The sequence below is a fragment of the Dipodomys merriami genome, unplaced genomic scaffold (genome assembly GCF_024711535.1).
Source record: "Dipodomys merriami isolate MVZ:Mamm:240054 unplaced genomic scaffold, mDipMer1.0.p SCAF_654, whole genome shotgun sequence".
Classification (NCBI taxonomy): Eukaryota; Metazoa; Chordata; class Mammalia; order Rodentia; family Heteromyidae; genus Dipodomys; species Dipodomys merriami.
In genome coordinates this window covers 338,011-469,553 of record NW_027206240.1, presented here as the reverse complement: position 1 = coordinate 469,553, position 131,543 = coordinate 338,011, and the positions used below count along the sequence as shown (strand labels likewise).

Below are 131,543 nucleotides of genomic sequence, written 5' to 3'. Positions count from 1 at the left end.
GTCCCCCCTCGCCCCCCCCACACCCCGTCCTTGGCAGAGAGGTGAAGGGCTAAGGTCACAGGCCCCTCCCTCCCTCCCTCGGCTTCATAGCAGGTGTCTGGGACCTGGGGCGGCCCGCGGGGGAGGAGGCGGAGTGGGGGGGCTGTGGGGGGGCGGTGATGGGTGGGGGGGCGGGCAGGGGTCCCTCTTACCTCGGGCTGCGCCCAGCAGTGCTGGGCAGACGCGCTCCGTCCCAACGAGGTTCCTGCCGGCTCCGCTCGCCCGCCCTCCTCCCTCCTTCGCTCCCTCCCTCCTCCTCCCTCCTCCCTCCCTCCCCCCCACGTCCTCCCGGCCTCTGCGTCCAGACCTCCCTCCCTCCCCCCTCCCCCGCCCCTCCAGCACCCCCAGCATCAAGGACAATGGGGGGGCCTTCGATCCTGGATTAGGGAACCCCAGGACAGGTTTTGGGGGGTGGGGTGACGGAGGGAGGAGGGAGGGGGGCTTGGGGGAGGGGGAGAGGCTCGGCCCCTACCCCATATCTGGCTTTTTTTTTTTTTTTTTTTGGCAATAGGAACATGAGAGGCAGCTGGCCGTGGAGCTGTTTGCGGGGTGAAGTGAGTCCCCCACCCGGGGTCCCCCACCCCGTGTCCCCCCCTCAGGGGGTGGGCGATGCCTGGGCCCGGCTCCTGTGGTTTGTGGGTCCCGATGGAGGTGCTTTGTGGAGTTGGGGGGGGACAGAGACCTCAAAGTATGCGGGCACACACATCAGTGTGCACAGTGTTTGTGTGTGTGTGTGTGTGTGTGTGTGTGCCCGTCCTGGAGCTTGAACTCAGGACCCAGGTGCTGTCCCTGAGCTGGCTTTCCACGTTGGATCTCTTCCACTTGAACCACAGCTCACTTTTTGTTTTTTTGTTTTAGTGTTAGTTTTTGCTGGTTAATTAGGAGCTAAAGAGTCTCTTAGGCTGGGCACCAGCGGCTCCCGCCTGTCACCCCGGCTACTCGGGAGGCTGAGATCTGAGGATCGCGGTTCAAAGCCAGCCCGGGCAGGAAAACCCGAGAGACTCCTATCTCCAATGAACCACCAGAAAACCGGGAGTGGCGCTGTAGCTCAAGTGGTAGAGCGCTCGCCTTGAGCTGAAGAGCTGAGGGACAGCGCCCAGGCCCCGAGTTCAAGCCCCACCACCAACAAACAACAACAACAACATGTCCAGGCTGGCCTTGAACTGTGATTCTCATATTTCAGGCTCAAGTGGTTAGACATCTGGCCCAACTTAGGATCTCTCTCTCTCTCTCTTCCTCTCTCTCTCTCTCCCCCCTTTTCTTTTTCTTTTGTTCGACACTTGGACTCAAACTCAGTACCAACACTTTTGTTCATTTTCTGGTGCTCTACCCACTGAGTCATGACGCCAACCTCTCTTCATCTTCTTTATAGTAATTTTATTCCATTTCTTCTATTTTTATTTTGTGAGCTTGGGGAAAGCAAAAGTGGGGAGTGGACACAAATACCAAGTATGCAGTGAAGGAGCCCAATACTGCCCAGCAAAGCTCAACCTTCCAGAAGGTTCTGCACAAGGTGCATGGCTTCTGGGTGGACATTCTCTCCTGGTACGGCCTGAGCTTGCAGCCCACACTGTGAGGACACCTCTTGTAATCGCACACTGACTGACAGCAGCCACGGGGGGAAAAAGAGGAGGACCTCCAGAACATTCTCAGAGGTTCCAGAACATTCTCAGAGGTTCCAGAACATTCTCAGACAGGCCCTATCTATGGAAGGGGGATTCCTGGGGACTCAAAGGTGTGTACTGGGGTTCTGTAGGGGGCTGGGAACCTCTGCCAGTCCTGACCAGAGCTGGAGGAATTTTCTAGGTTGAGTCCCCTTTCTGTCCTGGTTCTTTTGATGCTAGACTTTTCTTTTTTTCTCCTTCCTGCCTTCTTCCCCTGCTTGTGTGTGTGTCTGTGTGTGTGTGTGTGTATGTGTGTGTGTGCACGTGCACCAGTTCCGGGATTTGAACTCAGGATCTGGGCACTGTCCCTGAGCCTTTTTTTTCTTTTTTTGTTCAAGCTTGGCATTCTACCACATTGTGCCTCAGCTCCGCTTCTGGCTTTATTGCTGGTTCATTGGAGATCAGAATCTCACAGACTTTCCTGCCTAGGCTGGCTGGGAACTGCGATCCTCCGATCTCAGCCTCCTGAGATTACAGGGGTGAGCTGGGATTACAGGCGTGAGCCACCAGCACCTGATTGATGTTATCCTTTTTCTGTTCAAGGCTGGTGCTCTACCACTTGAGCCATAGCTCTACTTCTAGTTTGTTTTTTTTTTCTGGTTAATTAGAAATGAGCAGCTCTGAGGTGTGTCTGCCCAGATTGGCCTCAAACTGTGATCCTCCGATCTCAGCCTCCTGAGTAACTAGGCTTGAGCCACTAGGGCCCAGCCATGAAACTAGTTTGTCGGTGGATGAGTGTGAGTGTGCACATGGGTGTGTATTCAGAGGGCCTGGGGCTGTACAAGTCTGGAAGTGGCAGAAGCAGGAGAGACAGGGAGCGGGAGGCCGGTGGGACTGGCAGGTCTCCTTTGGATTGGCGCCTACTGCTGATCCCGTGTGGGATTTGGGCCCAAATCAAGAGAGATGGTCATGGATGCTTCCAGATACCCAGCCTTCCCTCAGCGCTAGCCAGAGCTGTTCCCATGCCCTCCACCGGAACCTAAGTCAACATCTGGGGAAGGAATTCTAGGAGGATAATCAGAGGAGGGCAAAGTGCAAAATGGCGCTGGTGGAGCTGGGAAATGAAGAAGAGACACAATGTTAGGTGTTGGAACCAGGAGGAGGAAGAGGCCAGCGGCTCCGCCATCTGCTACATTCATCTGGTCCACAGGCCCAAGCCTGACCAGAAATGCAGAGCAGAGAGCTGGGGCACGCGGTGGGGCGGGGTGGGGGGGAGCCCCCCCCCCATGCCAAGGTCTTCGGCTCACAGTAAATTGTGAGTCTTCTGTAGCCGGCTGGAGGAAGGAAGAACAAGGGAGGGAAGTCAGTAGGTGCCTGCAGCTCACGCCTGTCATCCCAGCTACTCAGGAGGCTGAGACCTGAGGATCACTGTTTGAGGCCAGCTGGGGTAGAAAAGGCTGTGAGAAGCCAGGTGCTGGTGGTTCACGCCTGTCATCCCAGCTACTCAGGAGGCTGAGATCTGAGGACTGCAGTTCCCAGCCAGGCTGGGCAGGAAACTCCGTGAGACTCTGATCTCCAATGAACCTCCAGAAAACCAGACATGGTGCTGTGGCTCAAGGGGTAGAGCACCAGCCTTGAGCTGAATTGCTGAGGGACAGCGCCCAGGCCCTGAGTTCAGGCCCCAAGATCTGACCCCCCCAAAAAATTTTTTTAAATTATTTGTTATTGGTCAGGGGGTTTGAACTCATGAGCTGGGCGCTGTTTCTGAGCTTTTTCACTCAAGGCAAGCACTCTACCCCTTGAGCCACAGCACCACTTCTGGTTTTCTGGTGGTTCCTGGGAGATCAGAGTCTCACGGCCTGTCCTGCCCAGGCTGGCTTTGAACCGTGATCCTCAGATCTCAGCCTCCTGAGTGGCTGGGGTGACAGGTGGGAGCCACCAGTGGCTGGCTTCTGTGTGTGTGTGTGTGTGTGTGTGTGTGTGTGTGTGTGTGCGCCTGCACATGCCAGTGTCTTGGGACTTGAACTCAGGGCCTGGGCTCTGTCCCCGAGTGACACACTCAGGACTAGCGCCCTACCACTGCGGTCCAGGGCCGCTTCTGGCTTTTGGTGGTTCACTGGAGACAAGAGTCTCCAGATCTTTATTGCGGGGCTTGGCCTTGACCCTCGATCCTCCGTCCTGGGGATCCTCCCCAGTAGCTAGGGTGACTGGCGTGGAGAACCTGGCTTCCTTTCCTCCTTCTTCCTGTCCCCCCCTCCCCTGTCCCCCCCTCCCCTTTCCCCCACCCCCCCCCCCGGGGCTCACTGGGGACACCGGCAGGTCTTCTTCTCACTCAGCAGCCTCTTGATCTGAGACATCCGCTCGGCCTGGCGCTGTCCGGGAACAAGGAAGGGAGGCCTGAGGGCCCCGGGCCTCGGGGAGGGAGGCGGCCCTGGGAGGGGGGGCTGGGGGCCGCTGGGAGGGGAGAAGCATGTACTGTGGCGGGAGCCCTCTGTCTGTCTGTCTGTCTGTCCCTCGCTCTATGGGAGAATCGGAAACCTGGGGGACTGGGCAGAGCAGGCTGGAGCCACAGGGGCGCTGGGCCGTGGCTGGGCCTCGGGCACCAGGAGGGGGCGTGGCGTGGTGAAGGAGGCGTGGCATGGCGGAGGGGCGTGGCATGGCGGAGGGGCGGGGCACGGTGGAGGGGCGGGGCATGGCGGAGGGGCGTGGCGTGGCGGAGGGGAGGGGCGGGGCATGGCGAAGGAGGCGAGGCATGGCGGAGGGGCGGGGCATGGCGGAGGGGGCGTGGCAAGGGCAGAGGGGCGGGGCATGGCAGAGGGGAGGGGAGGGGCGTGGTGAAGGAGGCGTGGCATGGCGGAGGGGCGGGGCACGGTGGAGGGGCGGGGCACGGTGGAGGGGCGTGGCATGGCGGAGGGGAGGGGCGGGGCATGGCGGAGGGGCGTGGCAAGGGCAGAGGGGCGGGGCATGGAGAAGGGCAGGGAGGGACATGGCGGAGGAGTGGCATGGAGCAGTGGGGGCGTGGCAGGGCAGAGGGGCGGGGCGTGATGGAGAGGGCGGGGTGGGCGGAGGGGCGGGGCTTGCTCACCCGTCCACGGCGCCATTTTACACAGCAGGAAATGAACAACGCCAGGCCGACCACAAGGCCTAAGGCGCCCCCGGCCACCACGGCCAGGAACGTGGGCTGGCCTGGGCTCCACAGTGCAGACTGGACTGAGGGGAGGAGGCAGAGAGCGGTCAGTGCACATCCGGCCTGGGCGAGGCCGGGTCGGAGCGCGCGCCTGTCATCCCCGCCACTCAGGAGGCTGAGATCCGAGGACCCAGGTTCGAGGCCAGCCCCGGGCAGGAAGGCCGAGAGACTCTCCCCTCCGATGAGCCTCCAAAACCAAGGGGTAGAGCGCCAGCCTTGAGCTAAACAAGCTCGGAAAACAAGCTCTGCTCAAAGCTAGCGTCTGCCACTTGAGCCACAACTCCACTTCTGTGCGTGTGTGCGTGCGTGCGTGTGCACGTGCGTGTGCGTGTGCACGTGCGTGTGTGCATGCATGTGTGTGCGTGCGCGTGCGTGTGTGATTAACTGAAGAGTCCCATGGACTTTCCCGCCAGAGCTGGCCTTGAACCCTGATCCTCCCATCTCAGCCTCCCGAGGGCTGGGATGACAGGCGGGAGCCACGGGTGCAGCTCTGTGTCTGAATTTGGGGGCGATCCACAGGTGTTTGGCTGTGGATCTCAGAGAGGAAGAACTCAGAGGATTAGAAGCGGGGACCCGCAGCCCGACACCCCCCCTGGCCACCACCCATGAACATTTGCATCTCCCAGGAATTGGGAGATCCGGACTTTTCTGGGCCTCTTTCCAGAAAGGTCCCACAGGTAAGGCCAAGGCCGGGAAGGGGAGTTCTTACCCTCAAGCTGGGCCTGCAGCAGGGCCTTGGCCGCGTCCTTCAGGAAACACTGCCACAGTCCTGCTTCTGGGTCCTCCACACGCACCTCCTTCTCCTGCTTGGACACCCTGGCCGTCTGGTTACCCGGATGCAGGCTCAGGTGGAGCTTTGGGGAGACGGGTCCCAGAACCCTGCAGACAAGATGGCGCCCCTGCAGGGCCACTGGAAAGAAAGGTGACACTGAGTCCTGGGGCCTGGATCTTGGGGCTCCCAGTGTCTTGAAGTTCACTAGATTCATTAGAACATTATTATTATTATTATTATTATTATTATTAGAACATTATTATTGTTGTTACTATTGTTGTTGTTGTTGTTATTACTATTGTTGTTGTTACTTTGGCAGTACTGGATTTAAAAATCAAACCCTCAGGCTCACTCAGCTGCTTTGCTCAGCTGGCGCTCTACCACTTGGACCACGCCTCCAGCCCGGCTTTTTGCAGGTCATTTTGGAAAGTCTCAGAGACGGTGAATCCTGATGAAGCCATACTGGGCAGGAAAGTATGTGAAACTCTTATCTCCAGGTAATTGCAGATGCCTCTCTCTCTCTCTCTCTCTCTCTCTCTCTCTCTCTCACACACACACACACACACACACACACACACACACACACACGAAGAAGCTGCCGGAAGTGGCGCTATGGCTCAAGTGGTAGAATGCTAGCTGGGAGCAAAATAAAAGGTCAGCGATAGCACCCAGGCCTTGAGTTCAAGCCCCAGGACTAACCAAAAGGAAATAAATACTTCTTCTTTTCTTCTTCTTCTTCTTCTTCTTCTTCTTCTTCTTCTTCTTCTTCTTCTTCTTCTTCTTCTTCTTCTCCCTTCTTCTCCCTTCTTCTCCCTTCTTCTCCCTTCTTCTCCCTTCTCCTTCTTCTCCCTTCTCCTTCTTCTCCCTTCTTTCTTCTCCCTTCTTTCTTCTCCCTTCTTTCTTCTCCCTTCTTCTCCCTTCTTCTCCCTTCTCTCCTTTCTTTCCTCTTTCTTTCCTTCCCTTCCTCCTTCTCCTCCCCCCCCCTTTCATTCTTTCTTTGCAGGTTCTGGGGCTTGAACTCAGTGCCTGGGCACTGTCCTTAAACTTTTGCGCTCAAGGCTGGTGCTCTACCACTTGAGCCACGGTGCTCTACCACTTGAGCCACGGCACCACTTCCAGTTTTCTGGTGGTTCAGTGGAGATAAGAGTCTCATGGACTTTCCTGCCTGGGCTGGCTTTGAACCACGATCCTCAGATCTCAGCCTCCTGAGTAGCTAGAGGATTACTTTTGATTTTTTTAATATAGAACTTGAAGTCAGGGCCTCGTGCTTTTGCCTAGAGCTTTGTTGTGTTTTTATTTTCTTCTTCTGTTTTGCTTTGCTCAAGACGGGTGCTCTCCCACTTGATCCACAGTTCCCACTCCCCACCTTTTTGGTGGTCAATTGTAGATAAGCATTACATAGATTTGTCTGCACACCCTGGCTCTGAACTCTGATTTTTCACATCGCAGCCTCCTGAGTAGCCGGGATTACAGGCATGAGCTACCATGCCCGGCTAGCAACGTTACACACTTTAACACCTGTAGTAATTTTAAGGTACAGGGGCATTGGTCACAAACCCCAGGGGGTTCTTCACCCAGGCAGCAGCCCCCCTCACTCCCTGCCCTCCCCAGCAGCCCGCCCCTTACTTGTCATCACCACCAGATTCAAGGGCTGACTCAGTGTTCTTCTACCAAGCTTGACAGTCAGGTTGCCGGAGCCGGCGTACTTGGGCTGGGCTTTGGCTAGTTTGAGCCGGATGGGGAGGCTCTCGGGCACCTGCAGCTTGGGGTCCTGGGGGACTGTGATGTTCAGCAGCTTCCCGCTTCTCAAGGAGAAGGTGAGCCAGGACTGCGACCCAGATGTCCCCTCGGCCCGCCACCTCAGCTCGCCATTCAGGCTCTCGTCATTCATGTTAAACGGGAAAGAGAGCTGCACCGGCTCCCCCTCGGCCTTGTACACCGTGTCCACCATCTGGAGAAAACCTAGACCGGTGGGAAGAAAGGGAGGATCGTGGCTCACACCCTGAGTGAGGCCTGAACTGGAAGAGGAGGGGATTCCAGTACAGCAAACAGAAGCAGGGAGGCCGGATGCTGTAGCTCCCGCCTGCCATCCCGGCTACTCAGGAGGCTGAGATCAGAGGATCACGGTTTGAGGCTGGCCCAGGGCAGGACTCTGACCGCCAATAAACTACCAGAAAACTCGAAGTGGCGCTGTGGCTCAAGGGGTAGAGCACTTGCCTTGAGCTGAAGAGCTCAGGGACAGCACCCAGGCCCTGAGTTCAAGTCCTGCCTGAATACAAGGGCCAGGTGGGACCCCCAGGGGAGATCTGAGCTCCGGGGAGCAGTACGCAGCCCAAATCTGTCCACATCAGAGGCAGGAGGAGCGGGGGTACCAGGCCGGGGGAGCGGCTGGGGGGTGCCCTACCCCTCTTACCCAGTACCCGGATGTCCAGGTCAAACTGCAGCTCCTTGTTTTTCTGGGAGATGGTGCAGGTCCACCTGCCGCTCTGGGAGACGTCCAGCTTGGGCAGCGTGAGCACCTTGTCCAAGCGCATCACTTGGTTCCGGGGGCTCCTGCACTGGCCGGAGGGGTTCGTGTTTGGGGGTGTCTCCAGCGTCAAGGTGAGGGGCTCGCCATGCATCACGGGAGACTCCGGGCTGGGGGTCACTGTGGAAGAGACAGTTCGCTTGAGCCGGGCGCTGGTGGCTACGCCCATCATCCCAGCCACTCAGAAAGCTTCGATCTGAGGATGGCAGGTTCAAAGCCAGCCTGGCCAGGGAAAAACTCTGAGGCTCTGCTCTCCAAAGAACCACCAGAACACCAGAAGTGGCGCTGTGGCTCAAGGGGTAGAGCGCCAGCCTTGAGCAAAAAGAGCTCAGGGGCAGCGCCCAGGCTGCGAGTTCAAACCTTACAACTGACAAAAACCAAAAGATAGGTAAGAACTCGAAGTCCTGAGTTCAAGTCCCCCCCCACACACACACATACACATGCATACACACTTGACTAGGGAAAGGGACAAAATCTGCTTGGCTCAGGGCCTAGTTCAGGGCCGGGCCGGGGCAGGGCTGCCCCTGGGGACAGATGTGTACTCACATCTGTACACTTGCAGCTCAACCTCCGTGACCACCCTTTCCACCTCACAGATGTAGCTGTCCGAATCCCTCATCTCCAGTTCATTGATGATGAGCGGGAAAGATCCTTGATCCCACAGGTTTTTCTTTGAGTCAAAGCGACGGTGCCAATCCCGGTGACCTGAGGGGACAAATCAGATCCGACAGGCTCACGTGCCTGGCTGAGCCGGCTGCCTTTGTTAAGAGCCATGCGGACAGCCGGGCATCGGTGCTCATGCCTGTAATCCCAGCTACTCAGGGAGACTGAGATGAGAGGATCACAGTTCAAAGCCAGCCCGGGCTGGAAAGTCCATGAGACTCTGATCTCCCATGAACCACCAGAAAACCAGAAGTGGCGCTGTGGCTCAAGGGGTAGAGCGCCCGCTTTGAGCTGAAGAGCTGAGGGACAGCGCCCAGGCCCTGAGTTCAAGCCCCAGGACTGACCAAAATCAGCTTCTCTGCCTGGGGAGGGCGGGGGGCACTTACCTCGACTCACTAGGCCAAACTTAGCTGCTGTTAGAATCTTGGACTGGTTTTTGTGTTTCCAGATGAATTGCATATTCTTCCTCAGAGAAGACTGACAGGGCAGTTCCACCGACTGCCCCGCTTTTCCCAACACCAGTTCTTTGCCTTCGCCCACCGCCAGGAACACTGCTGCATGGGGAAGAAGGGAAAAGAGATCCTGGTCAGGCCTCTGGGCTATCGCTGCCAAATCCCACACATTATTATTAGGGCCAATCCTGGCGTTTGAACTCTGGACCTGGGTGCTGTCCCTTGAGTTTTTTTCCCTCAAGGCTTGGTGCTCTACCATTTGAGCCACACCTCCACTTCTAGCTCTTTATTTTTGGCTGGTTCATCCCAGATAAGAGTCTCCTGGCGTTTTCTTCCCCGTGCTGGCCTCCAACTGTGATCCTCAGGCCTCAGCCTCCTGAGTAGCCAGGATGTCAGGCGTGAGCCACTGGTGCCTGACCTGCACCCCACGCCCTACCTTTGTACTTTCCCATCAGCCCCCAGCCGCTACCCAGAACCCAAGTGTGGGCACTCACCGAACAGAAGCGCCAAGAACAAGGCTGCACACGCGAGTCTTTGTTTCATGGTGGCCTTGTTGAGGTAAGCAGGGGTCAGACTCATCAGGATCTGAACTTGCAAAGGAAAGTGGTGCTGTGGCTCAAGTGGTAGAGCGCTAGCCTTTTGCTGAAGAGCTGAGGGACAGCACCCAGGCCCAGAGTTCAAGCCCATCCCCCCAAAAGCCAGAAGCAGAGCGATGCTTCAAGTGGTAGAGCATTAGCTTTGAGTAAAAGAAAAGCTCAGGGACAGTGCCCTGGTCCTGAGTTCAAGGCCCAGGATCAACAAATAGAAAGGGGGGGGGGAAGGGGAGGGGGTGAAGGAGGAGGAGGAGGAGGAAGAAAAATCATCAGGTGCTACTCAGGAGGCTGAGATCTGAGGATGGAAGTTTGGAGCGCAGGTAAGAATGTCCATGGGACTCTTATGTCCAATGAAGCAGCAAAAACCAGAAGGGGAGCCGTGACTCAAGTGGTAGAACACCAATCTTAAGTGAAAATAAGCTCAGAGTCAGTTCAACACACACACACACACACACACACACACACACACACACACACACACACACACACGGTAAACATGGATGTTTTCAGGCACGGGGCTTGAACTCAGGCACTAGCTTGAGCTTTCTCCCCTACTGGTTGGTGCGTGGAGCTGTCAATCCACAGCCCTTAGCCCCGCCCTCCAGCTTCCTGTCCCCATGGTCCTGGGCGGCCTCCATCTCTCCCCGTTTGAATTCACGATCAAGGTTTCCATCTCTCCCCCACCACGCAGGCCTGATGCCAGGACAAGGCCTCCTCATGGAACCTTCTGGAAAAAGCCCTGCACTTCTGTACTCAGCACATTAATTCTGTTTCTAAAATTGGATCCTCCCGGGCGAGGCCCAGGCCCAGTCCATCCCCACACGAGAGTGCAAACGCATGAATAAATCAGCCGCTGGAAGTGCACAGACGGGCAGGTAAGTGGAAAGGAAGATAAATAGTTGATGGCTAGACGTAGATAGCTACAGGAGAGATGATAAATTGATAAATAGAACAGAGATGGATAAAACGATGGATGATATAGATAGATGATAGATAGACAGACAGATAGATAGATAGATAGATAGATAGATAGATAGATAGACAGACAAACAGACAGACAGACAGACAGATAGAAAGATAGATAGATAGATAGATAGATGCTAAGTAGGTAAGTAGATCAATCAATGATAGGTGATCGCTAGATAGACAAGACCAACAGATAAATGAGACGTGATAGATTGATGATAGATAGATGTTGGGTAGGTAGACAGACAGATAGGTAGGGAGATGATTGATAAGTAGATAGATAGATAGATAGATCAATAATAGATAACCTGGTTTTTATTTCAGATACATAGACAAGACAGATAATGATAGGTGATAGATAGGAAGATAGATTGCTGATAGACAGATAGATGATAGGTAGACACACAGATCAATGATAGGTTGATGATAGGTAGACAGACAGGCGGGTAAGTAGATAGACGCTAAGTAGATAGACAAGACAGACAGGTAGATCAATGATAGGTTGATGATAGGTAGACAGACAGGTAGGTAGATAGATGATAGGTAGATAGCCAAGACAGACAGACAGACAGACAGACAGACAGGTAGATAAGGGATGTGTGGCTATGTTAACTCAGTCCTGGCCTGTCTGGAGAGAGTGAGGTCATCCTAAAGCATTTACCTAACTCTATCCACTTTCCACTGACTGTAGCCAGTGTGTGTGTGTGTGTGTGTGTGTGTGTGTGTGTGTGTGTGTGTGTGTGTGTGTGTGTGTGTGTGTGTGTGTGTGTGTGTGTGTGCCAGTCCTGGGGCTTGAACTCAGGGCCTTAGCTCTCTCGCCCTAGGCTGGCTCTCTAACGACTCTACTTCGGCTTTTTACAGGTTCCTTGGAGATCAGTGACGGATCCGCCCTTTATCTCCCGGGTCAAGCAAAACACCAGGTCTGCGTGGATGACACGGGCAGGTCCGTCCCACGCGGGCCTGGCCGCACGTTCCCGCACCCTGGGCAGAACGGTCCTTTCTGGGCCCCCAAGAGACCACAGCCTGGCGTTGTATTTCAGTCTCCTCATTAAGATCAATACCAGCCCGACCCAGCCCCGCCTTTCCACACAACCCCCACTCCCACAGGAAGGCGGCTGCCCCTCGCCGTTCCCCAATAAACCCTCCTCCCCTGTTCTTTCTCCTCCATTTTGCTAACGATAAGACTCTCAAGGACTTCCTTGTCAGAGCTGGCCTCAAATCATGATCCTCATATCCCAGCCTCCTGAGCAGCGGGGAGGACAGGAATGAGCTGCCTGGGGATGGCTGGATAGACGGCCCACTGGATGAATGAACGGTGAGTGGATGGTGACCGGTGGATGGAGGCATGCATGCGTGAATGGGTGGGTGGGTGATGGATGCATGGATGGATAGAGGATGGATGGATGAATTTATGATTGATGATGGATGAGTGGTTAATGGACAGGTGACAGATGATGAATACACAGGTAGATGGTGGATGGATGAATGATGATGAATAATTGAGAGTGGATGGATGGATGGATGGATGGATGGATGGATGGATGGATGGATGGATGGATGGATGGATGGATGGGTGGATGGATGGATGGGTGGATGGATGGGTGGATGGATGGGTGGATGGATGGGTGGATGGATGGATGGATGGGTGGATGGATGGGTGGATGGATGGATGGGTGGATGGATGGATGGATGGGTGGATGGATGGGTGGATGGATGGATGGGTGGATGGATGGATGGATGGATGGATGGGTGGATGGATGGATGGATGGATGGGTGGATGGATGGGTGGATGGATGGATGGATGGATGGGTGGATGGATGGATGGATGGATGGATGGGTGGATGGATGGATGGATGGATGGGTGGATGGATGGATGGGTGGTTGATGACTGATGGATGGATGTGTGGTTGATGCATGATGGCTGATGGATGGGTGGGTGGTTGATGCATGATGGCTGATGGATGGGTGGATAGATGATGGCTGATGGATGGATGGATGGATGGGTGGGTGGATGGAGGGATGGATGGGTGGCTGATGGATGGGTGGATAGATGATGGCTGATGGATGGATGGATGGATGGATGGGTGGGTGGGTGGGCGGGTGGGTGGTTGATGGCTGATGGATGGATGGTTGGTTGATGCATGATGGCTGATGGATGGATGGATGGATAGATGATGGCTGATGGATGGATTGGACGGATGGATGGATGGATGGATAGATGGGTGGGTGGTTGATGGATGGATGGATGGATGGCTGATGGATGGATGGATGGATGGTGGATGGATGGATAGCTGATGGATAAATGTGTGATTGATGGATGCCGGGTGATGTTTGATGACTGATGGATGGATGGATGAACAGATCGACACAGATGGACAGATGTAGACAGATAAATGTAGCATTTTGTTCCCGCCAGGAAACCAGTAAGCAAAGAGCTCAGGAAGGAGATTGCTGGGGAGAAGGGAGGGAGGAGAAGAAAAACCTTTACAAGCCATGACGGTTGGTCATGCTGAGCGCTGGTGCTCACGCCTGCAATCCCAGCTCCTCAGGAGGCTGAGATCTGAGGATCGTGGTTCGAGGCCAGCCTGGGCAGGAAAGTCCATGAGCCTCTGATCTCCAGTGAACCACCAGAAAACCAGAAGTGGAGTTGTGTGGCTCAAGGGGTAGAGCGCCAGCCTTGAGCTGAAGAGCTCAGGGACAGCGCCCAGGCCCTGAGTTCAAATCCCGCGACTGACCAAAAAAAAGACAGTCCTGAGAGAAATGGAGGCAGGGTGGGGGGAGGGGAGTGGAGAAGGGGGGTGCTCAGGCCTCAAGCCCCCCTCCAGGGCTGGCTGCAGCCTCCCCCCTCCGTGCTTCTCCACTTTGTGGGGTGGGTACAGCGCACCCCTTCCTCCCTCGCTCCAGCCGTAACCCCAGCTCAGCACACACCCCGGGCTCTGTGGAGGAGCTGTGGTTTCGCAGCCGCAGGGCCTTTGCTGCCTCGGTTTCCGCTGCCGTCTTTGAGATCAAGGTTTTTCATTCCTCCACCAACAAAAGTGGCCTCATGTTTACTCTCCCGCCCCTGGGAGAGGCTGGGGGGAAGCTGCGCCCCCCCAAAATCCTCATCTCCCCCACGCCGCCCTTGCTAATTTCTCTGTTGCCATCTGGGTCTTTCTGGAACTCTCTGGCGTGGCTGTGTTCCAGCCGCCTGTGCAGAAGTTATGGCGGCTGACCCCAGCTTCTTCCTCCTCTCCCTCTCTAGCAGCTGCAATGATCTAGATCCTTCTGCCTGTAAACAGATTGTCGGGGCTGGCAAAGGCAGGTCTCAGCAGGCTTTGATCAGGGCCCAGGGCTGAGAGACCGAAGCAGGAGATGTCTGCAGGGTGAGCAGGGACAGAAGGACAGGGGTGGACAGATTTACACACACACACACACACACACACACACACACACACACACACACATCTCAGGAGAGAATGGGGGCAGACAGGGAAGGAGTAAGAAAGAGAGGCTGATTACTGTAACAGCCACCAGGACAGTAGCTCACCCCTGTAATCCCAGCTTCCCAACGAAGCTGAGATGTGAGGATCACTCTACAAAGCCAACTCAGGCAGGAAAGACCAGAGGACATTTTTTTTTTTCCTTTTGCCAGTCCTGGGGCTTGAACTCAGGGCCTGGGCGCTGTCCCTGAGATTCTTTGGCTCAAGGCTGGCGCTCTACCACTTGAGCCACAGCGTCAGTTCTGGCTTTTTCTGTGTCTGTGGTACTGAGGAATCGAACCCAGGGCTTCATGCATGCCAGGCGAGCACTGTATCCCTGAGCCACCTGCCCAGACTAGGCGTAGGACTCTTCTTTTAAAATATAATTATCAAAATGCTAAAAGTGGAGCTGTGGCTCACGCGCTAGAGCACCAGACTTGAGTTCAAGTCCAGCACCGGCAGAAAAATATAAATAACAATAAAAGAACAAAACACCTTTTCTGCCGGGCGCCGGTGGCTCCTGCCTGTCATCCCAGCTACTCGGGAGGCTGAGATCTGAGGATCACAGTTCGAAGCCAGCCCAGGCAGGAAAGTCTGAGAGACTCTTATCACCAGTGAACCAGCCCCCCAAAAAAAGCCAGAAGTGGGGCTGTGGCTCAAGTGGTAGAGCCAAAGAGCTCAGGGACAGCGCCCAGGCCCTGAGTTCAAGCCCCATGACCAGCACATACACACAAAATTCTAGAAAATTCTAGAATACATAGAAAATTCTAGAAGGCAAGAAACCTAGAGACAAAGAGCAGAGCAACCACACACACACCCCTCTCCCAGGCCCCCCAGGAGGTCCCTGCCCCTCCCCTAGCTCTTGAGCAAAAGCCAGGCAGGCCGAGACCCACCGCAGTGCCAGGCTGTGGTCCCCCAAACACTGTGATCTTCCCCCGCCGGGCCCCCTGAGTCAACCTGCTCAAGGCCAGACGCGGTCTGTGCCGCAGCCCCACATACCCCCAGCTACTAACCCGCTTCCTAGAGACCTCAGCTTCCGAGGGACCCTTCAGATCCGTGACTACAAGCAGCACCAGCGTCGCTCCTCGCCCTACATGTCCAGAAGAGGGGGTCTCTCCACCCCGCTTCCCCATCCCCCCCAAAGAAAAGAGGGCACCCACAGAACACAACTTTTAGGCCTTGAAAACCAGCAGACAAACCCCCAGCTATAAGCGTCCCTGAGTTTTTCTTTTTTTTTCCTCAAGGCTGGCGCTCTACCTCTTGAGCCACAGCGCCACTTCCAGCTTTTTGCTGGTTCCGTGGAGAAAAGAGTCTCACGGACTTTCCTGCCCGGGCTGGCCTTGAACTGCGATCCTCTGATCTCAGCCTCCTGAGGAGCTGGGATGACAGGCGTGTGCACCAGCGCCCGGCTGGGTCAATGCACATTTGTTTACTGGGTGATTTAAAATGTCACAGATCCCCCCCCGGGCAATTTGGGGTGACTGAGGACCCCAGGGCCCCGGGGCTCCTCAGAGGGGGTGGGAGCACTGGAGTTTGGGGGGGAGCTCTCCTGTAAGTGTCCCCAGGCTGAACCTCGCACGCCACCTCCCCGGGGCCCCTGGGAGCCTGCCCATTTCCCTGATGAAAACGGCGGCCATCTTGTGTTGTCCTCAGCTCCAGACGTGATCGGAACCAGGAAGAGACTCCCTGCCCCTGCCCGTGTCCCAGCTTACGAAATGTCCTGAGGCATAGAACATTCTAGAAAAAAGAGACTCCCTGCCCGTGTCCCAGCTTCACGCTCTTACGAAATGTCCTGAGGCATAGAACATTCTAGAAAAGATCCTTCTCCCCCTCCCACTCCCAAGCAATCACCAGAATAAGTCTAAACACTGAACAGGGCTTCCAGGGCAGGGTATCTCAGAAAAGGGGGGATGGCTGGGGCTGTGGGGGCAGGAACTCGAGGCCCCCCAGCTCGGGGAAATCTCCCCCAATCCCACCACGATCTGAGAATGCGCAGGGCAGGCGCTGGCGGCTCCCGCCTGTCACCCCAGCTCGTCAGGAGGCTGAGATCCGAGGATCACGGTTCAAAGCCAGCCCGGGCAGGAAAGTCCTGGAGACTGTTAATTGCCAATTCCTCTCCTAATAAATCAGCAAAAAGCTGGACGTGGAGCCGTGGCTCAAGTGGTAGAGCGCTAGCCTTGAGCACCAAAGATCGCGGTCAGGGCCCAGGCGCTGAGTTCAAACCCCAGGCCCAGCATATAGACAAGGAGAAAAAGAGAGAGACAGACAGACACAGACAGACAGACAGACAGACAGACAGACAGACAGACAGACAGACAGAGATCTGAGAATTATTTTGTGATCCTCCCATTGACTCCTGGAACACTTAAAAATCAGTTTTCTTGGAGTCACTATTTCTGATCACACACACACGCACGCACACGCATGCACACTCACTGCTTCATATTTCCTAGTGACTTCAGCGTTGCAATGTGAGGCGCGCCGTGGGCCTGGGGTTGATCTCTGCTTTGCACATTCGCTTCAAGGCAAAGCTCACTAAAGCCACAGCGTGTGCCCATGAGCGTACGCCGCCCCAAGCCCCGCGGGGAAGGGCATGCCTGAAGTCCCAGCTACTGGGAGGGAAACTGAGGCAGGAAGGGCTCCGGGTGGACAGTGTAACCAGACTCTGTCCCTCCAACAACACAAACCACAAACCAACCTCCTGAGGGTTCACCAAAACGGGAAAGAATGCACGAGAAAACACGAGTCACGCAGGGCCCAAAATGCGTGGAATGAATGCGGGCGTCAGCAGGGAAGGGTTTGATTTTGGGGAGACTCAGCTCCCCGATAGCTCGTGTTTTCTTGCTGGTTTTTATTCCTCCTGTTTTCCTGAGTTCATTTCTTACTTCTTGCTCTCCTCCTGTCAACACCAACTTCTTCTTTCTCAAATTCCTCCCTTCCTCGCCTCTCTCTCTCCCTCTTCTACTGCATCAGGTCTTACCTCCCCTCCACTGGCTTTCTGGAACCTTCCTTCACCCATCTCGCCATTTCAGTGGAGAGGGTGGAGTAGGCCTTGATCTCAAGCTCATTCACGGTGGCGATGGACGATCACCACTCAGGACAAAAAAGAAGGGAAAAAAGCCGGGTGCTGGTGCTCATGCCTGTAATCCCAGCTACCCAAGAGGCTGAGATCTGAGGATCGTGGTGCCAAGGCAGCCTGGACAGGCAAAATCCACGAGATTGAGTAGGAAAGAAAACTCCATGGACAGTGCCCGGGCCCTGAGTTCAAGCCCCAGAACACACAAGGAAGGAAGGAAGGAAGGAAGGAAGGAAGGAAGGAAGGAAGGAAGGAAGGAAGGAAGGAAGGGAAGGAAGGAAGGAAGGGAAGGAAGGGAAGGAAGGGAAGGAGGGAGGGAGGGAGGAAGGGAAAGGAAGGAAGGAAGAGAAGGAAGGAAAGAAAGTCATGGCTAATTTCCAGTGCAGCCGATGACCGCCATCTTGGTACCCCTTTTCTAGAAAGTTCTATAGTGGACGGAGCCCCTCTTACCTCTGGGCTTGCTCTTCCTTGGTCCTACTTCTCACCCAGGGCTGAGTTGTGCAGCCTCCAACCCCAGGGAGGAGAGGCTGCCGTGACTTCTGCAGGAGAGAAGACTAAATGCACACAGACAGGAAGCTGGGGAGCGAGGCTCAAAGGCCGGCTTCTACGTCACCACGTGGGGCTGGGGTCCCTCCCCCCACCCCAACTCTTGAGCTCTAAGGGAAGTGGTCGGAGTGAGACTGTCCACCAAAACAACACTTCATCCGAGTCAAAACAGCAGCGTGGAATGTGGGGTGCCCAGAGAATGACAATCTGGCCGGGTACCGTGGCTCACGCCTGTAGTCCCAGCTACTCAGGAGGCTGAGATTTGAGGGTCACGGTTCAAAACAGGAAAAGTCTGTGAGACTCTGATCCCCAGTGAACTACCAGGAAACTAGAAGTGGAGCTGTGGAGAAAGTGGTAGAGCACCAGCTTGAGAGCAATGCCCAGGCCCTGAGTTCAAGTCTCAGTATCTGTATACCGGGGAAAAAAGGCAAATAAACAAGAAGCTGGCAATGAGGCTCGGTGGTAAAGTCTTGGGAGCCTGGGTTCCATGCCCAGCACCGCAAAAATGAATAAAGAAAAAAAGAAAGCATTTAAAATATACTTTTGTATTATTATTATTGTTGTTGTTGTTGGTTGTGGGACTTGAACTCTGGGCCTGGGCGCTGTCCCTCAGCTCTTCAGCTCAAGGCAGGCGCTCTACCACTTGAGCCACAGCGCCACTTCCGATTTTCTGAGTGGTTTATGGGCGATCAGAGTCTCGCGGACTTTCCTGCCGAGGCTGGCTTTGAACCGCGATCCTCAGATCTCAGTCTCCTAGTAGCCGGGATGACAGGCGTGAGCGCCGGTGCCCGGCTCTTTGTACGAGATGGGGTCCAGAGAGCCGCCAGCCTCAGTGGGCAGGGGGAAGGGCTAGAAGGAGAGATGGAGGGCAGTTTAGCCGAGAAGGGGGCGGGGGGAAGCCGGAGGGACCAGGTGCAGGCCTGAGTTGGCCTCCTTTCTAGAACCATCTGCAGCTGCACACTCCAGAGAGCTGGGGGGCGGGGCCTGGAGTCGAGGTGGGAGGGGGTCAGAGGTCAGGGGCTGATTCCTGGAAGAAAAATGAGCCAGCCAGGAGACCTGGCCTGGACTCTGGTTCAAAGGTCACCGTGGGCCGTCGGGGGGGGGGGGGGGGGGGGAAGGAGGCCAGGATTGCAAACCCTCATGGAGGTTTGGGGGTGATCTCCGGGAGAGTAGAGCCTGGGCTTCGCAGCTGACACCTGCACCCCCAAAAACAAACTGTCAGCCCCCGAGCCGAGCAAACCCCACCCCAGCCTGACCCCCACCCACCCTGACCCCATTCCTTCCAAAGCACCCAGCACGGGGACCCCCACCCCCTCCCGCGCCCCTCCCCGGCTCTTCTTCTGTGTGCGGTGCCGACGGTCATGTCTCAGGGTTAGCCGGGCACCGTAGCTCACGCCTGTCGTCCTGGCCACACAGGAGGCTAAGATCTGAGAATCGAAGTTCCAAGCCAGCCCAGGAGGGAAGTCTGTGAAATGCCTACCTCCAGGAGCTAGGCCAAAAGCCAGACATGGAGTTGTGGTTCAAGTGGTAGAGCACCAGACTTGAGTAAATAAAAAAGCTACAAGGCAGCAGAAGGCCTTGAGTTCAAGTCCCGGTACTGACACAAAAATTAAAAAAAAAAATTATTCCCAGGACTGGGGCGTGAACTCGGAGCCTCTGGCACTCGCTAGTTTTGTGGGGTTTTTCCCCCTCAAAGCTGGTGCGCTACCACTTGAGCCACAACTCCATTTCAGGGTTTTGCTGGTTCATTGGAGATAAGAGTTTCACAGACTGTGCTGCCTGGGCTGGCTTTGAACCAGGATCCTCAGATCTCAGGCTGCCGAGTAGCTAGGATGACACACGTGAGCCACCAGCGCAAAGCTAACAAAAGCAGCCCATTTGGGTAGGCTCTTTTTGTTTTGTGCCAGTCCTGGGCTTGAACTCAGGGCCTGGGCGCTGTCCCTGATGAATTTTTGCTCGAGGCTGGCGCTCTACCACTTGAGCCACGGCACCACTTCTGGTTTTTTGGTGGTTTATTGGAGATCAGCATCTCACAGATTTTCCTATACCCCAGGCTGGCTTTGAACCAGGATCCTCCGATCTCAGTCTCTGAGTAGCTGGGATTACAGGCGTGAGCCACTGCACCCGGCCTTGGTGGATTCTTATTGCATTTATAGGTGGTTTGCTTTTCAGATGGGAGTCTCCCTGTGTTGCCAAGGCTAGTGTTGAACTCTAGGACTCAAGGGATCTTCCTACCTCAGCCTCCCAAAGTGGCTGGGATTACAGGCTTGCACTACTGCACCCAGCCATGATCTCATTGACACAGAGAGGACACTGAGGCTGGAGGAGAGAGGGCAGGCGCCTCTCCACAGGCCAGGCACAATCAGGGCTCCTGTCTCCCCAGGCCGCAGCCACAGCCCGGGCCGACCGACCAACTGTCTGTCTGTCCGTCCTGTGGTGTTTTGTTCCACAGCTCTGTCCTTTGTCGCATTCGGGTCATCTGGCCAGGGCCTGGGGCTGGATTTCCTGCAGCGTGCATTGTTCCTCACCTCTCTAGCCGGCTGCACAAAACGTGACCGTCCCCGGGGGCGGGGGGTGGGGTGGGGCTGGAGCCTTGCACGCACACCACGCACACCACGCACGCACCAATCCCCAGATGCACAGCCATTCCAAGGAGGGTGTGTGACCCGCGGCCGCCACCAGGGGGCGGTGTGCACCCAGGCCTGAGCAGAAAGAGCTGGCAAAGTTGGTGACAGGGCTGGTCGTGTGTGTGTGTGTGTGTGTGTGCGCGTGTGTGCGCGTGCACATCAGCCAGAAAGCCAACACAGGAGTGGAAATGCAATTAACCATATATATAAACCAGGGGTCGGTGGTTCACGCCTGTAATCCAAGCCACTCAGGAGGCTGAGATCTGAGGATCCCGGTTCAAAGGCAGCCCAGGCAGGAAAGCCCGTGAGACTCTGATCTCCATTAAATCACCAGAAAACCGGAAGTGGCGCTGTGGCTCAAGGGGTAGAGCGCCCGCCTTGAGCTGAAGAGCTGAGGGACAGCGCCCAGGCCCAGAGTTCAGGCCCCAAGACCGGACCCAAAAACAACAACAAAAAAAAAAACAAAGAAAGAAACCCAGAACTCAGGAAGCAAGTTAGGGACCAGTAGCTCACGCCTGTAATCCCGGCTACAAAGGAAACAGAGATGTGTGTGGATCCTACTTTGAAGCCAGACGTCCTGTGAGACTCTGATCTCAATGAAGCACCCAGCAGCCATGATGGAACCCCTAATCCACAGGTCCACACCGGGGTCTCCTCCCTCTGGCCCCTCCTACACCCCCCTAGTTTAGATAGGTCACCCCAGACCCGGCCCCTCTCCCAGCCCTCAGCCTTTCCTTCCCTTTCCCTCCCTGGCTGTGGGCATGCTTCTCTGGCCAAGTCCAATGAATCTGTTTTCAACCTTTCACCCCCAAACTTGGCACCTCTATAGAATGGATTTTTACCCCGTCATTAGAAAGAAGAATGGATGTGTGGTTTGCAGGGCAATGGAAGGACCCAGAACAAATCACGTTCAGTGAGGTCAGCCCGGCTCAGAGACTCGAATGGCGCCATGTTTTCTCTCCTCTGCGGGAGCTAGATCTGAAATACACGGGGTGTGATCAGTGATGGAGGACCCCAGATATTCCCACACGCTGAGACCAGAGGAGGGCGCTCTTAGGGGAGACCCACAGATAACGTCAGATTTATCCCCAGCGCCAGTGGCTCCCGCCTGTCATCCCAGCCACTCAGGAGGCTGAGAGCTGAGGATCCTGGTTCAAAGCCAGCCCGGGCAGCAAAGTCTGTGAGACTCTGATCTCCAATGAACCACCAGAAAACTGGAAGTGGTGCTGTGGCTCAAGTGGTAGAGCGCCCGCCTTGAGCTGAAGAGCTGAGGGACAGCGCCCAGGCCCCGAGTTCAAGCCCCACAACTGACAAAAAGGAAAAGAAAAAGCGAGAACGGAGGTCCTGCTTGGGTTTGGGTTTCGTTTGTTTGTTTGGGGTGGTTTTTTATGCCCTTCCTGGGCCTTGAACTCAGGGCCTGGGCGCTGTCCCTGAGCTTTTCTGCTCCAGGCGGGCGCTCTACCACTTGAACCACAGCGCCACTAATGGATTTGGTTTTTGGTGGTTCATTGGAGTCTCACAGACTTTCCTGCCCAGGCTGGCTTCGAACCACGATCCTCAGACCTCAGCCTCCTGAGGAGCTGGCGTGACAGGCGGGAGCCAGCTGCCCTGAGCTGTTTAGGTTTTTGGGGTACTTCTTCCCAGAAACACCTCCCCCTGTCACCCCCAAACCACACGAGCCTCACACTGCTGAGCCCAGTGGAAACACCACCGTCTGGCAAAGCTGAATGGGCCGAGTAGAAACCGGAAGTCCCGCCTGGCGCTGAGGGAGAACTTTCTGGCAACTTTCTTGCTTCTGCCCAAAGCAAGGTTCTTAACTCTCAAGTAAGAGCCAAACTTCAGGTTTCTGGAAGCTTCCTGAGTCTGTCTCCTGACCCCCTGCCCTTTGCTGATTGTTGTTCCAACACTGGGATTTGAATTCGGGGCCTCCGGTTCTCCCTTGACTTCTTTCCTTCGTTGGTTCCAGGCTGGTGCTTTACTACTTGAACCACACCTCCACCTCGGGTTTGGGGCGGTGGTTCCTTGGAGACAAGAGTCTTGGGGATTTTTTTTTCCTGCCCGGGCTGGCTTTGAACCACGATCTCAGCTCTCAGCCTCCGGAGGAGCTGGAGGACAGGCGGGAGCCACGGGCGCCTGGCTTCTCACGGCCTTTTCTGCCCCAGCTGGCCTCCAGCAGCGATCCTCCGGTCTCAGCCTCCAGAGGGGCTGGGATGACAGGCGGGAGCCACAGCGCCCTCTCCCGTCTTGTGAGCTGGCCGGCACTAAGATGTTTCCTCCTGTTTGCCGGTAGACTCCTCCCAGAGAAGTTCTGTGGGGTGCGGGATTAATCTCTCCTCACCCCCCACCCCACTCTGGCCTTCATTTTTCTTCCTTTTAGGGGGAAATCAGCCTGCAGGAGCTATTTCATGTCGTATCCAACATATAACAAGCACTGGAGGCAAACCACGCACCGGTGGCTGCCGCCTGGCATCCCAGACACTCGGGAGGCTGAGATCTGAGGATCGCGGTTCAAAGCCAGCCCGGGCAGGAAAGTCCGTGAGACTCTGATCTCCAATAAACCACCAGAAAACCAGAAGTGGCGCTGTGGCTCAAGTGGTAGAGCGCCCGCCTTGAGCTGAAGAGCTGAGGGACAGCGCCCAGGCCCCGAGTTCAAGTTCCAAGATTCTGGGAGAGAGGGGAGCCAGCCAGGGTGGGACAGGGGTGGAGGGGAGCCCCGAGGCTGAGGAAATAAACAAGGGGTGTGTCACCCCAGGCTGAGGTGCGTCTGCTAGGAATCAGCCCCCTCAGACTTTCCACCACGAAGTGAACCCGAAACCTCGGGCTGTGGGGGGCGGGCACGGAGGGGGGGTTACAGGGGAAGTGGGGGACAGGGGAAGGAATCTGGAGGCACAGCACCCCAACTCATCACTCTGCTCTCTGCTGCTGCTCCGTTTCCTGGGGTGCCCTGAGGGCCCCCCCAAAAAAAAGAATTGGGCCAACTCTTGTGAGAATCTGGCTCTGGATCCTTGGCCCTTCGTGGCTGTCTCTGCGCCCGATTGTCTCCTGCTCCCCCTCTCCCACCCCCCCTCCCACCCCCCACCCCAGATCCCCTAGTTCCTGCCCCCCCATCTCTGTCCCCCTTTGCAGAGCGCAGGCGATCGGCGGGAGATGCGGGAAGTTCAGGTTCTGGGCTGGCTGCTTCCTCTTCTGCTGGGGGCCGCGCCAGGTAAGATGCGGGTGGAGGAGGCTGACCTCCAATCGCGATCCTCCCCTCCCTGTCCTCCCACTGCCCAACCCCCTTCGGATTCCCTACTGAAGCCTCTCCATCCACTGACTTACTTTCTGTCTGTCTTTCTTGTCAGTCCTGGGGCTTGAACTCAGGGCCTGGGCGCTGTCCCTGAGCTGCTTTGGCTCCAGGCTGGCGCTCTACCACTTGAGCCACGGCGCCACTTCTGGCTTTTTCTGGGTCTGTGGTACTGAGGAATCGAACCCAGGGCTCTGTGCTTGCGAGGCGAGCGCTCTGCCCCTGAGCCACCTGCCCAGCCGGCCCTTTTCCCTCTTCTCCTCTCTCTTCTCCTCCCGCAGGGGCGGCCTCCGGCCAGGGGGAAGCCATCCCCGTGGTGTGGGCTCAGGAGGGGGCCCCGGCCCTGCTTCCCTGCCGCCCTGCGCCCCCCCTCCAGCAGGGCAGCCTGCGGGGGAGCGTGCGGCTCACCTGGAGACACCAGCCGGACAGGTACGCACCCCAAAACTGAGCCACAGAACTCCCCCCCTCGCCAGGTCCCCCCCACCAGCCAGCCCGCCCCTCCCTGCCCTCCCCCGGCCTCCACAGCCTGAGCCTCTGCCAGCTCAGCCTCCCGCGCGGCCGGGATTACAGGCGTGCAGCACCAGACTGCAGCTTCCAATCTCTCTCCTGTTCTCTCTCCCTCCTGCCCCAGCACCCCGACGGCCGCCACCCCGGGGGGATCCCCCGGCCCCCTCGGCTACACGGTGCTGAGCGTGTCCCCCGAAGGCCTGCACCTGCGCCGGCCGCCCCTGGGGCCCCGGGTGCAGCTGGCGGAGCGGGGCCTGCAGCGCGCGGACTTCTCGCTGCGGCTGAGCCCGGCCCTGCGCGCCGACGCCGGCCAGTACCGAGCCACCGTGCACCTGGGCGACCGGGCCCTCTCCTGCCACCTGCGCCTGCGCCTGGGCCAGGCCTCGAGTAGGTGGGGCGGGACTGGGGGAGGTGTGAGATGGGGTCTCTGTTTCCCCAGGTGTCCAAGAGGGGAAGGGAAGGGAGCTGGCAGTCCAGGGAAGCATGGGGTGGGCACCATGGAGAGATTGCATCAGCACCACCCCAAGAACCCCCCTTTTTTCCACCCACAGCCTGGGGAGTACCCCGGCATGTGGGGGAGAGAGGCGCCCCTGGGAGGGCTGGGGGGTGATTCATTTCCAGCGTTCGTTCTGTAGCTCAGGGGTGCGTTTAGTCCCTGCCAGGGTGTGTGGACAGAGACGGTGCTTACCCCCTGATCATTGAAGCTGCTCCGGGCTGGCGCTCTCCCGCCTGAGCCACAGCGCCACGCACAGCTCTTTGGTGAATCCTGGACGACTCTTTCCGGCCGCTTCACGCCAGGCCCCTGGCTCCGTTTCTGGCTGTTTGCCGGGCACCGGTGGCTCCCGCCGGTCACCGCAGCGGCTCAAAGCCAGCCGGGGCAGGGAAGTCCCTGAACCACCAGGAGGCCAGAGGTGGTGCGGCGGCCCGAGGGGCAGAGCGCCAGCCAGGGACAGCGCCCGGGCCCTGAGTTCAAGCCCCACGGCTGACCAAAAGGAAGACTGAGTCTCATGGAATGTCTTGTCTAAGCTAGTTTTGAATCTTGATCCTCAGATCTGCTAAGATGACCAGCTTCCGGCTGGAGTCGTCTAGAACATGTTTCTAGAAGCTTCTAGACTCCCTTTCTAGAACCTTCTAGAACATGTTTCTAGAACCTTCTAGACTCCCTTTCTGGAATCTTCTAGAGCATGTTTCTGAAACTTTCTAGGCTCTCTTTCTGGAACCTTCTACAACATGTTTCTAGAACCTTCTGGGCTCCCCTTCTAGAAGCTTCTAGCTTGGTGGCCTTGCCGTGTGGGCGGGGCTGATGGGGACTCTCCTCTCGTCCCTGGGCAGTGACGGCCAGCCCCCCGGGGTCTCTCAGGACCGCCGACCGCGTCACGTTGAAGTGCTCTTTTGAGCGCCCCGAGTCCCCGGCCTCCGTGCGGTGGTTCCGAGGCCGGGGCAGCGGCCGCGTCCCCGTGCGGGAGTCTGTCCATCACCACATGGTGGAGAGCTTCCTCTTCCTGCCGCAAGTTGGCCCCACGGACTCGGGCACGTGGGGCTGCGTGCTCACGTACACGGATGGCTTCCGCGTGACCGTCACGCACCACCTCGAGGTCCTGGGTGAGTCGTGAACCTGCTTTCCCGCTGATCCACGCGCCCCTCCCACCCCCAGGGCAGCATCTCAGCAGCCCCTGCTACGTATTGTTATTATTAATAATAATATATTTGTTTCGGGTCAGTCTTAGGGCTTGAACTCAGGGCCTAGGCCACTGTCCCTGAGCTCTTTCGCTCAAAGATGGCGCTCTACCACTTGAGCCACTTCTAGCTTTTTTGTTGGTTTATTGAAGATAAAAAATTCTCCTAGAGCCAGGCATTGTTGTCCCGGCCTCCTCGTGGCTCAGGAGGCTGAGATCCAGGTTCAAAGCCAGCCCTGGGCAGGCAAATCTGGGAGCCTCATCTCCAGTGAGCCAGCAAAAGGCCGGATGTGGAGCTGTGGCTCAAGATGCAGTGTTCAAGCTGTGAGTTCAAGCCCCAGGACCAACACACACACACACACACACACACACACACACACACGCACAGCTCTCACAGACTTTCCTGCCCAGGCTGGCCCTGAACCGCGATCCTCAGATCTCAGCCTACTGAGATGATGCTATGATGGCGGGCTCAGATCACACCTGACCGTTGCCTTTCCTCTCCAGGTCTGGAGCCCCCAGCTCCCCTGACGGTGTACGCGGCCGCAGGTTCGAGGGCGGCGCTGCCTTGCCACCTGCCCTCGGACCTGGGCAACCACACTTCCCTGGCTGCCCAGTGGGCCCCGCCCGGAGCAGGCCCCGACCTTCCGGTGGCTGGACATGACGGCGACTTCACCCTCCAACTCCAAGCGGTCAGCGTGGCCCAGGCGGGAAACTACACCTGCCGCGTCCGCGTGCCGGGCCGATCTCTCCAGACCACCATCACCTTGGCGGTCATTACAGGTTAGCCATGGGTGGGAAACATGGCTACTCCCTGAGCTGGGCACCGCTGGTAGCACACGCCTGTAATCCCGGCTAGTCAAGAGGCTGAGCTCTGTAGGATCCAGGTTCAAAGCCAGCCCCAGGCAGGAAAACCCATGAGACTCATATCCCCAATGCACCACCCCAGAAGTGGCGCCCTGGCTCAAGTGGTAGAGCGCCAGCCTGGAGCTGAAGAGCTGAGGGACAGCGCCCAGGCCCTGAGTTCAAGCCCCACCACCTCCATCAAAATAATGTCTGCTCCTGGCTTCAGGAAGCCAGGGAGGGCTGGCTGGCTGCTCAGAGACTGAGCTGTCAGTCACCCCAAGACTCCAGGCCCTGGGGTTCCACCATGGCCTCTCCTCACTTCCCTGAAAAGAAACTGAAATTGAAAATCTCCCTTGAGTCACCAAGCCAATGTTCCACTGCGTTCAAAGGGGCTCCCCTTTGAACACCTGGGGCGGGGGGGGGGGGGGAGGAGGAAGGGGGGCGGGGGGGGAGGGGGGGCGGGGGCGGAGGCGCCCTGAGAACCTAGACCCGGAGGTGACAGAACTTTGAACAGGCCAAGGCCGGTGGCTCCCGCCTGTCATCCCAGCGACTCAGGAGGCTGAGATCTGAGGATCGCGATCCAAAGCTAGACCTTCCCCCGCCCCGCAGGAAAATCCGCCAGACTCTTGTCTCCAGTGAACCCCTAAAGAGCCAGAAATGAGCTGGGTGCCCAGGCTGGCTTTGAACCGCGATCCTCAGAGCTCAGCCTCCTGAGTAGCCAGGATGGATTACAGGTGTCATTTTTTTCCCAGTGACTCTCAAATCAGGGAAGTTGCTGTGTGAGGTCACCCCCGCGTCTGGCGGAGAGAACTTGGTGTGGCGCCCCCTGGACCCCCGATCCAAGAAGTCGTCCCCAGGACCCTGGCTGGAGGCCGGGGAGGCCGGGCCCCACTCGCAGCCCTGGCAGTGCCAGGTGTACCAGGGGGAGACGCTTCTGGGGACAGCGGTGTCCCTCCCGGAGTCCAGGCAAGGTCAGCGGCCCCGAGACCACGCCCCCAACCCCAACCGTGACCCCATGCCCACCCACACCCCCACCACTCCCCACACTTTCCTTTCCAGGTCAGACATCAGATCTCAAGCTCTCTAAGAGTAGCTAAAAGTATGGCAAGATAGATATAGATGATAGATAGACAGATAGATGATAGACAGATAGATAGGTAGATGATGGATAGATGATGGATAGATAAATAGAGAGGCAGACAGACAGATGCTAGGTAGACAAATAGATAATGGATAGATGATAGAGGCAGACAGACAGATGATAGGTGGATGGTAGATGATAGATAAATAGCTGATAAATGATGGATAGAAGACAGATAGGTGATGGATAGAAAGATAGATGATAGATGGTAGATGTTAGGTAGATGCTAGATTGTGTGTGTGTGTGTGTGTGTGTGTGCGCACACGCATGGCAGTCCCAAGATTTGGACTCAAGGCCTGGGTGTTATCCCCTAGCTTCCCCCCCCCCCCAAGGCTGGTGCTCTACCACTTGAGTAACACCTCTACTGCCAGCTTTTTGATGGTTCATTGGAAATACAAGTCTCAGCCTTCCCTGCCTGGGCTGGCCTCGAACCGTGATCCTCAGACCCCAGCCTCCTGAGCCTGTGCTTGCTTGACAGGGGCCCGGCGTTCTGGCAAAGCTCCAGGCCCCCTTGGTGGAAGCCGTCTGGCTCTCCTTCTCGCCCTTGGTGCTCTTCTCTTGGTGATGGGAGCCTTTGGGTTTCACCAGTGGAGAAGACAGGTGAGTTGTGGCCTTAATCTCCCCTTAGTCCTCAGAGCGCCGTGTGCGCTGGGATTCGAACTCAGGCCTTGGGCGCCATCCCTGAGCTTTTTACTCAGGGCCTGGGCGCTGTCCTGAGCTTGGAGCTCTACCCCTTGAGCCACAGCACTACTTCCGGCTTTCTCAGTGTCTGTGGTACTGAGGACTTGAACCCGGGGCTTCATGCATGCTAGGCGAGCACTCTACCACTGCGCCACCTGCCCAGCGTCCCTACTTTCTTTTCATAGTTCCTTCTTCACCCCCCCCCCAATCTCTCTCCATCGCTTCCCACAGTTGCTACAAAGAAGGTTTTCGGCCTTAGAGCTTGGGACTTACCCTCCCCAGGCTCCCAGCAAGATGGAGGAATGGGAGTTGGACATGGAGCCGGAGATGGAGCAAGAGCTGGAGCCACCAGCAGAGCCGGGGCTGACGCAGCTCTGACACCCAAGAGCCAGGCTAAACAATGTCCACAGCTCAGTCCAAATAAACCCAGCAGCAGCTGCCGCCGGGTGTGGCCGTTCCTCATCCCCAGAAGGCCCTGTCCCTCCCGGCCTCCTGGGGCTCCTCCCATCCCCTTTCCTTCCTTCCTTCCCTCCATTGGCCAGTACCAGGACTGAATCCAGGACCTAGGCATTGCTCTTTCTGGCTCGAGGCTGGTGCTTTGCCACCGGAACCACACCTACATTTCTGGCTTTTAGGTGTTTTTTTTAGGTCCTGGGGCTTGAACTCTGGGCCTGGGTGCTGTCCCTCAGTCCTTCAGCTCAAGGCTGGCGCTCTACCCCTTGGGCTACAGCGCCACTTCCGGTTTTCTGGTGGTGGATCCTGGGAGATCAGAGTCTCAAGGACTTTCCTGCCCAGGCTGGCTTTGAACCGTGATCCTCAGCCTGGCCTCCGCCACCCTCCATCCTTTTCCCCCTTTTCCCGGCCCGGCCTGGAGCCCCACCCCCTCCCCCGGAAGGCAGGAGACAGGTTAAAAACAGAAGCGCGACCATTTCTTTATTAAATTATACAAAAAAGGGAGGGGAAGGGGGCAGCTAGGGGGCTCGGCCCCACCCCGGCCTGGCGCTGTCTGGGAGAATGGAGGGGCTGGGGGGGGATGTAAGGGAGACACCCAGGGACCGATCAGGCAGGCGGATGGGGGAATGGATGAGCCAAGGGCCTGGATCTGGGATGGGTGGCGGGGGGCAGGGGAGGGGGCGAGGGGTGACTGGGGTCCACCTGGGAGACTCAGGAGGAGAAGCAGGTCGGGGGGGGAGAGGGGCAAGGGTGAACAATGGCAAAAGTACGGAGGAACATTGGCTGGCTGGGGAGGCCGGAGAAGGGAGGCCCGAAAAGAGAGGCCCGGAAACAAGACACACCCCGCCCCCACCGCAGGGAGCCAGGGGAAGGGGAGGGAGGGCTACGCGTGTGTGTCCCCCACCAGCCCCCACGTCCAGGCCCCCCCCAAAAAGAGGGGGGAGCCTCCCGTCCCCAGCCCACTGGAAGGGGGGCTCATGCCGACGCCCCATTCGCTGTCTTCTGGCGCTTGGGATCCGCTTCTTCCTGTGGAGAGGGCGAAAAGAAGGGTCGGACATCTCCCTTACCCAACAGGACAGGACCCCCCCACACCCCAACGGCCACACGGTTCAGGGGTTCAAGCCCAGCGGGCGGTACCGCCTCGGGCAGCCCCACACGGCCCAAACCTCTTCTTCAGCAGCTCTCTTCAGCGCGGGCCCTTCATCCTCCTCATCTTCTTCTTCCTCATCTGAGAGCCAGAAAAGGGGTGAATGGGGAAGTGTCGGGGGGCCCCGGCACCGAGCCCGCGGGCGGCCCTCTGCTTCCCCTGGGCCTCCCCCTCCCCCCAGCCCCTCCCTACCTTCCTCTTCATCCTCTTCCTCCCCATCCTCGGCCGTTTCCTCCTCCTCTTCCTCGGCTCCGTTCTCTTCCTCCTGTGGGGAATCAGGCGAGAGTCAGGCAGGCGGGCTGTGCGCCCACCACCCAAGGTACGGGGTGGGGAGGGGGTACACACGGGTAGCTCACGCCTGTAATCCCGGCTACCCAAGTGGCTGAGATAGGAGGATCGCGGTTCCCAGCCAGCCGGGGCGGACAAAAACTCTCTTGGGTTTTATTTCCCCCATGAGCTAGCAAAAAGCCGGAAGTGGGGCTGTGGCTCAAGCGGTACAGCACCAGCCTTGAGTGTAAGAGCTGAGGGAAGAGGATCAGACTCTGAGTTCAAGTTCTACACCAGCACGTATGCACGCACGCTCGCACGCGTGCACACACGCACGCGCACACACACACACACACACGGAAGGGGAGGCAGTCAGGGCGAGGGAGTCCTGGGAATGGAGGATGGTGGACGCATGCGTGATCCTCTCCCTCCCAGCCTCTCCGAACCTCCACTACTTCTTTCTTTCGCTCCTTCCGCACGGCCTTCTCCTCCACCTTCTCCTTCTTCTCCTTGAGATCCTGCCAGGGACACAGAGGCTCCGTTTAGGATCAACAATGGCCTCCGGCTCTAGGGTCTCAAGAGTGAACCCAGATAGCCACACGGCTTAAGAGATGAGACCAGAGCCCCCTGCGCAGTGCTGGTACCTCAGCTCCCGCCCGCCATCCCAGCTCCTCAGGAGGCTGAGATCTGAGGATCGCGGTTCAAAGCCGGCCCAGGCAGGACAGTCTGTGAGACTCTTTTATCTCCAGTGAACCAGCAAAAAAGCAGGAAGTGGCGCTGTGGCTCAAGTGGTAGAGCACCCGCCTTGAGCTGAAGCGCTGAGGGACAGCGCCCAGGCCCTGAGTTCAAGCCCAAGGACCAGCGCATGCACGCACACACACACACACACACACACACACACACACCTGCATCATCATACCAAAGGATCATAAAAGGTGCGAATTGGAACTGAGGGTATGGCTCAAGTGGTAAGATTCCAGCTGTCACTGGAAAAAAGCAAGCAAGAGACCCTGAGTTCAAGCCCCAATAGTGCCAAATACCCACACAAAAGAAGCACTTTGGCATAAACAGTCAAAGCCTGACCCTGGCGGCTCCCGCCTGTCATCCCAGCTGCTCAGGAGGCTGAGAGCTGACGATCTCAGTTTGAATAGAGCCTAGGTGGAGAAATCTATAAGACTTTTTATTGTTGGTGGTGGTGGTCATGGGTCTTGAACTCAGGGCCTGGGCGCTGTCCCTCAGCTCTTCAGCTCCAGGCTGGCGCTCTACCCCTTGAGCCACAGCGCCACTTCTGGTAGTTCACTGCAGATCAGAGTCTCACGGAATTGCCTGCCCGGGTTGGCTTTGAACCACGATCCTCTAGATCTCAGCCTCCTGAGTAGCTAGGAGGACAGGCGTGAACCAACAGTGCCTGGCCCTAGGAGACTTATAGCCAACGAACCACCAAAAAGCTGCAAGAGGTGCTGTGGCTCAAGTGGTAGAGCACCACCCTTGTGGAAAAGCTAGGGAAGCCACAGGACTCAGGCTCTGAGTTCAAGCCCTGTGTACACACACACACACACACACACACACACACACACACACACACACACACACACACAGAGAAATCCAACACCTCCTTCCCCAAGGGAGTAAGAAACTGAGGAAGAAGTGGGGAGCAGGCAGGCAGGGTAACCACCACACCCCAAGTTCTCCCGCACCTCCCAATCCACCTGCCCTGTGCACTTTTTGTCTACCTCAGTGTCCTTTTCCTGAGCAACCTGTCCCTCCCAGCGCCTCCCTCCACAAATCAGGACTTTGTTTCCCTAAGTCTAATTCTCCAGGGATAGGGAGAGAACCCTCCAGAACACTTCCCGGGCCAAGCCCTCCCTTACACCAACCCTAACCCCAAACATTTTTAGCAGCTCCACACACCCCCCCCACTTCCTGGATGTAGCCAACTGTTAGGACAGAAGTGGCCGTTTGCAAGTGGAAAAAATTATGGGTAAAGATCAAAGAAACATGGAAGGTGCTAGTGGCGCACACATGTAATCTTAGCAACTCAGGAGGGCTGCGATCTGAGGGTTGGGGTTCAAAGCAAGCCTTGCTGGGGGTGTGGGGGTTTGTGAGGGGGGTGGGAAGGGGAGACAAATCCTCAAGACTCCATTTTCTAGTGGACCAGCAAAATGCTGGACTGGAGGCATGGTTCAGGGGGGGAAGCGCCAGAGCCGAATTCAAGCCCTGGTACTGGCCCATGAAACAACACATGGAATGGAACATCAGACAGAGGAGACAACCAACAGGGTGTGTGTGTGTCTGGTTAGAGGGGTGCACAGATCTCCAGAGGGAGGGCTCAGGGGACACTGGGCAAACTCAAATTAAGATTTCTTCCCATCACGTTGCTTTTTTTCTTTCTTTTGAGGTGGTCCTGGGGCTAGCGCTCTTCCCCTTGAGCCACAGCTCCACGGCCAGTTGTTCAGTGGCCGGCAGGAGAGGAGAGTCTAATAGGACTTTCTCTGTTCTGGTTGGCTTAGAACTGCCATCCTCAGATCGGAGCTTCCTGACTAGCTAGGATGACAGGCAAGGGCCATGGGTGCTGGATGTCTTCGTTGCTCTGCCCTGGGGCTTTTCCAGCTTTTCTACTCCCCTGGAGCGCTGCCCGTTATGGAGACACTGCAGGAGGCCAGCCCACGGGCCCAGTGCACACGGCTCCACAGCTGTGGCTGTTTTCCCATCTGGGAGGGAGGGAGGAGGGAGGGGGAAGGGAGGGGGCCAAAGACCAAAGTCCAGGGAGCAGGGACCTCTCTTCCCCAGCCTGTCCTCTGATCACTGTCCTTCCGTGATCCCTGTTTCACGGGACGGGAGGTGACCTGGGGCCTGGGCTTTGTAGAAACAACACATGTGCACACACATGCACGTGCATGTGCACACACACACACATGCACGCACATGCACATGCACCCAGGGCCCGGGAGGCCCATGTGCCAGTGTCTGGGCTTCTCCGTCACACACTTACAAAGCAGCTGCCACCGCCAGGGTCCCCCACACACACTCGCTGTGTGGCACGCACACAAAGACACCTGCTCCATGGCGACACGCGTCACCCACGGACACGCAGGGGGCGGGCCGCACCCCCTGCCCCAGCTCACTTGGAGTCCCCTCACCCCCTGGGCCCCCCCACCCCGTCCCCCTTCTGCAGGCCCCCACAAAACCCTGCCTGCCTTCATTTCCCAAAGCAGCACCCCACAAATCCCGCCTGCCCCCCCACCTCGGGGGTGGGGTGCGGGGCAGGGAATCAGGAAAGCTGGAGAGGGAAGAGGGGTGCAGAAGGGAAGGGAGCCAGGCAAAGCGAAGCCTTAGCTTTTCCAAAGGGTGTCTGTCTGTCTGTCTGTCTGTCTCTGTGTATGAGGAATCCAAGAACTGGGGGTGGGGGTCGGATCGGATGGAAAGGAAGGCGGGGGGCGGGGTAAACAGAGGCAGAGGGGGCTCCCGTCGGGCACCGAGGGGAGGGGCCGAGTGGGGGGGAGGGGGAGGGCCGTCGTGTTTACAGCTCTGAGGAAAGGTGGTCAGGGCTGGACGGCCCCCCCCGCCCCTCCCCCGACGGGGCGATCGCACCCTGGGTGGAGGCGGCGGTGACGGACAGGCCGGGAGGGGCGGGGATGGGGGTGATCGACAGCCCCGGAGGGGCGAGCACAGGGGCACAAACGGGCAGAAGAGGTGGGGATGGAGGTGGACAGGTCGGAGGGGTGGAGATGGAGGTGATGGACAGGCCCGAGGGGGCGGGGAGAGCGTGATGGACAGGCCCGAGGGGGCGGGGATAGGATGGGCAGGTCGGAGGGGCGGGGATAGGGTGATGGGCAGGTCGGAGGGGCGGGGATAGGGTGATGGACAGGTCGGAGGGGCGGGGATAGGGTGATGGACAGGTAGCAGGGATAGGGTGATGGTAGGCCGGAGGGGCGGGACAGGGTGACGGGCAGGCCGGAGGGGCGGGAATAGGGTAATGAGAAGGCCGGAGGGGCGGAGATAGGGTGATAGGCACGGCGGGGGCGGGGCCAGGATAATGAAGGCCCGGGGGCGGGGCGGGGCTGGGCAGGTCGCAGGGGCCCGGCGGCCGCTAGAGGGCGCGGGCGCGGCGGCGCGGGGCGCGGGGCGCAGGGGTGCGGGGGGGAGGGCGCCGCGGGGTCCGCGGGGACCCGGTGCGCGGCCCGTCGGGGGGCGGCCGGCCGGGGCGGGTGGGGGGGGGCGGCCCGGGCCCGGGGGCCGCCCCGATCGCCGCGGGGGCTCGTACCTTGGCGCTCAGCTCGGCCGCGGCGTCCACGCTCTTCTCCGACATGATGCCGGGGCCGGGGCTGGCGGGGAGGGGGGGGCCGGGGTCCCGGGGCCTGGACGGCGGGCGCGGGGGGCCGGTGCGGGCGGCGCCGGCGGGGCGGGGCGGGGCGCGTCCGGCGCGGGGGGCCCCCGCGGGGCTGCGGCCGTGCGGAGGGCGGGGCGGCGCGGCCGGGGCGCTCGGGCGGCGATCGGTGCTCGGCTCCGCCACCCCCCGAACCCGCAGAGCTGCCGCCGACCAGCCGCGGCCGCCCCCGGGCAGCGAACCCGCTTATAAGGCCGAGCGCTGCCCGACGGGAGGGGCCTGGGCGCAGGGGTGGGGCCGGCGGGCGGGGCGGGGCGGCGGGGGCGGGGCTCCGCGGGGAGACGCCCCTCCCTCCCGACGGGGAGGGCGCCCAGAACCTTCCTGATCGCCCCCCCACACACACACATAAATGTAATCAGAACACCCCCGAGGTGTCCGCCGAGGGCCGGGGGAGGGCGGGGCGGGGAGGGCGGGGCGCGGCCGATGGGGAGATCGCGCAGGTATCTGCAAACCCCAAGAAAGAAGGGGCTGCCCGGCTCCCCTCCCCTCCCCCCCACATTGTCTGGGTGGCCTTGAGGCGCGGAGGGACGGATGGGCGAGGGCAGGGCAGCGGCCTCCCCCTCCGCCTCACCCCTCCTCCCCCTTTTCCGGGGATCCACGCGGGGCCCCGGCCCCCCCCCGCGGCCTGCAGGGCTGGGCATTGACCTCTCGTCCCATCCGGACCTCGCTCCCCCTCCTCTCCCCTGTATTCTCCCCCCCCTTCCCATCTGATTCCTCCTCTCGTCTTTATTCCTATTTTCCTCGTCGCTTTTCCATCCGTCTTGCTGGATTCTCTGGGTCCAAGTCTAAAATTAGGCCGCGCACACGCGCACACGTGCACACGCGCACACACACACGTGCACACGCGCACACACACACGGGCGCGCGCGCACCAGCCCGGCCCATCCCTTCGGGGTTGCGGGAAAGGACGGATTCACGTGTGGATGAAACTCAAGAAAAGCAGGGGGGGTGGGAAGGGGGAGCAGGCCGCCGTCACCCCAGCTCCCGGGGCGGCGGCGCTGTGAGGATCGCGGTTCAAAGCCAGCCGAGAAGAAGGAGCCATCAGACAAAGGGCAAAGCCCGGGCGCGGCGGCGCGGCTCAGGTGGTCGAGCGCCCGCCGAGGCCTCGGACGGGGACAGCGAGGGGCGAGCCGCGGGGTCCCGAGCGCGAGCCTGGGCGCGCGCACGCGCACTCGCGCAGCGGTGGGGGACGGGGGTCCCCCGAAGGCGGGGCCCCGCGGTCAGGGGTCACCGCACCCTTTGAATTCTGTACATGACACCTCGCGGCGGGTCACACGGCCCCGCCCCTCCTCCTGTGGGGGGGACGGTGGGGGGGGGGTCTGGGCCTCCGAACCCCGGGTTCTTCCCAGCAGAATTCGATCCCATCGTCCTCTCGGAGATCTCCCCACCGGCCTCCCCGATCTGTCTCCCCGACTCACTGGCTGATGCCTTTAATCTCTCTCTCCCCCCCCCCCCCGCCCTCCCTCCCCCCCGCCCTCCCCCCCCCTGCTCCTCCCAGGCTTCATTAATCTCCTTTTTCTCCATCCTCCCCCCCCCCCCCGCCGTCTGGCTCCCCCCCGCCCCTCCCTTCCCCCCCTTTTCTCCCCCCCCCCCCCCCCCGCCCGGCCCCGCCTGCTGTCTGGGACGCCCTGGTGGGCTGGTCACCCCGTTGCCCTGGTAACCGCCCCCCCCCGTCACCGCGGCGCCCCTCCTCCCCCTCCTCCCCCTCCAATCACCACTCTCCGTCCGCCTCCCGCCCCCTCCCCGCCGGCGGCCAGTAGGAACGCTGTTGCCAGGTGGATTGCTCATTTGAATCAGCCAATCCGAGGGCGCCATTCCCTGCCCTGCCTTATATGGGGATGTGAGGAGGGCCACGCCCCCCCACTGCAGCCCCCCTGCGGGACCGGCCCTCCCCACCCTGCCCCGCCTCTCCCCCCTCCCCACTGCCCCGGGACGCCCCCCCGGGACCCCCCAGGATGGGCTGGGGCGGGGGTGGGGGCTGGGGCTGGGGTAGGGTGCGATCGGGAGTGAGGAGGGGGAGGGGGAGGGGGAGGAGGGAGGGGAGGGGGGAGCCGGGAATTTTGCCCGGGGAGGGGTGTCTGGGAGTGGAGTCAGCTGCCGTGGAAAATTCCAGGGAGATGGAGAGGCCGGGAATGGGAGCCCTGCGCCCCCCAGGCCCGGCCTGGGACCCGGGGAGGGGCGAGGCGGAGCTGGGGGGGGCCCCGGCCGCGGGGGGGCGGGCTCCCCGTCCTCCAGCTCCCCCATCGCACCTCCTCCTCTAGTGGGAAGGGAAAAACCCATGATTCCCGGAAATGGGGTGACCAAAGCGAGGGCTGAGCCCCCCAGAAACTCTGACTTCTGGCCACACAACCTAAAATGGACTGAGCTGGGAAGAGCTGAGTGCTATTTCCATCTCATTCTCCCTCTCTCACTGGTAGGTGGTGGGCCTTGAACTCAGGGCCTGGGCGCTGTCCCTGAGCTCATTTGTTCCAGGCTGGCGCTCTACCACCTGAGCCACAGCACCACTTCTGGTTTTCTGGTGGTTTATTGGAGATCAGAGTCTCACGGCCTTCCCTGCCCAGGCTGGCTTTGAACTTCCATCCTCAGATCTCAGCCTCCTGAAAGAAAGAAAAATCTTTTAACTCAGGCCTGGCCAGCAGTAGGGGCTCATGCTTGGAACAATCCCAGCTACTCAGAAGGCTGAGCCCTGAGGAGGGAGGTCTAAAGCCAACCTGAGCAGGCATGTTTGTGAGATGTGTATTTCCAAAGAACCACTAAAAAGCTGGAGGTGGAGGTGTGGTCCAAGTGGTAGAGCACCAGCACACATACACAGAAAAACTTCACTTAAAACATGTCAAGTGTTCTTTTCCCTCTCTATCTGAAAAATCTTCTACTTCAACAAACTGATTTCCTACTTGCTGTGAGGGACTGAGTTGTGAGATAAAGATTTAAAGCTGAAAGATAAAATTTCCTGGTACCTGCCTTTCAAGAGACAGACGGAAGCTGGGTACTGTGCCTCACTTCTATAATCTCAGCTACTCAGGAGGCTGAGATCTGAGGATCATGGTTCAAAGCCAGCCTGAGCAGGAAAATCTATTGAGACTTTTATCTCCAAGGAACCACCTGAAAACTAGAAGTGGGGCTGTGGCTCAAGTGGTAGAGCGCCAGCCTTGTGTACACCAAAGCTTAGGGACAGCACCCAGGCCCTGAGTTCAAGCCCCAGGGCAGAGAGAGAGAGAGAGAGAGAGAGAAAGAGAGAGAGAGAGAGAAAGCTGGAAACCTCCAGATAAATAAAGTGCAATCTGTTAAGAAATGGATCTGATAACACATTTAGAACTCATGGATCTTTTTATTGATTGGTTGAGTGTGTGCGTGTGCCCATGCGTGCCAGGGCCTGAACTCGGGGCTCTGTTCTTGCTTACTTTTTCCACTTAAGGCTGGTATTCTGACCACTTCCACTGTTTCCTGCTGGTTAATTGGAGATAAGAACCTTATAGACTTTTTTTTTTTTTTTCCCCTTGGCTGGCTATCAACCTCAATCTTCAAGAGATCTCACCTTCCTGAGTAGCTAAGATTACAGGCATGAGCTGGAGGGTTTGGAAAGGTTGACTGGGTTTGTTTTCCTTTTGTTTTTTAATTGATCCTGGGGCTTGAACTCAGGGCCTGAACTATGTCTCTGAGCTGTTTTCTACTCAAGGCTAGTGCTCCACCACTTCCAGCCACAGCTCCTCCCACTTCTGGCTGTTTTGGTGGTTTATTGGAGATCAGAGTCCCACGGACTTTCCTGCCCGGGCTGGCTTTGAACCATGAACCTCAGATCTCAGCCTCCTGAGTAGCTGGGATGACAGGTGGGAGCCACCAGCCCCTCAACCCTGCAAAGATAGCTTTTGGGTCACAGGTCAAACTGTTTTCCTTTGGGGGCAAAGAGAGAAAGCAGTTAGTTACACAGAATGCCAGACAAACGGGAAAGGTTTTATAAAGGCTTTTCCCCAGAAATCTCAATGGGGAAAAAAAAAACAACCATTTTTTAAAAATAACCTTTCAGTGGTTTTCTCGGTACCTCGCTAGTCTACAAGCAAATCGATCCAAAGAAATCGGAGTCATTGTGACCCCCCCCAAAATCTCCAGGCCAGTTCCCCTCTCCAGCGGCCCCCCCCCCGCCCCCCCCAGAACAGGTCTTGGTTTCTCTTTACAGTGTCCCCACAGACAGAGCACAGACCCAGAAAGGGCCAGAGCTTGGAGTCTAGTTCAAAGTTCACCCCAACTTTTGTCTGCAAATCTTCTGACTCCCCAAAGCGGGGCGGGGGGGGGGGGCTTCCTCTCCCAGGGAGCCAGATTTTATGCAAGACCTTCTCTATGTCAAAGTGTCAGCCTCTGGCCTTGGACCCGGGCCTGCTGGACCAGGTTGTGAGCTCTGCCCTTGGGTCATTCGGACTTGTTACCCTGTGTGTGTGTGTGTGAACCCGGGGATTTCTGCTCCCCCTCTCATTGTCCCCCCATCAGTGCTGATCCACGAGCCACGTCTCCACTTCTGGCTTTCTTCCCCGCCCCCCCCCCCAAATCCATGGAAGAGAAGCGTCTCCTGGGACTTTTCCTGTCCATGCTGGCCTCGAACCGGGATCCTCCGGAGTTCAGCCTCCCTGGGGTATTTTAGGAGGCCGAGCGGTCAGAGCCCCCAGCAGGCCGCTCTAGAAGCTTCCCGGCCTCACCCACCCGACCGGAAGCGCGGGCGATCGGGGCCGGGCCGGGGGCTCCGCGAGGACACAAGGTTAAGTGGCCGAGAATAAAAGCCTCGCAGGGACCCGGATGGAGTCGGTGGCGGAGCGCGTGCTCGGCCTGGCCCAGCCCCGCGTTCTACCCCCGAAACCAAACAAAAGGACGGACGAGAGCAGCCAGCCGCCGAACCCGGGGCGATTTCGGCCGGGAGGCCGGGCGCTGCAGCCAGGGTCAGCGCGGCGTCCGGGCGGGGCCTCGGCCGGGGCCGCCGGGCTCCGGGGCCGGCGCGGGCCGGGCGCGCCCTCTGGCGGCCGCACCGCGCACCTGCGGCCTGCGCGCCGCTGCGCCCCCCCCCCCCCGCGGCGCCCGGACGCTTCCCACCCGCCGGAGCCCCGCCTCCCTGCGCCTGACGTCACGCGAAGGCCCCGCCCCGTCGCGCAGGCCGCGGCCTAGCCGCCGTCCCCGCCACACCCGGATGTTCCTCCCAACCGCCCCCACCCAAGACTCTGGTCCGAGCCGCAGCCGGCCCCCCGAAACGAAGACCCGGCTAATAAACGAGCCCCGACTTGGGCCCACCGCGCCCTCACCCCCCCACCCAGGTCTGCGCCGCCGGCCCCGCCCCTTACGCAGTGGGCACGCCCGCTCCGACGTCACGTTGGGGGCGTGGCTCCGGCCCCGGGGCGGTCCCGCCGTGACGTCACTTCCGTCCGGGCCTGGCCGAGGAGAGGCTCCGCGGGCCGAAGGCGGGGGGACGGAGGTGGCAGCTGGAGGGAAGAGGCGGCGCGGGCGGCCCCGAGCTCGAGCCCCGACCAATCGCTGCGTCCCGGGCCGCGACCCTGCGCCTGCCGCGCACCCGAGGAGCGGAGCCGGCCCGGATGGGCCGCTGAGCCCGAGTCGGGGACCGGTGAGGCGGGGGGGGGGGGAAGGCCGGGATCGGGGGAGGCCGGGGCCGGGGAGGCCGGGATCGGGGGAGGCCGAGGCCGGGGGAGGCCGGGGCCGGGGGAGGCCGGGGCCGGGGGAGGCCGGGCCCGGGGAGGCCGGGGCCGGGGGAGGCCGGGATCGGGGAGGCCGGGATCGGGGAGGCCGGGGCCGGGGAGGCCGAAGCCGGGGAGGCCTGGGAGGCCGGGGCCGGGGAGGCCGGGATCGGGGAGGCCGGGGCCGGGGAGGCCGAGGCCGGGGAGGCCTGGGAGGCCGGGGCCGGGGAGGCCGGGATCGGGGGAGGCCGGGGCCCGGGGAGGCCGAGGCCGGGGGAGGCCGGGGCCGGGATCGGGGGAGGCCGGGGAGGCCGGGGCCGGGGAGGCCGGGATCGGGGAGGCCGGGGCCGGGGAGGCCGGGATCGGGGAGGCCGAGGCCGGGGAGGCCTGGGAGGCCGGGGCCGGGGAGGCCGAGGCCGGGGAGGCCGGGATCGGGGGAGGCCGGGGCCGGGGAGGCCGGGGAGGCCGGGATCGGGGAGGCCGGGGAGGCCGGGGCCGGGGAGGCCGGGATCGGGGGAGGCCGGGGGAGGCCGGGGCCGGGGAGGCCGGGATCGGGGGAGGCCGGGCCTCGGGGCTGGGGGTGTCCCTCCGAGGGGCGCTCGGGCTCGTGGGGACACCGGCGGGGGTGGGGGGACCCTGCGTGGGTCTCACCGGGAAGACGGATTTGCAGGGTTCCCCTTTTCTCCCAGCGATGGGTGTGGGGCGCCCCGAGAAGGCTCCCCCTGAGTTGGGGTGTCTGCCACCGCGTCTGGAAGTGGCAGGGACACCCCTCCCCCGAGAGTCGCTCCCCCTGAGTGGGGTGCGCCCCTGTCACCCGGCCCCCCTCAGCCGGCGGAGGCCGCAGGATCAGGGTTCAGAGCCGGCCCAGGCTTTAGAAAAGCGTGTGGGGCTCTCTCACCTCCCATGAGAAAGAAGAGGGGGAAAAAAAAAGCCCGAAGTGGAGCTGTGGCTCAAGTGGTGGAGCACCCGGCCTTGGGCTTGAAAAGGGCAGCCAGAGCCTCCCCGAGTTCCGTCTCCCCAAACTCCCTGCACCCCTTAACTAACCCCCCCTCGCCGTCCTTCCAGCGTGGAGCCCCCAGGAGCTGAGACCAGGATGTTCCGTTTCATGAGGGACGTGGAACCCGAGGATCCCATGTTCCTGATGTAAGGGTCCCCCCCCCGCCCCCCCAGCCTGCACCCCCAGTGCACCCAGGCCTGGGAGCGCTTGACACACAGGCCATTGAAGCTGGTTACCGCTGGCTGGGTACGAGCGATGTGGTCCCAGCCACTCAGGAGGCTGCGATCTGAGGATCCCAGTTCAAAGCCAGCCCAGGCAGCAAAGTCCCGGAGATTATTTCCATTGAACCCCTAGAAAGTCAAAAAGTGGGCAGAGCACCTGCCTTGAGTTAAGTAAGTAAATAAGGCGAAGGGACAGAGCCCAGGCCTTGAGTTCAAGCCTCATTACTGGCCAAAGAAGGGCGGGGGAGGATGTTAATATGTGTAGTACCCCCTGACTTATGTTGGGGGTCGGGTCGGCCCTCGGGCCTGGCCTCTGCCCTGTCTACTCCCAGGGACCCTTTTGCAGTTCACCGCCAGCACATGAGCCGCATGCTGTCCGGGGGCTTTGGCTACAGCCCCTTCCTCAGCATCACCGACGGTAACATGCCCGCCACCAGGCCTGCTAGCCGCAGGATGCAGGTGAGGGAGCCCCGGGGCGCTCGGGTAGCTGGCGCTTGGGAAAGCACATTGCTCTTCTTAACACTCCAACCAGATTCGCAGGAGAAGATCTTCAGGGACTAGTGGGGGGGGGGGGGGAGGCTGGGAAAAGGACCAGGTTGACCCCCTTTTGAGAGGATGGAGAAGAAAAAAAAAGAAAATGGAGTTCCTGGGGCCGGCTGGAGATTGTAAGGAGAGACAACATGGGCTCCAATTTCTCTTCCTCCACGTTCCTGCAGGCTGGGGTGGTGTCTCCCTTCGGGATGCTGGGAATGGTGAGTGCTTGTCTCCCTCCATCTCTTGAGTCTATGGTCTTGTGTGTTCCTTGTAAATGCTTCCAGAACCTTCTCTTTGGATAATGCACAAAGCTGGGTCAGGTCAGGGAGGCTTGCTGGGAGCTACTAAGTAGATTGCTCAAGACACAGACTCCCCTGTGTCTAGCTTCACTGGGTAACTATGTAGCGAAGGGGTTGCATGCTCCCACAGAGCCCAGGAAGTAGAGGTTAGTAGATTTTAACATTCTTTCATGCCCTATCTCTTTGGGATCCTTTCACAATGGCTGGCTTCCCTAAAGACAGAAAGCCAAGCCTGGACAGGGAGGTAGCGCACGCCTGTAATCCCAGCCACTTAGGAGGCTGAGATCTAAGGATGGTGGTGTGCAGAACCAGTTCAGGCAGCAAAGTCTGTGAGACTCTCAGGTTAACCAGCAAAAAAAAAAAAGCCAGAAGTGGAGCTTGTGTGGCTCAAGTAGCAGAGTGTCATCCCGTCTTGAGTGAAAAAGTGAAGGGCAGACACCCCCTCCCTAAGTTCAATCCCCAGTACCGGCAGGAAAGAAAGTACATATAGAAAGAGGAAGGTGGCTCAGTGGTAGAGCGCTCGCCTAGCATGCATGAAGCCCCGGGTTCGATTCCTCAGCACCACATCCACAGAAAAAGCCGGAAGTGGCGCTGTGGCTCACGTGGTAGAGCGCCAGCCTTGAGCCAAAGAAGCTCAGGGACAGCGCCCAGGCCCTGAATTCAAGCCCTAGGGCTGGGGGGGTGGGGGGAGGAAAATTGGGCCAAGGAGTAGCAGAATCTGAAGAGGAGGTGGATATGGAGGGAGGAGAACATGGCGGCGGCGGCAGGTGCTCCTGGGTGCTGATGGCTGTCGCGGTCTCTCCACAGTCCGGCGGCTTCATGGACATGTTTGGGATGATGAACGACATGATTGGCAGCATGGTGAGGCTCGTGCCCCGTGGTCCTCCCAGGCCTGGTGTCCTCCGGTAGGAGCTGGAGGCGCGTCCTAAATAAAGGGGTGCAGAGAGCACGGGGTCCCCCAGGCTCCAGCCTGTCGTCCCAGCTACTCGGGAGGCTGAGATCTCAGGATCACAGTTCGAAGCCAGCCCGGGCAGGAAAGTCCATGAGACTCTTACTCCAAGGGACCACCAGAAAGCCCGCAGTGGAGCTGTGGCTCAGGTGGTAGAGCGCCAGCCCGGGACCGACACAGAGTCAGAGCAGGGCGAACCCCACGGCCTTTCCTGCGCAGTGTGGATCGGAGGAAGTGGGGTGCGGGGGGGGGGGGGAGAGGCTCCTGAGGGGGACCCGCCCCCATCTCCCCCATCTCCCCCCCAGGAGCACATGACAGCGGGGGGCAACTGCCAGACCTTTTCTTCTTCCACCGTCATCTCCTACTCCAACACGGGTGACGGCGCCCCCAAAGTCTACCAGGAGACGTCGGAGATGCGCTCGGCCCCGGGCGGGGTGAGGAGGGGCTGCGCCCCGGGGTGTCCCCCACCCCACACCGGGGCCTGGGGGGGTGAGGAGGGCGGGGGGGTGCTGCGTCCCGGGGGACCCCCCCACACCGGGGCCTGGGGGGGTGAGGAGGGCGGGAGGGGTGCTGCGCCCCGGGGGACCCCCCCACACCGGGGCCTGGGGGGGTGAGGAGGGCGGGAGGGGTGCTGCGCCCCGGGGGACCCCCCCACACCGGGGCCTGGGGGGGTGAGGAGGGCGGGGGGGTGCTGCGCCCCGGGGGACCCCCCCACACCGGGGCCTGGGGGGGTGAGGAGGGCGGGAGGGGTGCTGCGTCCCGGGGTGTCCCCCACCCCCACACCGGGGCCTGGGTACCGAGCGCCGCGCTCCCCGCCGCCCCCAGATCCGGGAGACGCGGAGGACGGTGCGGGACTCGGACAGCGGCCTGGAGCAGATGTCCATCGGCCACCACATCCGGGACCGCGCGCACATCCTGCAGCGCTCCCGCAACCACCGCACCGGGGACCAGGAGGAGCGGCAGGACTACATCAACCTGGACGAGAGTGAGCCCCGCCCCCACCCGCGACCCCTGACCCCGCCCCGCGACCCCTGACCCCGCCCCTGTCTTCGCAGCCAGGACCGCACCTGGCACATGCCTGTGCGCGGGCAGCGCCGTGCGTGCGGGTACTGCGCATGCGCGCGGGCGTACCTGGCGCATGCCTGTGAGCAGGCAGCGCCGTGCGTGCGGGTACTGCGCATGCGCGCGTGGGTGCGTGCTGACCCTGGCGCCTGAGCTGGGCCCGGGCGCTCTGCCGCGGGAGCCACAGCCCCGCTTCCGGCGCGGCGGGGCTCTCGCGGGATCTCCCGCGGGATCTCCCGCGCGGCCGGCCTCCAGCCTCGCCCGCTCTGCGCCCGCAGGTGAGGCCGCCGCCTTCGACGACGAGTGGCGGCGGGAGACGTCGCGCTTCCGGCCGCAGCGCCCGCTGGAGTTCCGGCGGCACGAGGCGGCGGCGGGCGCGGGGCGCAGGGCCGAGGGCCCCCCGCGCCTGGCCATCCAGGGCCCCGAGGACTCGCCGGCCCGCCAGTCCCGCCGCTACGACTGGTGAAGGCCGCGCGCCCCGGCCTCGCGTGAGCGCCGCCCCCACCCCGGCCCCGACCCAACATTAACTTAACAGGCCAGCCGGCCGCACCCGCGAACGCGCGCCGGGCCGGGCCGCGCGGGCGCCCCGCACCCGCCCGCACCCCGCCCCGGGCGGCCCGGCCCCGCCCCGCCCCGCACCCCACGCGTCACAAATCCACGCCCCGCTCTTTATTTTTTTGATTAGTGCGACTCGTAGCTAGGTGTTTATGGAATAAAGGAGAATGGAACACGCCGCCCGGGAGCCGCCTCCGCCTCGTTCTTGGCCGCCCGTCCCGGGGCTCGAACTCGGGGCCTGGGCTCTGCGCCTGGGCCTCCCCGACAGCCGGGATCGCAGGCGTGCGCACCGGTGCCCGGCCCGCCGCGCGCGCGCGCGCACTGGAGGGAGAGGAGCTCGACCCCCCCCAGTGGCGGGAACCCGAGCCGGGAGCCCGAGCGGCCCGCCCCGCGTCGGGGAGGAAGGAGCTCGCGTTTCCTGCTTCTGGTTTGGCCAAATGGGTCAGGCCCGGCTCTGGGCTGGCGGGCGCTGGGCTGGATGGCCCCGGCCAGGCCGCCACGGGGGGAGAATCTAACTCCTGCCGACGGGGAGACTCAGGAGGGGCCGGGAGCGCGGCCTGGCCCGCTGCAGATCGCGGGTGGGCTGCAGACACCGGCCCGTGGCTGTAGGCGAATGTGGATCGCTGCCTTTTTTGTCTTTTTCTGCCAATCCTGGGGCTTGAACTCAGGGCCTGGGCGCTGACCCTGGGCTTCCCCGCCTGGACTCCACCTTTGAACCTCAGTTCTCAGATGTCAACCTCCTGAGTAGCTGGGATTCCAGGCGTGCGCCCAGCACCTGGATGGCACTGCAAACCCACAGAGCCCTCACCTTTAATATGTGCTCTGGCCACGTTTTACATTCACTTACTTTCTCGAGTCTGGGAGGGGGTGTGGGCCGGGCGCGCGCGCAGCCAGCTCATGGACCTGGGCTTTGGGTCTGGGCCTCTCGGCTGCTCTAGGCCTGAGTTGGCCTTTTCCTGCCCCCTTTCAGCTCCAGTCCACGCTGACTTCCTCCAGCATCCCCCACCCTCCCACGGGGACCCCGCTTCCAGGCATGTGATTCTTTTGTGGGTCTTGAACCCAGAGCATTGACCCTTTTTTCCCTCTACCACATTTAAGCCACATCTCTACTGCTGTTTTGGGTTTGGGGTTTTTTTTTTGCTGGTTCACTGCCCAGACCAGCTTCAAACCTCAATCCTCAGATCTCAGCCTCCTGAGTCGCTGGGATGACAGGTGTGCGCCATCTGCTTCCAGGCCCAGTCAAGGATTAGGTCTACAGCCAGGTACTGGTGGCTCGCGCCTGTGATCCTGGTTACTCAGCAAATGTAGGTATCCATAGCCTAGGGCTGGCAGAGAGCTCAGGCGGTGGGGCTCCCGTCTTGAGTGAAAAAGGTTATGGGAGATCATGAGGCCTGAGTTCGAGTCCCACTACCAGAACAAAAATAAAAGCTTAAATGCTATGTTTTTGCTGGCGAGAATTAGCAATTCACCGGGAATGCGGCACGGGCCTTCACAAAGCCAGCCAGTGGCTTTAATGAGAGCATCAGGCCAAGCTCAGTTGGTGACTCATTCATACCAGCTGCTCAGAGGGTAGCCAGCAGATGCCCAGCTCGGGCCTTCTACCCTAGCCGCACGGGAGGCTGAGCCCTGAGAATCCCGGTTCAAAGCCAGCCTGGGTAGGACGAGCTGAGAGACTTAACTCCAATCAGGCAGGAAACTTACAACCCCAGAGCCGCTCCCACTGCCTTTCCATACTCACGCACACTTCTACCCCTAACCTGAGGTCTGCTCTCTCCACTGCCTTTCCAGCATATTCTATCACTCAATCGCACAGCACCTGTGGGTGTGGTTGCCCACAACTGCACACATACTAGGCAAGTGCAGCCAACCTCACTAATTTTATGTGCCCGTCCTGGGGCTTGAACTCGGGGCCTGGGCACTGTCCCTGAGCTTCTTTTGCTCAGTACTAGCGCTCTACCACTTGAATCACAGCGCCACTTGTGGCTTTTTCTGATCATTCACGGGACTTGAAAAGCTCATTGACTTGATCTGCAGATCTCGGCCCGGATTGCAGGGCCTGACTAGGGACCTTTTTGATTCTGACAAGTGGCACTTGGAGATTTCATACATCCCGGTTAATATGGACAGCCAGCCTCCACACTTGGCTGTCCCTGGGTGGACCCAACCACTTCCTGGCCCGCCTATGTCCTGCAGGCTGTGCGGCCCTGGTGAGTCACGCGACCTCTCGGTGCCCTTCCCTGTTCACTTCAAAAGAGGTCCACGGTGGCGTGATCTCAGCGTGGTGGCGAGCGGCTACAGTGAGCACCCCACTTACGATTAGCTTCTATCAGAAATTCACTTTAGAAAAAGCAGCCACAAAAAACAAGAATGGGCCGGGCGCCGCTGCTCCCGCCTGTCATCCAGGGCCTCGGGAGGCTGAGGTCTGAGGATCGAGGTTGGAAGCCAGCCCTGGCAGGAGAGGCCGTGAGACTCTTCTGTTAGTCACTTGAAACAGCCGGAAGTAAAGCTGTGGCTCAAGTAGAGCAAAAGCTCAAGGGCCCCGAGTTCAAGCCTCAGCACTGGCCCCAAAGAAAGAAAAACGTGAACTTCAGGATCAGAAAATGAAGCGCAGTCAGACACCAGTGGCCCACATCTGTAATCCCTGCTACTCAAAAACCATCACACAGGATGCATTGAATTTGTGTGTGTGTGTTGCTAGGGATTACACACATAGCCAAGTGCAAACACTGATTTTTTTGTGCCAGTACTAGGACTTGAACTCAGGACCTGGGTGCTGCTTGAGCTGCTTTTGCTCCAGGGTAGTGCCCTACCCCTTGACCCACAGCGCCACTTCTGGTTTCCTGGTGGTTCCTTGGAGGTCAGAGTCCCACAGACTTTCCTGCCCGGGCTGGCTTTGAACCCGGCTCCTCAGATCTCAGCCTCCTGAGTCGCTGGGATGACAGGCGGGAGCCACTGGTGCTGGGCAGTGTGGAATTTTATTACCAAGCAACCATCAAGTTCACTGCCAACCTGTCCTAAGACTTGTCTGAGGCGGGAGGGGGGAGGGCAGAGGGCAGGCCGGCGCTAGTGCCAAACACCTCTTCCTCAAGGGCTGGGACACAGAGCCCAGGATCGAAGGCTGAAAACACACGCGTCCCTCTTCCGTGTGGGAAGCCAGTGTTAGGCACACAAGGACCAACTTCTCATAGCTTTATTTCTGTGTCACGTTAGAGAGCTATATGCATAGATTCCTTTCTCTTTGTACAATCTCTAGCCCCTCCCCTTCCCCACAAACTCACACAAGAAAGGAGAGCGATCAGTGCTCCCGCGGGCCGCGCGGCGGGCATCGGCGGGATCGCTGTCCTGGCTTGGGCTCTGGGATGTGTGAAGCAGCGGTTTCACCCAGAACCCGGGGCGGGGGACAGGACACCGTGTGGTGCGCTGCAGGCTCTGGGGCCCCCCCACACTGGGCCCCACAAATCCCCGGGTGTGAATCAAGGGGGAGGAAGAATGAGGGGCACCGGGGCGCCTCCAGAACCGCTCCCCGGCTGGGGAGGGGGGGATCGGGGAGAGAGCGCTGGGCGGAGGCGGCCACGGAGGCGGCGGAGGCCCGGGATCCCACGGACCGCGCGGTGGGCTCAGTTGGACTTGGACCAGATCTTGGCGCTGCCCCGGAGCCTGGCGAGGGGGAGAGAGCCGCGATGCCAGGCGCCCTCGCGCGCCCCCCGCCCGCCCCGCGGCCGCCCCGGCTCACCCCTTGCCCTTGGACGCCTTCTTGCTGGGCTGGCGCTGGCTGCCGCCGGGCGCGGGCTCGCGCAGCTCGGCCAGGTGCTGCTCGGGGTCCTGGGTCGTGGCCGCCGCCGCCGCCGCCGCCGCCGTGGTCACTTTGATGGTTTTTTTGAGGTTGGCCACCTAGGAGACACGGGGTGCTCACCAGGCGGGTCCCCGGCCGGCCCGGGCACGGACGGGCCCGCCCCGCTCACCTCGCTCTCGATCTGCTGCTTCAGGCCCAGCTGCTGCTCCTTGTGCTGGTTGGCGCGGCCCACCTGCTCCTCGATGCCCGACAGCACCACCTCGCAGCCCACGCACCTGCGGGACGGGACGGCCGCGTCACCCCGCAGCCGGGGCACGGCCCACGGCGCCGCAAACACAGCCGTGCCGGGCGCGCAGCGCAGGCCTGCCATCCCAGCGACTCAGGAGGCTGCGATCCGAGGATCTCGGTTCAAAGCCAGCCTGGGCAGGAAAGTCTGTGAGACTCTGATCTCCAAGGAACCACCAGAAAACCGGAAGTGGCGCTGTGGCTCAAGGGTAGAGCGCCAGCCTTGAGCTGAAGAGCTGAGGGACAGCGCCCAGGCCCTGAGTTCAAGTCCCAGGACCAAAAAAAGACTCCCCCTGTGGCCTGGGTATGGCTGCTCACGCCTGTAATACCAGCTGCGTGAGAAATAGACATTTTGGAGATCACGTGGGCTCATCCTGGGCAGACAAGTGTCACTGAAACCCCATCTCGACCAGCCAGCGAGGCACGGCTGCCTACCATAATCCCAGCCACAGGGGGAGAAAGACCACGCTGAGCCTGAAATGGAGGGCTAGAAGCGAGCCCTTGCCTAGCCAGCTCCAGGCCTAGTTCAAGTCTTTGGCATAACAAGGCAGCACCACCTCCACGGACCTGCCTGGCCGGGGCCTGACGGATGCTGGCTCAGAGCGCTGGGGCGGAAGGACTTCCTTTAGCCCCAGCGGTCTCCCGGCCCGGAAGATCCCTGGTGTGGCTCTAAGTGGTAGTTCTCGGGAGGAGGCCAAGAGGTGAGGATCATGGTTGGAGGCCAGCTTGTGCAGGCAGAGTCTGGGAGACTCATCTCCAGTGAACCACCAGCCGGCGGCTCAGGAGCCGGGCCTTGGGCCCAAGCCGCAGTAGGCGCGCGCGCAGGCACGCATGCGCACTCACCACTCCTGCAGGCTGGCCGGGCACGCACGCGCACTCACCACTCCTGCAGCCGGCCAGCCGGGCACGCATGCGCACTCACCACTCCTGCAGCCGGCCGGCCGGGCACGCATGCGCACTCACCACTCCTGCAGCCGGCCGGCCGGGCACGCATGCGCACTCACCACTCCTGCAGCGTGCGCGCGATGGCGCTGAGGTCCTGGCGCTGGATGTCGCGGCCGATGCTGTAGTCCACCTCCAGCCGCTGGTTGCGCTGGTCCAGGGAGCCGCGGAGCACGTCGGCGTACACGGCCTCGATCACCAGGTCCTCCAGCTGCCGCACGTTGCGCAGCGCCAGGGCCTCCAGCAGCACGGCGTAGGGGATGCACTGCGGGGGGGGGGGGACAGGGGGGAGGGGAGTGGGGGGGACAGGGGGGAGGGGTGAGGCGCTCCGCTCCACTCCCCAGCATCGTCCAGGATGACCAGAGCGCAGCCTTAATTCAAATACAACAGCAAGAGCTTGGCCATAGGGGCCAGGAGCCCTCCCGGCCTCCCTTCTTGTTTGTCAAGATGAGAGTCTCACCGACTTTCCTGCCCGGGCTGGCTTTGAACCATGATCTTCAGATCTCAGCCTCCTGAGTAACTGGGATTAAAGGAGGGAGCCACTGCACCAGGCATGAAAAAGAGGATTTTGTTGTGGTTGTTTTGTCAGTTGTGGGGCTTGAACTCGGGGCCTGGGCTGTCTCTGAGCGCTTCTGTTCAAGATTGGTGCTCTACCATTTGAGCCACAGCACCACTTCTGGTTTTTTGGTGGTTCATTTGAAATTAAGAGTCTCACAGACTTTCCTGCCTGGGCTGGCTTTGAACAGCGATCCTGAGATCTCAGGATCCTAGGATCCTCAGCTAGGATGACAGGCAAGTGCCACCTGGAGCCCAGGGCACAGAAAGATGATCTTAGAACCTAAGATAATGAGCCCTTATGACCATTAAAGGGAGGGTGGGCAAGATCTGGGAGGATTCCCAGAGTGCATGGCGGTGGGCGTGGCCTGGGCTGGAGTAGAGTCACTATTGGCCACTTAAGACTTAACTACCACCGAACAGGAATTCCTTCTGAGCGGGTCACTCACAGGCAGGGCCTGGCCCCAGCCAGTGGCTGGCGACTGTCATCCTAGCTACCCAGAAGGCTGAGATCTGATGCCGACGGTTGAAGCGGCCACATCTAGGAGACTCATCTCCTATTACCAGCAGCAAGTGGGGCTGTGGCTCAAGTGCTAGATCAGCCACCAATCCATCCTGAGCAGAAAAAGCTCAGGGACAGCTTGAATTCAGGTTCAAGCCCCCAAACCAACAGAACACAAAGATCCAGGGGCCTGGTTGTGGTAGAATCGATGGGAGGGTCACAGAGAAGTAGCAGAGTGCGGAGCAATGATATCTGACACAAGACTGAGCCCAGACACACCAGGTGGCTCCCGCCTGCCATCCCAGCCACTCAGGAGACGTAGATCAGAAGACTGCAGTTCAAAGCCAGCCAGGGCAGGAAAATCTGTGTGACTCTGACTCCCACTAAACTACCCCCCAAAAAAAGCCAGGAGTTGAGCAGCAGAATGGTCACCTTGAGTTCAAGCCCCAGGCAATCAAAACACCAGAGACAAGAAGACAAAGCCATGTTGAGCCTAAATGGCTGTCATGGCAGAGGTAAGACACCAATCACGGCAGAAGAGGGGGCGGGACAACTGAATGCTCTTGAGCCTCATTGGCTTTGAACTAGGTGAGGGGGGCGGGGCACGGGGGTCCGCTCACCTTGACTTTGGCGGCCAGGGTGACCACGGACAGGTGCCGCAGCTTGTTCTTCTGGGCCTCGGTGAGCGGGGGGAGGCTCCTGGCTTCCGCTGGGGGACAGAGCAAGGCCGGGGGGTGCGGGGCTCAGTTCTGAGAGCGATCCTCCTTCCCTGAGCCCTTCCACGCAAGGCTGGCGCTCGACCACTTGAGCCACGCGCCACGTCCGGTTTTTCCTGCTTCTGGGGTGCTGAGGAATCGAACCCAGGGCCTCGCGAGTGGGAGGCGAGCGCTCGACCACTGAGCCCCCTTCCCAGCCCGCTGCACTGATCTCCCCCTGTATTGAGGTCTTGGCCCTGACGCTGCGGGGCACACCAGGACTGTCTGTTAAGTCTCTCCAGGATTCCCCCTTCCTTTCCTGCCTCCATTGCTCCCAACCCCCAGCCCCCGATTACCTAGGTAGTCAGCGTACGTCCCATAAGCAAACACTGTCAGCAGACGGAACGTGGACGCAAACTCGCTTTCAGCCAGCTGCAAGAGGAAGGGGGGGGTGAGCGGAAGGGGGGATGAGAGGAAGGGCGGTCTGGCCAGCCTCCCAGCCTCCCTCCCCTCTTCTGATCCTTCTGGTCCCATCCTTCCCAGCCCGGGCGACCGCCGCTTCACCAGGAGGAGACTTCTCGAAGCTAACCAGGCACCCATTCAGAAAGGGCTGCTAGCGAGGGGCTGCACCCCGATCCTCAGTTCAAGCCCCAGTACCAGAACACGCGTGCACGCACGCACACACCCACACACAACACCCAGAAAGGGCGTCTTTTGCTCCTTTGATGACACGAATTAGCCCTACTCCAGGGAATGGAGGCCAGTCCCAGTGACTCACCCCTGGTAATTCTAGTGACTCGAGAGAATGAGGTATGCTGGGTGCTGGCGGTTCCCGCCTGTCCCTAGCTACTCAGGAGGCTGAGATCTGAGGACTGAGGTTCAAAGCCAGCCAGGCCAGAAAGTCCGTGAGACTCTGATCTCCAAGGAACCACCAGAAAACCAGACATGGCGCTGTGGCTCAAGTAGTAGAGTGCTCACCTTGAGCTGAAGAGCTCAGAGACAGTGCGCAGGCCCTGAGTTCAAGCCCCATGACCAAAAAAAAAAAAAAAGAAAAAATGAGGTCTGAGGACTGGGGTTGAAGCAGCCTGGACAAACAAATCCAAGACCCTTACCTCCAATAAAACAGCAAAATAGATCAAGTGAATAGCTGGGTGTGGATCAAGTAGTACAGTACAGACTGTGAGCTGAAAAGCTCCTATTTTGCATGTTATCTTGCTTAAAAATGAAAAACCCAGTTTTGGGGGCTAGGGGGGTGGGAGGGAGAGAGGGAGTGGTCAGTGGTCCATGACTATAATCCTAACTACTCAGCAGACCTGAATACCAAACCTGAGCACTACGGTTCAAAGCCAGCCATGACAGGAAAATATTGGAAGCTGGAAGTGAAGCTGGGGCTTAAGTGGGTAAGACTGCCAGCCTTGGGCTGGGAAGGTGGCTCCGTGGTAGAGCGCTTGCCTCGCATGCATGAGGCCCTGGGTTCGATTCCTCAGCACCACATAAGCAGAAAAAGCCGGAAGTGGCGCTGTGGCTCAAGTGGTAGAGCGCCAGCCTTGAGCTGAAGAGCTGAGGGACAGCGCCCGGGCCCCGAGTTCAAGCCCTAGGACTGGTGCGTGTACATGCACACACCATGCACACACACACACACACACACACACACACACACACACACAGAAAAAGAACCCAGATCTCCCATCTCCCAAGGGAAAGGAAACTTATTAACAGAATGGAATAGATACCCGGATGGAAGATGGCCCTGCCCGCCCCTCCTATTCTCAAATGGGAACTTTTTGTCCCCAGTGTGTGTGTGGAGGGGGTGGGGGGGGTCATAACCAGAGGCCACCACCCACCTCTCTGACATTGGGCATGTCCAGCAGCTCGCCGAACACGTACACGCCGGGCGCCTCCAGCACCTGGTGGATGAGCGTGGCCAGCGCGGCCCCCTTGGCCGACTTGGCCAGGAGGAGGAACTGCTCCTGGTTCTGGCCCGTCACCTTCACCTCAGCACTCATGGCTGCGCGGGGCGGGGGGCGGGGCCCTGGGTCAGGCTGGCGGGAGCTGAAAGGAAAGAGGTGTGCAGCTGGCGGGATCCGAACACCGGCGGGACGGGCAGCCCCAGGGCGGCTGCGGGGAGGCCGGAAGCAGCAGGCCGGGCTGGGCGGCTCCCGCCTGGAGTCCTCGCTCGTGCGGGAGGCTGGAGCCCCCGAGGATCGCGGTTCGAGGCCGGCCCGAGCGGGGCTGAGTCTGTGAAGTCTGGTCCCGGGGGCACAGGCAGAGTGACGAGGCCCCAGGTCCCCGCGTTCCAGGCCCAGGACTGGCACCCCAAACCGAAGGAGGTACCAACCAAGTCCCTCCCGCAGGGAGGCATGGGATGGAAGCTTCTAGAAACAGGTGTGGGGACCCCCCCCATCTGTACTCGGCCCCTGCGCGGCTGCCACGCCCCCCCCAGCTGGGCCTGGACCCCGACCCCCAACGCATGCTGAGCCCCGCCCCCTCCCCGCGCCCCGCCACCATCGCGCCGGCGGCAAGCCCCGCCCCTCCCTGCGCCGGCGGCACGCCCCGCCCACACCGCTCCCGCGGCACGCCCCGCCCCCTCCCCCATCGCGCCGGCGGCACGCCCCGCCCCCTTCCCCCGCCGGCGGCACGCCCCGCCCACACCGCTCCGGCGGCACGCCCCGCCCACCCCCCTCGCCAGCGGCACGCCCCGCCCCCCAGCGCCGGCGGCACGCGCGCCGGCCACGTGACCCCGCCGGGACGCCGTCCGCCCGCCGGCCCCACCCCCTCGCTTAAAGCGCCCGCCCCGGGGCCGCGCCGCCGGGCCCCGCTCGCACCCCGGACCCGACGCTCCGGAACGTCACCCGCCGAGCTGCTCCTCCAGCTCCCGGGGCGCGGCCGCCGCTCCGTCACCTCCGGCGGCCGTCCGGAGCCTTTCCTGCCGCCGGCCCGCCCGGACGCTCTAGCCGCCGACCTCTATGGCCGCCGACCGCTTTCCGGAAGCACGTTCCGGGTGGGAGGGACGTCACTTCCGCCGACCGCGGCTCCGCGAGGCGGGGCATAGGCTTCCCCCGGCTTGTGATTGGTTGTTGGGAAGGAACTGACAGGCGCTTGTCTTTGCTAGCGGCTTCGTGACAATAAAACTTTATTGATCCCAGGGACACAGGGTGGGCTGGGCGCCCGGGGCTGGAGCGCAGCGCGCGTGGCTGCGCGTGTGCGTGTGTTCACACGGATGCACACCGATCTGCACACGCACGTGCACACACACGCCTTGCGTGGACACGTGTGCGTGCATGCGGCTGGAACTCAGGGCTCGGGCGTATTGCATTAGACACACATTCACACGCGTGTCGGTGTACACACATTTGCATGTGTGCGTGTATACACACGTGTCTAACTGCGCACGTGTGTGTTCCTTAGAATCCACAGGTGCGATATTTAAGTATGTGTTCTGTAGGGTCCTGCGCATGATAGGCGGGTGTTCTATCCCTTGAGGACGATCCCTGCGGCATCTACTTATTTATTTGGTCGTGTGTTTTGAACTCAGGGCCTGGGCGCTGTCCCTCAGCTCTTCAGCTCCAGGCGGGCGCTCTACCGCTTGAGCCACAGCGCCACTTCCGGTTTTCTGGAGATCAGAGTCTCATGGACTTTCCTGCCTGGGCTGGCTTTGATCCGTGATCCTCAGATCTCAGCCTCCTGAGGAGCTGGGATGACAGGCGGGAGTCCACCGGCGCCTGGCTATCCCTACCATTTTTGCTTGAGTCTTTTTATTTTGCCCATCAGGGGTTTTGAACTCAGGGCCTGAGCGCTGTCCCTGAGCTGCTTTTGCTCAAGACTAGCACTCTGCCACTTGAACCACAGCGCCACTTCTGGCTTTTTCTGTGTCTGTGGTGCTGAGGAATCGAACCCAGGGCTTCATGCATGTTAGGCGAGCGCTCCACCACTGAGCCACCTGCCCAGACCTTTAGTCATTGTTTAAGTTCTCATGTTTGACTGGCTTGTATCACAATTTCCCTATTTCATCGTTCCAGTTAGCTGGGGTGACAGGTAAATGCCACATTTCTCAGCTTTTCTTAGTTAGGCTGCAGTTCTCACTAACTTTTACCCCAGGCTAGCTTTGAACTATGATTCTCCTAACCTGTGTTACCTGAGTGACAAGTAGTTAGGATTACAGGTTGAGACACTGCACCCAGCTCTCACCTAATTGTTTGTGACTTGGGTGATGGGCTGGTATATGTTGGGTGAATGTTCTACCATTCCAATAAATATCTGGCTCAAGCTGGGTGCCAGCTACTCAGTAGACTGAGATCTGATGACTGTGGTTCAAAGCTAGCCTGGAGTTTGCACACGCCAATTCTGGGTTTGAATTGAGGGCTGGGTGCTGTCCTTGAGTCTTCTTTGTTCAATGCTAGTGCTCTACCATCTGAGCCATTTCCAGCCTTTTTAGTGGTTCAGAAGCAATCAGAGTCCCATGAAATTTCTTTTTTTTTTTTTCCTTTTTGCTTATGTGGTGCTGAGGAATTGAACCCAGGGCCTCAGGCATGCAAGGCAAGCGCTCTACCACTGTGCCACCTTCCCAGCCTCACGAAATTTTTTGCTCAGGCTGGCTTTGAACTATGATCCTCAGTCTCAGCCTCCCGACTGGCTGGGATTATAGGTAGGAGCTACCAGCAACTGGCCAAGTCTGTGAGACTCTTATCTCCATTAAAGTAATAAAAAGCTGGAAGTAGAGCTGTGGCTCAAGTGGCAAAGCACCAGCCTTGAGTGAAAAAGCTAAAGGCTAGTGCCTATAGCCTGAGTTCAAGCTTCAGTACTGGCACAAAATCAAGGAAAGAGGCTGAGAAGGTGGCTCAGTGGTAGAGTGCTCGCTTAGCATGCATGAAGCCCCAGGTTCGATTCCTCAGTACCACACACACAGAAAAGCTGGAAGTGTCGCTGTGGCTCAAGTGGTAGAGGGCTAGCCTTGAACAAAACAAGATCAAGCCCTATGACTGACCAAAAAGAGAAGGGGAGAGGAAGGAAGGAGTCACTGGTGGCTCTTGTGCGTAATCCCAGTACTCAGAAGGCTGAGATCTGAGGATCACAGTTTGAAGCCAACTGGGTTAGGAAAAGTCCATGAGACTCTTATTCCAATGAACCATCAGAAAACCAGAAATGGCGCTGTGGCTCAAGTGGTAGAGCACCAGACTTGAGCAAGAAAAGCTCAGGGACAGCGCCCACGCCCTGAGTTCAAGCTCCACATCCAACTAAAAGAATAAAAGAATAAATAAATGGAAAAGAAAACGAAAGACACTGTAGCAAACACCATTTGTTCACTTATTTTTCTGGGTGTTTTTCATTTTTGTGGCGCTGGAGGTTGAAACCTCGCAGCTTCACACTGCAACCACCGTTCCAAGAAACAAAATATTAGAAGTGTTTCTTTTAAAAGCAAGAACAGAACGGCTCGTCACTTCTTCCTTTGAACATTGCAATAAAAGTCCTGCCAGCACAGAAAGGGAAATTAAAAGCTTAGCACTGGAAAAGAGAAAGGAAACTTCTTCTATCTTGTTGCTGATGAGGTGATTGGGAGAAAATTCTGAATGTCTATAGAAAAAAATTATTGCACAGAAGCAAGACTGTATCAAAATTGTTTGCTCTACTACAACTAATATTGAAAATCAACTGCATTCCTATAGATCAGCAAAAAGCACTTCTGAAACTTCAGTCTTAAAAAAGTAATGTTAACTATAACAGAAAAATCAAAATAATATCTAGGAGTCAATAAGACAGAATGTGTACTTTATCCGTATGCAAAAAATATATTTCATTGAAAGCTATTTAGGAGGCTTTAAATCAAAGGAAAACTATCTCACATACATAACAAGAAGTCTCAACATTAAAAAAAAAATATCCAGGGACTGGGAATGAGGCTCAGTGGTAGAGCGCTTGCCTAGCATGCCTGAGGCCCCAGGTTCGATTCCTTAGTACCACAGCCACAGAAAAAGCTAGAAGTGGTGCTGTGGCTCAAGTGGTAGAGCGCTACCCTTAAGCAAAAGAAGATCAGGATAGGGCCCTGAGTTCAAGCCCCAGGATTGGCAAAAATAAAGTGTTCTGGAAATGAATGGGGGTCATTTTGTAGAACATTCCATCTGTATTTAATAGCACTCAACTATACACTAATTGGTTGATGGTAAATTATATGTGTCTTTTATGACAATGAAGTTTTTATGTGTATGCATATATGCAAAATAAACCTAAGTAACAGGAAGTACTTTGTGGGGAGACAGCAATGAAGCCAGAAAGATAAACGGGGTTCTGGTGGCACCCAGTGGCCACTCAGGGGGTTGAGATCTGAGGATCAAGGTTTAAAGCTAGCCAGGTGCCGGGCGCTGGTGGCTCACGCCTGTAATCCTAGCTACTCAGGAGGCTGAGATCTGAGGATCGCAGTTCAAAGCCAGCCCGGGCAGGAGAGACCGTGAGACTCTTATCTCCAATAAACCACCAGAAAACCGGAAGTGGCGCTGTAGCTCAAGTGGTTGAGCGCTCGCCTTGAGCTGAAGAGCTGAGGGACAGCGCTCAGGCCCAGAGTTCAAGGCCCATGACCGACCAAAAAAAAAAAAAAAAAAGCTAGCCAGTTACAAAAGTTCCTGAGACTCTGATCTCTAATTAAAAAGCTCGAAGTGGAGCTGTGATTCAAGTGGTAGAGCGTTGGCTTTGAACAGAACAAGCCAAGCAAGAGTATAAGGCCCTGAGTTCAAGCCCAGTACTGGCATGTGTGTGTGCGCATGCCCGCGTGCACACACAAATGGCCTTGTTAGGAATGAAAACTAAGGCCTTGAGCATGCTCAGCATGGGCTCTATCAATGACCTCTACTCTGGGTCTCTTCTGCCATCAGCTCCGCTTCTCCTTTATGCTACAACAAGTTCTACAAAGACAACAGGGAAAGCCAGGTGCTGGTAGCTCACGCCTGTAATCCCAGCCACTCAGGAGGCTGAGAAAGGAAGATCCCAAGTCCAATGCCAGCCTAGACAGGAAAGCCCATTAAAATCTTATCTCCCATGATCCACCAGAGAGCCCGATGTGGAGCTGTGGCTCAAGTAGTAGAGTGCCAACCTTGAGTGAAAAAATATTAGGGACAGTACCCAGGTACTTAGCTCAAGCCCCAGTACTGGCTACACAGACTAAAGAGGACTCAGGTGGCTTTGTTCTGGTTCTCTCAATCATCAAACAGTTCTCTGCAGATAGTGAGAGGAAAGAAGAAAGGGAAGGAAGAAAAGGAAAGAAGGAGGGAAGGAAGGAAGGAAGGAAGGAAGGAAGGAAGGAAGGAAGAAAGGAAGGGAGGAAAAATGAATCATGGTGCTGACAGCTGGTGAGGAGGAGGACTTCCACTGAGTCATGAGTTACTTGGTCGATCGGGTGCCAGGCTAGTGACAGAGCAACAGAGCAGCTGCAGCAATAGGGGGAGAATCTGTGAATAGAGACTCCGCTTGAGGCTTTCGGCACTGGGAAGAGACAGACAGAGAGGAAAGGCAAAGGGACAAGCCAAAGAGAACGAAGAAGAGTTCAGAGTAGGCAGGAGTCTCCCACCACGTTCATTAAGCCATGAAGCGGCTGACATATGCAAAGGCACTGGGGTAGGAGTTAGGATCCAGGGTAAGCAAGATAAACGCCACTGTCTGCTCTTCAGTGTAGAGAAGCAGAGCATAAACAAAGGTAAACTGAGTCTACAAAATGAGTCTCCAAAGACAATACAACTTGACTATGAAGCTGTTTGTGGGTTTGAACTCAGGGCCTGGGTGCTGTCCTGGAGGTTTCTGTGCTCAAGGCTAGTGCTCTACCAACTTGAGCCACACCTCCACTCTGGCTTTTTGGTGGTTCACTGGAGATAAAAACCTTAAAACCTCTCCTGCCTGGGCTGGGTTTCAAACTCTTGACCTCAGATCTCAGCTTCCTGAGTAGCTGGGATGACAGGCGGGAGCTGCCTGGGTCCAGTTAAGGGTTTTTAGTCTGAATAAACCAGGTGTTATCTTGGCCAGGATGGGGAACACCAGGAGAGCAATCGATTATGCTGGAAGCATTCATAATGTCTACTTCCGACATGTTTGCTTTGCTTGGCTGTAAATTGCTCACGTGCAGTGCATGCAGTCGGATGGGTGAGTCAAGCCCTCTGGATATCAATTTAGGGCTCACTGACATTTCCATAACATTGAAACCCTGAGATTGGATGAGATCACTGAACAGAACATTGAAATATGGAGGCGAAGGGCTAGGCCCTAAGAGGCTAGAGCATTTAGAGGTCAGGAAGAATAAAACAGCCACTGTGTACCTGTGGCTCACACCTGTCATCCCAGCTACTCAGGAGGCTGAGATCTGAGGCTCATGGTTCAAAGCCAGCCCCAGCAAGAAAGTCTGTGAGACTCTCATCTCCAGTGAACCACCAGAAAACCGGAAGTGGCGCTGTGGCTCAAGTGGTAGAGCGCCAGCCTTGAGCTGAAGAGCTCAGGGACGGCGCCCAGGCCCAGAGTTCAAGCCCCACGACTGACAACAATAAAACAGGAGTATGGCATCTTCTACATGTCTGATTTCAGGCCAGGGTGATGTAGGGGAGGGAGACAGATTAGGGAAATCCTCCCAAGGAGACTTTGGCTCTAAGTGAGACCCGAGGGGAAGGGTGAGTGATTGGGAAAATTGTTCCGGATTGAGGGAACAGCCAATACGAAGTCCCTGAGGAAGGTTCCGCCTGGCTCCTTGTAGGAAAAGGATCAGGGCCACTGCAGCTGCGGCGTGGAAATCTAGAAATAGAGAAACCAGAGAAGTTTGGGAATCTGGTACTACACCTGGGACCTGATCCACTGGTTTCTAAAGATCATTTGGGTTGTTTTTGAGGGAATTCGTTGTAGCAGGACCAGAATGGAAGAGAGAGGTGTACTGTCGATGTTAGAGTGTGGTCTTTGCTATTCTTCCGTTTACCTCTCAGTGTGTGTGTGTGTGTGTGTGTGTGTGTGTGCGTCTACCTCCCGTGTGTGTGTGCATTTATGCATCTACCTCTTGTGTGTATGCATGTATGAGTCTGTGTATATGTATGTACGTGTATGTATGTGTACATACATACACATGCCTGTGTCTGTATGCATGCATGCGTCTGTGTATATGTACATATGTGTATCTGTGTACGTACACATGCATGCCTGTGTGTCTGTGTGTAATCTACCTCGTGTGTGTGCATGCATGCATGCATCTGTGTGTATGTGTACATACGTGTATGTATGTGTACATACACATGCATACCTGTGTGTCTGTCTGTCTGTCTGTGTGTGCAGGTCCTGGGACTTGAACTCAGGCCTCGGGCTCAGTCCCTGAGCTTTCTCGCTCGGGGCTGGCGCTCTACCCCTTGGGTCGCGCCCCCACCTCTGGCTTTTTGCCGGTCCATTGGAGATCAGAGTCTCGCGGGCTTTCCTGCCCCGGCTGGCTTCGAACCGCTGTCCTCCGATCCCGGCCTCCCGAGCGGCCGGGCTCCCCGGGGCCGGCGGGAGCTGGGCCCAGCGTCCTCCAGCTGTTCGGGGGACCGTGGGGCTGGGGCCCGGGGCGCGGGGCCAGCCCTGCACCCCACTGACCCGAGACCGGCCCGGGCTCCGAGCGGGGCCGAGCCGAGCCGAGCGGGGCCGAGCGGGGCCGAGCAGAGCCGAGCGGGGCCGAGCCGAGCCGAGCGGGGCCGAGCGGAGCGGAGCGGAGCGGAGCCGAGCCGAGCCGAGCCGAGTGGGGCCGAGCGGGGCCGAGCGGGGCCGAGCCGAGCCGAGCCGAGCCGAGCCGAGCGGGGCCGAGCAGAGCCGAGCGGGGCCGAGCCGAGCCGAGCGGGGCCGAGCGGAGCGGAGCGGAGCCGAGCCGAGCCGAGCCGAGCCGAGTGGGGCCGAGCCGAGCCGAGCCGAGCCGAGCCGAGTGGGGCCGAGCGGGGCCGAGCGGGGCCGAGCCGAGCCGAGCCGAGCGGAGCCGAGCCGAGCCGAGCGGGGCCGAGCCGAGCCGAGCCGAGTGGGGCCGAGCGGGGCCGAGCGGGGCCGAGCCGAGCGGAGCCGAGCCGAGCCGAGCGGGGCCGAGCCGAGCCGAGCGGAGCCGAGCCGAGCCGAGCGGGGCCGAGCCGAGCCGAGCCGAGCCGAGCGGGGCCGAGCGGGGCCGAGCCGAGCCGAGCCGAGCGGGGCCGAGCGGGGCCGAGCGGGGCCGAGCCGAGCGGAGCCGAGCCGAGCCGAGCGGGGCCGAGCCGAGCGGGGCCGAGCCGAGCGGGGCCGAGCCGAGCCGAGCCGAGCGGGGCCGAGCCGAGCCGAGCGGGGCCGAGCCGAGCCGAGCCGAGCGGAGCCGAGCCGAGCCGAGCCGAGCGGGGCCGAGCCGAGCGGGGCCGAGCCGAGCGGGGCCGAGCCGAGCCGAGCGGGGCCGAGCCGAGCGGGGCCGAGCCGAGCCGAGCCGAGCGGGGCCGAGCCGAGCCGAGCGGAGCCGAGCCGAGCGGGGCCGAGCCGAGCGGGGCCGAGCGGGGCCGAGCCGAGCCGAGCCGAGCGGGGCCGAGCCGAGCCGAGCGGAGCCGAGCCGAGCGGGGCCGAGCCGAGCCGAGCGGGGCCGAGCCGAGCGGGGCCGAGCCGAGCCGAGCCGAGCGGAGCCGAGCGGGGCCGAGCCGAGCGGGGCCGAGCCGAGCCGAGCGGAGCCGAGCCGAGCGGGGCCGAGCCGAGCCGAGCCGAGCGGAGCCGAGCCGAGCCGAGCCGAGAGGGGCCGAGCCGAGCGGGGCCGAGCCGAGCGGGGCCGAGCCGAGCGGGGCCGAGCGGGGCCGAGCTCCGCGTCTCCCGCCGCCGCCGCCGCCGCCGCCCCGGGCGCCCGCCCCCCTCGGCCCGGCTGCTGCGCGTCCGCCGACCATGCCCCGCGCCCCGCCCGCCGCCGCGCGCCCCCGGCCCCCCGCCAGCACCAGCGCCCGCGCCGCCGCGCCCGGCGGGCAGGTGAGCGCCGCCCCGGCCCGGCCCGGGAGGGGAGGGAGGGGAGGGGAGGGAGGGGAGGGGAGGGGGCCCGGCTCAGCCCCGCGCCCCGCGCAGCCTCCCGGGCCGCGGCCCCCTCTCCGCCCGGGGCCCGGCCCGCCTCCCCCGCCCTCGGCGGCGGCGCCCAACAGGTCGGCGGGGCGCGGGGCGCGGGGGGGGGCGCAGGGGGGGGGCGCGGGGCGCGGGGGGACGCGGGGCGCGGGGCCGCGGCCCCTCCCCACCTCCCCACCCGTCTCCCCTCGTCCGCGCCCCGCGCCATCCCGCGCCCCCCTCCCCTCCCCGCCTCCCCCCCCCCCCCGCCCCAGCCTCCGGCCTCCTTCCTCCAGCCTGGGCCTCCTCACCCCGGCCTGACCCTCCGGCCCCCTGGCGCCTCCTCCCCCTCCTGTCCCCTCCTCTGCCCCCCCTCCCCTCCTCTGCCCCCCTCCCCTCCTCTGCCCCCCCTCCCCTCCTCTGCCCCCCTCCCCTCCTCTGCCCCCCTCCCCTCCTCTGCCCCCCTCCCCTCCTCTGCCCCCCCTCCCCTCCTCTGCCCCCTCCACTCCTCTGCCCCCCCTCCCCTCCTCTGCCCCCTCTTCCCCTCCTCCGCCCCCTCCTCCGCCCCCCCTCCCCTCCTCTGCCCCCCTTCCCCTCCTCTGCCCCCCCTTCCCTCCTCTGCCCCCTCCTCCCCTCCTCTGCCCCCCCTCCCCTCCTCTGCCCCCCTCCCCTCCTTTACCCCCCCACCCTTCCTCTGCCCCCTCCTCCTCTCCCCCCTTCCCTGCCCCTCCTCCCTGTGTCCCCAAGATGGTTCCCCACACTCCCCCCCCCCCCCCCCCCCCGCTATTTGCTGGGGGAGTAGCTGAGGCTCAGAACGGGGTTCATTGGGGACCAGGTCCTCCTTCATTTGGGGGAGCCTGCCCCCCCATCCACCCCCCTGAGCCCTGACCACACGTGGCCAGCCCTCCCCCTCTCCTCCCCAGGTCCCTGAGGGGAGACCACCTGGGCCCGAGGGTGATTGACTGGAAAACGCAGCTCCCCGCCCACCCTCCCCGCTCCCGCCCCCTCCTCCCCTCGCCCTCCTCTCCCCCCTCCTTCCCTCCCTCCCTGGCGGTAGGTGCTCCAGGAATCACAAGGTTCTTGCCTCTAATTTAAGATCCAGGAAAAGCCTGGCGCGGTGGGGCAGGAGGAGGGGGGAGGCTCGGGGTGCGGGGAGGGAAGGCGGGCACCCCCCCCCAGGAAGTTATAGATCGGGGGCCGGGAAAGAAATCGACAAGGATGCTGGGAGATGGTGGGTCCTGGTTGGAGGATGGAAGGGGGTGCAGAGCGGGGGATGAGTAGATTGGGGGTGCATATGGGATGACCCCCTTCTTTTCTCCACTCCCCCCCCCCAGTAAAGGTTGAAAATCTGGGTCACAGCTGAGAAAGACCTCAGACATGAAATGCAGAATGTGGTAAGTTTGGCCCAGCTGGCGGTGGGAGGGGGGGAGGTGACCAAGGGGGTCATTGGGGGGGGGTCAGGGTGGCTTTGCTTTTCCTACCTAGGCCATCCATCTTGAGGGGCTCTAGGAGGGGAGGCCAGGAAGGCCTGGGTCTTTCCAAGGAGCTGCTGGAGCTGGAGCTGGAGGGAGGCGGTTGGGAAGTTCTGCTGCGAGTCTGCCCTGTGGCTCACGCGGGCTCAGGGGGCCTGGGTCTCTCACCGGCTTTCTCTCCCTTCTTGTAGGCTTCTGTCTCCCCTCCTCCCTCTCTGGCCACTGCTGTTGCTGCCTCTCCCACGGCCTGCTCAGGGCTCTTCTTCTTCCTCCTCCTCCTCCTCCTCCTCCTCTTCTTCCTCCTCCCCTCGAACCCCACCAGCCCCAGCCCGCCCGCCATGCTCCCGAGGCGGGCCCTCAGCCCCCCGACACGTGTGCGTGTGGGAACGGGCACCCCCACCCAGTCGATCCTCCCGGGCCCCCAGATCCCGGCGGCAGATCCTGCCGGGCACGGCGCCCCCCGCCACCCCCTCAGGCTTTGAGGAGGGGCCCCCATCTTCCCAGTACCCCTGGGCGATTGTATGGGGGCCCACGGTGTCTCGAGAGGACGGGGGAGACCCTAACTCTGTCAACCCCGGGTTTCTACCCCTGGACTATGGTTTTGTAGCCCCCCACGGGCTGGCTACCCCCCACCCCAACTCAGACTCCATGCGGGATGACGGAGACGGGCTGATTCTGGGAGAGACTCTGGCCACCCTGAGACCATTCCTGTTTGGGGGGCGTGGCGAAGGTGAGGGGGCCCGGTGGGGGGAGGGTTCAGGTGGGGGGGCGGGGAGGGGGGAGGCTGGCTGCAGGTGGAGAGACCTTATCAGTGAGGGTCAGCCCACGTCATGCATGCTGTAAGACCAGCCTGGGCCTGGCAAACTAGAGTGGGGGGTTCAGGCGGAGATGCTGCGGGAAGGGCTGGCTCAGGCGGAGCCCACAGATGGCCCAGGCCAGGGTTTGGGGTCAACCAGGGTCTAGAGGGCTCTGAAGATGTCAGTTTCCTGTGATCTTGGAGAACCCGGGCCTGTAAGAGCTGGTGGAGCACAGTTAACAGACCTTAAATAAAAAGATAATAACATATAAATGGGGGGGGGCTGGGCAGGTGGCTCAGTGGCACAGTGCTCGCCTAGCATGCGTGAAGCCCCAGGTTTGATTTCTCAGTACCACATACACAGAAAAAGCTGGAGGTGGCGCTGTGGCTCAAGTGGTAGAGCCCTGAGCCTTGAGCCAAAGAAGCTCAGGGACGGCGCCCAGGCCCTGAGTTCAAGAATAAATAGGTCTTGGGCACTAGTGGCTCATGCCTGGAATCCTGTCTAGTCAGGAAGCTGAGATTTGAGGATGGTGGATCGAAGCCAGCCCAGGCAGGAAAAGTCCTCCACACTTTTTCTTTCCAGTGAAGCCACACCAGAAAGCTGGAGGCATGGTTCAAGTGGTAAAGGACCGACTTTGGGTGGGGTGGGGGGGAGCTAAGGGACTGGAGAATGGTCAGGCCCTGAGTTAAAAGTTCCAGTATGGCGCACACAGGAACAGGAAGAGTGGGCTGTGTGGACTCACAGGACAGTGCTCAACTTAACCGTGGTCTCCATCCTGTTAGGTGTGGACCCGCAACTGTATGTCACCATCACCATCTCCATCATCATTGTTCTGGTGGCTACTGGCATCATATTCAAGTTCTGGTAAGCTGTGGGGTGCTGGCCGCTGGTTGGGGACCCCCCTGGGTTGTGGTGTGGTTTTTGTTTCTGTGCCAGTCTTGGGGCTTGAATTCAAGGCCTAGCCACTGTCCCTTAGCTTCTTTTGCTCAAGGATGACACTCTTATTTATTTGAGCCACAGGTCCACTTTTTTTTGGGTGTGTGGGGGTGTTAATTGGAAATAAGTGAGACTTTCCTGCTTGGTCTGGCCTTGAAATTAGAGCCTCCGATCTCAGCCTCCTGAGTAGCTCGGATTACAGGCATGAGCTACTGGTGCTTGGCAGGGAACTGAGGAGGAAGAGGGTGGCAGTCTGGGGAAGGCTGGGGCAGGAAATTGACTGAAGGTTAGACCTTAGGCTGGGCTGTGAGAACCAGTGTGCTTTTCTTCTGTAGAGAATGGGAGGAAAGAAGAATGGAGAATTTTTGTTGGGGGGGTCAGTTGTAGGCTCGAGCTCAAGGCCTAGACACTGTCCACAGTTTGTTCTTATTTTTGCTTAAGACTAGCGCTCTACCACTGTGAGCCACGCTCCATGTACTGCTTTTTGGGTGGTTTCTTGGAGATAAGAGTCTTACTTTCCTGCCTGGTGTGGCTTTGAACTGCAATCCTCAGATGTTAGTCTCCTTCCTTCCTTCCTCTTTCTGTCTTTGGCTCAAGGCTAACGCTCTACCCCTTGAGCCACAGCACCACTTCTGGCCTTTTCTGTGTCTGTGGTAGTGAGGATTTGAACCTGGGGCTTCATGCATGCTAGGCGAGCGCTCTACCACTGAGCCACCTGCCCAGCCCTCAGATGGCAGTCTCTTGAGCAGCTAGGATCACGGGCGCGCCCCACCAGGGCCAGGCCTGGGAATTCTCTATAAAGTGTGGGAGGCGGGATTTTAGGCTGCAGATCCCTCCTCCCATCCAGGCAGGATGAAGAGCATCTAGAGGTTTCTACACTCACTTAGTCACGTTCCCTCACACCTCACTGAGAGAGGCGTTGGGGTCGTTCGCTGGCTTTGAACTAGAAGTCACTTTGGTCCTGCAGGGGGTGTGTGTGGGGGGAGACGGGGTGGGTTGGGGGAGGTCCCATAGGTTTCTTGTGCAGGGAACGCAGGTGTATGTGGGCTTTGGCTTTGTGGGGGGCGTGAGTGACCCCCCCTGTGCCCCCCAGCTGGGATCGCAGCCAGAAGCGGCGCCGGCCCTCGGGGCAGCAGGGCGCCCTGCGGCCGGAGGACAGCCAGCAGCCGCTCGCGGACCTGTCCCCCGCGGGGGTCACTGTGCTGGGGGCTTTCGGGGACTCGCCCACCCCCACCCCTGACCACGAAGAGCCCCGAGGGGGGCCCCGGCCCGGGATGCCCCAGCCCAAGGGGGTTCCAGCCTTGCAGATGAACCGGTGAGCGCGGGCCGCGGGGGGGGGGGGGAGGGTCCCTCGGTCCCCCACCCTCCGTGCCAGCCCCTGGGTCCCTGACCGCCCTCTGCTCTTCCCCTCAGGATCCCCCTGGTGAACCTGTGACGCTCCCCCTCCTGTGTTGGGGTGCCGCCAAGCAGGAGGCCCGGGGGTCCCGGCTGAGGGGGGCCCCTGGGCGCTGCACCCCGGATGCCCCCGGCCTGGGCTGAGCCTCGCCCTCCTGTGACGGGGGAGGGGGCCGACACTTGGCCTGGGCCTCCTCGGCACACTCCCGCGCCCGTCCGCGGCGACCCTGGTCTGCGGGACCCCGTCCCGTGCGCGCGCCTCTGCCCGGCCCCACGCTTGCGTGCGCGCGCCTGCGCCGCCCGGCCCCCACCCCCGTGCGCGCGCCTGCGGACACGCGCGTGCGCGCCTCGGCCCCATCCTCATTCGTGCGCCTGCGCACCCGGCCCCCCCCCCCTCGCGTGCGCGCCTCGGCCCCATCCTCATCCTCATTTGCGCGCCTGCGCACCCGGCCCCATCCTCATTCGCGCGCCTGCGCACCCGGCCCCCCCTCGCGCGCGCCCGCGTTTCCCGTCTTTCATCGCCGCACACTCCACTGGCGTGGCGGGCTCTGCTGCCCGTGGCCGCGGCCTCTCTGCATGCCGCCGGGGGGGGGGGGGGACGCGAGGCCGGCGGGGCTCCTGGCGCCCCTCCTCCGCCCCAGCCCATCTCACGCCCTGCGCCCCCCCAGCCCCAATGGGGGTAGTCGGGCCCCCATGACCGAAGGTCTGGGTGTGTGGGGGGGTATTTGGGGAGTCCCCTGCTGCATTCCATGACAAAGAGACTCTCCATTTGTCCTGCCCTCCCTGGCTCCCGAGTCCTCCTCGTTCTGTCTGTCCTGGCTGTCTGTCTGTGAGTCTCCCCCTGCCTGGGCCGGGCCTCCCCTTCCCAGCCTCCTTCCGGGCCTCCGGAGCTCAGTGTAGGCCGCCAGGGATGGAGCTGGTTCAAGGCCATCAGGAGCTCTGTCTCCACCACGTCTCCCCGCTTCCTCCAGCCCCCCTCCGCCTGCCCCCCCCTCCGCCTGCCCCCCCACCTGTCACCTGGCTCCTCGCTGTGATATATATTTTTGTATTCTCTTCTCGTGGTGATTACCTTGAATTCTTGTGGGATGTTAAGTTTCAGAATTTTCAAATAAAGCCTTTGCAAGATACTCCGAGTGCGCACTTCGGAAGAGGAAGAGGAAGAGGAGGGGAAGGGCAGGCAGGGAAGAAGAAGGGTCTGACTGGACATGACCTGCGCCAGCTGAATGGGACTGATGGCAACCGTGTGTGTGTCTGTCTGTCTGTCTGTCTGTACTGGGGCTTGTACTCAGGGCCTGGATGCTATCCCTTAGATTCCCCCTCCCAAAAACAAAGGCTGATGCTTTACCACTTGAACCACACCTCCATTCTGGCAATTGGCTGCTTAACTGGAGACGACTCTCAGGGGCTTTCCTGCCCAGGCTGGCTTTGCACTGCGATCCTCAGATCTCAGCTCCATGAGCATCTTCCCGTTGGGACAGAATAGAAGTAGGAGAAAGCGGAGGGAGGGGTGCGCATGCGCAGTCTGGAAATGGAAAGAACCAGAACTGGAATTGGAAGTGTGCCCCTGTAGTTCCCTGTCTGTGAAGGTCAAGGAAAAGGAGGGAGGGGGTAATTATATAGGCCAGGCAGCGGCGCAAGCCAGCAAAGAAGGGAGAACTTCTAGGACGGGTGGAGGGGAAGAGCTGGAAGAAGAGAAAGATGGCGCAGAGGAGAAGGAGGAGCAGGTTTGGCCCGCTTTATTTTTGTCCTTGCCTGCTAATTGGCCCCCATTTGCAGCTGTCCCCCCCCCCAAAAAAAAAAGTCTCCTGAGAAGCCCTGTGGCCATCTGATTAGTTTTCCTCCTCTGCCCTTGCTTGAGAAAGAGGCACTTGCTGGGGTACGGGGGTGGAATTACGGGGTGTGTTGGGGGGAGGGCGCACAGGCTGCCCAGCTGGGATCAGTCACCTCTGAAGCCTCCATTGTAGCCTACACATCAGCTTCTCAGCTGTTGCTAGGCTCCGTTGTCATGGTAACCACCCCAGTTCCTTCCCCCCCCATTTATGCCCCTACCTGCTCCCTAGAAATAGGGTAGCCCCCAAGGAGGGATAGGAGACCATGGTGTGTGTGTGTGCACGCGCATGCGCATGCCAGAGGGCAGTGTGGGCAGCCCAGGGCCGTACCTGCCTCTCTGAAGGGCTGGAAGGCAGGATGGCGGATGTGTTGGTAGGTGTTGTTTTACGGGTGGGGGAGTGAGGCTGTGTCTCATTGCAGAGGTATTATTCCGGACTGGAGCAGTGTGTCTGTTGAAGGTGCCAGACTCCCCTCAGGGAAGAGAATTAAGTTAAGGCGAAGAGTGATCAAGCAATGACAGGAAGCCGGGCACGGTGGCGCATGCCTGTAATCCCAGCGACTCAGAAGGTGGAGATCCCAGGAGGGTGGGTTGAACCCAGCCTGGGTAGGAAAAGTCCAGGAGAGTCTTCACCTGCAGTGCACTGGCAAAAAGCCTGAAGTGGAGGTGTGGCTCAGGTGGTCGAGTACCAACCTGAGTAAAGAAAAGAAAGATTAAAAAGGCAAGTGATTAGTGCCCAGCCCTGAGTTCAAGTCCCAGTACTGGCACTAAATGCACAAAACAGACATTGTGGGCTCGTGCTTACTGAGGTGGGCTGGATCAACCAGCTGAAGGCGAGGGCTGCTGTGGGAGTGGATGGGTCCATATTCCCCCCCCCCCCCCCCGAAATCAAGTCTTGGGGGGCGGGCATTGACACAGGGAGGGACTTTCAAGTACTGTCACCTTCAGCAGCCTTTTCCGAGGGACATTGTGACCCGGGGCTCATGCATATGCACCAGGCACACTCGAAGGCCCCTAATGAAGAGGGAATTAATTACCGCCTGATTAGACTGTTTCCCCAAATTGAAATAAATTAGAATATACCAGCAGGACACCAGATCCTTACCCGGCCCTTGTTCCTCAGTACCTCCTTCCAAACGACAGAGGAGAAAGGGGACAAACCCTGGGCTTGTGGATTGTTCTAGAGAAATGATCACAGATGAAGATGAACCGTCACGCAGCCCTGAGGAAAGCCTTCTCCCAGAGTTAAAACAAGAGACTTTAGCTGGGCGCTGGGAGTTCATGCTTGCTATCACTGCTAACTCAGGAGACGGAGAGGTCTGAGGATCATGGTTCGAAGCCAGCTTGGGTAGCAGAAAAGTTGATGAGATTCTTAGGGCCAGTTGAACAGCAAAAAGCCAGAAGTGGAGTTGTGGTTCAAGTGGTAGAGTGCTGAGGTCAAGTCCCAGGACTGGCATGTACACACACACGTGCACACACACACACAGCAATGACCGTACTGTTCCTCAGTTTTTTTTCTTGTTGATCGCGGGGCTTGGCCCTAGAAAGTTCTTGGACACTAGGTAACAGGCACAATTTCTCAGTATCAAATGACTCAGCCAGCCTGCGCCCAACTGCAATACTTACCGTGGCAGCTCAGATCGACTCAGATTGGGGAAATCCCAGTGAGGAGGGAACTCCCAGGCACAGAGCTAGTGTGGGAATGATTCAAGATGGAAATCGGGCCAGCTGGGAACCCTGATTAAAATGACTTCAGTCCTCCTCCCCCTCCGCCCCTCGGTGAGGGCTCCAAAGCTTTGTGGTGTTTAAAGAACTTCAGATCCGCACCAGGCGCTGGTGGCTCCCGCCTGTCATCCCAGCTACTCAGGAGGCTGAGATCTGAGGATCATGGTTCAAAGCCAGCCCGGGCAGGAAAGTCTGTGAGACTTTTGTCTCCAATAAACCACTAGAAAAGCAGAAGTGGCGCTATGGCTCAAGTGGTAGAGCACCAGCCTGGAGCTGAAGAGCTGAGGTACAGCGCCCAAGTCCAGAGCTCAAGCCCCATTACCCACAAAGAAAAGTGGAGGGGGGGGACAGCACCTAAGCCCTGAGTTCAAGCTCCAGGATTGAAACACAAACTTGCCAGCAGAGGAGTTAGGCACAGGAGAACCAGAACGTAAAGTGATTATTACTATTTGGCTGTTGCTTTTGTCTTTTTTTTTTTTCTCGTTGGTCCTAGGTTTGTACCCAGAGCTTTCTGCTTGCCAGACAGGCGCTCTATCCTTTGAGACATGTCTCCGCTACTTTTTGCTTACGTTATTTGGGAGTCAGGGTCTTGCTATTGGCCCAGGCTGGACCACAAGTCCTCTTAGTTTGGGCTTTCCATGATACCTTAGGTGACAGGCATGCATCTCTGCATCTAGCTTTTTTCTGTTGAGATGAGGTTCTGTGAACTTTGCCCAGGCAGGTTTGGAACTGCAGTCCTCCAGATTTCCATCCCCAAAATGGTTGGGGTGACACTGAGCTATTGGCTAAAATGAGATCTCATCAATATTTTCTTTTCCTGGGCTGGGCAGGTGGCTCAGTGGTCAAGTGCTTGCCTTGTATGCATGAAGCCCTGGGTTCGATTCCTCAGCACCACATAAGCAGAAAAGGGTAGAAGTGGTGCTGTGGCTCAAATGGTTGCCTTGAGCTGAAGAACTGAGGGACAGTGCCCAGGCCCAGAGTTCTTTTCCTTTTTTGCTGACCTAGCCTTAAATCAGCCCAAATAGTTGGATCTTTGCCTCCTAAGGATTAAGACAGGTGCTGGTGTCTGTCCTAACTACTCAGGAGGCTGAGATCTGAGGACCACAGTTTGAAGCCAGCTGAAGCAGGAAAATCCATGAGACTCCTAGCTCCAATGAACCACCAGAAAACCAGAAGTGGTGCTGTGGCTCAAAGTGGTAGAGTGCTATCCTTAAGCTGAATAACTTAGGGACAGTTCCCAAGGCAACAGTTCAAGGCCCATAACTGCCCTCCAAAAAAAGAAAAAAAAATCCAGCTATGTGCTGTAGCTCATGCCTGTAATCCTTGCTCCTTCGGACACTGAGATCTTAAAAAATAAAATAAAATAAATAAAATCTGAAAAAAAATCAGTGACTCTGACTCTTATCTCCAGTTAACTATGAAAAAGCCAGAGGTGGCAGGGCGCTGGTGGCTCACGCCTGTAATCCTAGCTACTCAGGAGGCTGAGATCTGAGGATTGCGGTTCAAAGCCAGCCCGGGCAGGAGAGACCGTGAGACTCCTATCTCCAATAAACCACCAGAAAACCGGAAGTGGCGCTGTAGCTCAAGTGGTAGAGCACTTGCCTTGAGCTGAAGAGCTGAGGGACAGCGCCCAGGCCCAGAGTTCAAGCCCCACGGCCGACCAAAAAAAAAAAGAAAAAGAAAAAGCCAGAGGTGGAGGTGTGGCTCAAGTGGTAGAGCACTAGCCTTAAGAGAAAAAGCCAGGTGAGAATGTGAGGCTGAGCTTCCAGGCCTGATACCTAGTACAAAATAAACCTTGTGAGTCTTATTTTTGAGATCTATAAAGATAGGCATGATTATTTGTTAGGGAAAAATTTTCCTTCTCCCCCAGGGGCCATTACTGTTGAGAAGAGGGACCTTAATTCTTTTCTAACCAAAACACAGCTGAGCCCAGTGGGTTTCTGAGCAGACGAGGACGCAGGTTTGTAGTAGCCCTCAGTTACTGGAACAATATATAGTTACTCTGCATCTGTTATGTCTTCAAGCTGAGAATAGTTTCTTCTCTGAGATGCTGACCATCTTACTGAGAAATTACAAACATGAAATAGCTAAAACACCATTAAAGTATAGACTAAGGGGGGAGCTGGTGGCTCATGCCTGTAATCTTGGCTATTCAGGAGACTGAGATCTGAGGATATTGGTTCAAAGCCCACCTGGGCAGGAAAGTGGTTTTTTTTTCTTCTTCTTCTTTTTCTTTTTGGTCAGTTGTGGGGCTTGAACTCTGAGTGCTGTCCCTGAGCTCTTCAGCTCAAGGTGAGGGCTCTACTACTTGAGCCACAGCACCACTTCTAGTTTTCTGGTGATTCACTGGAGATAAGAGTCTCACATACTAGCCTGGCATCGGTGGCTCACGCCTGTCATCCTAGCTATTCAGGAGGCTGCGATCTGAGGATCACAGTTCAAACCCAGCCCAGGTGGGAAAGTCTGTGAGACTCTTATCTCCAGTGAACCACCAAAAAACTGGAAGCGGTACGATGGCTCAAAGTGGTAGAGCACCAGCCTAGAGCGAAAAGCTCAGGCCCTGAGTTCAAGCCCCATGACCGACAAGCAAAAACCGAGCTGGAGGCAAGCCTCAACTGTACGGCACCATCCAGGCAAGCAAGCAAAAGGAGCATGAGCTCACACCTCGTTATTGAGGGGTGGGTGTTGTGGGTGGGGGGGATGAAGGGCGCTGTAGACAATGCTGGCTGTGGGAACCGAGACCAGGCTTGGGTTGGAGCAATCAGGGAAGGCTTCCTGGAACACTTCACAGCAGGCGTTTGTAATGAACTGTAGCTTAGGCGACAAACGTCCTGTGACAGTGAGGATCAGGATCCGGGGACCCAGCAGGGAAGGGCGTACCTTGGTGCAGGGGGCGAGCAGAGAGGCCGTCGGGGAGCAGAGAGTGTTCACATGTCAAAGAGCCTCGGGGCTCAGGCCGGGGACCCTAGCTACCCGGGAGATCTGAGGATCGCGGTTCGAAGCCAGCCTGGGCAGGAAAGACCCTGAGACTCGGATCTCCAAGGAGCCAGCAAAAAGCTGGGCTGGAGCTGTGACCCAAGCGGTGGAGCGCCAGCCGTGAGTGAAAAGTCTGAAGGACGGCGCCCAGGCCCGGGGTTCGAGCCCCGTCAGCGGGGCATGCGCACACCGAAGCCGCGGCCCCCCGAGTGTTCAGAACCCACGCCGCCCCTCGTACCTCGGTGCATAATTCATGAACCCGCCGCGCCTCCCGCCCCAACTCCTTCCCGGAAGCTGCAGTGCTGGGCTTCCGCCCTTAACTCCCGGCCACTTCCGGCGTCGCGACGTCACCTCCGCCTCGTCAAACGTCTTCCCAGGGCAGAAGCCACTTCCGCCCTTCCCTCGTAACTTCCGCCCTGACTCCCCGGGAGCCCGTCCTGCGCCGGAAGTCCCCTGGCCGCCTCCGGAAGTGACTCGGCCTGGGCGCTCGCTCCGCCCCTTCCCCGCCCCTTTCCTCCGTGCCGTTCCCCCCTCCCCTCCAGCGCTGTTTCCCTCCCTCCCCTCCCCGCCTCGCTTCCGGTTCCCCGCCTTCTCCGCGCGCCGAGTCCTCTCGGAGCCCGTGTGGGGGAGGGCGGGAGGGGGGCGTGGAAGGCCCGGGGTTCCCGGGGGCGCGAGCCGCGACAGCACTTCCGGGTGAGTGTGCGGGAGGGGAGGGGAGCGGCGGGGAGGGAGGCCCCCGCGCGCCGCCCGCGCCCCCGCCCCCGCCCCGCGGCGTCCCGCGCGCGCGCGCGCCCGTGTGCCCGCCGGCCCCGCGCCTGCCCGCGCGCGCGCGCCCGCGCCCCCGGGGCGCCCCGCCGCTCCCGCAAACGACGCCCCTGCGCGCGCGCGCCCGCCCGCCCAGGCCCCGGCGGCCCCGCCGGGTGAGTGCTCGCGCCGCCGCGGCGGGCGCGCGCCCGGCTCCTCCCCCGCCCCTCCCCCTCCCTCCCCGGGGTGCGGGACGGGGGGGGGGGTGGCGGCGGGAACGGGACGCGGGGAGCGTGGGGGGGGCGCCATCCATCCACGATTTGACTGTGTGTCCGTCCCGGAACCGGAAGTGGTTCTGGAGGAGCGGGCGCCGGGGCGGAATGGGGGGGCCCAGGGGGCGGGTGCCTGGCTGGTGGGTGGCAGAGTTCAGCTCCCCGGAGGGGCGAGGGCGGGACGCCCCCCAGCGCGGCCTCTGAGCGGGACGGGGTGCGGGGTGACACCGGCCGAGCGCTCCCCGGGCCGTGGGGGGCATCGCGGGGTGATCGGGGGGCGGGAGGCACCGCCGAGGGTCCCCACTGGGCGAGACCCCCCCCCACCACCGTGCGGGCCCGGGGAGGCCGCGCCAGGCCGCGGGGGGACGCACTGGGGGCGAAGTCCTCGCAGAAGTAACGGGGCGGGGTGGGGGGGAGCTGGAGGAAGTGGCTGGGCCTGAACTTGGCACGGTGCCCGACCCAGGAGCTTGGGCATCCCCTCCCTAGCCATCGGCTTGGCCTTCCGAAGCCACTAGTAGGGGCCCAGAGACCTTCCCCCCGCCCCCCTTCTGCCATCTCTTCTGTGCTCTGAGCCCTGGTGACCTGTGGCCGGCAGCCTAGGGGGTGGCACCCACAAACTGGTGTTTTGAGAGTTGGTCGTTTTGTGTTTCTTGCCCCCCACCCCCCCTTGAGAATTGGACCGATCTCCCTTCATCACCCTCAAAGCGGGAAGAGCACTCTCTCCTGCCCTTCTGTCTCTGACTTCTGATTGATTGGGACGTGGTGGGGCCCATCCCAGACTCACTGCGGAGAGTCAAGGAATTCCTGAGATTCTGCACCCGTGCAGGCCCTGTAACCTAGACAATTTGTTTACAGAGAGTTCAGGAGCCCTGGAAAGGCCAAGGACTAAGACGCCAGGAGGAAGAGAGAGAGAGGGTAAGATAATTTGGATGGAGCGGGGGGGGGGAGAGGTGTTGAGAGGGAATCATAATTAAAAAAAAAAAAGTTTTTCCCTTTGGGCCAATGTGACAGAGTTCTTGGAGGCGGCGGTGTGGGCCGTGGAAGGAAAGTGAAGTTTTCTTGTGTGAAAAGTTGGTCCTGCAGCACCTCTTGTCACCTTTGCTCACTTACTGGGAGTGAAATGTTAAGTGTCTACCAGCGGCTTCTGGAGAGGGTTGTATTGTTTGCAGGTGAGAAATTGATTCTCAGATAGGATCCAAGGGATGGCCTGATTTATGAGTTGAAGGGCGAAGTTGAGAGTGAGGTTTGTTTCTTTGCTTCTTTATTCTTGTTTTGTGTTGTTATCGGTGTCCATACTGGGATTTGAACTCAGCACTTGGGTGCTGTCCCTGTTTTTTTTTTTTGTTTTTTTTTTGTTTTTAATCTCAACACTGGTGTTCTACCACTGGAGCCACAGCTCTACTTCCTGCTTTTTGCTGGTTAGTTGAAGATGAGAATGTCACAGACTTTGCTGTACAGGCAGGCTTTGAAACTTGATCCTCACCTCCCAGCCTCGAATAGGATTACAGGTGTGTGTCACTGGCACCCTGCTAGCATGGGATTTCTGTCCTTCATGTTCTAGTGGAAGGTGTTGAGGTGGATCTGTGGAGAGATTCGAATCTGTGACTTGAGGTTATTTGTGTTTGATGTGACAGATGAAGTGTTCTGGGAGGAAATGAGTATTGTTTCTTAGATAGTTTGAAGTGGGTAAAATTCTATGGAGTAGGCTCTAGAAGTTTGTCTGAGAGAATACAAAACTCAGAGGCTTCGTGGTAATAAGAAAATGAAGTCTGGAAATAGCCATGCATGAATTGGAGGCTTTGAGTTCAGCACTTTCAGTCTTAGAAGTAGTTATGGGTGTGTGTGTGTGTGTGTGTGTGTGTGTGTGTGTGTGTGTGTGTGTGTGTGTGTGTGTGTGTGTGTGTGTGTGTGTGTCTGTGTCTGTGTCTGTGTGTGTCTGTGTGTGTCTGTGTGTGTCTGTGTCTGTGTGTGTCTGTGTGTGTGTATGTCTGTGTGTGTGTGTGTTGGTCCTGGTGCTTGAACTCTGAGCCTGGGCACTGTCCCTGATTTTTAGTGTTCAAAGCTAGTGCTCTATCACTTTGAGCTACAGCTCCACTACCTGCTTTTGGTGGTTCACTGGAGGTAAGAGTCTCATGGACTTTCCTGCCTGGGCTGGCTTCGAACCCTAATCCTCTGATCTCAGCCACCTGAGTAGCCGGGATTATAGGCGTGAGCAACCTGTGCCTAGCTGAAGTTTTAACACCCACTTCAGTGGGGCACAGTGGCGTCGGCCTGCAATCCTATCACTAGGAAGCTGGGGGCAAAAGGATGAAGAATTCCAGGCCTAAATAATGAGAATAATGGGTTAATTTCCAGCTGGGTGATGAAGTTTATTCTCCATAGATTTTGAAGACAAGCTGATGTTTTATTTATTTATTTATATATTTATTTGGTTGTGGGGCTTGAACTCTGGGCCTGGGCGCTGTCCCTCAGCTCTTCAGTTCAAGCCTAGCGCTCTACCACTTGAGCCACAGCACCACTTCTGGTTTTCTGGTGGTTTATGGGAGATAAGAGTTTCACGGACATTGCTGCCCGGGCTGGCTTTGAACCAGGATCTTCAGATTTCAGCCTCCTGAGTAGCTAGGATGACAGGCAAAAGCCAGTGATGCCCAGCTAACGCTGATGTTTTAAGTGTTACATATTTCCTGGTCTTGTTTATCTCCTTAATTTTTACTTTGTACACAAACACACATTTCAGTAAAGTAAGCATATATGAAGTACACAGGTGTGTGTATGTGTGTACATGTGTACCTATGCATGTGTTGAACTAGGGTTTTGTTAGTGCTGAGGATCAAGCAAGCCTTGTGCATACTACACACATGCTCTGCCATTGAGCTGCAAGGCCAGGGGTATGTGATTTTCCTTCCCACATTTCCCATTTGCAGTGGGAGAGACAGGGCTAAGGGAGCTTCAGCCCGTCACTGCACTGGGCACCGGGTACCGTGGCCCCCGGGGCCCCGTGTAGAAGCCACGGTGGCGATGTCAGCCTCAGGAGCAGGGCCAAGCTCCGATTGTGCCAGCATGATCCGTCCCAGGAGAGATGGAGTCAGTTCATGGGTGCCATCGTGGAAATGGCGCAGGTCCTGTTGGAATGGTCCTTCACTCTTAGAACCAGAGAGAACGAGCGATTGGTCCCTCACTGAGGAAGTAAAACATAGGGCTCTTTTTTGGTCGGCTGTGGGACTTGAACTCAGGGCCTGGGCGCTGTCCCTCAGCTCTTCAGCTCAAGGCTGGCGCTCTACCCCTTGAGCCACAGCGCCACTTCCAGTTTCCTGGTGGTTTATTGGAGATCAGAGCCTCATGGTTTTTCCTGCCTGGACTGGCCTTGAACCGTGATCCTCAGATCTCAGCCTCCTGAGAGGCTGGGATGACAGGCGTGCGCCACGGCGGGCTCTTTCTTCTTTTGGCATTGTGAGGTAACGTGAACTTGGTGTAGTTGTGCATTTTGGAATGTTTTTCTTTTCTCAGTGGAGTGACTTAAGTCCCCTCCCCCGCCCCCTTTTCCTTTTATTGTGTCTTGACTGCTGGGGTTTGAAGTCAAGGCTTTGCACTTGCTAGACAAGCACCTACCACAGGAGTCACACCTACAGTGTTTGTTTGCCGTCGTTTTTTGTCTGGGGCTTGGACTTGGTATCTGCTGCTGCTTTCAGTCATGGGCAGGTGCCTTACCTCCTGAGCCATGCCTCCAACCCCCTATAGCTCCTTTTGCTGTCATTCCCCCCACCCCTCGTCCCCAGGGTCTTGAACATTTTGCCCCAGACAGCCTCAGGCCACTGTCCCCCTACCTACCTCCTGCATAGGTAGGATTACAAAGATGAATTACCAGGCCCTACTTGGTTGTTTGTTTTTTTTTTTTTTAAACCTGTTCTGGGGCTTGAACTCAGGGACTGAGTTCTGACCCAGAGCCTCTCTGTGCTCAAGGCTGGCGCTCTACCACTTGAGCCACAGCACCACTTCTGGTTCTCTGGTGATTCATAGGAGATCAGAGTCTCACAGACTTTCCTACCTGGGCTGGCTTTGAACTGCGATCCTCAGATCTCAGCCTCCTGAGTAGCTAGGATGACATATGTGAGCCACTGGTGCCTGGCTTGGTTGTATCGTGTGTGTGCGTGCACGCGTGCATGCATGTGTATGTGTGTGTGCACGCGCGCCAGTCCTGCGGTTTGAACTCAGGACCTGGGCCCTGTCCCTGAGCTTCTTTGGCTCAAGGCTGGCGCTCTACTGCTTGAGCCACAGCGCCACTTCTGGCTTTTTCTGTGTATGTGGTACTGTGGAATCGAACCCAGGGCTTCATGCATGCTGGGCAAGCACTCTTCCACTAAGCCACCTTCCCAACCCCCTGGGTTGTATTTTCTATTTGTGTGCGGGTGGGCTTGAACTCGGGGCTCACACTCGTCACTTGCCTTCTTCCCCCATGAGGCTTTTTCATTGAGCTTTGCCTCTACTGGCTTTTGTTTTTAGGTGCTGGTCCTGGGGCTTGAACTCAGGGCCTGGGCGCTGTCCCTGAGCTTTTTTGCTCAAGGCTGGCGCTCTACCACTTGAGCCACAACTCCACTAACTTTTTTTTTTTTTTTTGTCGGTCGTGGGGCTTGAACTCTGGGCCTGGGCGCTGTCCCTCAGCTCTTCAGCTCAAGGCGAGCGCTCTACCACTTGAGCTACAGCGCCACTTCCGGTTTTTCTGGTGGTTTATTGGAGATAGGAGTCTCACGGTCTTTTCCTGCCCGGGCTGGCTTTGAACCGCGATCCTCAGATCTCAGCCTCCTGAGTAGCTAGGATTACAGGCGTGAGCCACCAGCGCCCGGCTCCACTAACTTTTTTAAAGTTGGAGTCTCACGAATGTTCCTGCCAGGCTGGCTTCGAACCTGGATTCTCAGATGTGAGCCATGAGGCAGCCGGCCTTTTGCTCGTCAATTGGAGGTGTGGCTCTCACGGACGTGTCTGCTTGGGCTGGCTTCAAACTTGCATCCTCAGATTTCTCCTGAGTACTTGGGATTGCAGGAGTGAGCCACCCGTGCTGTGTCCAGCTTTTGTGTGTGTGTGTGGGTTGTGGGACTTGAATTCAGGGCCTGGGTGCTGTCCCTCAGCTTTTCAGCTCAAGGCGATTGCTCTACCGCTCAAGCCACAGCCGCACTTCCGGTTTTCTAGTGGTTTATGGGAGATAAGAGTCTCACGGACATTCTTGCCTAGGCTGGGTTTGAACCGCGATCCTCAGATCTCAGCTTCCTGAGTATTTAGGATGACAGGCATGAGCCACAGATCTCAGCTTCCTGAGTATCTAGGATGACAGGCGTGAGCCACCAGTGCCCAGATATTCATTTATTTATTTACTTATCCATTGTGAGGCTTGAACTCTGGGCCTGAGTGCTGTCCCTCAGCTCTTCGGCTCGAGGCTAGTGCTCTAGCACTTGAGCCACAGCGCCACTTCCGGCTTTTTCTCCTTCTGTGGTGCTGAGGAATCGAACCCAGGGCCTCAGGCATGCAAGGCAAGCACTCTACCACTGAGCCACCTGCCCAGCCCAAACTAGGGTTTTCCTATCTGAGCCTCTCAAATAGCTCCCATGACAGGAATGAGCCCAATAGAACAGGCCCAGTTGAGTGCCTTACATTCATTTCCATTGGTTCATGTTGGTTGACATATACATATGTTTTTGGTGCTAGTCCTGAACAGAGGACCCGGGACCTTCTCATAGTAGGCAAGTGCTCGACCACTTAAGCCGTGCCTCCAACCCCTCAGATTGATCATTTTTGTATCTGTGTGTGTGTGTGCGCGCGCGTGCGTGCACATGCGTGTGCATACGCCAGTCCAGGAGCTTGAACTCTGAGCTTGGGAGCTGTCCCTACACTTTTGTGCTCAAAGCTAGTGTTCTACCACTTGAGCCACAGCTCTCCTTCCATCTCTTGGGAGTGTTAATTGGAAATAAGGGTCTCATGGACTTTGCTGCCTGAGCTGGGTTTGAACTGCGAGCCTCAGATCTCAGCCTTCTGAGTACTCAAGATTACAGATGTGACACCGGTGGCTCACGCCTGTCATCTCAGCTACTCAGGAGGCTGAGATCGGAGGATCGCGGTTCAAAGCCAGCCTGGGCAGGAAAGTCATGAGACTCTTCAATGAACCACCAGAAAACCAGAAGTGGCGCTGTGGCTCAAGTGGTAGAGCACTGGCCTTGAGCTGAAGAGCTGAGGGACCAGCGCCCAGGCCCAGAGTTCAAGCCCCACAGCCGTCCCAGAAAGAAGATTACAGATGTGAGCCATTGGTACCTGGCTGTGTCTGCTGTTTGTTGCTGTACCTTGTAGCTGATCACTAAGCCCTTGACTCTCTGAGGTTTTCTCAAGGTTACTTGTCTGGGGGGGGAGGGGGGGATGCTGTTGCTTAATTATTACTGTTACTTGTTTGTGCCAGCACCGGGGCTTGAACTTAGGGCCTGAGCACTGTTCCTCAGCTTTTCCATTAAAGCCTGGTGCTTTACCACTTGAGCCACACCCTCTTCTGGCTCTTTTGGTGGTTCATCAGAGATAAGAGTCTCTAGGATATTCCTGGCCAGGCTGGATTCGAACCACGCTCCTCAGATATCAACCTCCTAAGTAAGGAGGATCCCAGGTGTGAGCCGCTGGCCCCTCCCTAGAGCCCAGATCCCTAGCATTTTTTCCAAATACTCGTTTGTTTGTTTGTTTGTTTTTTCTTTCTTTGAGCTATAACAGAAGCTTCCTCCTCCTATCCCAGGACAAACCAGCTCTTTTTTGTTGTTTTGTGGTTTTTGTTTTTTGCCAGTCCTGGGGCTTAAACTCAGGGCCTGGGCACTGTCCCTGAGCTTCTTTGGCTCAAGACTAGCGCTCTGTTACTTGAGCCACAGCACCAGCCACTTCCGGCCTTTTCTGTGTCTGTGGTGCTGAGGAATCGAACCCAGGGCCTCATGCATGCTAGGCGAGCGCTCTACCACTGAGCCACCTGCCCAGCCCATGTTGTTTGGTTTTATGAGTCCAGGGTTTGCTCACCTCAAAGTTGGGAGCCTCCTGTCTTGGCTGTCCAAGTGCTGGGGTTAGACATTTATACAACCGGGCTGGGGAGGGGTTCGATTCCTCAGTACCACATAAACAAAAAGCTGGAAGTAATACTGTGGCTCAAGTGGTAGAGCACTAGCCTTGAGCAAACGAAGCTCAGGGACAGCGCCCAGGCCCTGAGTTCAAGCCCCAGGATTTGACACAAAGATAATAATTTGCTGGGGTACAAATGGCTCAGTGTCTGTCACCCTAACTCCTCGGGAGGCTGGGATCTGAGGATTGTAGCTTGCAGCCAGCCTGGGCAGGAAAATCCATGAGACTCTGATCTCCAGTAAACCATCAAAAACCTGAACATAGAGCTGTATGTATCTCAAGTGGTAGAACAGTAGGGCTTGAGCACAGAAGCTCAGGGATAGCACCCAGGCCCTGAGTTCAAGGCCCAGGACCAGCACAGAAAAAAAAAACAAAGCGAAGAACAGAGCGTCACTCTGTGAGTTCACGTGGCTGCGTGGATGGTTTGGCAGGATTCCCTCCAGGAAACGTAAGACTTAGGGCTCATCTGTATCTGAGCATCCTGCTGAAACTTTTGGATGGTTCTCTATGGCCCAGGGCAGAGCAGCACAATGGGGGTCCAGGCCGTGGAGGAGCCTCTTGCTCCTGACTTGCCCCCCGAAAGTTGAGGCCTTTTATTTGGACCCCACTACTCTACAATGCGTTATCCCGAGGTTTCACAAGAGGTGGATTGAGGGATGTGGTCGGGAACGGCCTGTCCCTTTGCTATTGTCAAACACTTGGAATGGGCCAGGGCACTGGTGTTCACACCTGTAATCCCAGCTACTAGCAGGCTGAGATAGGAGGATCGTGGTTCAAAACCAGCCCTGGTCACTCTTAGCTCTGCATGCTGGTAACTTTTTTCTTTGAATTTGAACTCAAAGTCTGGGCGCTGTCCCTCAGCTCTTCAGCTCAAGGCGAGCGCTCCACCACTTGAGCCACAGCGCCACTTCGGGTTTTGGAGAGGTTCTTGGGAGATGAAATCCTCCTGGGGACTCTTCTGCCCAGGCTGGTTTGGAAGCTCAGCTCTCAGCCTCTGGAGTAGCTGGGATGACAGGTATGAGCCACGGGTGCCCGGTGCCCTGTGGTGGTAAAAATATAATGGGCACGTAGTTTTCATTATTCACATTTGTGGAGTAGAATATGACCATTGTCTACCTGATACAGTGCACTGATCAGAGCAGTGTAATTAGCGTCTGTCTCAAAGAGAGGGGGTCTGGATGCTCAGGCCTGTCATCCTAGTTACTCACGAAGCTGAGATCTGAGGATCAAAGTTCAGAGTCAGCCTGGGCAGGAATGATCAGGAGACCTTTATTTTTTTATTTTTGTCTGTCCTGGTGCTTGAACTCAGGGCCTGTGCGCTGTCCCTAAGCCTCCGGGTGCTCTAGGCGAGCGCTTTACCACTTGGAGCCGCAGCACTACTTCTGGCTTCTTCTGAGTGGTTTATTGGAGGTAGGAATCTCATACGGACTTTTCTGCCTGGGCTGGCTTCAAACCTGATCCTCAGATCTCAGCCTCCTGAGGAGCTAGATTACAGGTGTGAGCCACTAGCCTGGCCAGAAGACGCTTTTCTCCAATTAGCCAGCAAAAAGACACAAGTGAAGACATGGCGGAAGTGGTAGAATGCTAGCTTGGAGCAAAAAAAAAGCTTGTAAGAGACAGTGCCAAGGCCCAGGATTGGCGCACACACGAGAACACCCATTTCTTTGGTGATAATGTTTATTTCCTGTTCTTTCTTTTTTTTTTTTTCCCTCCGTGCCTCCAGTCCATGTCTCTCTTCCTGTGGTGCTGGGGGTTGAAATGGAGGGCCTGATGCATGCCGGGCAAGTTGTGTACCGCTGAGCCACCCTACCAGTCTCTTCCTCTTCACTGCCCTGACCTCTGATGCTGTTCCAGTTATTAGACAGAGAAGCAGTTTAGTAGTCAGTAGAGCTGGTGAAGGGATGGATACTAGACCCTCAGGTGGTCATTCTTCTTGTTGTTTTTCAAGCTTCGGGTGGGGCTTGAACTCAGGGCCTGGGCGCTGTCCCTGAGCTTTTCCCCCTCAAGGCTGGCGCTCTACCACTTGAGCCACAGCTCCCTTCCCCCTCCCCATTCCTCATAAGCTTAGCTATCAGCCACAGAGTGGACTTTGAACTCCCAGAAGCAAAGTATTGGAGAAATACAAAGCAAGAGTGCATCGTGTTGGAAATTCCTTCAGCTGGAAGTCTGGGGTGCTCCTCTGGTGTACCCCCTTATCCCCTTGTTCCCAGTGCTCAGTCCAGCAAGCGTGTACTCGGTGACAGGATGGGTGTTCTTCAACCATGGCGCATTCAGCGCGGCCACTTCATCCCCAGATTTCAACAGGTGCCCCAAAACTTGGTTCTGGGTTGAGCGTGGTAGTGCACGCCTGTAACTCCAGCCACCCAGGAGTCTTTGAAGCAGGGGGATGCTAAGTTGGGAGCCCAACCCAGGCGGGAAAACTTGGTGAGACCCTATCTCAAAGTTAGTTACAGCGGGCATGCTCGGGCGCATCTGGGATCTACACCGTGTTAGGAGAGAGGCTCTGGGTCAGAGGTCAGCCCCGGGCAAAACACACATGAAACCCTAGAAACACAACTCAAGCACCCGAAATCTGGAGGTGTGTGTCAAGGGGTCCACGGTGTGACTTCCCCGTGGCGCCCCCCAGCGCGGGTGGGCTGCATTTTCCTCGTTGCGATCTGGCTTCAAACCCGCTCAGGCTACAGATCACTGTAGACAGAGATTAGAAAGTTCCTGACGTTTTGGAGGAAGATGGAGTTGGGGGAGGGGCAGGGAGGCCGGGACAAGGCCGGAGGAGCCGGAGGAGGAGGCCAGCCCATGGCCCCGGCGGCTTCTCCCCCCTCTCCTCCTGACCTCCCTTCTCCAAGGAAAGCGATCCGCCCTGTCCCATCGGCCCGGTGGCTCCCTGGTTTTGTCCCTTAGTGAAGCAAAGCACCCCCTCTCTGTTTCAGGACTGCACCCCGTGTGGCTCGTGCCCAGGGGTTCTTGTGTGATCCTGAGGTGCCTAGCTGTGTGCTGGGCATCGTGGGGTTCCAGGGAAGTAGAAAACGGGGACCCTGCCTTTGAGAGGGGCCATTTGCACCAGGGTCTTCACAGGAACCCCGGTGAGTCCCCGCACCCCACGCCCAGGCCGGGCTGTGACAGCGCCGCGCTCTCCCCACAGGTAGAATGGAAGAATCTCACTTCAATTCTAACCCGTACTTCTGGCCTTCCATCCCCACCGTCTCAGGACAGGTGAGCGCCGTGTGCTTGAACCCCCGAACCCTGAGTGTCCTTCCTGGCTGGGGGGGGGAAGGGGGCGCGTGACTGGACCACGCCTGACCTGTGGCTCGGCGCGCTCCTCCCCTAGATCGAAAACACGATGTTCATCAACAAGATGAAGGACCAGCTGCTGCCGGAGAAGGGCTGTGGGCTGGCCCCGCCGCACTACCCCACCCTGCTCACCGTCCCTGCCTCAGTCTCCCTCCCCTCGGGCATCAGCATGGACGGGGAGGCCAAGTCGGAGCAGCTGACCCCGCACAGCCAGGCGCCGGCCACCCAGAACATCACGGTGGTGCCCGTGCCGTCCACCGGACTCATGGCTGCCGGTGAGCCTCCCCCCAGCCCCCGGGGAGGGGTCTCCCCACGAATCAGCACCCCAGCCCTGCGGGGCTCTGACCCCCGGGGAGTTGGGATGGTGCGGCGACCCTGCATTTGACCAGGTGACCTTCTTTCCTCCTGTGGCTCAAGGCGTCTCCTGTTCGCAGCGGTGGAGAAGGGAAGGGAGCCAATCGAGGGGTGAGTCTGGGGGCTGGGACGGTCGTGAGTCCTCGGTACCCCACACACACGCAGAAACAGCCCGAAGTGGCGCTGTGGCTCCGGGGCCAGAGCGCCAGCCTCGGGCCAGAGAAGCCCGGGGGCAGCGCCCAGGCCGCGAGTTCAAGCCCCAGGACTGGACATTTAAAAGGGGGCGGGGTTAAACCTCTCCAGCCCCGAGGGGGGGGGGCCGGGGTTGGCACCCCGCTGGCCTGGGGTTCCCCGAGCCCCGCGGGGTGGGGTGGGGGGCATGAGAAGGAACTAGGGCAGGTTTGGGGTGGAGGGGGGACCCCGGACCCCACCTGACCTGTCCCCCCCCCCCCAGGTCCCGGTCTCGTGATCACGTCTCCCTCCGGATCGCTCGTGACCACGGCCTCCTCCGCTCAGACCTTCCCCATTTCGGCTCCCATGATAGTCTCCGCTCTCCCCCCTGGCTCCCAAGCCCTGCAGGTGGTCCCCGAACTGTCCAAGAAAGCGGGGTCCACGCTCCCGGAGGAAGGCGGCGGTGGCGGCGGCGGCGGCGGCGGTGGCGGCGGAGGTGGAGGCGGAGGTGGAGGTGGTGGCGCCCCCCCCAAGGCGCCCCGGGGCCGTAAGAAGAAGCGGATGCTGGAGTCGGGGCTCCCCGAGATGAGTGACCCGTATGTCCTCGCCCCCGAGGACGACGGCCACCAGAAAGACGGCAAGACCTACAGGTAGGACTCACGGGCCAGGGCCTGGCGGGGAGAGAGAGGGTCGCTGCGCCCGCTTGCCCTGCCCCTCCACCCCGCGCAGGGGGGCCGGGCCTCTTGCATGTGTCAGCTGCTGCCCACGTGCACCCCCTGCCCCCCTTTTTATTAGTCAGCCTTAACCGCCGAGCGACAAGAAGGCCGGACTAGGATTTCTCTCTCCCACGGCCCTTTTCCAAGAATCTGCCCACCCTGGGGCCCTGTATGGCCGGGGTGCGGGGAGTAGGACCCCCCCATACACGCACACCCTTTCTGGGGTGTCTCCTCTAAGGGACTGTGCCCCCGCTGATGGCAGGAGTCGGTGCTCTTCGGTGGTTCACAGCTTTTGCATATGGCGCCCCGCGCAGATGCATCACAGTGCCCGCCTGTCCCTCCTGAGCTGCCAGGGCCCCCCTCCCCCCGCCCCCTCCCCACGACAGGGCCGAGTGCATGGCTGGGACCGGGGGTCGTCCCTAGCGTACCGAGATGGGCAATGTTGTTCCCATTTTAGGAGCGAAGGGAACTGCGGCACAGGAAGTGGACAGAGCCTTGCGCTCACGGATTCAGTTCCCGGCTCCACCACGAACTTGCTGTGTGACCCTGGGCAAGTCCTTTTTTCCCCCCCCTCTCTGGGCCTCAGTTTCCTCATCTGTAAAATGGGGAGAGTTGTGCGCACCTCCCGCGTGTCGGGAGGAGGTAGCCAGCGCGCCACGGCGGGGAGCGTCAGCAGGAGGTCGAGCGGTAGTCACGTCACGTTGCGTGCTTGCGTGCGTGCAGCCTTAGCCCACTCGAGCCGTGGAGCGCACCCTTCCTCCCTCCCCAGCAGAGGGCAGAGTTTCTGGGCCCAAGTATTGAGCACTGCGGGGTTCCAGCTGGTCATCCCCAAGTTCACTGCAGCTTTATTATTACAGGTGTACCCCACTTTATACAATTAACTGTTCCCGGAACATTTCCATCCTACCATATTCCAAAGGTACCTGACACGTTTGATTCCTTTCACTGAGGAGATGCGTTGCGTATCCCTTGATAACGTGCAAACCCCCCGTGTCCTCCAGTGCGTTAGACGTGCGGGTTTGTACCTGCTCCGAGCGTGACCACCGGGACACAAACCTCTGCCAGTGTAGATGCTGCTGTTGTCGGGGTTCGGGTCTGTCACGATCTCTCCTCATGGGGATGTGTGTGAACCCCCTCCCCTCCCGGCATGTGCAGTGGGAAGGAACATTGTTAGGCCTTCCCACCCCTCAGTGTTCTCGGAACCCTGTTCTTTTATGCCTGTTCTGGGGTTTGAACTCGGTATTTTACCGATTCCCTGCTCAGCTTGCTTGCTAGGCTGGCGCTCTGTCCCTTTGAGAACCATGTCTCCAGCTCAACCTTTTTTTTTTTTTTTGGCGAGATGAGGGTCTCTCTTGACTTTTCTGCTCAGGTTGGCTTTGAACCAAGATTCGCAGAATCTCAGCCTCCTGAGTAGCTAGGAGTACAGGCGTGAGCCACCAGCACCGGGCTGTTTGTCGAATGCATGAAAGACCCCATGCTTACATGACTAAGGAGCACTGTACAATTGAACAGGGACTAACTATCCTAACCAAAAATAATTCCTTCGGAATGCAGACCCCTAGGGCTAGAAAGGTGGCTCAGTGGTTGAGCGCTCGCCTAGCATGCATGAAGCCCCGGGTTCGATTCCTCAGTACCACAGACACAGAAAAAGCCCGAAGTGGCGCTGTGGCTCAAGTGGTAGAGCATCAGCCTTGAGGAAAAAAAAAAAAAAATCTTCTGCCAAGACTGGCAAAAGAAAAGAAATGCAGAACTCTCTATAAAGTTCCAAAGAAAAAAATTTACTTCAAGGAGTTTCACTTTGGTTCCATGGTATCGATGTAAACTTTAAAAAACGAAACGAAAGCTCCCCGTTTGCATCTCCTGGGTCAGCGACCTCTGCTCTAGCGTTGGATTGGGATTTGGGAGGATTGAGTTCTGCCGCTCGGAGCACGCCAGCCTTGTGTCTCTAAAATGGGGAGATGAATCATGAATCATTCTAGCCCTCATCTGTCCCGTGGAAATGTTCGGAGGGAAACCTGAGCACTAAAAATGGTTAAAATGGGCATCTGAGCGCCGGGCACTGGTGGCTCCCGCCTGTCATCCTAGCTACTCAGGAGGCTGAGATCTGAGGATCACAGTTCAAAGCCAGCCTGGGCAGGAAAGTCCATGAGACTCTGATCGCCAATAAAGCACTCAGAAAACCAGAAGTGGCGCTGTGGCTCAAGTGGTAGAGCGCTTGAGCTGAAGGGCTGAGGGACAGCGCCCAGGCCCTGAGTTCAAGCCCCACAACTGACCCCTCCCAAAAACTGAGGAAAAATCCAGGCTATTTATCGGGTCACTGTAAACAGGATGGCGCCCCCCTCCCCGTGTGGGGTGCCCCTGGCCCTCTTGGGGCTGCAGTGGCCACGCAGGGTGTGTCCCGAGGCCGGGCACTAGCTCCCGTGGGGCACAGGGCTGCCTTGGCCGCCACTCGCCTAGGTCAGATCGCCCAGGACTCCTCTTCATCCACCTTCACGGTTAGAAATCACAGCCTGAGCATCCACTGCCCAGAGGGCTCGGGATCCGCCCGGGGTGCTGCTGGTAGTGTATACAGGAGGATGAGGTTCCGCGGGGAGCGGGACCCCTATCTAAACTGGAAAATTTGTGAGGCCCGGCTGCATGCCTGCAATCCCAGCACTTGGGGAGGCTGAGGCAGAAGGATCGAGGGTTTGAGGCCACCTTGGCCTGGTAGCCTCTTGAGAAAAAATAAATGTCTGTATGTCTGTATGTATTATGTATTATGTATGTGTGTATGTTGCCCACACAGTGTGAAAGGAATTGTATTGGGTCTTTGTATCGAGCCTGCATTTTACCTTGGCTGGAACTTGTCACGGGGGCCGGTGTAGACTTCACCTGGGCCTCAAGTCGCTGCTTCGGAGGCTTCAGAATGGGAAAGCAGCTCAATTGTTCCGAGTGGGGGTCAGGGGCACTCAGCCTTCCCGGGGTGACCGGACTCCCAGAGCGACCGCCCAGTGATCTAGGCCCCTTCACCTGCCCAGCGCCTGCCCAGCATCTCTAGTGGGCAGGAAGGGGGTGTTAGCCTGGCGACACGGCTTTGTAGTGAGCAGCCACCCCTTTGGACGAATTACACACTTTCCCAGCCTCCTTTGAACCGGGGACACTCTTTGGGAGGTTGGTTGGAAGGAAAGGAAACATAAGCCAGGTGTGGTGGCTCACGCCTGTAATACTCCAGGCTGAGAGTCTGAGAATCGTAGTTCAGAGCTAGCCTGGACAGAAAAGTTCACGAGACTCTCATCTCCATCCCGTGAACTACAAAAAATGCCACAGGTGCCTGGCACCGAGAAACACGGCAGCAGACGGGAGGGAGCTACTGCTCCCGCATCGGCCGGCCTTTAAAGATCGCTTAGTCTATTGTCATGATCTTTCAGCGGTTTCTGCAGATTCTGCTCTAATGGGAACTTCTGAAGCAGATTTGTTTGTTTATTTGTCTGTGTCGATCGTGAGGCTTGAACTCAGGGCCTGGGCGCTGTCCCTGAGCTCTTCTTCTCAAGGCTAGCGCTCTGCCATTTGGAGCCACAGCACCACTTGTGGTTTCCTGGTGGTTCATTGGAGATCAGAATCTCAGGGGCCAGGCGTCCGTGGCTCACGGCTGTCATCTTCATCTTAGGTACTCAGGAGGCTGCGATCTGAGGATCAGGGTTGGAAGCCAACCTGAGCAGAAAAGTGCCCCCTGGGATTCTCACCTCCAATGAACCCCTCAAAAACCAGAAGTGGAGCTGTGGCTCAAAATGGTCTAGCGCTAGCCTTGAGCAAAAAATAGCTCAGGAACAGCAGCGCCCAGGCCCTGAGTTCAAGCCCCAGGACCAGGCAACACCAAAAACAAGACTCTCAAAAACAAGCCTTTTCCCTGCCCGGGCTGGCTTTGCACAGTGACCCTCAAATCTCAGCCTCCTGAGTTAGGATTACGGGTGGGCGCCACCAGTGTCCAGCTTGCCCTGACATTTTTTAATGTAATTAACTTTCTTGATAAGAGTGCTGTGGCACTCAGCGGCTTTATTTGCATTAAAATGCCAGTGTTGTAGCCGCGGGCTCTGGTCCTAGCAAAGCCGTGGCCACTTCTGCTCAGAGCCTCTGCTGATGGAGGCCGGCGCTTGAGCTTACAATGTCCCGGATGTAGCCGGCCTCTCCATTTCCCATAGCCAAATGCTGAGGCCTGGCTTCCAATGCCAGCCTATAACTTGCACTCTTGGACTAGAGCCCAGGTAATGCAGACTGCCACCGGCGCACCCTGCGGACTGGCCTTCAGGGGACGTGGCCTCTCGGACAGCGGCCAGGGGCTGGGTGAACTGCCCGTTGTCCAGACAATCGCATCCCTGTAAGGCCTGTAGCCTGGCTGGCTGCCCCTGCCTTTACTGAGGAACTTGGTGGCTCCCGCCTGGCACCCCAGCATCTCAGGAGGCTGAGATCGGAGGACCCCAGTTCAAAGCCAGCCCAGGCAGGAAAGTCCATGAAACTCTGATCTCCAGGCCGAGTTCAAGCTCTAGGAAAAATGTTGTGGTTCTGTTCTGAAGGGTTGCAGCTTATGGGGGGAGCAGAGGGGAGGGGCGCTGAGGGCATTTCTGAGACTCAGTCGAGGAAACCCTACAAGGTGACTTTGTCCTCCATCTCCTGGCTGCAGCGTGCTAGGAAAGATCAGGGCCCCGGCGTAGCCTCCTCCCCTCCGGCCCACACCCCCCCCCATAGCTACTGGCTTGTTTCAGGAGGGGTTTGGGGGAGTACGATTTTGAACGGCAGTGTAGGGGGCCAGGGCCTCGGGAATCCTCCTTTCCCCGCCCCGTCCCACTGGACATGGCCCACGAGGACTCGAGTGGACGTCTGTGCGTGGAGATCACTTTTGCACGCACAGGGAGCGTGGCCAGGTGTGGGCACAGGCTGAGGAGGCGGCCCCTCCCCGCGGGCCTCTAGGTCAGCTCATGCGGGCAGCGGGGCTCCCCAGCGCCCCCCAGCGGCGGGGCCCTGACGCTGCCCTCCCCTTGGCCAGGTGCCGCATGTGCTCGCTGACCTTCTACTCCAAGTCGGAGATGCAGATCCACTCCAAGTCGCACACGGAGACCAAGCCCCACAAGTGCCCGCACTGCTCCAAGACCTTCGCCAACAGCTCCTACCTGGCTCAGCACATCCGCATCCACTCGGGCGCCAAGCCCTACAGCTGCAACTTCTGCGAGAAGGCCTTCCGCCAGCTCTCCCACCTCCAGCAACACACACGGTAAGGGCCGCCACCCCCGCCCCGCCCCGCACCGCTCCACGGGTCCACGCGCGCCCACGCCTGCGTGCCCCCCGCCCCCCAGGCCATGTGCCTCGGGGGCCTTTGCGAACCTTTGGGATCCTCGATCGCCTCCAGCTGTCTGAGAAATAAACTGTATACACACGTGCATGAGGTGGGGGGGGGGGCTTGAGCGTTGTAATTTCCGATCCCCAAGTCGGGGGCCGTGCCACTGGGGGGAGGAGAGGGGAGATGTGCGGCGCAGCCCACCTTCTGGCCAGGGCGGCCATGGGCGTCCAGCTGGGGGGGCGGGGCAGGTGCTGTTCTTGGTCAGTTACTATGTGGAAATCAGGGTACCCGTGACCAAGGGGGGGGGACACCATGGGAGGGAGCGGAGGGCGTAATCAGACAGAGCGCAAGGTGTCCCGGAGCTGCAGGTGGCGCGCTTCATCCTCTCATGCCAGCCACCCGACCTGCGATCGAGCGATCGCGATCGATTGATCGATCGGTGATGATGCATGGCCTCTCTCTCTCTCTCCCTGGCGGACTTGTGTTTGGGGGGGGGCTCGTCCGCCCACGCGCCCACCATCATCGCCCCCAGCGGAGCGAGTGCTCCCTCCTCCCTCCTCCCTCCTCTCCTCCCTCGCCCCCGGCAGGATCCACTCCAAGATGCACACAGAGACCATCAAGCCCCACAAGTGCCCGCACTGCTCCAAGACCTTCGCCAACACCTCCTACCTGGCTCAGCACCTCCGCATCCACTCGGGCGCCAAGCCCTACAGCTGCTCCTACTGCCAGAAGGCCTTCCGCCAGCTCTCCCACCTCCAGCAGCACACACGGTAAGGGAGAGGGGCGGGCCCGCCCGCCCCGCCGGCATGCCCTCCCCACCCCCGCCCCACACCCACTGCAGCCCGCATGCGGGGGGGCGGGGGACCCGCCTGGCTGGAGGAGAGGCTGGCTGGAGGAGGAGGAGGAGGAGGAGGAGGACTCGAGTGGATGCCAAGAGGTCGAGGCGTGCCGGGCCGGAGCTGTGGGGGACACGACAGAGCAGAGCGGCGCTGGAGCCCGGGAAATGTGCGCATGCGTCGTGCAAGACGGAGTCAGTTCAGATCTGCACGCCCAAGCCGCAGGCGCTGGACGGGAGAAGCCCGCGCCCACCTGGGCCCCGGTGATGCAGGAATGCCGGGAGCGGAGGACACAAGACCCCCGTGCCGAGTACTCTCCGAAGATCTAGAAGCTTCCACTTCCTAAGGATGCGCCCCACCGTCCCCCCGATCTGGAGGGAGCAGGGCGAAGCGGAACGGGGCAGCTGCAAGAGCTGATGGACGGTCGCACGTTGAGCCGGAGTCCGGGTCCTGGCGCAGCCGCCGCCCCCCGGCTGGGAGGACAGAGAAGAGACGCGGGCTGGAAGACGCGGAGCCTGTCCAGAGGCCCACGGAAGCTTCTAGTTGCGGCGATGGTGGGGAAGGCCCCATGGAGCAGGGGCGGGGCTCGCGCCCGTCCAGGCCCACGCAGCAGCGCGCCGTGTGGTGTGGGGCGAGGTCAGCCCGCTTGGAGCTGGCCTTGGCGTCGGCGGCCGCAGGCTTGCACCGGGGTGCCCTGGCGCGCAGCCTCCCTCGGCCTTTCCTTCCTTCTCCTTACCGCCGCCACCGCGCTCGCCTTGTTTCTGACCATTCCGAGGGGCAGGTACTATAGGAGGGTGCGCCGAGACCCCCCCACCCCAGCACGTGGGGCTGCTCACCTGGAGCTGGCCGCCGCCGCCGCGGCCGGCAGCACGGGGCGCCTGCAGGAGGCGCTGCGGAGCCGGCCCTGCAGCGCCTCCTCACCCGCCGTCTGTCTTCTCTCTCGCCCCGTGCAGAATCCACACTGGGGACAGACCGTACAAATGCGCGCACCCCGGCTGCGAGAAAGCCTTCACGCAGCTCTCCAACCTGCAGGTAAGCGGCCGCCACGGCTGACTCACGCCCTCAGCACTCACGAGGCGCCCCAAGTAACCCCAGAACTCAGCAGCCCGAGAAACAAAGTCAGGCCGGGCCTAGCAGGCTGCCTCTGTAATCCCGCCTCAAGAGGCGGAGAGCTGAGCATCTTACCTCCATTGAGCCACCAAAAAGCCGGAAGTGGAGCTGTGGCTCGGGTGGTACAGCACCCGCCTTGGTGAGAAAGCGGCAGGCAACCCCTCCCCCCAAAAAAGGCAAAACATTTCCTCTGGTTTATGTGTGGTAAGCTGTCTACCCACACACAGTAAGCCTCATTGTATATATATATATTTTCAAATTCTTTATTGTGATTAAGTGGTTACATACATTTCCCCAATTTCATAGTATTGTAGATAGTGATGCTCAGTTAAAGTCACAAACACTTTCTAACTTTCATGGAGCAAATTGTCTATCATGATCTATAACATGAGTTCTGTGAGCTTGGCAATACAGTTATTTCTTCCACATTGGGTGGTATGTACATTTCTTTTGTTTTGCATAGCATCAGCTGTTCCCTCTTTCCCACTCGTTCCCTCCCTCCCATCGCTGCCATTGAGTTGCTTAGTTCATTTTGGTCAATGTCCAGTGCAGCTGTTCTATGTTTTTCCCTGATTCCCTCTAGTTCTGTGTCATCTTCCTGGTTTCCCTCTGGTGTGCACATATATACCATACATGTGATCAGCAGCATGCCTCATTGTATATAACATAAATAGATCTTCCAGAATCCCCAAAGGAACTTTGGTGGTGGTTGGGGGGGGGGGGAAGGAAGCATTGTTTTCTGCTTTTCCAATTGCTGTTATTTGCATAGCTGGGGATTGAACCCATGACCTGATACATGCAGCTAGGCCAGGCGCTTTACCACTTGAGTTGTACCCTGCCTCCTCCCTTCGTGTTATTTTTTTTGTTTGAGACAGGGTCTCTGTGTTACCTAGTCTGGCCTTGAACTTAAATTTAAGTCCAGGCCAACCTGAAACTCAAGATTCTCCTGCCTCTGCCGGGATTACAGGCGTGTTCGGTGTGCCTGGCGTTTTTGCAGGCTTCCTTGAGCTGGGGTGGGCTGAAGTGGAGTGTGACTGTGTGTGTGCGGTAAGGTCAGGGCACAGGTAGGATGCAGCCTCTTTGGTTAGAACAGAACAAAAAGGCAAATGCGGTGCCGGTTCACTGTTACCAGTTTCAAAGCTGAGTCCATGGCTCATGCCTGTAATTCTAGCTAGTTAAGAGGCTGAGAAGCTGGCGCTGCTGCTCACACCTGTCATCCCAGCTAATCAGGAGGCTGAGTCATGAGGATCGTGGTTCAAAACCAGCCTGGGTAGGAAAATCTATGAGCCTCCTCTCCAATGAATCATCAGAAAGCTAGACATGGAGGTGTACCACCTGCCTTGAGCAAAAAAGCCACAAGACAACTAAATTCAAGCCCCAGGACTGGCACCAAAAAAAAAAAGCTCCAGAAGCAGGACACTGCGTCTCATGCCTGCAATCCTAGCTGCAGCTCTGCAATCCTAGCTGCAGCTCTGTAATCCTAGCTGCAGCTCACGCCTGCAATCCTAGCTGCAGCTCTGCAATCCTAGCTGCAGCTCTGTAATCCTAGCTGCAGCTCTGTAATCCTAGCTGCAGCTCACGCCTGCAATCCTAGCTGCAGCTCTGTAATCCTAGCTGCAGCTCACGCCTGCAATCCTAGCTGCAGCTCACGCCTGCAATCCTAGCTGCAGCTCACGCCTGCAATCCTAGCTGAGATCTGAGGATCACCTTCCGTGGCCCACCCAGACATTGACTTTTTTTGGGGGGGGGTCTGGTCGTGGGCCTGACCTCTGGGCCTGGGCGCTGTCCCTCAACTCTTGAGCTCAAGGCTAGCGCTCTACCACTTGAGCCACAGCGCCATTTCCAGCTTTTTTTGTTTCTGCTTATGTGGTGCTGAGGAATCGAACCCAGGGCCTCATGCATGCCGGGCAAGCGCTCTACCACGGAGCCACCTGCCCAGCCTGGGCATGGACTCTCGAGTCTCTTACCTCCAACGAAGCTGGGCGTAGAAATGCGGTAGAGCGCCAGCCTCAAGTTCCAGCCGCAGTGCTGGCGCGCGCCTGCGCAGCCGCACGCACGCAGGCCCGCGCGCGCATGCGCACAGTCAGATGGCGCGGGACGCCGCCGTGCCTCCCCGCGGGCGGGGCGGTGGCGGGTGTGTGGGGAGGGGAGCGGCGGCCCCCCCTCACCGCCCCGCCCCCGTCAGTCCCACAGACGGCAGCACAACAAAGATAAACCCTTCAAGTGCCACAACTGCCACCGCGCGTACACGGACGCGGCCTCGCTGGAGGTGCACCTGTCCACGCACACGGTGAAGCACGCCAAGGTGTACACGTGCACCATCTGCAGCCGGGCCTACACCTCGGTGAGTCCCCAGCCCCGGGGCCGCGGGGGGGGGTGATGGGGCGCCCCCGGCGCCTCCCTGAGCCTCCCTCCTCGCTGCCTCCCTCAGGAAACGTACCTTATGAAACACATGCGCAAACACAACCCTCCCGATCTCCAGCAGCAAGTGCAGGCGGCGGCGGCGGCGGCGGCGGTGGCGCAGGCGCAGGCCCAGGCGCAGGCGCAGGCGCAGGCCTCCCAGGCCTCGCAGCCGCAGCAGCAGCAGCAGCAGCAGCAGCAGCAGCCACCACACTTCCAGTCCCCCGGGGCAGCCCCCCAGGGCGGGGGTGGGGCGGACAGCACCCCCAACCCCCCACCCCAGTGTTCCTTCGACCTGACGCCCTATAAGACGGCCGATCACCACAAGGACATCTGCCTTACGGTCACCACCAGCACCATCCAGGTGGAACACCTGGCCAGCTCGTAGAGATCCGCTCGGTCCCCCTCAGCCCTCCCTTACAGACGCCCCTCCCCCGAGGGCGAGGAGGGGGGCCCCAGGCCCCCTTCCCCCCCATCCCCGGCGGGAGTGGCCGCATCCTCCTCTTGTCTTGACAAACCTTGGGCCTCCGACGCAGCTCTCCTCCTCACCCCCACCGCTCTCCAAAAGGAACCACAGCCTTCCTCCCTGGCCAAGGGGTCCGGAGCCGCAGGCGTCATCCCGCAGCCCCTACCAAGCAGTGCTCTTCACACGGGGGCTTGGTGCTCAAGGGAAGGCTCTGGCTGTGACCGGACAGAAGCCAGTCCAGCCCCAGCCCTCGGCCTCCCCCCCTCCCTCTCCGGCCTCGGCGCTGGGGGCTGGTCGCAGACTAGAGGCTGGCCCTCCCCCCAGGAACAGACAAGGGGGAGCCCCAAGTGCAAGTCGCCCCCCTTCTGCCTGCCTGCGAAGAACAGAGGGTTTCCCCGTTCTCCTCAGAGCCATCTGCCCCCTCCCCACCGTTCCGCTCCTGCTGTTGCTCATGGAGGGAGGAATCTCGGGAGGCTTGGACCGCTTTTTGTTTGTTTGTTTGGGGGGGGCAGGGGCTGGGAGGTGGTCCCCAAGGGGCCGTGGATTCCCTCCAGGAGGCTCAGAGTGGGATACGAATTTCCTTAGAGCCTCCTTCCCGCTTCTCTCCCAAGGCCTTGTACCCCGTCCCAGGGCCAAGAAGCTATGAGGAGTTTTGTCCTCTGTGACCCCCCCTCCCCCAAGAGCCAGGGCGGTGCAAAGAAGGGAGAGTTAAGACCCCAGGACTGAACTTAATCTCCCATGGTGCCACGGTCAGATGCTGGACATGGATTTATATATAAATATATATATATATAAATATATATATACCCGCTCATCACGGCCATCTTTGTTGTAACCATTTCTGTGTTTATAAATGCATTATCTCAGAATTTTCATATTTGATGGTTTTGGTTTTGGTTTTTTGTTTGTTTGTTTTTTTGCCTTTCCCCTCCCCCCTCCACCTTGTCCTCTGGCCATGGCATTTTTATTTCCTTTTCCCTTCTTTTATTTTTTTAATCATGGCAGATGTCAGAGAAAAGAAACATAAATCAGGAACCCAGTTGTTAACAAAGCAATTGCAAAATGAAAAAAAAAAAAAGCAAAACCTTCTGTACAAAAAGCAAAGGGGTGTTTTTAGAACATTGTATAGAAATAAATTCATGTGAAAGGCGCAGAGACAGTGGAGCTGATGGTGTGAGCGAGCATGGGAAGAGGCTGTTTGGAGGGAGATACTAAGGGAGGACCCCCCCCCAAAAAAAAAGGGTCAGGTGCACGAATGCCACGTGCCTGATCCCTCCACCCCCGCCTTGCAGAGCCTTGCAGAGGTGAAAGCTTGCTTGTGGTTGAGGAACACGGGCATGCGCAGCTGTGGTCCTGGCAGGACATTACCTGAAGGTCCGTGAGCGCCAGCAAGCAGTGGGCTCCTGCGTCATCAGTGGACGCGGCTTGCTGCGTGGGAAGCAGGGAAGGACTGAGCCTCTCACCCCGTGGGAAGCCGCACTGGCCAGGGGGCTACCCACCGGAGCTGGGGAATGAAGGGATGGCTGAAAATTCAAATCCTTTCTGGGAAAAGCACTGAGAGGACAGGGAATGCAGCTCAGGTGGTAGAGCGTGTGATCTTTGGGTCAGCACCCTGTGCAGTCAGAGAATTCTAAACCACACATAGCCTGGGTGGCTCACGCCTATAATCCCAGCTACTCAAGAAGCTGAGGTTTGAGGATCCTAGTTCAAAGTCACCCAGGCCAGGAAAGTGTGAGAATCTAATCTCCACTTAAAAAAATCCATGGGGGGAAAAAAAAGTGGAAGTGAAGCTGTGGCTCAAGTGGTAGAGTACTAGGCCAGACCAAAGCAGCTCAGGGACAGCACCCAGGCCCTGAGTTCAAACCCCAGCATCTGCACACACGATAATAAACCACTGGGAAAAGTCCAAGCTCCCACTTACGACAACTGGAGGTTCTCTTGGGCTTACTTTGTGGGGTGTGAACAAATCAGGCCCACTTAGTTTGGAGCTAGATATCTTAAGATTGAGTCTCAGCAAGTAGTCTGATATTGAGAATGAATACAGCAGTGTTGGTAGTTTCCTGAATAACTATTTTCTCTTAATGTTCAACAACTTGGAAATAGCCCAACAGCTCTCTCTTCTTTTATCACCACAATTAGAACCAGAATATTCTTGTAATGCGTTATCACAATGCTACGAGGTAGGTACTGTTGTTATTGTTGTATAGAGGGAAACCGATACATTATCCAAGGGACTGAGCCCCACATAACTCCCATTTCTAGGCTGAGAATCAATAGTTTGGAGCCAGCCTGGAATGCCCATGACACTTACTTCCAAAAAAACAGCTAAAAGCCAGAAGTGGAGCTGTGGCTCAAGTAGTAGAGAACCAGACTCTAGCGAAAAAATGCTGCTCTGGTCCTACTTGAAGCCCTAGTACGTACACAAATACATGAACCAAGGGCTGGTGGCTTAAAAGCCTGCCAGGGCGCAGCAGTAATTATAGCGGTGTGTGTTAGGGTTAGTGCTGTCTTACAACACTGTGGCAGGTTTTACAAGTCAGCTGTTGGTCTGAAGTCCTCGCTGATTTCCATTGAGCGCAATGCACAGTATCTGTTCTTTGGCTAGCATGTCTGACCCAGTTATGGTAGAGCTCCAGTTCCCAGGCCTTTGGGAAGCCTGGCATCATTTATACCAGAGACACAAAAGGAGACCAAAGCGTGGAGGGAAGTAAGTAGTATGTCATTTCCATGGGAAGCCATATTTGCAAAGAAGGACATAAACTTTGATCCAAAGTGCAGGTGCCTCACACCTGTCCTCCTCGCTGAGATCTGAGGATGGTAGTTCGAGGCCAGCCTGGGCAGGAAAAACCCAGGAACCTCAGCTCCGATGAACCACCATGCAGCTGTGGCTACAGCATTTCACCTGTGCTGTGCTCTCCACCCTTATAAATAAGACAATTCCTAATTTTGGGGGTATAGCTCAGTGTCAGGGCGCTGGGCAGTGTGCGCTAGGCCCTGGGTTCGAGGTCCAGCTGCTCCTGTGAGGGGACATCTGGAACGCAAAGACTCTGGAGAAAGTTCTGGACCTTTGTGGCTCCTTCCCAACTTGTCCTGGGGGAACATCTTGACTTCAGCTCCAGATTGCACATAAAGGAACGAATAACGTGTAGCGTCTCCACCTGCTGAAGAGGGAGGATGGACCGCGACCCCGCACAGCGCGCTCCTCGGCCCCCACTAGGGCACAGTCTGGGCTTGGAGGGAAAAAAGTTAGCTAGACACTGCAAAATGGCGCCCTTCCGTGACGTCATACGACCGCGCGCGGCGCCGCAGTCAGGGCAGAAGCGGGCGGAAGTGGCCTCGCTAGGGGCCGTCGCCATTGACCTACGTCACAGGCAAAGGCTCGGGCGAGGGGCGCCGGTGCGCGCGGCTGGCGGGTGAGGGCGGAAGAGGTCGTGCGGGAGGCTGAAGGAAGGGCGGAAGCCGTCTCCCCTCAGCGTCGCTCCGGCGGCGTCCGTGCTGTCTCCTACGCGTCAGTCACTTCCGAGGCGAACCGGAAGTTGCTTTGTTTTGCTTCAAGATGGCTGCTGGGATGTATTTGGAACATTATCTGGACAGTAAGAGCGGGCCGGAGGAGGGGGTCAGGGGTCGCGGGGCGTGGGGGAGCCGCGGCCGCGGGGGCCTGGCGCCCCGAGGTCCCGGCCCGGGGGCCCCCGGCGTCGTGAGCGGGTCCCGGGCGGCCATTTCTTGGACGATAAAGAAGGGGGGCGGGGCGGCGTCGGGCCTGGCTGCGGGGTGCAGACGCGGGAGCGGGGTCCGGCGGTCCGCGGGCCTCTGCAGCCGCACCCCGCCCGGCGGCGCCTCCCGCGTCTCCGCAGCCGCGGCCTCCGCCCTCACGTCGGGCGGTGCCCAGCAGCGGCTCCTCCGGGGCGGGCGGGAGCGCGGCCTCGCTGTCACAGCTGTCAGAAGAGCGACCGCCGCCTGCGGGCCGAGGGCGCTGGGATCGCTGGGGGGGACGGAGGGGGGCTGGGATCGCTGGGGGGGCCGAGGGCGCTGGGATCGCTGGGGGGGCCGAGGGCGCTGGGATCGCTTGGGGGGGCCGAGGGCGCTGGGATCGCTTGGGGGGGACTGAGGGGCTGGGATCGCTTTGGGGGGGACTGAGGGGGCTGGGATCGCTTGGGGGGGGACTGAAGGGGCTGGGATCGCTTTGGGGGGGGACTGAGGGGGACTGGGATCGCTTTCGGGGGGACTGAGGGGGGCTGGGATCGCTTTGGGGGGGACTGAGGGGGACTGGGATCGCTTTGGGGGGGGACTGAGGGGGGCTGGGATCGCTTTCGGGGGGACTGAGGGGGGCTGGGATCGCTTTGGGGGGGGACTGAGGGGGACTGGGATCGCTTTGGGGGGGGACTGAGGGGGGCTGGGGGTCGCTTTGGGGGGGACTGAGGGGGGCTGGGATCGCTTTGGGGGGGACTGAGGGGGGCTGGGATCGCTTTGGGGGGGACTGAGGGGGGCTGGGATCGCTTTGGGGGGGACTGAGGGGGCTGGGATCGCTTTGGGGGGACTGAGGGGGGCTGGGATCGCTTTGGGGGGGACTGAGGGGGGCTGGGATCGCTTTGGGGGGACTGAGGGGGGCGGGGATCGCTTTGGGGGGGACTGAGGGGGGCTGGGATCGCTTTGGGGGGGACTGAGGGGGCTGGGGATCGCTTTGGAGGGGGACTGAGGGGGCTGGGGATCGCTTTGGGGGGGCCGAGGGAGGTTGGGAATCGCTTTGTGTGGGGCTGAGGGGGTGCTGGGGATCGCTTTGGGGGGTGTCGAGGGGGTGCTGGGAATCGCTTTGTGTGGGGCTGAGGGGGTGCTGGGAATTGCTTTGTGGGGGGGCAACGGGTGCGGGAATCGCTTTTGGGGGGGCTGAAGGGGTGCTGGGAATCCGTCCCTTTGTGGAGGGAGGTTGTGGGGTGCTGGGAATCGCTTTGTGGGGGGGCAAAGAGTGCTGGGGATCACTCTGTGGGGGACTTGGGGTACAGAATCACTTTGTGCGGAGAGATTGAGGGGGTATTGGGGTTTCAACTCATGGAACTCGGCCTTGCTAGGCCTGGGCCCGCCCCCAGCTCTGAAAGGCTTCTTTTCATGGCGGTGCAGAAAAAAAGTCTACTTCCCATCAAGTACCTGATCTAGTGTTAGGTTTATGTCTTGTGTGTAACCCAGCTCTTCACAAACCCGTCACCCTGAGTGTCTAAGGAGCTGTTATAGATTAGTTATAATGGAACACTGTGTGTGTGTGTGTGTGTGTGTGTGTATGTGTTCTGCTTGCATGTATGTGTCAGTCCTGTTATGGCTTAGTCATAATGGAACACTGTGTGTGTGTGTGTGTGTGTGGTGTGTGTGTGTGTGTGGTGTGTGTGTGTGTGTGTGTGTGTGTGTGTGTGTGTGTGTGTGTGTGTGTGTGCTGCTTGCATGTATGTGTCAGTCCTAGGATTTGAACTCAATGCCTGGGCGCTGTCCCTGAGCTTTTACAAGGCTGGTGCTCTACCACTTGAAGTACAGCCTCTCTTCTGGCTTTTTGGTGATTCGTTGGAGATGAGTCTGAATCTTCAGCCTGGGCTGGCTTTGAACGGTGATCCTTAGATCTCAGCCTCCTAAGTAGCTGGGATGACAGACATGAACTGTCAGAAATGGTTAGTAGTTAGCTGGCAAGACTAGATGACTGAGAAAGGCAAAGTTTAAGGTGGTACTCTTCTATTTGGGAAAGTAGTGAGTTGGACAGGGCACCATTGCTGAGACAGGAAATCCTGGAGTAACAGCAGGTGTTTAAGTCAATTTTGACTTAAGCTTGTAGAAATATATCCATGAGCGTCAACAAGATCATTTAGGGATAATAAATTGAGAAAATGAAAGGAGTAAAATCTAATCTCATGACAACATTTAAGAGCCAGGCTAAGAAAACTTCAGAGATCCAGGAGCTGAAGGTTCATGCCTATAATCCTGCCTACACAGGAGGCTTAGATCTGAAGATTGAGGTTCAAATCCTACAAAGGCAGGAAAGTCCACGAGACACTTATCTCCAATAAACCTCCAGAAAACCAGAAGTGGCGCTGTGGCTCAAGTGGTAGAGTGCTAGCCTTGAACTGAAAAGCTGAGGGACAGCGCCCAGGCCCAGAGTTCAAGCCCCATGACTGACAAAAATAATAATTCAGAAGCAAAAAAAAATGTGTGAAACCCTGAGTTTGAAACCTCGTATGCACACAAAACCAGTTTGAGGCTAGGCGCTGGTGGCTCCCGCCTGTCATCCCAGCAACTCAGGAGGCTGAGATCTGAAGATTGCAGTTCAAAGCCAGCCGGGGCAGGAAAGTTGGTGAGACTCTTAACTCTAATTAACCATCAGAAAACCAGAAATGTCTTGGTGGCTCAAGTGGTAGAAGAGCTGCTGAGGGATCACGCCCAGGCCCAGAGTTCAAGCCCCACGACCAACCAGAATAAAAAAAGGCATGAGCCGGGCGCTGGTGGCTCACGCCTGTAATCCTAGCTACTCAGGAGGCTGAGATCTGAGGATCGCAGTTCAAAGCCAGCCCGGGCAGGAGAGACCGTGAGACTCCTATCTCCAATAAACCACCAGAAAACCGGAAGTGGCGCTGTAGCTCAAGTGGTAGAGCGCTCGCCTTGAGCTGAAGAGCTGAGGGACAGCGCCCAGGCCCTGAGTTCAAGCCCCACGACCGACAAAAAAAAAAAAAAAAAAAGGCATGAAGGGGTCTCTGTGGCTCATTCACAGACTCCTGCTGCTGACTTGGTTTCTCTTTTTCCTAGGCATTGAAAACCTCCCCTTTGAGTTACAGAGGAACTTCCAGCTCATGAGGGATCTCGATCAGAGAACAGAGGGTACGTGCAGAGGAGGGTTCGTCCGCGCTCATCCTGTCTCTTCCGGCTTGCTGGTAGCTATAGCTCCTGGAATGATCTGGGGGACTATGACTTTATTACCTCCTGCACTTCCTAAAATCTCTTACCTGTTCCTGCAATTCTTTTTCTTCTTCTTCTTCTTCTGCTAGTCCTGGGACTTGAACTCAGGGCCTAGGTGCTATCCTTGAGTTCTTTTTGCTCAGGGCTAGACCTCTACCACTTTGACTCACAGTTCCACTTCTGGTTTTAGAGTAGTTAATTGGAGATAAAGAGTTACAAACTTTCCTGTCTGGGGTGGTTTCTAACTTGATCTTAGATCTCAGCTTCTCGAGTAGCTAGGATTTCAGGTGTGAGCCACCGGTGCCTGGCTGTTCTTGCTTTTTTTGTTTTGTTTTGTTTTGTTTTGCTAGTCCTGGGCTTCAACTCAGAGCCTGGGCACTATCCTTGAACTTTTTTGCTCAAGGCTAACGCTCTACCACTTGAGCCACAGTGCTACTTCTGGCTTTTACTGTGTATGTGGTACTGAGGAATGGAACCCAGGGCTTCACGCATGGTAGGCAAGCACCCTACCACTGAGCCACCTTCCCAGCCCATGTCCTTACAATTAAGAGAGAGTATTAATGGTCTTCCTTTCTTCATCAGCTTTTTCCATAATGTGAACTATTGAGACATTGTTTTAAGGATGCAGAGATGCTATGATCTTTCAACCTCCCTCAAGAAGAATTTTAGCCAGGCGCCAGTGGCTCATGCCTGTCATTCAAGCTACTCAGGAGCCTGAGATAGGAAGATCCGAATTCAAAACCAGCCTAGGCAGGGGAGTGTGAGATTCTTATCTCCAGTTGATTAACCAAAAGCTGGAAGTGGAGCTGTGGTTCAAGTGGTAGGGTACCCAGTCTTGAGCAAACCAGTTAAAGGAATGTGTCCAAGCCCTGAGTTCAAGTCCTCACACTGGCACATATATAAAAGAACTCTAGACACCAAGGTTGGTCTGGAGGCGTGGCTCAGTGGTGCGCCGCCTCCCTAGCAAGCCTGAGGCCCAAGTTCAAATTCCAGAAAAATAAAACTAGAGATCCCAATGCTGACTCTAAAGTCATTTCTGCTGTCCATTTGGATACATGGATGGAAGAATGAGAACGTATCTTTTGTTACTGATAACCACCCCAGAGCTCACAGTGGGCCTTGTACTGCAAGTTCTTGCTGTAGTCAGGACCACTGCCATGGGAGAACTTCTTACAGAAAAAAAGAAAGAAGCCGGGCGCCGGGGCTCCCGCCTGGCATCCCAGCTACTCAGAAGGCTGAGACCTGAGGCTGGCAGTTCAAAGCCAGCCTGGGCGGGAAAGTCCGTGAGACTCTGATCTCCCAGGAACCACCAGAAAACCAGAAGTGGCGCTTGGCTCAAGTGGTAGAGCATCAGCCTTGAGCAAAAGAAGCTCAGGGACAGTGCCCAGGCCCTGAGTTCAAGCCCCCGGACTAGCACACACATAAAAAGTAAAGCTGGCTGGGCGCCAGTGGCTCATGCCTGTAATCCTAGCTACTCAGGAGGCTGAGATCTGAGGGTCATGGTTCAAAGCCAGCCCAGGCAGGAAAGTCTGTGAGACTCTGATCTCCAATAAACCACTAGTAAAAACTGGAAGTGGCGCTGTGGCTCAAGTGGTAGAGCACTCGCCTTGAGCTGAAGAGCTGAGGGACAGCGCCCAGGCCCAGAGTTCAAGCCCCATGACCGTCAAAAAAAAAAAAAAAAAGTAAAGCTAAGCCTGAACTGAACTCTGGGTAAGTTTGCACACACTGGGCATCGACCCCTGAGAACTGCCTCCCTAATGGTGAGAGTCAGGTGACTTTCTTTCTAGAACCTTCCTAACTCCTGCGTCCTTACGTAAAGGCCAGCTAGAAATGATGAGATTGCCAGGAAGGCAGTGGAGCATAAACATTGCGTGTTTACCCAGCTCCCGGGCTCGCTGTGGCTCTTTGCACGTTCTTTTCTGTTTGGTCAGGTGTTTTTTTTTTTTTTTCCTTTTGCCATTTTTATGACCTTGTCAAATGTCAGGGAACAGCATCATTGTTATCTCAGGACGTCGAGAACCTTCCAGAATTAACTGTTAGGAGCAAAATCTAAGACACAAATGCAGAGCGGGGAAAGCAGAAAAGGTAGCAGAACTGTTTTCAGCTCTGCAGGGACAGACGTACATGTGACGGTCATGAGTTCAAGGCCAGCCTGGAACAGTGGCAAGACCTTACCTCAATAGAGTGGCTGGGCTGGGAAGGTGGCTCAGTGGTAGAGTGCTTGCCTAGCATGCATGAAGCCCTGGGTTCGATTCCCCAGTAGCACATAAACAGAAAAAGTTGCACTGTGGCTCAAGTGGTAGGACACCAGCCTTCTGTACAAAAGCTCAGGGACAACACCCAGACCCGGAGCTCAAGCCCCAGGTCTGGCAAAAGAAACAAAATAAGAAGAGTTGGGGGAAGTGGGGGGGGGGGAGGAAGCTGGCCGGGCGCTGGTGGCTCAGGCCAGTCATCCCAGCTACTCAGGAGGCTGAGATCTAAAGATCACAGTTCAAAGCCAGCCCAGGCAAGAAAGTCCATGAGACTCTGATCTCTTATGAACTACCAGAAAACTGGAAGTGGCACTGTGGCTCAAGTGGTAGAGCGCCAGCCTTGAGCTGAAGAGCTGAGGGACAGCGCCCAGGCCCAGAGTTCAAGCCCCACAACCAAAAAAAAAAAAAAAAAATGGACTCCAAGGCCAAGTCCTGTCACCACCCCCCCCAAAGGAAACGAAAAGAAAGGCAAAAGAAAAGAACTGCTTTAAGTTGTTTTTAAGACAAGAAGATGGCTTTTGCAATTAAAAACAAACAAAAAAAAGCCTCAAGTCTCCCAACACATCTTTAAGCTCTGCCACTTGGAGCTCACTCCTGTAATCCCAGCTCCTCAGGAGGCTGCAATCCGAGGGCCACAGTTTGAAGTCACCCCAGGCAGGAAAGTCCCTGAGGCTTCTCATGTCCAAGTAACCATGAAAAAGTCAGAGGCCGGGGGCATGGCTCAGGGGGTGGAGCACCAGGCTTAAGCAGAAAAAGCCAGGTAAGAGCACAGTGCTGTGGATTAGGTTCCGTGTAGGCGGGAGCCAGCCTCTGTCTGTGCTGCAGATCTGAAGGCCGAGATCGACAAGCTGGCCACCGAGTACGTGAGCAGCGCGCGCAGCCTCAGCTCCGAGGAGAAGCTGGTCCTGCTTCGGCAGATCCAGGAAGCCTACGGCAAGTGCAAAGAGTTTGGTGATGACAAGGTGCAACTCGCCATGCAGACCTATGAGATGGTACGCTTCCCCCCTCCCCGCCCCCCCCCCCCCCGCCCTTCTGCAGCAACCCCAGGGCCTTAGACCCTGCCGGGCTGTGTTTGCTGTGGTTGGTTTTGTGTTGGATCCGAGCCAGCTGGGCCTGTTTCCTGGTCCTTAGAACCAAACTCTCCCCCCCCCCCATCTCCCTTTGCCCACCAGGTGGACAAACACATCCGACGGCTGGACACGGACCTGGCCCGCTTCGAGGCAGATCTGAAAGAGAAGCAGATGGAATCCAGTGATTACGACAGTTCCTCCAGCAAAGGCAAAAAGAGCGGGCAGGGGGGCGGTGTGGAGGGGGGGAGGCGGAAGACATGCTGGGCACTGCCAGGGTGGAAAGTGGGCCAGGTGAGGAGCTGGGCGCCCGTGGCTCTTGCCTGTCCACGCCTAGCCACTCGGGAGGCTGAGATCCAGAGGATCGCAGTTCAAAGCCAGCGCCATGAGACTCTCATCTCTAATAAACCACCAGAAAAGCAGAAGTGGCGCTGTGGCCCAAGGGGCAGAGCGCCAGCCTGGAGCTGAAGAGCTGAGGGACAGCGTCCAAGTCCCAAGTTCAAGCCCCAGGACTGACCCAACAGAAAGAAGTTTCTCGTCCCGCATGCCCCCCTCCCCCCATCCCCACCTCATCTCTCTGTCTCCGCTAGAAGGCAGGAGCCAAAAGGAGAAGAAGGCCGCGCGGGCTCGCTGTAAGGGCAAGAACTCGGATGAGGACGTCCCCAAAGCCACCCAGAAAAAGCTAAAACTCGTGCGCTCGTGAGTGCCCGGCCAGGCCCGCCCCGCCCCGCCGCCTTGGTCCCCTTGCCCCCCCCTCCCTGGTACAGACCGGAGAAGAGCTAGGAGCGGTCACCCCGCCGTGCCCCCCCCCACGGCCTCCTCCCTGGCGACTCGGGGAGCCTCCGGTGGCAGGGGCCGCTGACCCTCTCTCTTCCTCTTGGAATGCAGAAGTCCTGAATATGGGAAGCCCTCAGTGACCTTTGGCAGTGTCCACCCCTCTGATGTGTTGGATATGCCCGTGGACCCCAACGAACCCACATATTGCCTTTGTCACCAGGTCTCCTATGGAGAGATGATCGGCTGTGACAACCCGGACGTGAGCTGCCTTTTTTTTTTTTTTTTGGCCTCTGTGCGGAGAAGGGGGATGGGGGGAGGCAGGGGGAGAATGGGAGTGATCCTCTTCAATAGCCAGAAATCCCCCCACCCCGTCCCGTGGCACACGCCTGTAATCCCAGCCACCCAGGAGGCTGAGATCTGAACATGGCGGTCCAAAGCCAAGTCCAGGCTGTGAGAGTCATCCCCAATAGAAAATAAATAAAGCCCGAAATGGAGCTGCGGCTCCACTCCAGGTGCCAGCCTGGAGTGAAAAGAGCCAAGTGAGACTCCCCCAAGGCCCTGAGTTCAAGCCCCAGCACTCACACACACGCACAAAAGAGGGTGACTCTTCAGAATACAAGGGTGGTGGTTGGGGCTGTGTCGCCCTGGGACTTGGCCTGGAGGGACAGAATAACTCCCGGCTAAGGGCTGTGCCTGCCCGGCCTCCCGCCCAGCCTCCCTGGTCCCTTACTGCCCTGGCCTCTGCCTTTCTCAGTGTTCCATTGAGTGGTTCCATTTTGCCTGTGTGGGACTTACCACCAAACCTCGCGGGAAATGGTAAGTCCTGAGGCCCGCGCAGCCCTCGCCCTCTCCTCCTGCTCCCCCCTGCCAATCCGAGCGGTGGAAGCCTTCTCTGCCCCCCCTCACCCCCCCTCCGCCCCCCCTTCTCCCTTGCCGACTCTCAGGTTTTGCCCACGCTGCTCCCAAGAACGGAAGAAGAAATAGATGAAGACCAAGACCCATTTCCACAGCCCCCCGATCTGGACTTGGGAAGCGAGGATCGCCTGAGCTAGCGGCCCCGGGGGAGGGGGTGCCCAGGGAGACGCGAATGGGGGGGCTGCCGTTCCCCCCTTCTCCTCCCCTCTCCCCCTCCCCCTTCCTGGTGCTGGGGCGGCGCCAGCCCTGGGAGAGCCGCAGCCGACGGCCGGGCCGCGCTCAAACCATCCTTGCCCGCCTTTGCGTCCAAGAGGTCGGTGCTGCTGTGCAGGGGGGGGGTCCTGCTCCCGCCCCTTGTGCGCGGGGCGGATTTGCAGGCCCCCCCAACCCCGAGTCTGTCCTCTCCCTTGTGGGGGGGCGCTGGTGTGAGATTTTCTCCTCCATTCTTTCCAATTTTTCATGGTGAGGGGTCCCCCAGGTCCCTGGGGCGAGGGGCGCCTCCTTCCTCTGAGCCAAAGGGGATGGCGGATCCCGACCCTGAATGAATGAGGACGGGGCAGGCGCCGTGGCCCGCCGACGGTTCACCTGTTCAGGACCTGGGTAGGTAACTCAAAGCCGGCCGCGCGCGCGCATGCGCGAGCCTGGCGGACCTCGGCCGAGCGTCCCCTCCGCGCCCTCCAGGGTTGGATGGGGAGGACGGGGCGCTAGGAGGGAGCCAAGATGAAATCCTGGGGGTGGGGTGCCCCCGTGCTGGCCTCCACCATTTCTGGAACTTGCTAAACTGTGCATCTATTATCCATCAAACATTGCCCACTAATTTTTTTTTTCCAATAAAATGATGTATTTGCGTTACCTGTGCTGGTGTGACTTTGTGTGTGTGTGTGTGTGAGAGAGAGAGAGAGAGAGAGAGAGAGAGAGTCGCAGCCTGGGCTTCGATCACAGCCTGGCCGCTGTCCTGGGCCTTTGTGCTCGAGGCTGGCGCTCTACCGCTTGAGCCGCAGCTCCGCTTCCAGCGTTTTGGTGATTCGTTGGAGATAGGCTCGCAGACTTGGCTGCTGGGGCTGGTTTTGAACCGCCGTGGTGAGATCTCAGCCTCCTGAGTAGCCGGGGTGACAGGCATGCGCCCGCCGCGCCCTCCTGGCCTTCTGCTTTTTTGCTTTTCCTTCCCATCTGCTACCCTGGGGGTCCCCCAGTTCCCTCCGGATCCCCCCTGAACTCCTCCAGGCTCTGGGGTCACCCCGGGAGCCCTGCCTGGAGCACTGGGCCTGCGCCAGTGAAGAGCAGATTTGGCCTGCGGGTTCCTGGGTTCCTGTGGCCCTGTCCTATTCCTGGGCGGGGCCTCCTGTCTACCACCTGTCAGCTGTCACCAGGCTCTGGGCGGAGCCTCCTAGCCCACCTGTCCAGCTCAGGCCCCGCCCCTCACCTGCCGTCCCCTCCCCTGTACAGGCCCCGCCCTTCCCCCTCCACCTGTCACAGCGCAGGCCCCACCCATCACCTGCACAGGGCCCGCCCCTCGCCTCTGGTCCACCTGTCAGCGCAGGCCCCGCCCCTCGCCTCCTACTCGGTGCTCTCCCCTGTGCAGCCACCCTGGCCTGGCTCCGCCCCGTGCCAGGCCCCGCCCCTCCAGGCCTCACCCCCATCAGGCCCCGCCCCTCGCCCGGCCCCATGGCAGGCCCCGCCCCCATCAGGCCCTGCCCGTCACCCACCCCCTCCCCTGTGCAGGCCCCGCCCCTCCAGGCCTCACCCCCATCAGGCCCTGCCGGTCACCCACCCCCTCCCCTGTGCAGGCCCCGCCCCTCCAGGCCCCGCCCCATCAGGCCCTGCTCCTCGCCCGGCCCCGCCCCTCCCCTGTGCAGGCCCCGCCCCTCCAGGCCCCGCCCCATCAGGCCCTGCTCCTCGCCCGGCCCCGCCCCTCGCCCGGCCCCATGCCAGGCCCCGCCCCCATCAGGCCCTGCCCGTCACCCACTCCCTCCCCTGTGCAGGCCCCGCCCCTCCAGGCCCTGCTCCTCGCCCGGCCCCGCCCCTCCCCTGTGCAGGCCCCGCCCCTCCCCGGTGCAGGCCCCGCCCCTCCAGGCCTCGCCCCATCAGGCCCTGCTCCTCGCCCGGCCCCGCCCCTCCCCGGTGCAGGCCCCGCCCCTCCAGGCCCCGCCCCCGCGGAGCCCCGCCCCTCGCTTGGCCTTTATGACGCCCGACGGCTCCCGCCGACCCCCAAACACGCAGGTGGTCTCGGGGCGACATGGGGTGGCTCGCAGCCCGCGTCTTCCTCGCCCTCCTGAAAGGTGAGGCCCCGTCCCGTCCACATCGTCCCCTCTGCACCCCCAAACCTCCGGCCCTGGGTCCCACGCGGCCTCTCTCGTGGGGGCTCCGCCCTGGGCCCCCCGTGCGTCCTGGGCGTCGGGGTGCACGGCCCGCTCTGCTCGCGGGGCGGGGCAGGATTTGGGGGTTCGCCCGTCCATCCACGCGTGCCCCGCCCCCACCCAGCGCTGCTGTCGGCCGCGGCCCCGGACGCGGCGTCCACGGCCACGCCCGGGAGCCCGCTGTCCCCCGCCGAGTACGAGCGCTTCTTCGCGCTGCTGACGCCCACGTGGAAGGCGGAGACCACGTGCCGCCTGCGCGCCACGCACGGCTGCCGCAACCCCACGCTGGTGCAGCTGGACCAGTACGAGAACCACGGGCTGGTGCCGGACGGTGAGGGCGGGGCCTGGCGGGCCGAGGGCGGGGCGGGGCGGGAGAGGAGGGCGGGGCCTGGCGGGAGGGCGGGGCCTGGCGGGAGGGCGGGGCCTGGCGGGCCGAGGGCGGGGCTGGAGAGGAGGGCGGGGCCTGGCGGGCCGAGGGCGGGGCGGGGCGGGAGATGAGGGCGGGGCCTGGCGGGAGGGCGGGGCCTGGCGGGAGGGCGGGGCTGGGGTCCGAGGGCGGGGTGAGGGAGGAGGGGCGGGGCCTGGGTGGGGCGGGGCGGGAGAGGAGGGCGGGGCCTGGCGGGAGGGCGGGGCGGGAGAGGAGGGCGGGGCTGGGGTCCGGGGGCGGGGTGAGGGAGGAGGGGCGGGGCCTGGGTGGGGCGGGGCGGGAGAGGAGGGCGGGGCCTGGCGGGAGGGCGGGGCGGGAGAGGAGGGCGGGGCTGGGGTCCGGGGGCGGGGTGAGGGAGGAGGGGCGGGGCCTGGGTGGGGCGGGGCGAGGGAGGAGGGGTGGGGCGGGGCTGGATGAGGGGCGGGGCGAGGGATGAGGGGCGGGGCCTGGGTGGGGCGGGGCGAGGGAGGAGGGGTGGGGCGGGGCTGGATGAGGGGCGGGGCGAGGGAGGAGGGGCGGGGCCTGGGCGGGGCGGGGCGAGGGAGGAGGGGCGGGGCGGGGCTGGATGAGGGGCGGGGCGAGGGAGGAGGCGAGGGTCCGGGGGCGGGGTGAGGGAGGGGCGGGCGGCCTGCCCCCGCCTCACTCTCTTTCCCCCCCTCCGCCTCCCTGCCCCAGGCGCCGTCTGCTCCGACCTCCCCTACGCCTCCTGGTTCGAATCCTTCTGCCAGTTCACGCAGTATCGTTGCTCCAACCACGTGTACTATGCCAAGGTGAGGTTCCAGGGGTTCGAGGGCGGCGGGTCACGCGGGGAGCGGCCCCCTGGGGGCAGGGGGGAGCCCTGGACCCCCCCTGTAGCTCCCGCCTCCCTGCCTTCACCCCAGGATAGAATCCAGTCCATCAGACACAGGCCTGTGCAGTGGCTCCCGCCTGTCATCCCGGCTACTCAGGAGGCTGAGATCTGTAGGATCGCGGTTCAAAGCCAGCCCCTGGCCAGAAAGTGCATGAGACTCTTCCCTGTAAAAAAAAGTGCTCAAACAAAAGCAGCAGTAGAGCGCTCGCCTTGAGCCAAAGAAGCTCAGGGACAGCGCCCAGGCCCTGAGTTCAAGCCCCAGCACTGACTATAAGAAAGAAACAAATTCCAGAGACCAATCAGCAAAAGGTCAGGCTGGAGGCATGGCTCAAGCGGTAGAGCACCTAGCAGGTGTGGCAAGCCCAGGAACCAGCACACAGTTCCACAGTGTGACACAGACAGACACTACTTCCCCAGACCTCCATCCCCATCCGGGAGCCGTGGGGGTGGGGACGGAGGGGTCCCAGGGCAGGAAGGCCCACCCACTGCGGAACCCTTCCCAGCTCTCTTCCCTTCCTGCAGAGAGTGCGCTGTTCCCAGCCGGTCTCCATCCTCTCGCCCAACACACTCAAGGAGGTGGAATCGCCCATGGAACCCCCATCCACCACCACCGGCTCCCCCTCCGCCTCCCGGGCCACAGGTGACCGGCCTCTGCATTTGGGGTACAGGGTCCAAGGCCTTGGAGGGGGCTCCATGACCGAAGAAGTGGGGGAGTCTCTGTTTCTTTCCTTTTTTTCCATTCCAGCCAGTCCTGGGTCTTGAACTCGGGGCCTGGGCGCTGTCCCTTGAGCTCTTCAGCTCAAGGTTGGCACTCGACCACCTGAGCCACAGCGCCACTTCCGGCTTTTTGGTGGTTTGTTGGAGATCAGAGTCTCACAGACTTTCCTGCCCAGGCTGGCTTTGAACTGGGATCCTGGTGCTCGGTGCTTTGTTTGTTCTAGGATCTTGCTCTGTGGGTCAGCGTGGGCAGTGGTCGTGGATCACTGGCGGTGCTGATCCTCCCATGCAATGCACCTTATTTGTTTTTATTGGTTAAGATGGGAGCTTGTGGCCTTTTTGTTACAACCTCCCAATTTCAGTCTAACCTGAGTAGCAAAGGTGAGAGGCGTGATCCACCTTGACTGGCTACATTCGTTTGGGTGTTTGTGTTTTCTTGTTCAATTGTTTTCTTTCCCTCCTTCCCTCCCTCTCTTCCTTCCTCCCTCCCTCCCTCCTTCTTTCCTTCCCTTCTGTCCTTCTGTCTGACAGCTTCCTTCCATTGGCAGCCATCTTCTTCAATTTCTCTCTCCAGGTGTTTTTCACACATTGTCACTGATATGAAATTGTCACTTATATTATATAACAATGTAATCCTTTAAAATTGTCGGCATGCTAAATGATTTGGGGGGGGGGTAACAGGGTCTTGAACCCAGGGCCTGGGCACTGTCCCTGAGCTTCTTTTGCTCAAGGCTGGCGTTCTACCACTTGAACCACAGCGCCACTTTTTTTTTCTGTGGATGTGGTACTGAGGAATCGAACCCAGGGCTTCATGCATGCTAGGTGAGCACTCTACCACTGCGCCACCTGCCCAGCCCCTAAATGATTCTTTTTCCAGCAAATCACAGATGGCAGCTGGATTCCTTTCCTGACTGGCTTCTTCTGAGATCATAGCTCTAACAGTTGTTACTTTGTAGAAGAGACAAACTTGCAGAGAACTAGTGGAACTCTTATCTTTGTATCCAGGAGCAAATCCTGCTTGCCAGTTGTTACACATAACAGTCCAATTTCAGCACAAGTGTCTGGGAGCCTGGTCATCACCGTCGTTTTTTTTGTTGTTGTTGTTGGTCCTGGGGCCAGAACTCTGGGCCTGGGCGCTGTCCCTCAGCTCTTCAGCTCAAGGCTAGCATTCTACCAATTGAGCCACAGCGCCACTTCCGGCTTTTTCTGCTTATGTAGTGCTGAAGAATCGAACCCAGGGCCTCATGCATGCAAGGCAAGCGCTCTACCACTGAGCCACATTCCCAGCCCGTGCATAAAGGTTGTAAGCAAGCTTACGTTTTTAAATGAAAATTGGAGGTGGGCACTGGTGGCTCCCACCTGTCATCCCAGCTACTCAGGAGGCTGAGATCTGAGGATTGAGGTTCAAATCCAGCCTAGGCAGAAAAGGCCATGAGATTTTTATCTCCAATAAACCACTAGAAAACCAGAAGTGGTGCAGTGGTTCAAGTGGTAGAGCACCCACCTGGAGCTGAAGAGCTCATGGACAGCGCCCGAGCCTAGAGTTCAAGCCCCATGACCAACAAAACAAACAAAAAGTCTCACAGAGACTTTCTTGCTAGGCTGGCTTTGAACTTCCATCCCCAGATCTCAGCCTCCTGAGTAGCCAGCGAGAGCCACCAGCGCTGGACCTCTTCTACCTCTTTCTGTAGCAGGGGTGGTGTCTTGTCTGGAGGGGCATCTTTTCCCATGATGCCCTGGTGTAGCAAGTGCAGCTGGATTCCCTGTTTGATTTTCCCACTGTACCTGCGCAGCGTCTCCCAGCTGAGTTCAGCCCAGTGTGTACTACAGGCCTTGGGGGCGTGGCTGCGCGCTTCCTCATTCTGAACTGCACACGCTGGCCAGGCTCCAAGCAGGTTTTAGCCAAGCTGTTCCAATCTAGGGGATCAGGCGCTCAGCCTCTGCTAATCCTATCAAAATACCCAGCCTGGAAGCAGAGTGGCCTGACTATTGACTTCCCACGCATGTTATAAGTTAGGGCCGGGTGCATAGTAGGTATTTTTTACTTCTTCTGTTTGCCAGCCCTGGGGCTTGAACTCAGGGCCAGGGCGCTGTGTCCCTGAGCTGCTTTTGCTCAAGACTGGTGCTCTACCACTTGAGCCACAGCACCACTCCCGGTTTTCTGGGGGTTCATTGGAGAGAAGAGTCTTGCAGACTTTCCTGCCCAGGCTGGCTTTGAACTGTGTGATCCTTGGATCTCGGCCTCTTGAGTAGCTGGATTCCAGGTGTAAGCCATTAGTGTTGGGCTTTGGTTTTATTTTTTAATTGTGGCTGTTATTGCTTTGCTGTTGAATAATATGTAACTATGTACAAGTGTGACGTCTTTTCTGTTCCTTTGTCCTCTTTTTTTTTTTTCCAGTTGTTAAATATGTCTGTGGATAAACACACTTGGAATCCTGCAGCTTGGTGTTATGTCTTTTTTTTTTTTCTTTTTGCCAGTCTTTGTTCTTGAACTCAGGGCCTGGGCGCTGTCCCTCAGCTTTTTTAACTCAAGGCTGGCACTCTACCACTTGAGCCACAGCACCATTCCAGCTTTTTTTTTTGGTCATAGAGCTTGAATTCAGGGCCTGGGCACTATCCCTCAGCTCTTCAGCTCAAGGCGGGCGCTCTACCACTTGAGCCACAGCGCCACTTCTGGTTTTCTGGTGGTTCATGGGAGATCAGAGTCTTATGGACTTTCCTGCCCAGGCTGGCTTTGAACCACAATCCTTAGATCTCAGCCACAGCGCCACTTCTGGCTTTCCCTGTGTCTGTGGTACTGAGGAATGGAACACAGGGCTTCATGCATGCTAGACGAGCACTCTGCCACTGAGCCACCTGCCCAGCCCTATTTCTTCCTTCCTTCCTTCCTTCCTTCCTTCCTTCCTTCCTTCTTTCGTTCTTTCGTTCTTTCGTTCTTGTTCGCCCTGAGCCTTGAACTCAGGGTCTGGGCGCTGTCCCTCAGCTCTTCAGCTCAAGGCCGGCGCTCTACCACGTGAGCCACAGCGCCCCTTCTAGTTTTCTAGTGGTTCATGGGAGATCAGAGTCTCACGGACTTTCCTGCCCAGGCTGGCTTTGCACCGTGATCCTCAGATCTCAGGTCCTGAGTAGCCGGGATTAAAGGCGTGCGCACCAGCTCCCGGCTAAGGGTCTGTCTGTCTTTTCTCTCCTCTTTCGTGGGTGGGACCACGCCGCAGCCACGGAACGTCAGATCTTCCAGCCGTGGCCGGAACGCCTGAGCAACAACGTGGAGGAACTGCTGCAGTCGTCCTTGTCCCTGGGAGGCCAGGAGCAGCCCAACAGTCACAAAATGGGCGCCGATGCGCATAAGCAGGAACTGTTGCATGAGCACAAGACCGACGGGGTGCATAACGAGGAGGAAGAGGAGGAGGAGGGGGCGGAGGAGGAGGAGCAGGAAGAGGAGGAGGAGGAGGAGGAAGAGGAGCAGGAGGAGGAGGAGGAGGAGCAGGAGGAGGAGGAGGAGGAGGAGGAGGAGGAGGAGGGCAGGCAGGAGGCCGTGGGGACACAGGAGGCGCTGGAGAGCATGTCCAGTCTGCAGAGCGACTCGGAAGGCAAATTCCAGGCCGAGGCTCTGGCGGCCGCCGCGCCGTCCTTCACCCCGCACGTCCGGGAGGTGGACTCGGTCCCGCTCATGATGGAGAACATTCAGGATCTCATCCGCTCGGCCCAGGAAATGGAAGACACCAAAGAGGCCTCCGATGAGTCCTACTGGCGAAGCCACACTGGCAGGTACCGGCGGGGCTGACTCCCTCCCTGGCCTCCACCCGGCCTGGCCAGGAAGAGGTTCGCTGTCCTGAGCGTGCCCTGCCCGGCCACCAGGGGGCGCCGGTGGGCACAGCCCCCCCATCACCCCCACCCTGCCCCTGTCTTGGGCCTGGTGTGTCACCCCCCCCCCCCGCCCGCCCTCCCCTCGGCCCCCTCCACGTGTGACGAATGCTCTCAAGGAATGAACCCCCCCTCCCCAAAACCTGGAGTCCCTGCCACATGGATTCCACCTCTGCTCTATTCCCCCCCCACCAAAGTGGCACAATGTCGAAAAAGTTCTTTCTCCTTCCTTGATGAGTCGGCTTTGTTTGTTTGAGGGTTTGGAGACCGCGTTGCTTGCCCCAGCCGGCCTCACTTTGGCTCCCCGGCCGGGCCTCCATTTGCCGACCTCCGGCCTGTCAGCCTCCACTGGGATGACTCACACAGCGCGCCACCACCACCACGCCCGGCGCTGATCTGTCCCCTTTTCCCCCGGGGCCCTGGGTGGGTGGTGAGGATGAAGCTGCTCGGGGGGAGGCCGAGGAAGCCAGGCCACCGCCACCGCCGCCATCCCAGGCCGCGGCCAGTGAGACGTGTCTCCTTGCAGCCTTCTGCAGCTGCCGCACACCGATGCCTTGCTGGTGATGTGCTACTCCATTCTGGAGAACTCCTGCATCGTCACCCCCGCCGCCAGGGCGTGGAGCTACCTAGAGGAAGTGCTCCTGGGCTTCGGCAAGTCGGTACGCTGCCAAGCCCGCCACACGGCCTCCGCCTCCAGCCTCCTTCCTCCGGCCTCCTCCCTCCGGCCTCCCACCCCACCCCCGGCACAGAGACAGGAGAGACAGACAGACAAAAGTCAGAGACATAGAGGAAAGAAAGGAGAGAGAGGAGAGAACGAGCTGACCGCAGTGGCCACCGGAAGCCGAGGCCCCTGGGGCGGGGTCTGTCCTGGGCGGGGCCCCGGCCCTCCTGTGGGAGCCTGCCCACCCGTGAGCACGCACAACACGTCCAGACCCCGCTCGCCCCCCGACACACACACACCATTCTTTGCTCTGTGTCTGCCCTGGGTTTTGAACTCAGGGCCTGCGCTCTGTCCCTCGAGTCTGGCGCTCTACCACTTGAGCCACAACTCCATTGCCAGCTTATTTTTGGTAGTTAGTTGGAGAGCAGAATCTCATGGACTTGCCTACCCGGGGCTGGCTTTGAACCCAGATCCTCAGATCTCAGCCTCTTGAGTGACAGGTGTGGCCACCAGCACCCAGACCCAATTCACCTGCTCTTAGCCGCCTGTGGCTTTAAACAATTCCTGGACCTTTCCAGCCCTCAGTTTCCCCATACGTATTGGGGCGTCTACTATAATAGCACAGTTTGGGGCATGGGGGGGGGGCTTTTTAAATATTTTTTGTTTACTTTTTTGTCAGTGATGGGACTTGAACTCAGGGCCTGGGCGCTGTCCCTCAGCTCTTCATCTCAAGGCTGGTGCTCTACCACTTGAGCCATAGAGCCACTTCTGGTTTTCTGATGGTTTATTGGAGATCAGAGTCTGACGGACTTTCCTACCCAGGCTGGCTTTGAACCGGGATCCTCAGATCTCAGCCTCCTGAGTCGCTGGGATGATAGGCGGGAGCACCGGTGCCCGGCTAGTTTTGTTTTGCTTTTCTGGAGATGTCACTATGTGGGTGTTGAGAAGATGAAATAAGATGAAAATGGACAGCTCCAGTGTCCCCGCTGTGTCCCGCTCTGGAAATATTAGCAGGGAAGGGAAAAGGTCCGTGGGCTCCTAGGGATCCCTGTAGCTCAGCAGTGGTTAAGATGCCACTTGGGGTAAGGACGTTGGGAAGAGATCGGAGCTGTGGACAGAATTCTGAGCTTCACTACTGAAAGATCACATAGGCTGGGTGCCCGTGACTCCCGCCTGCCAGCCCAGCTACTCAGGAGGCTGAGATATGAGGATCATGGTTCAAAGCCAGCCTGGGCAGGAAAGTCTGTGAGACTTGGATCTCCAATAAACCAACCAAGAGAGCTGGAAGTGGCACTGTGGCTCAAGTGGTAGAGCACCAACTTTATTTTGGTCAGTTATGGGGCTTGAACTCAGGGCCTTGGCGCTGTCCCTGAGCTCCAGCTCCAGGCTGGTGCTCTACCACTTGAGCCACAGCACCACTTCCAGTTTTCTGAATGGTTCATTGGAGATCAGAGTCTCACAGACTCTTGCCTGGGCTGGCTTTGAACCATGGTCCTCAGATCTCAGCCTCCTGAGTAGCTGGGCTGGCAGGCGGGAGCTATTGATGCGCAGCTTTTTTTTTTTTTAGTAATTAATAAAAATAAAATAGGGGCTGGGCAGGTGGCTCAGTGGTACACAGTGCCCGCCTTGCATGAATGAGGCCCTGGGTTCAATTCCTCAGCATCCCATAAGCAGAAAAAGCCAGAAGTGGCGCTGTGGCTCAGATGGTAGAGCGCCAGCCTGGAGCTGGAGCTCAGGGACAGCGCCCAGGCCCAGAGTTCAAGCCCCACGACCAACCAAACAAAATATTATAGAATGTACAGAGGGGTTACACCTTGAGATGAACCAATTTGAACCAAAACTCTCAGGGACAGCACCCAGGCCCTGAATTCAAGCTCTGCAACTAGTGCAGAACACACACACACACACACACACACACACACACATTAAAAAAGAAAAACCCAGGGCTGGGCAGGTGGCTCAGTGGTAGAGCGCTTGCCTCGCATGCATGAGGCCCTGGGTTCGATTCCTCAGCACCACATACGCAGAAAAAGCCAGAAGTGGTGCTGTGGCTCAAGTGGTAGAGCACTAGCCATGAGCTGAAGCGCTGAGGGACAGCGCCCAGGCCCTGAGTTCAAGACCCACCACTGACAAAAAAGATAAACCCAGGCCGGGCGTCGTGGCTCCCGCCTGCCATCCCAGCTGCTCAGGAGGCTGAGATCTGAGGATCGCGGTTCAAAGCCAGCCCGGGTGGGAAAGTCCGTGAGACTCTGATCTCCCAGGAACGCCCAGAAAACCAGACCTGGCGCTGTGGCTCAAGGGGTCGAGCGCCCGCCTTGGGCTGAAGCGCTCAGGGGCAGCGCCCAGGCCCTGAGTTCAAATCCCCCCGCTGACAGCCCCGGCCCGCGCGGGACGCGGGGCCGCCGCCAGCCCGCCCCTCTGCCCCACTCTCCACCGCAGGTGTGCGACAGCTTCGGGCGGCGCCACCGGCCCACGTGCGCGCTGTGCGCCTTCTGCTCGCTGAAGCTGGAGCAGTGCCAGGCGGAGGGCGACCTGCGGCGCCAGCAGTGCGACAGCTCGCACCGCACGCCCTTCACCAGCATGCTGCTCACCGCGCAGAGCATGTCGGTGGGCACCCAGGTACCCGGATGGCGCGGGCCGCGCGGGGGGCGGGGCCGCGCGGGGAGCGGGGGGGGGGGGGCAGGGGCGGGGCCGGGGGCCAGGGGTCGGGCTGAGCTGGGGGTGGGGCGGGGCCGCGCCGAGGGGGCGTGGCGTGGCGGGCAGGGGGCGGGGCCGGGGGCCAGGGGTCGGGCTGAGCTGGGGGTGGGGCGGGGCCGCGCTGAGGGGGCGTGGCGTGGCGGGCAGGGGGCGGGGCCGGGAGCCGGGGGGCGGGCTGAGCTGGGGGTGGGACGGGGCCGCGCTGGGGGGCGGGGCCTGGCAGGGGGCGGGCCTGGGGCGGGGGTCCGGGCCGCGCTGGGGGACGGGCAGGGCCCTGGGGGCGGGGCCGCGCTGGGGGCGGGGCAGCACGGGGCGTGGCCAGGGGTCGGGGCGGGGCTACGCTGAGGGGCGGGGGCGGGCCCTGGGGGCGTGGTGGGCCCTAGGGCGGGGCTGCGCCGGTTCCTCCAGGGGGCGGGGCCGGGGGCCGGAGCCAGGCCCTGGTGGGGCGTGGCCGGGCCGCGCTGGGGGCGTGGCTTAGCGGGCCCGGGGGCGTGGCCGGTCCCCGGCCGCCCCGCCCCGCCGCAGTGCTCGGCGCGGCCGCCGGGGGCGCGCGCGGCCCACGCACGCGTCGCTGCGTCCCAGGCAGGGGCCCGGCAGGGCGGCCGCTTCTACGGGCTGGAGCTGTACGGCGGCCTGCGCATGGACTTCTGGTGCGCCCGGCTGGCCACCAAGGGCTGCGAGGACGTGCGCGTGTCCGGCTGGCTGCAGGCCGAGTTCCTCAGCTTCCAGGACGGGGACTTCCCCACCAAGGTCAGCCGGCCGGGAGGGAGCCGGGCTGGGCGCGCACGCCTGGAATCCCGGCCAGAGCCGGCCCCGAGTTCGAGCCCCGGGTCCAGCACACACACACACGAGCGGGGACAGGCCCCTTTCCTTCCCAGCCTGGCTTTGAACCCCGATCCTCAGCTCCCGTCCAGGCTCCTGACGGGCCTCTTCCTCCCTCCCCCGGCGTAGATTTGCGACACCGACTACATCCAGTATCCCAACTACTGCTCCTTCAAAAGCCAACAGTGTCTGATGAGGAACCAGAGTCGAAAGGTGAGCTCCTATGCTACCCTCACAACCCCTCCGTCCAGCGCCCCAGGTGCCTCCAGGCCAGGCTCCCTTCTTCCAGAGCCTGGGGTGCCGGGGAGCAGTTTCTGGGGGACGGGCCTCCGCAGGAAGCCCCACACACACCCCCCAGGTCCAGAGCAAGCCTGACCTTCTGAAGAGCTAGCAAGCTAGACAACAGGGAGAAGTAGGAAAGTTGGACCCGTGCGCATGCGCATCGGGAGCCTTCAGATGGGCTGAGAGCTCGATTTTTGTTTTCCCAGGCCTGGGGTCTTGAACTCAGGGCCTGGGCGCTGTCCCTGAGCCTCTTTGGCTCAAGGCGGGCGCTCTACCCCTTGAGCCACAGCGCCACTCCTGGCTTTGTCTGTGTCTGTGGTGCTGAGGAATCGAACCCAGGGCTTCATGCATGTGAGGCGAGCACTCTACCACGGAGCCACCTGCCCAGCCTAGATGAAGGATTGTTGTTCCTCTTTATTGTGTGTCAGTCCTGGGGCTTGAACTCAGGGCCCGGGCGCCGTCCCTGAGTCTCTTTGTGCCCCAGGCTGGCGCTCTACCCCTTGAGCCACGGTGCCAGGTCCAGCTTGTTCTTCTCGGAGAGGAGAGTCTCAGGGCTTTCCTGCCTGGGCTGGCCTGGACCTGCGCTCCTCACATCTCAGAGCTGGGATGACAGGCGTGCGCACCGGCGCCCGGCTGCCTCTCTGCGCTGTAGGTGTCACGCATGCGGTGTCTGCAGAACGAGACGTACAGTGTGTTGACGCCGGCCAAGAGCGAGGAGGTGGTGCTGCGCTGGAGCCAGGAGTTCAGCACCTTAGCCCTGGGCCAGTTCGGCTGAGCTGGGGGCCCCCCACCCCCCCATCCCTGCCCAGGCCCTGCATCCCGGGCCCAGGGCGGTGCCTGATGGGAAATCTCCCCACCCCGGCCAAGTCTTTTCTATAAAACGGTTTATTTGCGTGGAGCTCCCGTGGCCTGTCTTGCTTTCGTCTCTACACTAGTCCTGGGGCTTGAACTCACAGCCCGGGCGCTGTCCCTGAGCTCTTTCGCTCAAGGCTGGCGCTCTACCACTTGAGCCACGGCGCCCCTGCAGCTTTTTGCTGCGTCCTTGGAGATCAGAGTCTCCCAGATTTTCCTCCCCAGGCTGCCTTTGAACTTGGATCCTCTGGACTCCCCCCCAGCCCCCTGGCCAGCTCCCAGCTTCACCAGCCAGCGGGGCAGGGTGGAGCCGGGACTCAGGGAGGGCGCAGCCGAGCCCGGCTCAGCCTCCAGGGCAGGCTGGAGAGGAAGGGCAGGGCAGGCGGGGACAGGTAGGAGCCGTGGGTTAGTCACCGGGCTGGGGTGGGCGTGCCGGGCCAGAGTTCCCGGAAACGTCAGGCGGGTGTGAACGGCCGACGTGAAGTCGGTGACAGGACGCGAGTTGGGGCTGGATTGAACACTCGCTTCTGGAGCTTTCTTTTGTGGTCTGTCTGTGAAGCTTTCTGAGATCACTGTCCTCCCCCCTCCCCCGTGTCTCTCTGTCTGTCTGTCTGTCTGTCTCTCTCTCTCTCTCTCTGTCTCTCTCTCTCTCTCTCTCCTGCGCTTTGTGGGGGTTGGGGAATTTCAGGGAGCCAGGGCACAGAGCTGAGGTTAGGGAAGGTGTGGCAGTCATTCCCAGGCTGGGTCTACAGCAGGTCACACCAGCCCTGGTCAGCTCAGCTCAGAATGGTGCAGCATGGAGCTTGGAGCAGTAGAGGATTCAGGTAAGGCCAGGGTGATCATGGGGTGGGGGTGGGGGCCCCCATAGACACAGGGAGGTTGCACCCCTCTTGTAGAATGTGGGGAGAGCGGAAATGATGGATCCTCTCCCCATCGAAGCTCTTTTTTCGGTCTCTTTCCTTTTTTTGGTGCTGGTACTGGGATTCGAACTCAGGGCCCGGGCTCTGTCCCTTTGGTTCGTTTATTTTCTTCAAGGATGGCGCTCTGCCACTTGAGCCACCGCTCCACGTCCAGTTTTTTGGCAGTTCACTGGAGAGCAGAGTCTCCTGGGCTTCCCTGGGCTGGGTTGGAACCGCCACGCAATGAGCCGGGCGCCGTGGCTCACGCCTGTCATCCCAGCTACCAGGAGGGCTGAGGGCTGAGGTTGGTGGTTGAAAGCCAGCCAGAGCAGGAAAGCCCGTGAGATGCTCAGCCCCAAGGAGCCACCAGAAAGCCGGAAGTGGAGGTCTGGCTGAAACAGCTAATGGTTACAGCCAGGGCCCTGAGTTCAAGTCCTAGTACCAGTTCACACACACACACACACACACACACACACACACACACACACACACACACACACCAATGGTAGAGAGCTGGGGAAGGTCAGATGTGAGAAATGTCCACGATGACTTTTATTTTGTTATTTTGGGTCGGTCATGGGGCTTGAACTCAGGGCCTGGGTGCTGTCCCTTCCAGGCTGGTGCTCTACCACCTGAGCCACAGCGCCCCTGCTGGTTTTCTGGTGGTTCATTGGAAGATCAGAGTCTCACGGACTTCCCTGCCCAGGCTGGCTTCCAACCTCGATCCTCAGATCTCAGCCTCCTGCGTAGCTGGGATGACAGGCGGGAGCTACGAGGCTCAGTCTGCTGAATAGAATGGTGAACAAATGGTGTAACTATTCCTACCCAGGAAAGCAGGGACGGTGAGACTTCTCAGTCTCGAGTAGCCGGGATTACAGGCGTGAGCAGCAGTACCCGGCCTCATGCGTTCCTCAGTCTCAGTAGTCATCCATAGACCCCGTCCTCCTTGGTGGAATGAAACATCCGTTGCTTTCTTTCAGTCTGCTTTCTTCCATGACCCCCCCACCCCCACCCCTGTGTCTACCTTACCCTCAGGGAGGGTTGGGGTGCAGGTTGAGTGCCCGTTCCCCAATCCACCTTCTCCACTTCCCTTTTCCACCCGCCTCGTCTCTGGCAGCTTTTCCCAACTTTGCCATCATCTGGACTGGCTCGGTGCCACACCACGCTGCCATCAGCACCTTCGGGGTGCAAGGGAGTGGGGGGGCTGGGGGACCAGGCAGGGACCCCACAGCTGCCAGTGCTCCGTGCGGCTCCCGCCTGTCACCCCAGCAACTCAGGAGGCTGAGATCTGAGGATTGAGGTTCAAGGCCAGCCCAGGCAGGAAAGTCTGGAGACCTTTTTTTTTTTTTGTCAGTCGTGGGGCTTGAACTCAGGGCCTGGGCGCTGTCCCTCAGCTCTTCAGCTCAAGGCGGGCGCTCTACCACTTGAGCCACAGCGCCACCTCTAGCTTTTCTGTGCATGTGGTACTGAGGAATCGAACCCAGGGCTTTATGCATGCTAGGTGAGCACTCTACCACTGAGCCACCTTGAAATAAGGTCTCAGTAAAACTTTGCCCAGGCTGATCTGAAACGTCAAATCTTTCCTCCAGGAAGGTTACAGGCGTGCGCCACCATGCCCGGCTTTGAGTTTCCTAATTGTAGGGTGCTTCGTGTAATGGTTAAAAGTGATCGTGGGTCATGGTAATTATAGAATCAACTGTTATGGAAAACCCAATGTAAACAGGCCTTTCAAAGCATACGGCTGCCACGAAGCTGGTTTTACCTGTGGAATATTACACTGCCATTTTGATAGAACAAATATAACAAAATTATGAGTGTGCTCACTGGTTGGGTGTGGAGTGGGGATTAAACTGGTATTCTTTTATTGTTGTTATCAGTTGTGAGGCTTGAACTCAGGACCTGGGCGCTGTCTTTGAGCTCTTCAGCTCAAGACTGGCGCTCTACCATTTGAGCCACAGCACCCCTTCAGGATTTCTAGTGGTTTCTTGGAGAAATAAGAGTCTCAGGGACATTCCTGCCCAGGCTGGCTTTGAACCACAATCCTCAAATCTCAGCCTCCTGAGTAGCTGGGATGACAGGCGGGAGCCACAGCACCCGGCCATGGTGCTCATTTTCAACTAGAACTTTACCTTCTACTCTGAGAAACAGAAACACAAAGTTTCTAAGGAATTGAAAACAAAACAAAGTGGGTTCTTGTTTGTTTGTTTGTTTAAACACAGAATCACTTTGTTGGCAAAGCTGGTCTGGAATCCCTGACCTCCAGTTCCATTTGCACTCAGACACTTGAATAGCTGGGACTAAAGGCGGGTGCCACTGTGCCCGGCTTCATTGCTTAAGTACTTATAAGGAGAAAGTGTCAGGAGGTATACTTGCGTCTGTGTGTGCTCGAAAGTCGAGTTTGCCAGTTTTGTGGTTGGAACAAGAAGGAAGCAGGTTCTTCTACTGCATTTCAAATGGACAAGGGGGGAAGTAAAATAAATGTGTTCCTAGGGCTCGGTGCAGCTGGGCACCGGTGGCTCACGCCTCTCATCCGGACTACTCAGGAGGCTGAGATCTGAGGATTGTGGTTCAAAGCCAGCCTGGGCAGGAAAGTCCATGAGATTCTGATCTCCCATGAACCACCAGAAAACCAGTAATGGTGCTGTGGCTCAAGGGGTAGAGCGCCCGCCTTGAGCACAAAGCGCCAGGGCTGGCACAGACACACACACACACAAAGGCACACTTTGGTGAGACGTATGTGTGCGCTCACGTGCACACAAGTTAGCTATGACATTGGGGTGGGCGGGACTTCCTGTGGGGGAGGGGGAGGGCCTGTAGCCCACATCCGTTCCCCTGATTTCCTTCTCTCGGCCCTGTGTATGTGGTTACCAGTTTTGCCTGCAGAGACAGCAGGTGCTGTGGTTGGTACTGTCTGCCTGCTCCGACATTTCCTGGTCTCACTTCCCTCCCAGTCTAAAGTCTCCATCACAGGATCCTTCTAGAACATTCTCTAGCTCTTATCCCCTGGGCTTTTTCACTGAAGGCTGGCACTCCCCTTCTGAGCCACGCGTCTGCATCCAAGCTCTTGGTTGGCAGGCTGGAGATCAGTCTCCCAGTGTTGTGTGCCCGGGCTGGCTTCGAACCAGGATCCTCCGATCTCAGCCTCCAGAGAAGCTGGGATGACAGGCGGGAGCCACCAGCGCCCAACCCAGCGATGTATGCTTCCCCATTGACAGATGGGGAAACTGAGGGTTCAGAGTGATCCTGCACCCCAGCTGAGCACTCCAGGGCGGGGATGAGGCTGAGACTTTGAACTGGGATTCAGAGTGTGGACTTTAGCAAACGCCGCTGATAACAGCTGGAAAATGCTACTTGTTATCTTGGCCCTTGGTTTTCTTTACTAACTTCTGTGTGATCGGACTCCTAATAGAATCTAAAGTAGGCTAGATAAGGCCTTTGTTGGGTACAGGAACAGGCCTGGAATCTTCTAAAAGCTCTGTGAGCATTTGGAGGGGGGGAGGTGGAGGTGAGGGAATCTGCCAAAATCACAGCCTTGTGGCTGGTTAGCAACTCGGGCCCTGAGTTCAAGTCCATGACAAACAACCACAGAAGAGAAAACCCAAAAGATTAAATTGTGTGTGTGTGTAAGAGAGAGAGAGACAGAGACAGAGACAGACAGACAGAGACAGAGACAGAGAGACAGACAGAGACAGAGAGAGTGTGTGTGTGTGTCACATGGGGCTTGAATTCAGGGTTTGGAGTTGATTCTGAGCTCTTTTGCTCAAGTTTAGAGCTCCTCACTTTAAACCACAGCTCTACTTCCGGTTTTCTGAGTGTTTTATTGGAGATCAGAGTCTCATGGACTTTCCTGCCTGGGCTGGCTTTGAACCACGATCCTCAGATCTCAGCCTCCTGAGTGCCTGGGATGACAGGTGGGAGCTAGCAGTGCGTAAGATGAATTTTTTTGGGGGGGGGTCACAGATGAAGTAACACAGCGTTGAGACAGGAGTGACACTTAGGTGGTACGGAGTGTGTTTTTGTTTGTGCCAGTTCTGGGGCTGGAACTCAGAGCCTTGAGTTCTCTCTCAGTCAACTTTCGTTGGGCTCAAGGCTGGTGTTCCAGCCCTTGAGCCACATCTCCACATCCATCTTTTTGCTGGTTCATTGGAGAAAAGCATTCTAAGAACTTGTCTGCCCGGGCTGCCTTGGGAACCACGATCCTCCTATCTCAGCCCTTGAGTAGCTGGGATTACAGGCGCCCCCCACGGCACGTGCCTCTCACTCAACTCCACTTGCTTTTCCAATTCCAGATCTTCACTGCGGAAGAAACCATGACCTCCCGCCCCGGAGTCAACCCTGGGCAAACCCTTGGTGCCCCCCTGCGCCCCAATTCCCAGGCTCTGGGTGACCGGGAGCATTGCACGCTGAGCTCTGGATATGTACCATGATGCCACCCGCCTAGCTCTCCTGTTCACCCGCCATGATGTGGACCAGCTCGCCACTGGTGGCCAATTCCTCCAGCGATCTTCCTTCTAACGGCACCCTCCCCCCTTGCCGGGACTACAGGACCACCCACCGGGTGCACATGGCGGTGTACAGCCTGGTGCTGGCGGCCGGCCTTCCCCTCAACGCGCTGGCGCTCTGGGTGTTTCTGCGGGCCCTGCGCGTGCACTCGGTGGTCAGCGTGTACATGTGCAACCTGGCGGCCAGCGATCTGCTCTTCACGCTGTCGCTGCCCCTCCGTCTGTCCTATTACAGCCTCCACCACTGGCCCTTCCCCGATCTCCTGTGCCAGCTCTCGGGCGCCGTCTTCCAGATCAACATGTACGGCAGCTGCATCTTCTTGATGCTCATCAACGTGGATCGCGTCGTGGCCATCGCGTATCCCCTGCGCCTGCGCCACCTGCGCCGGCCCCGCGTGGCGCGCCGCGTGTGCCTGGCCGTGTGGGCCCTGATCCTGGTGTTCGCCGTGCCCGCGGCGCGCGTGCACACGCCCTCCGTCTGCAGCTACGGGGGCCGGGCCGTGCGGCTGTGCTTCGAGAGCTTCGGGGACGAGCTGTGGAGGGGCCGCCTGCTGCCGCTGGTGCTGCTGGCCGAGGCGCTGGGCTTCCTGGCGCCCCTGGCGGCCGTGCTGGCGTCGTCGGGGCGGGTGTTCTGGACCCTGGCCCGGCCCCGGGCCGCCCCGAGCCGGCGCCGCCGCACGACGGTGCGCCTCCTGCTGGCCAACCTGCTCATCTTCCTGCTCTGCTTCGTGCCCTACAACTGCACGCTGGCCGTGTACGGGCTGCTGCGCGCGCAGCTGCTGGCCGCCGGGCCCGGGGCCCGCGCGCAGGTGCGGGGCGCGCTCATGCTCACCGTGCTGCTGGCCGGCGCCAACTGCGTGCTGGACCCGCTGCTGTACTACTTCAGCGCCGAGGGCTTCCGCAACACGCTGCGGGGCTTCCACGCCGCGCGCGCGAACTGCACCGGCGCCCCCCACGGGGCCACGGAGCCGCTGGCCGGGCGGCCCGCCCGCCCCACGCACGCCCCCACGCAGGAGTTGCTGCAGCTCCCCGAAGCCCGCAAGCCCCCCGCCCAGAGCCCCCCGGATTCCGCCCTCTGAGCGCCCCACGAGGGACCGACCAGGCGGGCAGAGCAGCGGTATCCTCTATGCAAATGAGGTGGGAGGGGCATCGTCCTGGACGCCAATAACAGGGCAGAGCATCCTTCTCTATGCAAATGAACTGGGCAGAGTGCCGTGGTCCTCCATGCAAATGAGATGGGCGGGGCACCAGCCGCCTCTATGCACATGGGGCAGGAGGAGCATCCTTACCCTCCATGTGAGGTGGATGAGACATCGTTATCCTCTATGCAAATGAGGTGGGAGGAGCTTCATCATCCTCTATGCAAACGGACTGGGCAGAGCATCGTTATCATTTCTGCAAATGAACTGGGCAGAGTGCGGCGGTCCTCTATGCAAATGAGCTGGGCCAGGCAACAGCTGCCTCTATGCAAATGAGGCAGGAGGAGCATCGTTACCCTCTATGCAAGTGACAGCCTTATCCTCTATGCAAATGAGGTGGGAGGGGCATTGTCCTCTATGCAAACGGACTGGGCAGAGCATCGTTAGCATCTATGAAAAGAAGAGTACGAAGAGTCTCACAGACTTTCCTGCCGGGGCTGGCTTTGAACCACGATCCTCCGATCTCAGCCTCCTGAGTAGCTGGGATGACAGGCGGGAGCCACCAGCTCCTGGCTGGTACTGACTTCTTGGTGAAGTTGGGGAAAACAGGCGGAAAGCCTTCCTGCAAGCCGAGGGAAATAAAATTATATACTTGCCCTGGCTCAGACTGATAAGTGGGGTCCAATATGGGGATCTGGGGTTGAGGCAGCTGCGGGGACTGAGTGCTTTAGAATCTCAAGTGTTTGGTGACCCCAACTTCAGAGAACTCCCACCACCTGCTAACTTCTGGGCTGATCTTCCAGCCATGGGGCCAATGCCTCTTACGTCTCGCGTGGTTTTCTTCTGCTCAGCAGGAAGGCAGAGTACGACGTGTATTCCATATGGATGGAATTAGGTTTCTTGCTTAGAGATGTGTAACATTGGGCCGGGAAGGTGGCTCAGTGGTAGAGCGCTTGCCACGCATGCGTGAGGCCCTGGGTTTGATTCCTCAGCACCACATAAGCAGAAAAAGCCAGAATGCTTGCCTTGAGCTGAATTGCTGAGGGACAGCATCCAGGCCCTGAGTTCAAGCCCCATAGCTTTGTCTGCTCAGGGCTGGTGCTCTGCCACTTGAACCATACTGCCATGTCTGGCTTTTTTGGGGGTTCATTGAAGATGAAAGTCTCAGAGACTTTCCTGCCCTGGCTGGCTTCAAACCATGATCCTCAGATCTGAGCCTCCAGAATGGCTGGGATTACAGGCGGGCCCTACTGTACCTGGCAAATGAAACTTTTCTTTTTGTCTTTTTTTCTGTCTTCATCTTAATTCTTGACCCCGTTTGCAATTCATGCCTTCTGCCCCCTTTTTGAATTTCCTCCATTCTATGTGCTTAATATTTTCTCTGCTTTGCCCAAAGGAGAATATTCTTTGTATTCTGGTCTCCTGCACTTTCTGCTTGCAAAAATTAAGGAGTTCCAAAAGGCTTTGTGTCATTTATACTGACACGTTAGACCTTAAAGCCATTTTATTTAATGTGTGTATGGACGCTGGCACTCAAGCTCTGGTCCTGGCTTTTTAAAATTTTTTTGCTGGCTGGGTGGAGATTAAGTACCTCCCAGATTTGTGTGCTCAAGCTGCATTTGAACCTTGATCCCCAGATATCGGTGCTGTGTGTAAGCTAGGATTACAGGTATGAGCCATGGGCATGGGATAAACATGGAGGCTTGAACTCGGGCGCTTTGACTGGCTAAACAGTCTACCATGCCTCGACCCCTTCTGTTTTTCAGACAGGGTCTCAAGCTTTTGCCCTAGGCTGGCCTTGAATCATTAACCTTCCTCACCTCCATTTCCCTTCATGGCCTGGATTCCAGGGGTCTGCTACCACACTCAGCGTATTTGTTGAGATGGGGAAGTCCCACTAACTCTTCCCATAAGCTGGCCTTCAACTGTGTTCCTCTCTTTGTCTGCGTCCATAGTAGCTGGGATCTCAGGCTTATATTTCCATACCCCAGCCAGCTAATAAGTTTGTTTGTTTTTGGTTGGCTGTAGGGCCTGAACTCTGGGCCAGGGCACTGTCCGTCAGCTCTTCAGCTCAAAGCTGGCGCTCTACCACTTGAACCACAGCACCACTTCTGGCTTTTTCTGCTTATGTGGTGCTGAGGAATCGAACCCAGGGCCTCGTGCATGCAAGGCAAGCGCTCTACCACTGAGCCACCTGCCCAGCCCCGTGGCCAATAAGGTTTTAAGACATGGAAATACACTGCACACATTTCATTAATTGGGAGAGTGGTTATGGCATCACATTTCATGAAGTTTCTGGAACTTTCCACAGCCTACATACAAGAGAAGTAGAGTGAAAAGGACAAATGACATTTTAGTAGCATTATGAAAAGTTGTGTGTGAGTGTGTGTGTGTGTGTGTGTGTGTGTGTGTGTGTATGTGTGAGTCCTGGGACTTGAACTCAGGGCCAGGGTGCTATCTGTGAGCTTTTGTGCTCAATGCTGATGCCCTACCACTTTGAGCCACAGCTCCATTTTGACATTTTGTTAGTGAATTGGAGATAAAGAGTCTCACAGACTTTCCCACCTGGGCTGGCTTTGAACCACGATCCTCAGATCTCAGCCTCCTGAGTAGCTGGGATGACAGGCGGGAGCCACCAGCAC

The 131,543-nt window shown here is 58.7% G+C and overlaps 11 protein-coding genes and 2 long non-coding RNA genes across 22 annotated transcripts in view; 8 read left to right on the top strand and 5 right to left on the bottom strand.

Annotated features, from left to right (window-relative positions):
• Nucleotides 1–269, bottom strand: part of LOC138815635 (probable G-protein coupled receptor 162) — a 7,530-nt gene extending 7,261 nt beyond the window's left edge. The window contains exon 1 of the mRNA XM_070005049.1: nucleotides 192–269. The gene's annotated coding sequence lies outside the window, so the exon portion shown is untranslated. The remainder of the gene's footprint in view (nucleotides 1–191) is intronic.
• Nucleotides 270–1,301: 1,032 nt separating this feature from the next.
• Nucleotides 1,302–17,877, bottom strand: LOC138815630 (T-cell surface glycoprotein CD4-like). 2 transcript variants are annotated; one of them, XM_070005043.1, is made up of 10 exons: nucleotides 17,788–17,877; nucleotides 9,739–9,834; nucleotides 9,179–9,346; nucleotides 8,676–8,834; nucleotides 8,016–8,249; nucleotides 7,229–7,564; nucleotides 5,540–5,740; nucleotides 4,729–4,853; nucleotides 3,948–4,015; nucleotides 1,302–2,977 (listed from the first exon to the last, which is right to left on the bottom strand). In XM_070005043.1, exons 2-10 carry the CDS (start codon nucleotides 9,821–9,823, stop codon nucleotides 2,947–2,949), a joined length of 1,407 nt encoding a protein of 468 aa, XP_069861144.1. In that variant the 5' UTR covers nucleotides 9,824–9,834; nucleotides 17,788–17,877; the 3' UTR covers nucleotides 1,302–2,946. The 2 variants fall into 2 exon arrangements, with proteins under 2 accessions (XP_069861144.1, XP_069861143.1); XM_070005042.1 differs by having other exon boundaries at nucleotides 9,739–9,829; nucleotides 17,788–17,875.
• Nucleotides 9,617–11,845, top strand: LOC138815631 (uncharacterized). The gene is made up of 3 exons (XR_011368406.1): nucleotides 9,617–9,802; nucleotides 10,529–10,712; nucleotides 11,665–11,845. It is a non-coding gene; the product is annotated as an uncharacterized lncRNA (long non-coding RNA).
• Nucleotides 17,878–23,403: 5,526 nt separating the features above from the next.
• LOC138815603 (lymphocyte activation gene 3 protein-like) lies at nucleotides 23,404–29,084 on the top strand. Its single transcript, XM_070005005.1, has 8 exons — nucleotides 23,404–23,715; nucleotides 24,075–24,222; nucleotides 24,425–24,687; nucleotides 25,633–25,902; nucleotides 26,484–26,759; nucleotides 27,575–27,793; nucleotides 28,442–28,563; nucleotides 28,876–29,084. Exons 1-8 carry the CDS (start codon nucleotides 23,658–23,660, stop codon nucleotides 29,020–29,022), a joined length of 1,503 nt encoding a protein of 500 aa, XP_069861106.1. The 5' UTR covers nucleotides 23,404–23,657; the 3' UTR covers nucleotides 29,023–29,084.
• Nucleotides 29,085–29,551: 467 nt separating this feature from the next.
• Nucleotides 29,552–34,883, bottom strand: LOC138815629 (parathymosin). Its single transcript, XM_070005041.1, has 5 exons — nucleotides 34,776–34,883; nucleotides 30,958–31,029; nucleotides 30,437–30,509; nucleotides 30,264–30,325; nucleotides 29,552–30,123 (listed from the first exon to the last, which is right to left on the bottom strand). Exons 1-5 carry the CDS (start codon nucleotides 34,818–34,820, stop codon nucleotides 30,073–30,075), a joined length of 303 nt encoding a protein of 100 aa, XP_069861142.1. The 5' UTR covers nucleotides 34,821–34,883; the 3' UTR covers nucleotides 29,552–30,072.
• A 5,391-nt stretch (nucleotides 34,884–40,274) lies between these two features.
• Nucleotides 40,275–45,362, top strand: LOC138815628 (myeloid leukemia factor 2). 2 transcript variants are annotated; one of them, XM_070005039.1, is made up of 8 exons: nucleotides 40,275–40,497; nucleotides 41,633–41,710; nucleotides 42,118–42,244; nucleotides 42,502–42,537; nucleotides 43,426–43,479; nucleotides 43,873–44,001; nucleotides 44,393–44,552; nucleotides 44,908–45,362. In XM_070005039.1, exons 2-8 carry the CDS (start codon nucleotides 41,661–41,663, stop codon nucleotides 45,093–45,095), a joined length of 744 nt encoding a protein of 247 aa, XP_069861140.1. In that variant the 5' UTR covers nucleotides 40,275–40,497; nucleotides 41,633–41,660; the 3' UTR covers nucleotides 45,096–45,362. The 2 variants fall into 2 exon arrangements, with proteins under 2 accessions (XP_069861140.1, XP_069861141.1); XM_070005040.1 differs by lacking the exon at nucleotides 40,275–40,497 and having other exon boundaries at nucleotides 42,132–42,244.
• Nucleotides 45,363–48,359: 2,997 nt separating this feature from the next.
• Nucleotides 48,360–54,935, bottom strand: LOC138815627 (COP9 signalosome complex subunit 7a-like). The gene is made up of 8 exons (XM_070005038.1): nucleotides 54,782–54,935; nucleotides 53,801–54,008; nucleotides 52,313–52,388; nucleotides 51,882–51,970; nucleotides 50,267–50,469; nucleotides 49,147–49,252; nucleotides 48,918–49,075; nucleotides 48,360–48,841 (listed from the first exon to the last, which is right to left on the bottom strand). Exons 2-8 carry the CDS (start codon nucleotides 53,960–53,962, stop codon nucleotides 48,802–48,804), a joined length of 834 nt encoding a protein of 277 aa, XP_069861139.1. The 5' UTR covers nucleotides 53,963–54,008; nucleotides 54,782–54,935; the 3' UTR covers nucleotides 48,360–48,801.
• Nucleotides 54,936–62,753: 7,818 nt separating this feature from the next.
• LOC138815624 (PILR alpha-associated neural protein) lies at nucleotides 62,754–68,690 on the top strand. 6 transcript variants are annotated; one of them, XM_070005032.1, is made up of 6 exons: nucleotides 62,757–62,897; nucleotides 64,298–64,357; nucleotides 64,627–65,165; nucleotides 66,015–66,096; nucleotides 67,262–67,483; nucleotides 67,582–68,690. In XM_070005032.1, exons 2-6 carry the CDS (start codon nucleotides 64,341–64,343, stop codon nucleotides 67,601–67,603), a joined length of 882 nt encoding a protein of 293 aa, XP_069861133.1. In that variant the 5' UTR covers nucleotides 62,757–62,897; nucleotides 64,298–64,340; the 3' UTR covers nucleotides 67,604–68,690. The 6 variants fall into 6 exon arrangements, with proteins under 6 accessions (XP_069861138.1, XP_069861133.1, XP_069861136.1 ...); XM_070005035.1 differs by lacking the exon at nucleotides 62,757–62,897 and adding an exon at nucleotides 62,984–63,064; XM_070005036.1 differs by lacking the exon at nucleotides 62,757–62,897 and adding an exon at nucleotides 63,943–64,016.
• Nucleotides 68,691–69,922: 1,232 nt separating this feature from the next.
• LOC138815626 (uncharacterized) lies at nucleotides 69,923–74,373 on the bottom strand. 2 transcript variants are annotated; one of them, XR_011368405.1, is made up of 4 exons: nucleotides 74,331–74,373; nucleotides 70,497–70,571; nucleotides 70,334–70,405; nucleotides 69,923–70,084 (listed from the first exon to the last, which is right to left on the bottom strand). It is a non-coding gene; the product is annotated as an uncharacterized lncRNA (long non-coding RNA). The 2 variants fall into 2 exon arrangements; XR_011368404.1 differs by lacking the exon at nucleotides 74,331–74,373 and adding an exon at nucleotides 73,997–74,306.
• A 1,160-nt stretch (nucleotides 74,374–75,533) lies between these two features.
• Nucleotides 75,534–97,776, top strand: LOC138815623 (zinc finger protein 384-like). Its single transcript, XM_070005031.1, has 12 exons — nucleotides 75,534–76,023; nucleotides 85,382–85,452; nucleotides 85,568–85,805; nucleotides 85,948–85,995; nucleotides 86,339–86,518; nucleotides 86,552–86,705; nucleotides 87,229–87,321; nucleotides 91,792–92,016; nucleotides 92,670–92,852; nucleotides 93,872–93,950; nucleotides 96,214–96,372; nucleotides 96,460–97,776. Exons 2-12 carry the CDS (start codon nucleotides 85,387–85,389, stop codon nucleotides 96,814–96,816), a joined length of 1,782 nt encoding a protein of 593 aa, XP_069861132.1. The 5' UTR covers nucleotides 75,534–76,023; nucleotides 85,382–85,386; the 3' UTR covers nucleotides 96,817–97,776.
• A 2,610-nt stretch (nucleotides 97,777–100,386) lies between these two features.
• On the top strand, nucleotides 100,387–109,684 carry LOC138815622 (inhibitor of growth protein 4). 2 transcript variants are annotated; one of them, XM_070005030.1, is made up of 8 exons: nucleotides 100,387–100,487; nucleotides 103,672–103,743; nucleotides 106,899–107,065; nucleotides 107,246–107,351; nucleotides 107,734–107,839; nucleotides 108,029–108,176; nucleotides 108,672–108,733; nucleotides 108,862–109,684. In XM_070005030.1, the coding sequence occupies exons 1-8, from the start codon at nucleotides 100,451–100,453 to the stop codon at nucleotides 108,899–108,901; spliced, it is 738 nt and encodes a 245-aa protein (XP_069861131.1). In that variant the 5' UTR covers nucleotides 100,387–100,450; the 3' UTR covers nucleotides 108,902–109,684. The 2 variants fall into 2 exon arrangements, with proteins under 2 accessions (XP_069861131.1, XP_069861130.1); XM_070005029.1 differs by having other exon boundaries at nucleotides 107,731–107,839.
• Nucleotides 109,685–111,033: 1,349 nt separating this feature from the next.
• LOC138815602 (acrosin-binding protein-like) lies at nucleotides 111,034–122,407 on the top strand. The gene is made up of 11 exons (XM_070005003.1): nucleotides 111,034–111,111; nucleotides 111,314–111,520; nucleotides 112,292–112,386; nucleotides 112,989–113,106; nucleotides 116,399–116,565; nucleotides 116,644–116,951; nucleotides 117,574–117,706; nucleotides 120,148–120,327; nucleotides 120,988–121,155; nucleotides 121,357–121,440; nucleotides 122,162–122,407. Exons 1-11 carry the CDS (start codon nucleotides 111,069–111,071, stop codon nucleotides 122,282–122,284), a joined length of 1,626 nt encoding a protein of 541 aa, XP_069861104.1. The 5' UTR covers nucleotides 111,034–111,068; the 3' UTR covers nucleotides 122,285–122,407.
• Nucleotides 122,408–123,036: 629 nt separating this feature from the next.
• Nucleotides 123,037–128,841, top strand: LOC138815645 (lysophosphatidic acid receptor 5-like). The gene is made up of 2 exons (XM_070005063.1): nucleotides 123,037–123,185; nucleotides 127,550–128,841. Exon 2 carries the CDS (start codon nucleotides 127,720–127,722, stop codon nucleotides 128,839–128,841), a length of 1,122 nt encoding a protein of 373 aa, XP_069861164.1. The 5' UTR covers nucleotides 123,037–123,185; nucleotides 127,550–127,719.
• The last annotated feature ends 2,702 nt before the right edge of the window (nucleotides 128,842–131,543 follow it).

Bases quoted from the DNA above. Each gene is read 5' to 3' on its own strand.
- LOC138815628 (XM_070005039.1), top strand. From the start codon at position 41,661: ATGTTCCGTTTCATGAGGGACGTGGAACCCGAGGATCCCATGTTCCTG. The intron at 41,711-42,117 runs GTAAGGGTCCCC...GTCTACTCCCAG, and splicing joins GAGGATCCCATGTTCCTGAT to GGACCCTTTTGCAGTTCACC. The intron at 42,538-43,425 runs GTGAGTGCTTGT...GTCTCTCCACAG, and splicing joins CCTTCGGGATGCTGGGAATG to TCCGGCGGCTTCATGGACAT.
- LOC138815624 (XM_070005032.1), top strand. The intron at 66,097-67,261 runs GTAAGCTGTGGG...TGTGCCCCCCAG, and splicing joins GGCATCATATTCAAGTTCTG to CTGGGATCGCAGCCAGAAGC. The intron at 67,484-67,581 runs GTGAGCGCGGGC...TCTTCCCCTCAG, and splicing joins CCAGCCTTGCAGATGAACCG to GATCCCCCTGGTGAACCTGT.
- LOC138815622 (XM_070005029.1), top strand. From the start codon at position 100,451: ATGGCTGCTGGGATGTATTTGGAACATTATCTGGACA. The intron at 103,744-106,898 runs GTACGTGCAGAG...TCTGTGCTGCAG, and splicing joins TCTCGATCAGAGAACAGAGG to ATCTGAAGGCCGAGATCGAC. The intron at 108,734-108,861 runs GTAAGTCCTGAG...GCCGACTCTCAG, and splicing joins ACCAAACCTCGCGGGAAATG to GTTTTGCCCACGCTGCTCCC.
- LOC138815627 (XM_070005038.1), bottom strand. From the start codon at position 53,962: ATGAGTGCTGAGGTGAAGGTGACGGGCCAGAACCAGGAGCAGTTCCTC. The intron at 51,971-52,312 runs GTAATCGGGGGC...TCTGTCCCCCAG, and splicing joins GACGTACGCTGACTACCTAG to CGGAAGCCAGGAGCCTCCCC. The intron at 48,842-48,917 runs GTGAGCCGGGGC...CCCCCTCGCCAG, and splicing joins AAGGCGTCCAAGGGCAAGGG to GCTCCGGGGCAGCGCCAAGA.
- LOC138815603 (XM_070005005.1), top strand. From the start codon at position 23,658: ATGCGGGAAGTTCAGGTTCTGGGCTGGCTGCTTCCTCTTCTGCTGGGG. The intron at 24,688-25,632 runs GTAGGTGGGGCG...GTCCCTGGGCAG, and splicing joins GCGCCTGGGCCAGGCCTCGA to TGACGGCCAGCCCCCCGGGG. The intron at 28,564-28,875 runs GTGAGTTGTGGC...CGCTTCCCACAG, and splicing joins TTCACCAGTGGAGAAGACAG to TTGCTACAAAGAAGGTTTTC.
- LOC138815630 (XM_070005043.1), bottom strand. From the start codon at position 9,823: ATGAGTCTGACCCCTGCTTACCTCAACAAGGCCACCATGAAACAAAGA. The intron at 5,741-7,228 runs GTAAGGGGCGGG...CTTTCTTTCCAG, and splicing joins GAATCTGGTGGTGATGACAA to TGGCCCTGCAGGGGCGCCAT. The intron at 4,016-4,728 runs GTGAGCAAGCCC...GTTCCCGGACAG, and splicing joins TAAAATGGCGCCGTGGACGG to CGCCAGGCCGAGCGGATGTC.
- LOC138815629 (XM_070005041.1), bottom strand. From the start codon at position 34,820: ATGTCGGAGAAGAGCGTGGACGCCGCGGCCGAGCTGAGCGCCAAG. The intron at 31,030-34,775 runs GTACGAGCCCCC...TGTCCCTGGCAG, and splicing joins CGGCCGAGCTGAGCGCCAAG to GATCTCAAGGAGAAGAAGGA. The intron at 30,124-30,263 runs GTTTGGGCCGTG...CCCTCTCCACAG, and splicing joins AGAGAGCTGCTGAAGAAGAG to GAAGAAGCGGATCCCAAGCG.
- LOC138815645 (XM_070005063.1), top strand. From the start codon at position 127,720: ATGATGTGGACCAGCTCGCCACTGGTGGCCAATTCCTCCAGCGATCTT.
- LOC138815623 (XM_070005031.1), top strand. From the start codon at position 85,387: ATGGAAGAATCTCACTTCAATTCTAACCCGTACTTCTGGCCTTCCATC. The intron at 85,996-86,338 runs GTGAGTCTGGGG...CCCCCCCCCCAG, and splicing joins GGAAGGGAGCCAATCGAGGG to GTCCCGGTCTCGTGATCACG. The intron at 86,706-87,228 runs GTAGGACTCACG...TTCCCATTTTAG, and splicing joins AAAGACGGCAAGACCTACAG to GAGCGAAGGGAACTGCGGCA.
- LOC138815602 (XM_070005003.1), top strand. From the start codon at position 111,069: ATGGGGTGGCTCGCAGCCCGCGTCTTCCTCGCCCTCCTGAAAG. The intron at 116,952-117,573 runs GTACCGGCGGGG...GTCTCCTTGCAG, and splicing joins TGGCGAAGCCACACTGGCAG to CCTTCTGCAGCTGCCGCACA. The intron at 117,707-120,147 runs GTACGCTGCCAA...TCTCCACCGCAG, and splicing joins TCCTGGGCTTCGGCAAGTCG to GTGTGCGACAGCTTCGGGCG.